The following is a 130,773-nucleotide window of genomic DNA, read 5'->3' on the forward strand; positions in this document are numbered from 1 at the left end:
AGTACATACCTAACTTGGTCCTCTGCTTGGACAGGTTTTGCACACAGCCTCTTTGACAGTATTTCCTCTACCATACAACATGCCACATTTTGTTTAGTTGGCAAGAGAGACCCTTTAGTTAATACAACCAACAAGTATCCAAAAATGTCTGTAAAAATAAAAGCTGCTGACTCACATGGCTGGTGCCTCCAGTCCCTTTTATTACCTTTTCAAGGCATGAATGGGTTCTGACTTGCAGAATTACTGTAGAAACCAAGCATCATAAATACCATCAGTCAAAAAAAGCTGTGCCCACATAACACTCCTGGGTCTCTTTTTAAAAAAATCTCTTAAAAATCATGGTACATGTACTCAGCAATTTTAAGTGGGAGAGAATGGAAATCCTAGTTGCAATTCTTTGATTGTCCCAACCAAAGAAGAACTTGGATGGCAGCTTTGGTCACAGCTTGTACAACAAAAGGCTTCTAATGCTCAGAGCCATTAACTCTAAAACAAGCCCTGAACTAATGCAAACTCTTGTAAGAAAGCGCATGCTTGAAAAGTCACTTCCTCTTTGTGGAAATTTCATGACTGGGAACAAAAAGTTGCATTCATTGTATAGATTAGTAACAGTAGATAATTCAAGGTGCTCTACTCCTGACAGTTCATGTTAGAGGGATTGAATTCTGACCCTGCAGGAAGCTATCCCAGAATCTCAACCAGCAGCCTGGGTCTGGAGGCAAAAAGGAGGTGAGAGCCCTCTCCTCCCCTGGCACAAAGAAGTAGGTTAGGGTGGGTAGAAAGACCACCCTTCTGGAAGGTTTGGTGGGAACAGCTCTGGGCTACCCCCATACAGTAGGGTTCTCTGCTGTTAACACCCACCTTCCAGCTCTTTGGTATTCTATCAAACCAGGCTGTTCATTGAACATTAAATATTTCTTTGTTTACTTAGCTGGCACAGAAAAAAGCTTGGCACAGGAAGTTTTGCCACAGGAAGGTTTATCCCTTGTTAACTCATGGTGTCTCTATTGGAACAAGTTGGTTTGATCTCTTCAGCTGAGTTGCTGGTAGTGAGCTTTGTGCAGAAAGATAAACTGCTTTTCATTATTGACATTGTTAACTGGCAATATCACCACTAGATCTTGGTCTGAATAGAAATCAAATCTTTTTTTTCCAAATTTTCTGCATTTTTTCATGTAGAATTTAAGAAGTTTAGGAGGCGAAGTCCCTCAGAATAGAGGGTGTCATGTGAAATCAAACAGCAGTTGTTAAATATGGTAATACTCAAATCAGCTGTCATTTTCCCAGTATTTTCCTGCTCTGTGAAAGTGGCATGAATGACATTTCCTATAGACTGAGGGATGCTATGAGAAAACCTGAACTGCAGCGACTGAGGCTCTTCAGGCTAGCCTGGACCTGTAGCTGGGCCATGCCCCTCATGCATGGCAGGACCCTGACAAGCTGGCAGCACCCTTGTCCTATCACCTGAACATCCCCTGATCACTGAGGAGAGGTGTAGCCCCCAAGGGCTGCATCTGCCCCGGCAGCGATTCGCACTGTGATTTCTGTAAAGGGTTTTGTTGGCATTTGTGTGCTGCAAAGACTCAGCTCCTGTCAGGATGGGAATAACCTGGCTTCCCTCTTCTCCCTGCTTTTCTGCTTTTGGGTATGCAGGAAACCAGTCCTTGTGATCTGGGACACAGCATACAAAGTGACCACGGTGTGAGTCAAAACGAGGTGTTCCTGAGGATCTGTATTTAATCTGGCCTCTCCAGGAACACTGCCTCTTGTATACCATGTGTCTGCCTCCTCCTAAGGATCAAGGGGTGGTGTTAGAGAAAAACATGTTAAAATGGTACCTTTTTCTGCCCTCTCCTTAGCAGCCATCTGGCAGCCATCAGTCATGGAGATGCGACACATCTGGAACACGCTCTTGAGTAATCATCTGGGGTCACATTGCAAAGCTTTCCACAGGTTTGGCAGCATCCATCACCAGATAAAAGTCTGGCATCTCTTTCTAAGAGAAAAGCAAAGTAAAACCTGAATAAGAGCACCTGTGTTGGACATGACTGTGGTTAGCAACCAAACTACTTCTGAATTCTTTGTGACACATGAAGAAGGTACTTAACACAAAAGTGAGACAGACTATGAGAAAAAAAGACATGACTCTGGTCTTATGCTATTTATGTACCCAAAGTGTGGCAGAGCATGGTTAGGACTTGCAGGATCCTAAAGATGGAAGCTGGCAGCGAATTTGCTGTGGGAGTCGTTGCAGAGACTGCCTTCACAAATGAGAAAAGGTAAGGAAACATTTGTCTGGAATGTGTTCAGGAAGAGACACAATGACAAAACAAGGTTTCTTCCCCCATCATTACCTCCGCCTCAGCTGAGTAGGCAGGGTGCTGTCTGTGCCGCCTGCCACTGGTGAGCAGAATCTAATTCATCAGCCTCACTGCAGATGGTGCCATCCCCTGGGACCTCAGCCGGCTCATGATCCATGCCAGCATCCTCACAGGGAGAGGGGAGGGAAGCAGAGAAGCTGGGAGAAAGGAGCCTCTGGGAGTCTGGGGACGCCACGCCCTGCTGCCACTGTACCTCTTTGCTTTTTCTTTGCACATCTGAAAAGGGCAAAGGCAATGATGCCATTCCCAAAGACTGTGAGGACAGCTGGGCTTTAAAATTAAAGTGAACTTTTAGACAGCTGTTGCCCTGCCTTCCTCAGAGCTCTAGTGCTCTAGTGAGGGAGCAGCAAGTGTAGGTGTTGTATCCACTTCTCATTTGCTAAAATCTTTGTCCTCTCTGGCAGCCCAGGCAGTGACTGCAACAGCACCTGGGTATGGGAGAGCAAAGAATTCCACTCCAGTGAGCACTGGCCTGTAGGATCTTGGACAGCAGCGGCCATACTGACAGCTGATGGTCTGGGCGCTGCAAGTTAAGGCAGGCATTTCCATTTCATGCTTACTCTGTATCAAGGAAAGGCTTATCTTTTATTTGCCCTTACAATCAGGACTGTGAGTCAATAGATGTATTAGAAATAAATACAGATCTATACAAGAAAAGAAGACAGTGGAGACTGTTAGGTAGATTTCCACAGGCCGAATGCCACTGGCAGATTTCTGGCATTGTGTTGGGACCCAGGACATTACTCTGGCTGTCCTGGATGACTTGAGACCCTGGCAAGGGGCTCAGAGACCTTGGCACGGAGTCAAAAACACCTGTGCCTTTGATTTTAGCTCATGGGAAAAATTACCAACTTTGTGTGAAGATTTACAAGCCACAAGAGTTTGAGTAGAATGATAGTTAATTTGTCACAGAGTGAAAAAGTAGAATTTTGGGGTTTTAGAATGGGGCTCAAGAGGCAAGATGGAGGAATCTGAGCGTATCCTGTCCTCCTTTTCATTCTTCTTGTCCTCCATCTTCTGTGTGATGGTGGCACTTTTGAATTGGTTTAGAGTAGAGGCAGACTGTCTAACATAGGTGATAGCTGTTGGAAAATTATTATAAATAAAATACACATAGTTCTTAGTATAAAAAACTAACACCACCCCAAGGGCGGACACTGTGCCTCAACTCGACCTGCTGGATGGGTCTCAGCAGGTCAGACTGAATGTTAGAAGAATGTTATAGATAAGAAAAAATAAACAACCTTGAGAAGCAGAACCGACGAGTTTCCCTTCTTCTTTGGTCATGGGGCTGGGAGAAAAAAGACTTTCTAACATCTTGGGAGTCATCACAGGCACAGAAACCGAGAGAGTTGCAGAAGGCTGGGAGCATTGTGGGGGATGAGTTCTTACCAAGGCTCTCCCATCCTGTCTAGAGAACACTTTTCTTCAGAATACACACTGTTCATATTGTACACAAAATTGAAATATGTATGAGCAAAGAAGTAGTCCCAAGTTTGCTTCTGTTATAATTTCCCATGGGGAAAAAACACTGGAAAAAAGGAAAAGAAAAGAAAAGAAAAGAAAAGAAAAGAAAAGAAAAGAAAAGAAAAGAAAAGAAAAGAAAAGAAAAGAAAAGAAAAGAAAAGAAAAGAAAAGAAAAGAAAAGAAAAGAAAAGAAAAGAAAAGAAAAGAAAGGAAAAGAAAGGAAAAGAAAGGAAAAGAAAGGAAAAGAAAAGAAAAGAAAAGAAAAGAAAAGAAAAGAAAAGAAAAGAAAAGAAAAGAAAAGAAAAGAAAAGAAAAGAAAAGAAAAGAAAAGAAAAGAAAAGAAAAAGTTTCAAATAAGTTATTATGTTTTGGGGAAAAAGGGGCATGCCTCATCCTTTCAAAGAAATACTTCCTCCACCCCTTCCTTGCCTTTGAAAGGAATCAAATAGCTATTAAAAAGTACCTTCCTTTTAAAAAGGACAATGAACATTTTGATTAAAAGGAGCTTTTAAGTATTTATATGATTACCTCTTTTGTCCTCCTGGCAGCATCTGTCCTGTTGACTGCTTGGCATCTGGCATGTGCTGCCTCATGTCAAGAAGGCCCTGATTTCTCATTCAGACAGGGGGTGGGTGAGAGAACAGACACATGTATACAGGGAGAGACTTTTGCCAAAAGAATAAGGCTGTTTCCCTGACTGCTACTGCTGCTGGTTGTTTGGCCGCAGTACCGCTGGAACACAGCACCCCTTTCTTCCCACTGCAGCATGCTGTGTGTACCAGATGGCTGGCTCGTCAGGGTCAGCTCTCCATCAGAGCTCCTGCGGGCAGTGTGGCCAGGCAGGGCATTTTAGGTCAGTATTCCCAAAATTTCATCTGCTTATGGAGGAGATGCACTTTTCCTCTTCCAGGCTTCCTTGTTTTTCCATAGGTCATAGCGGGACATCCGAAGCGCTCAGCTTTGGCTTGGCAGTCAGTGTTTTCCCTCTCGGGGCAGCAGGCTGGAGCAGGCTGTCATGGGGCGCTTGGGAAAATCCCAGCACTTTGTTTGATGTACTCACATCCACCCTACACATGGCAGGAGATCTTTGAAATTTGCAGGATCAGCCTTATTTTGTGCATATTCATTACTCTAAAACTATCTTCAGTAGCACGATCAATGACTCACACAAACATTAGTCATACTTTGCGCTGCTTATAGTTCCTTGCCTTGCAGAATTTCAAAGAGTGTTTCAAAGATGTTTTAAAGTATCCCCAATCCATGGAAGATGAAGTGGAATAGGTCCATTTCAAATGTAGCTACTTAATGAAGGTTGAGAGAGCAGTGATTTGCCCAGGTAAGACGGAAGTTGACTGCCAAGGCTTGAGTCCTGAATCTCCAACTTCTGGGCGATTTAAACACTCCTTTTGCATTGAGTTCCTTCCTAATCTCATTTTAAGATACATGTACCAGCAACCCTACCAAGAAGTTAGAAAAATAGTAACAGAAAGCTCTTTGACTCCTATTCCACCATCCCTATGCTTATGCTTCCAAATTGAGAACTGCACTTCTATGTGTTTTTCCTCTGCCAAACCCAAGTGAAGAAGCTGCTCATTGTGGGGCTAGTAGTGCTTTCTTGAATCACCCTTCAATATCTTGAAGGGTGCATTCTTTCATTAATACTCATTATCAAAACCTTGCTTCCGTTGTCTTCCTCAAGATTTGGAAAGAACCCTGTTACATTCTGAAATAGAATAGATTTTCTTGTTCTGGGTGGGACAAAGGCTTTGACCTGTAGCTGACTAGAGGAGCCCTGTGGCCTGAAGGAATGGACAGCGAATGAGATAACAAGTGAAGTAGAACCATTTTGTCTGGCCCACTACTGTGTGAGTCTTCCATGTGACTGGGGATCCATGAAACCTCAGTTGCATCTGTTGCAGCCCAACCTTTTTGAACTCTTTTCTACTTTTACACAACAGTCCAATTAACAAGCAACAGCCACAGATGGTCTCTGAGCTTTGCATGTGGCCCCTGTGCGTGAAAGAAAATAGAAGGAAACTCTTGGAGGGTCCAGCTGGTGAAGGAACAGGTGACAAAGTTAACATCTTTGGTGTTTTTCACTGACTGTGCTGTAGTGGATACTCCAGCTGGAGATTGTTGGGTTTTTTAATTCTAAGTTTGCAAGAAAGTTTAGGGTTCATTCTATTTTATTATAGAGCAAAATTACTGAAAGCAGAAAGAAGACAATCTTGGGTAGGACTTGGAAAACAGGTTAAAATGAGAGAGACATTATTTTTAGTTTATCCTTGGCACTTTGTATTTGTTTTTAACTTTTTTCTTTGTATGGCATACTCAGATCATGCTTTTTGCATTCTTGTATTCTGCATGACTAGAAGCATAAAATTCTGGTTTATATTAAAAAATAGAAGGTGGTATTCGCATTTGCTTTCACTGCCTAAGGCTTCAAGAAACAGAACAAGCTGTGAGATGTCAGCAGACGATACAAGCACTTGGCAATATTGTATCAATGATTTAGATGTCTCCTCTCATTTTACCTGCTATATTAGAGAGCAGTGATCCACCCATCAGAGCAAGTAGCGCAGCTTGAAAACAACAAAGTGATTTTGTTTTACTGAGGTGAGGAACAGCCTCTCTCTTCAAATAATGCTCAGTCATTAGCCTTCCCCATTAGAGTTCAACACAGGGAGGGATTACTTTAACCTCCCTTTTGTAATTTAGAAATTAAGCATCTGACCTAAGTTGGTTGCCTAATTCTTTCTGCAGTCAATGGAGGTTGTGCCAGACAATGATTCATCCCACCTACCCATGTACCTGGAATAAAAGGGATGAATCAACTAGAGCTGCCTCCCTCCATTGCCTCTGGCTACAGAGGCTGTACAGACACCAGTTCAGCCGAGAGACTTCACTTCTGGCCAGGTAAATTTTGGTGAGGTGAAGACCTCTGTGTGCTGGCTGAGGGGCCAGACTCCCCCTGGTTCATGGGAACACCTTCCTGGGATCCTTGAGCCTGGGTGTCTCCTCTGACTGAAGCAGAAGCAGAGGGAGCTGAGCCAACCCGTTTGCTCACCTAATATGTAGGCTGATGTGTCTCCCTGTGACACACTGGGCCAATTCCCTGCATGTCTGGGAAACAGAACTGGATCCTGAAAGCAAAAGAAAAATAGGCTTAAGTGTATTTCCTAGGGGAAGCATAAGCCACCTGAGAGCAGCCACATGAGGCTGGAGACAGAGAAGTACAGCACTGATTATTAATACAGGCAAGCAATCCCCACACCATCCAAGCCTGGAGGTCCTCAGTCATAAAGGATACCATCATCTTTACCCTCTGGCACTCAAGCACAATGGGGGCAAGTCTTGTGCTCTGTGATTGAACTGTAGCTACTCATAACGAAACTTCTCCACAGAAACATAAACCTGTGTATTCCTGCTTCAAAAAACCCAAAAATCCAAATTTTGGTAACTTTGAGTGGTTTTATTTTCCATATACACATCTAGAATATTTTTCTGTAAAAATCAAGGTATAAGGTGACTAGATGTCTGTCAGGTTATTGTGCATATTGCATAATTAGTGCTTTGTTCAGCAGCTTCACATGTCCTTTGCATCCCATATCCTGGAAAGCTAAAGAGAAACACCTTGTTTGTGTTCTGGTTATGCTTAATTATTAGCTAAATTATATTCCTACCAGATTTGTACTCTGATGATGAGATTTGCCAGTACCTCTCTTTGAGTAACTGCAATGAGATATCTGTGAAAACAGGTATTTCTGGAACAAGGACGTGTAACAGTATTGGTACTACCTCTCTTTGCTCCTCTGTGTAGCAACTTATACCTCAATTTTACATTCTGGTTGTCAATGAACCTCATTGTCTTCTTCCTTCCTGGGATTTCAGAGTGTCTCAAGTTAAGAGAAGTTTGCTCCATTTTACTAATACAGCTGCTAGCTGCACCTCTGGAGACTTCTTAGCCAAATACAAGGTAGATTCTTTTAAATTTCCATCACTCTTTAGACTGCAAGCTAGTTTTTATTGACGAGAACGACAGCAGGTAGGAAAGACAATGTAAAACAGATCTTCAAAAAGATGCTGAGGATATAATGGAGAAGTCAAACAAAGTGGTTACAGAGGTCAAGAGCTGTGAATCCAAGGACTAGGATTTGAGTTCTGGAAGAGAGAAATGCTGCAGAAGCACTCAATAGAGTAGATGCATTACATCTCAGCAATCTGTGGAACATCCAGGAAAAAAGTCAAACATATGAACATACATCAAAATTATAATGGTCACATGGACATATATGCATATATATATATATAAATATATATAAGAAGCTCAGCTTATAAAGAAAAAAGGTGTAAGTGCAAATGAAGACCAATACCACCATGCACCCTGCTTGATGAGAAGGCTCTAGGAAGAAGAAAGCAGGAGAAAACTCTTCTGTTGGTGATAAAATTCAGTCTAGGCAGTACTGTTTGTAATTACATCTCAGAAAGAGTTTATTATCAGAAATTAATTGTAAAAATATCCAGAACAGGCTAAACCAAAGCAAATTTTGGAAGAGGGTTATTAGTTTAAAAGGAAACAGTTATTGTGATTACCCAGTTTGACCCTTACTGAGGGGAATACAAATGAGTGACTGACTTGCTTTTGGGACAGTGTTTCCTCCAGAAAGACCATAGATAACTGGCTGGATCCTTTGGGATGTAGCATTGGGTTCCCTTTGGTGACTGTTACCCTGTTGCTGACATTCAGCTAATGAAGAGGAGGTTTTTATTGCATTTTCATGGGCTATTTTAATTCACACTCATCATAATTTCCAGTGTGATTCATGTACTGGCACAGAGCAGCAAGTTTTGCCTGTCTCAAGCTGGGGGCAGAAAGGACTGGAGCTCAGACAGCAGGGAACAGCTGGCCTTTCACTTGCATAATGCCAGAGCAGGGATGAGGCAGAGGAGTGGATGGTACTGTTTGGAATGTATTTCCATTTAAAAGAATAAATCCACATAATGGACGATGACTTTTTGAAGGGTAAGAGACATAAAGGGTCTCAGGTTTCCATGTACTGAAGGGAAAGAACAGCAGAGAAAAGAGCAAAGCACCCACCCACAACTGCTGGCCACAGCCCAGCTGAAGTGACCACATCCTTGGAGTGAGCACAAGGCAGCCTAAGTAGTAATAAAGGAAATGCTAGCAGTGGGTTCTAACAAGCTAATTCACTCTGAAACTTGATTATCCACAACTTAGAAACAAGTGCAGCTAAGAAATCGTGAGCGAGTAGTTCCCTGAGAGGTTTTCCTATTTTTCTTTCAATTCTGTTTTACTGTAATCTTCTGGCTTCCAATCCTGTGATAATTGAAATGTAAATACTTGCAAAGGCTACAAGTTTCAAAGCTCCTAATTGTGCTCTCACTAGAGGCTGGTAACATGACAGGAGTTTTGCCAACTCATTAGCTCCCTCAACCAAGGGTGTTGCTTTCCCATCTCTCCTCACTATGCTGCCAAAAGCTAATGCAGACACAAGTCCTCCAGCAAAAACACTTTTGACATGTTAGGACTAAATTCTGGGAACTGATTTAAGCTATACCTGAGAGGGACTGTTTGTACCTGAGTGTGTGGGTGCATGCAGGAGAGGGGCCTGAATTAGGTTTTCTGCTGAGTTTGTCAGTTCATCAAGACATGCTGTTCCACAACAGAGAGCCAGTCCAGGCCTGTGTCCAGATGTTCTTCAGCTTCACAGAGTTGCAGACTAAATACAGAGCTACCTTTTGGGACTGTCTGCAATCTGTATTCACACCTGCTCTTCCTAAAGCAGAACTCAATTCTGCAGTCCCTCCTTGGGAAGCAGAAGTATATCCATGATGGTAAGTGCATGGATATTTTATGGTAGCATGAGTAAAGGGGGGCAGAAATTGCTTGTAGTGATAGCTCAGCCACCTAAGTCCTTTACCCCCAAAAATACAGCATGTAACACTGAAGTCTTAATGCTGAGTCTGGAGTGAAAATAGGGAATGAAAAGGCACACAGCTGTGAGCTGACACTTTAGACTATGAAAAATATCTTCCACGCTTTTAAAGTCTTGCTTTGCCTCTTCAGGAAAGACTGAATATGGCAGTGGGTAAGCGTTATTAAAAAAGTAAAATGACAAACATTCTTCATTGCCCTGGTAACCATACAAACTTTGTAGAAACCATCATGAGAATAAGTGATCTCTTGTCACTCTTTAGCCAGAAGTTAAATTCAGAAAATAACTGGGCATCCCACAAGGATGGGATAGGAGGCAGAGAGGCTTTCTGTATTCTGCCCTGGTTTTGCCCTTTCTTCACTTTTTCTCCTTTGTGTTTACGTGAAGAGGATATTGATTCCAGAAGTGACAGAGGCAAGGTAAGTCAAAGCTCCTCTTTGTTTTTCTGTAGGGAGGAGGTCAGCCTTGTTCCAAATCTGCTGCTCCTAGCATGCTCTCCTCCTCCTTATGCTGCCTGGGAAGTCTCAGAGAGCTTCTGGTTGCATTTACACTAATGACTGTTTTTCTCCCTCTGCCTCCCCCTCCAAGCTTACTAAGCTTTTTCTTTCAGCATGACCAATAAAGCATGAATGCAAATAGGCCTGAAGTTTTTTTCTCCTCCTTTCCTTTTTATTTTGCCACTTTTAGAAGTAACTGAAGAAAACAGTGTCATTCTGTTCCAGAAGAGCTTTTATACCAAGCTGACACTGTACATTTAAATATGTATTGCTTCCTCTATCATTTGCATTTTAATGTTCCAAACCAATAATCACGAAGTCTTGTGTGAAAATGTGAAATAATAAGGACAGAGAGAAGCTTGATTCTAAACCTTGCTGAATTACACCTAGAGCTGGCAATTCTGTGAGAGACCCCTCTAAGAAATGTATTTAGATAAATGTAGATGTTCTGGAAGAGACTGTGCTGAATTGCCCTGAGTGTTTGTGTGAAGACTCTAGCTTTTCGATACTGAGTCTGCACAGCCCAGCAGGCTTTTTCTGGGGCAGCTGGTGCTCTGGTAATGTGTCTTCACTCTGCTTTGGAGAAGCTGCCCTCCAGGTATGCTGAAGAGCAGACTCCTTCATTGTTTTGCACCTGTGGTTCACGTTGCAAAAAACAAGTCCCTACCAAAGGTCATAATATTTTTGTGTTCTGCTTCATTATTGCCATCATTGAGCTCGAAAAGTACAATACAAAAGGGCAGAATATCCTATTCAGAATTTACGCTGTGGATGTAAGAATTTTGTCTTATGTGCAAAGTAATCCACTTGCAAGAAATTATTACATTGTGTAGGGTAAGATAAGGTTTTTTCTGTGCTTCTTTTAGTGTCTGTAAGTGAGGGGTTAGCTTGGAAGAAATAACTACTGGTGACCCAGTTCTAGAAAAACATTTTTGTCTGCAATTTATTCTGCTTTTTTTTTTTTCTTTCAAGAGAAAAATTAATCCAGCTATAAAAGCAAAATACATTTCTTGTATCACAGCTGTCATGAATTTCAATTCTTTCTTGGATCCTTACCACACAGTGTATCTCCAGTGCAATATTTTGCTTCTTCTATGAATATGAAGCACTGAAGAACAAGATATTGAATATTTGAGGTATAAATCTTACAGAAGAGGTTCCATCCTCAGTCTTAGGATGGAACCAGAAACAACCCCTTGAATAGCATAAGAACCAGTACAGATGTTTATTTAGAGCTGTAATGATGCTAAAGGTATTTCTCTTATACCTTTAATTAAACTGCTTTACTGGTTCTTTGCCTGCTTTGCCTGTTTTCCTTCCAGGCTTCCCTCCAGGCCACAGATTAACACTTTCATTATGAACAACTTTACTATGAAGCTTAACGCAGGTTATGAGGAATCTATCTCTTCCTCACCATTTCCCCACTCTCTCCCTTTCATCTTCATAATAGTGCCATCACTTTCAAGAGAAGATGAAGGTGAGAAGAACAAGTAAGGGGAAGCAAAAACAGAGTTAGAATAAGAAAAGTGTGAATACCTAGCACTTCCCGTGCTTTATACCTACAGATTTACTTTTTCTATGTTTTATATTGAATTTAATTTCCAGTAAGGTTTCCCAGACATTTTGAAAAGCTGCTACATTATAATTTAATTAAGTCTTTGTATTTGCTGCTAACAAGATGTTATCTTCATCATTCTTGGAAGCTTGTCTTGGGTTGTGGGTTGATGTGGATTTGCCACCGGCACAGAAACATTTCCTGCTCAAGCACAAACTGTTAAAGCTCCCCCATTTCCTGGCTCAGTGTGACACACTGCTCAACTCCCTGTGTTTAGGTAATAGGATTAAATGCAGGGATCACTCATATGGGCTGTGTGTTGGCTGATACTGATCTCAGCAGAAAGAAGGGTTTAGTTTGAGCAGGTGGTTGGGCTCTGTGCTATAACCTCAGGTGCCCTCTGGAATTCAGTGCTGGGATGTAGAGACCTGGCAAGAGTTGGGCACTGAGCTTCATCCACCCCTGCAGCTCTCTCTGGGGTTACCTCTCACCCTGTCTGCCACACAGTGCTGTGGCTCAGCTCTTGCCCTGTGCCCAAGGAATGGCCTCTTGCACTGGAAAAGAAGATCCATGAGAGGTCTGAACTCATGGAAAGAGCCGTGAATGAGATTTGGGAATGCCAGCACGCTGATCAGATGTACATCAGCATTATATGGTAGGAAACAAAATGCTGAGGAAAGGGGGTGGACCTGGCATGAAGCTTATTTGTGAACTCAGCCCATGAGCTGGATTAGCCCTTTTATGCAGAAAGCTGTGGCTTTTTTCTCCCTGTGAAACACTATTTCCAGGAACAAATATCTGCTCCCAAAGCCCCCAGCATCACGTGTCTCACCTTTCCCAGGCAAATCTTGTCTGACCTCACCACCCACAAGGGACAAATCTTCTCAGGATCTCTCCCTCCTTTAATTTTTACTGGTCTGCTCTGAGATTCATGCACCCATGGCACCAGGTGTAGACTCTCCTGTGTCCTGTGGATTCCATGATCAGGTGGATGGAGGAAAATGGCAGAACTACCATTGGATCTTCAGCACCATGTAACTCAGGGAGCTGTGCAAAGCTGTGGGCATGCATTGCTCAGGAAGGGAAGATGCATTTGTTTAAAACCCTGATCCTGTGTGACTAAAGAAAACAACCATTTACAAGGTATTTTTCATCATTCCAGAAGAACTTTGACCTCCCAAGGGTGTGTTTAGCATCTCCGTGCCAAAAAATTGGGAGGGGATATTAGCTTGGAAAAAAACAGGACTGAGACATCGGGCAGGTTTTGAGACTCTGGCTTTGGGATACACATGATGGAAACATCAGTGTGACACCTGAATCATCATCATTTGCAGCCTAGGCTCAAACTTGCAGAAGCATACCTGAATGTTGCACCCTCACATAACCCTCTTGTTGGACACAGAGTTCCTTATTTGCTTTCTGATGGCTCTCAGGGGCACTCAGACTTCCCAAAGTTTCTGTGAAGGGCTCTATAAGATGTTTGTTATTTATGGAGCATTTCTGTTGCAGGAGGTTTACATTGAAATCAAACCTCTCTGAAAAAAATGGAGGCCACAACATATTCCTAAACAGGAAAGTTAAAATTTTTCTGCTGGGGTTCTTTGGGTTTCAATCTGGTCTTTCAAGAGAGCTGGTGGGAAATTGCACACCCAAATTCCTGACTGCACTAGCAAATCCAGCAGTAGATACACGTGCACACTTCCTTATCTGTCATGAGCGGGCAGTTATTCTGTGAACCCAGGAATATGAATTTCTTTATTCACATGCCTGTGAATGCTTCTGTCTGCATGTTTTTGACCACAGTCAGCATGAGACTGAAATTGTGTAATGTGCTTGGTGAATTAAGGGATCTGCTAAAAAGAAGTCCTGAGATAAACTACAAATATCTGTGACTCAGCTGTGAACCAAGAAGAGTCTGAGCAGTCATACTGAAATGGGAAGTTTTGTCAATAGAGATGGGAGGAAAAGAGGTGAACAATAAGGGCAGTGAATATGGGAAGTATGTTTAGGCTTTAAGGATATTGCCTTATTTTGGAGGGTTGAAGTGTGCGAGCACTGACGCTGCACCGGACAAACGGCATCTCAGCGGTTTCTGACTGCCTGTGCTGTTAGTTGCCATAAGGACTGAAGCAATACTATTCTGCATGATTCCTGTGTCTGTTGTGCCTGTTCCTAGTTTTCTTGTGTATGGAAGGGATAAGAAAGGGAAAAACAGATGCTATTTGTATGATCCACAGGCTGCTGACTCTAAACTAGTTTTTCTGTTTCCTTTCATGCCATTTTCACTGAATTTGAAGATGGTTCAAGCAGCATTACTGTGTTTCAACACTGTGTCTACACGTAAGCATGGCCACTGTGATGGTTTCTGATCCCCCAGCTCATGGCCCTTGCATTGACTGTCTTGGAGAGGGAGAAAATATGTGAACGAGAGTAGTGCTGTTGCTGTCTGATGGATAGAGTTTCAGGGATAAAAGATGAGCAAATTGTTAAGACAGTAAGTTATGGACTTGTTTCTGACACCCTTTCCTACATAAAGGAGCACAAAAGGTCTTAGGGATAATTTCTGTGGAAAAAGGTGCTTCTCAGAGACAAGGAGCAAAGGACTGTAGATCTTTCTGCAAATTATATTTATCTTCTCTAAAAGTACATGTATAGGATCAAACTCTGGTCCCAGGGGAAATCCATGTGGTGAAAGAACACACATCACTCTGTAGTAATGCAATTGTAAAGTTATAATAGAGGTCTGAACAGATCCAAATAGAGTAATTTAGAAAACTTCTATTTCAATTACAGCCATTTTATCTTAAGCTTTTCCCTAAATTATGTTTACATTTTCCAGCTAGGTCTCAGTTTGAATGGGAAACAAAACAGAATATCTTACTCAAGAAGGAAAGAATCCTATACCTCATATTCTAATATTTTGAAGTCTTCCCACCTCCCGATATTTTATCATGTGGCAATAGATAGAGCATAACAGACCATCAGTAACAAGCTGGAAATTCAGGGAATCAGCCTTTTAAGTGAGTAGTATTTAATTTTGAACTAAATTTATTTTAAATTTATTTTTTTAATTTAAAATTTATTTTTATTTAATAAAAAATACAGTGATTAGTAAGCCAGAAGAATGCAAGCACTTAAGGATGACATTGAGAAGATGAGGGTTTTTGTCCATTGCAATTCCTATGTCATGTGTCAAAAATTTATATGATACAGAATTTGGCTAGTCTTTTTCTGTGGTTAATGTATAAGTCTAGTTATTCTGTAATTATTATAATATACAATAATGAAACAATAATTTCATTCCTTCTAAGTAATGTGCTCTACCAGCTTTAATTAAACCTAACAACCTCATTAGTGAATATCATTACATTGGCTTTAGGGAGGCAATTCCGTCTCGTGAATACAGGATTATTAAATGACTGGAGATCTGCTGTACCAGATGTGCCATCGGGCTCCTGTTTGACCTTGGGCAATTGGTTTAAAGTCTCTGGGACTCTTTTACCCCATGTCAAGTGAGAACCATCGTGTTCCATGTCCTTTGTGAAACAGTCTGCTTCACATGAATTACAAATACCCAATTTGAGCAGTGTCTGTTTGCTAACAGAGAAATGGACAAGTCCTGCCCAAGGTTCACAAGAAAAGACATTGCCAGTTCCTGGAATGGTGATCACTGGGTGCTCAGTAACTTCACTAAGAATTAATTTTGAGTGAATTAAAAGAACATTCATTCTGCACTGTCTTTCCTACTTTGTGCTGGTTTGGAGCAGGCTGCAAACCGTGTGCAGACACCCAGAGCACTTCTGGTGCTCAGGTGCCCACCTGGGAGCATGGCCTAAGTTGATGCCCCCTCACCAGCCACTGCACCACCACTTCACACATTTGCAGAAGAGATTGTATTGAGCTTTGTCTCCTCTTGCAGTTGAATTTACTTTGTGACTCTTTGTGGCCCAGACTGCACTAGGGGGCTTTGCCTGGGTGCTTGTGCTGGACAACATGAAAGCCTCCAAAAACTGAAGAGGTTTGACCTAAAGATGTTAGGACTTCAGAACTGAAATTGGAGCCACCTCCCTGATGTGAACAGCTCCTAGGTGGTTGTTTCCCAACAGAAACAGATCATGTTTTTCAAGAGGGCAGGAGAGGTTCACATCAGGCTGCCAGCAGGTGCTGGGGACTGCAGGATAAAGCATCAAGGCACCAGCAGGTGAAAAGGCCTGATGGAGGGCAGCAGCAGGTGGATACAACAGCAGGGATTGATAACACTTGAGCACTGGAATTCATTTTTCCCTTTAATATTACATATTTTGAGTTGTTACCAGCAGCAGGCAACCTGGTTCAACAGAACTGATTTTGCCAGTTGCCTTTTTACTTCACCTTCTCTAGTGCATCACAACAACCTCCCTCCCTGCAGATGATCTATCTTGTGATGCTTGGGTACTGCAGGGAGCCCCAGGGCTTCTAAAGGTTAAATTGCTGACCAGGGTGCATTATGAACAAAAGACACACCCTGCCACTTCAGGCAGCCTTAAAGTGAGGAGAAGAGCCAGCTGGAGAATAAGGAATATTGGCATCCTTGGTTCTTGGAGGGAAGGTGCTACCTGGATAGAGGTTGCAGAAAACGGGTCATTCATTACTCTTAACTGGTTGAAATGACAGTAGAACAGCACAGAAGTGTAGATTTGTCAGAAATGCACAGACATAAACTTCAGGTTATGATGAAATTCCTGTCACGTGAATTAGTTCTTGGAAAAAATAGCATGAATGTTTATACATTAGTATGCTTAAGATGGTGTGTGTCTTTCTCTTATTTATAGTAGCTTGAGTCTCAAATGGACATTGAAGTTAAATTCATACCACCAGTTTGAAACTGTTGTGAGTTTAAGGTCTGTGCCTTTGGTCTCAGGGAGGTTAGCACTGGAAAAGTGTGGATGATTGCAAGTTGCAATATAAAATTGAAATCTTTTCAGATTTACCCTCTAGCATTTTAAAGTGATTCATTTGCATGTTGGCTCAGTCCCTGGTTTCTTCTAAAGGAAGAACATGCCAAAACAGAGGGTCATGTGAACATCTGTCTGCTTTTGAACACTGACTGCCACGATTTTCCAGTAAGTTGCAACCATTAACCAGTTTTGACTTTGTTACCCAAGCTATCTGTGCTCCCAATGGAATCTGTGAAATACAGATGGTGACATCATTATTCCTATTAATAAATGTTATTAATATTCATATTTTATGTAAAGTAACTGTGACCAATCGGGGTGGCCGAAGATGCTGAACTGAGACAAATTGCCACTAAGTAATTCTGGTGTCCAAACCTCCAGTTTTTGCCCTTGCTGGACTTCATATAAATTGGTGTATATCACAAAGTGTAGAACTGGCAGGCTGAATGTCAGGATGCACATCTCTATAACCATTATTTACTCTCCAAAAGTTATCCTTTTTTCAGCTACGTTAGATGAAACTTGAGAAGTAGCTATTAGATACTAAAGTGGGATAAATTCCCAACTGTTTTGTGAAAGTCAGTGGGAGAATGCAGAAGCAAGGTGAGTAAAGGCCCACTGGCATCATGCATCTGTATCTGGGGCTCCCATTCCCTCCCGAGGAGCAGCCATCACCTGGCCCAGCACACACCTGCTGGCCCTGCAGCTATGGCATCAGCAGCACCAGTGCCACCACCATGTGTTGGCCATCATCCAGCCCAGAGCACTAGCTGGAAGAAGGACAACACTGGGAACAGCGAAAGAACAGGGAACTGTAGAAAAAGAGGATGGGATTTAAGGAAAAGTAGGACAAAAATCCCAAGGAAATAGGGAAAACAGCTTCTCTTGTTCCTCTGTGCAGAAGGAAATCTGATATTTCACTTCAATTGGGATAGAAGGATTAATTGAACCAGCCTTTTAGATAGTGAGCTGTATTTGTCTCCTGGTTTCTGAAATCCAGAATGCTTTTCCTGGCAATGCTTTCATTGCCAGTACAAAGATTGTAATTGTATTTTTACGCACAAGATGTTCAGATATATTATATATAATCAACAGTGAATTAAATTATTTATCTTCCTAAAACATATGCTTTGCATGTCCCTAAGATGCAAGATTGATGCACAGATGCCTCATAGAGCCCATACAGTTCCAGAAAATGCAAACATATTCCCAGACAATCCAGACTGGGAATTGTCATGAGCAGGCCACCAGCAAATTATACAATAGGCATTTTCATTCAGTGTGTAGGTGCTGAGAGAACTCTCTGGTCTCCAGTTTGTCCCAAAGCACTGGAAACATTAATGAGATCATGCTCAGAACACATCTGCATTATTATCTCCTTTTTTTTTTTTCAGGAGAAAACTGAGGCACAAGAAAAAGAAGACTTGAGCAAGATAGCATTTAGCAAAATTGGGTATGGATATTAACTTGTGAAGATCTTACTGTTTACCTTTGATTCTGAGATCACCCTTCCATGATGCAGGAATTGTTTCCTCACAGATATGTGGGGGATGAGAGAGAAACAGTGCAATGCTAAGATTTCAGCTGTGGCTGCAGCCTGAATTGGCCACAGCTTCTCGTGCTAGAGGTCATTAATTTGACAGGTTGCTGCTGTACAAATCCCACAGCAGTACAGAAGCAAAAACCAGATGATTTCCATCAACTTCTCATAATTGTAAACAAAAGACAATGAGAAACATCAGGGAGTCACATTTCACTGGAGCATAGAGACAGTGGGGGGCATAATTAGCATTGGAATCATATCTGCATCAAATTCAAATTTAGTAAAAATAAAGAAAATTCTTCACTTCTCAGATGAAAAGCAGCAATTCTTCTGTGCATTGCATTTTTTATTAAAATTGCTTTTCTTGCTACTTGCAAGATTTAAATAAAAGACCTGCAAAACCAGACAATTTATTTTTCCAGCCATCTGAGTGGGTATGTTCCCCACATGTGCTATTCATGATTTTAACAAAGAAGGGTGGATAGATACCTAATTGTTTCTGGATTGTTGCATTTCAGCAGCAGCCAGATCAGCCTTTTTGCTCTTTTCTATTAGAATATAATCCCTTCATGAAAGATGACACAGACAAAAGTCCTCAGAGAGATATGATGGAAAGTAGGAATTTGCAGATGATCTGTTTGCCTTCTTCCTTTTGCAGCCTAGACAGATTGAGCGAGGCTTGGATGTCTGCCCTAAATTAGTTTGGGGGGAATATGTGCTCTCATGCACAGAACACCACCTTGAGTTTCAGGGAGCTGGGAACATTTCCACCTCTGCCACTGTCTCATAGGTGACCTTGGGGAAAAACTCACTTCAGGCCCAAACCTTGTTTTCCTTCAACTGTACAATGAGGCCAATCACACCAAAGTCTTATATAAGCATTATGGATTAAAAGATGTCATAAGAGCTACCTATGCATTTCCATTTCTGTGATAATGGGCTCCAACCTCCTTCCTTTAAAGTGTTATGGGACCTTGAGGGGCAGAGTGCCTGCCTAGAAACAACCCCCATAGACATGGAAATACAAAATTTATTTACTGTTATCCCTGTTGGGAGCCTCTCAGAGTAACTGGCTGTGTCCTGGCACTGATGCCTTAAGCTTTAGCTTTCATATTATCCAGAGTCTGTACTGCATTAATATATAACTCTGAGCTTTACAAAAAGTGTTAGCAAGTTCTCTTCACAGTTTAGTTAGACAAAACAGTCCTTTTCCAGCCTGAGAACCAAGGACACTGTTGCAACTTCAGGCTCAAAAAGTGTAAACAATAGCAAATTGAGGAGAGCAAATTGAAAGATGGGAATGGGATAGCTCCATAACCTGAAGCTGTAATTGGACCGTGAATCCCAATATGTAAATGGACCGAAATTTATAAAAGTGTGAAAACATGTGACCCATAATCCATCTTGGGTGTAGCTCTGGCCAGGCTCTTGTACTGCCCAAGGTGTATCCTTTGAAGACCTTTTAATAAATTCCTACTTTTTTTCTTTGACTCTGTCTAGCCTCTGTTCTAGGTAGCCTCTCGAGGCACCAGCATGGCTCTCCCTAAAGCAATTTTGCAAGGACACAAGGCTCAGGGACATCCCCAAGCACCTCTGCCATGTCCAGCCTGGACACCTGACTCATGGCAGTGTTTATTTCCTAAATACATCAGCATGGGGAGTGGAGAGCACTCCCTATGCCCAGGGACTGAGCCATGTGGAGATTTGATGTGAATTGTAATTTAAAGCCTTTATCTAAATACTCTTTGCTAGCATAGATCAAACAGTGGAAGCCGAGCTGACGGGTTAATCCCATTGTCAGGAGATTTCAGTATTTCCAAAGCAGGTTTTGTCTGGATTTGGAGTGAAACCCCCGAGGCTGCTGCTCATCCTGGGAGGGAGCAGCATCCCTGTGGGCAGAGGAGATGGTGGAAAATGGGGCAGGGTTCAGCCAAATCCAAGCTCTGCCAGAACTGTTTCTAAAACTAGCAAATTATGGAATGTTTGATCTTGTTAGCTGGAATTTCCAACAATAAAAACAGTCAATTTTTTTTTCCTCTTTCCTGAGCAACCCTAATCTGATAATACACAATACACATTTGTCCAAAAAGATATCAGCAAACCACAATGCTAGCAGGTTTACCTTCAAAAACTCAAGAGCTTTATAACCTCTTTGAATATTTGGACATTAATCTGGTTTTCTGAAAATGGCGAGAGAGGCTAGATGAGAACAGCTGTTTTTAAAACAGTTCTCAGCACAGATGAGATAATCTTAACTTTGTATTTGAGCACCCACCCTGCACACCACCCTCTGATTCTAGGTCTGATCTGTACCCACATAAGCATAAGACCAGCCTCTGGCTAAGGTTTGAGTGCCACTGAAAACCCACAAGAAATAATTGCTCTTCCTGGAAAGAACTTGTCCCAACGAGTGGAAATCATTTCATAATGTCTTGTAAGATTATAATTCTTCAGTCTCCAAGCCCCAGTGATACAATAAAATCATAAATCTCACTGAAGAGTGAAGTGTGCTGTAATTGATGGGAATATGTTGACAGAGCATGTAAATCTTGAAGTACATCTGGAGCATCTGAATAGGTGATATGTGCACACTGAAGATCACAGAACTAGGCATTTTGCACTTGGCATCGTTAAAACTTGTTTGCCAAGCTTAATTGTAAGTGTGAATTCTGATCTCAGTTTTCCATGCTTCATTTGAAGGCATGGTCTGATAATTCCAGGGGTGCTGCTGATGATCTGTGTGGCTGAAAAGTAACGTCAGGTCACAGTCCTGCTTTCTCAATTGGGTGCAAACATCTAGCTTCTCTAGATCACTCCTCTAGCTCTCCAGAAACCACTGTATATATGTCATTGCAAAAAGTTTGTGTTGTCTCTGTTACTCATTTACAGGCATGCCCAGGCTTAGGGGTCACTTCAAAAATTTCCACTTGGTCAGCTGAAAAAAATTTGCACTCCTTCATGGACAATAATACAGTGAGGGATTAAAAAAAAAAAGTTTGAAAATTCATTGAACAAAGTTAGAAATCTCCACTTGTAATCAGTGTTGAATTATAGTTAAAAAATGCAGAAGAACTTTAAGAGATTAGCAAGCAAATAAATCATTACAAAAAATAGTTAGACTTGCCATTGTAAAATATGTTCTAAATTTCCTGGGTGTTGAAAAGTAATGTGCATTTTGACATATTTTCTTGTTTGAGAGTATATCATTAATTATTTCTTACAAAAACACTACATGAAAAAAGCCATTGTATCTGTAAATGAATGGTAAATCACTGCTTAAATGAGATGGAAAAAAAACCACTGTCTGTGAGTCTTTAAATATTACTTTTTAATTTTATAAAAGGAAACCTGCATCCAATAGAAGCTAATTAGATTGATGTACATATTGTTGCATGATGAAAAGAAAACAATCTCATTTCTCTAGGTGGAAAGAACAATAGGAGGTTGAGTTCCTTAGAGACACCAATCCTGCCCCTCTTTTGCTTTCTGTCTTTGGGTGTTTTCTGTTAGAATATTCTGCTTGCCCATCAGACTCATCCTGCCCTGACCTGAAGGTTGAATTTGATACAGAAGGAAAGAGGGATGGCTGATTTGTGATAATGTCTAAGAGTCTGGGGCACATGGGCCCAAGGAAATGCCACTGATTTGTGCTTCTTTTCTTCCCTAGCTAGTTCAGAAAATTCTTGATCAATCATGCATAGTCCTGTGAACACTGGAACTCTCATGCAGTAGAGCTTTAAAACACTGCACTTCACCTTCCAGTTTTAGTAGCAAGAGCTGGAAATGTATCCACAGATGTCTCATGGTTTGAAAAAGTAGGGGTCAAGATCTTTGAGCCTTTGGCTCAATGATCTCCTGTGAAGCCTCTTCTGTGGCAGATTCTGGGGGGAACCATGATTTTTCTCTCTATGGATGCAAGCTGCTTTTTCTTCCTTGAAGCTGCATGCTGGACAAACACATCATCAGCAGTAGTGTTTGAAGCTCCAGATTCAGCCTGCAGTCCAACAGCAAGGCTTGAAAATAACAAATCATATTACCGTAAAATAATTACTTAATTCCTTTAAAATTAAAGAAAAAAATTACACATGCTGTGTTTGCAAGAGGAAAAGACTTATCATCAATCACAGCACATAATCTGTTTTCGATGCACTAAGTGCTCTTTGAAGGTAAATATTTTATTATGCCTTCAAAACACTATTAGAGTTTACAGTTTATCACAAATATGCAAATCAGGTTTCTATCCATGTATCCTTTGGTTTCATGGCTTACTTCCCTTCCCTTTAAACTTACTTGCATTCAAAGAGTCTCTATTGCAACATCAAGCTCTGGGAAATGAGTTTACAAATTGAGGTTGGTTTTCAAGGAATGCTTACATGCTTAGTGTTTGTGTTGATGTTTTCCAGAGATTTTTTTTTTAATCTATAAAGAGGCCAAGCAATTGGGATAAAGTAAGAAATTATCAGATATTCAGAGGCTGTTTCAGCTCCTACAGGTGGGAATCCTGGCAGAACACTCTACCTCTCTTTGAATGGTACAGAGGACATTGTGCAGGAAAGGAAATTACTGTACATAAACAAGCACGAGTGCTCAGTTCCTGGGCTCCAGTGGCACTGGAATGTTCAGCCCCACTGCCTGTAACACTGATGGTTGACTTCATACATACACAGTGATTTATGGAGGGAAAGTTTCTATCAACAGACAAGCAGCCTTATGTACTGATTAATGTCTCAACTTGGAAGAAGGGAAAGAAGTGGAAAGAACAAAAGTTAGGTCTCAATGTGAGAAAGCACAGCATATCTCCACCACACAAAGGCTTCAGCAGCTCTGAGGACAAAACGGGTGATCTGTTGTGTGGCACAGTCATGATCTGAGCAATGCAAGTACACAATAAACAAAAGGCATCACAGTTTGAAGTTACAACTCCTCTGAATCACACGAAAGACTTCTCACCTGGTATATGTCTGATTGGAGGCACAACACTGCATCTAGTTAGATGTGTCAGAATAGTAAAGCTTGCAAAAATCATTTCACAACTGTTCTATTTGTTGAGGAGAAAAAAATTATTCCTTCAAATGTGTTACAGTCCTTCTAAGAATGTGCATGCAAACACATGCAAAATGCTCTCCCCTGGGATTTCAAAGCTTCAGTGTTTTGATTTCTCCTTTGCATTATTTTTCTGTGGGTGCAGCTGAACAGAGGGAAGTAAAGACAAACTCTAACACTGGAAAGTCAAGAAAAAAGGAACTGTTGACCCTCTAGCCAGTTAGCAAATTGAACTTGTCCTAGGCATGGCAGGCAAGTGCCTCCTCCACTCAGACTTTGGTTCTTCAAGGACATTATTGTGATTTTTCATGCAGTAACAGTTTGCTCTTGCCAGTGCATGTCTAACAGCTTACCCTGTGGCTCTGATCTATTAGCAGTGATGAATTCCAGTCAAGGGAACCAAGTTAAGCTGCAGTATTTCTTGAACTTTAAAACATGACAGAGCATTAATGAGCACCATCACTGGCTTATCTCCATAGAGTGGTGCCTGATAGTTCTTTTGTTTCTGTGTCCCCTACCAGCAGTGATTTGAAAGAATTTCTCTAGAATTCAAACTCTGCTTTTCCCAGTGTTGCTCACTGGTTACAACAGCCCCTGTATGTTTCTGAGAACTACTTTTTTTTGGCTGCACTGTAGTAGTAACCACCAAGAGAAGAAGGATGTAGAATACAGAGAGGGCATCCTACTAGGTTATCTATTCAGCAGCACGAGCTCGTTTAACTGCTCAAGGCTGTGCTCTTCACAGTGCCACAGCAGTGGGCTGTAGTGGATCTCTTGCTTTCTGCTTGGAGTGCTTTATCTCCTGCTTCCATTCCCAGTTCTTCTGAGAAATGTTTGGATAGGTTTTGTGGATGAAAGGAGGATGAGCCACAGTATACGTATGTGTCTGTAGAGCTAGGCAAGGAACAAAGACACACTGAAAACATATTAGAATAAAAAACTCTAGGATACTCAACATTAAAGCCAGCAGCAAAGGTTTAAACCTTCCACAAAGGCTGAGAAACTGCAAGTTCAGGCACAGCACCCTCTGCTTAACCCACATCACCCTGCCTTGGGGCTGTGCTGCACAGTGCGCCAGAGAGCTGCAGCCTGCCTGTGGGAGTGAACCAGCACTCCTAACAGGATCTTCAGGTCCTATCTGGTGAGTGGCTTGAGGGTTCAGGTTTTCTCCCATGCTTCTCGTCCTCCTGGAGAAGCTCCCTGTAAACACCTGCAAAGCCACTTCATTTGTCCTCATTCCAGTCTGCCCTCACACCCCTCCTTGGGCACAAGAGTGGCAGGGTTGGAGGTGCGCCTGGCATTCCACCCAGCGGGCAACAGCAATCTGTCCTTGTGGGATTGGCATAGCTCCAGCTTCTTGCCTGGCAGTTTGTTTGCCTGTTGGGGCTGCCTTTTGTTCCATTTGTGCAGTAGCTGGCGCAATGGGGTCCTGGCACTGCATTTTTAAATACTGGCATCATGCAAATGGGAAGATGCATCCTCATTTGCCTTCCAACAGAGCAGCTGGTTTGGAGCCACCTCTCCAGTAAAATGGAAGGAATCTTCCAATTTTTCTTATTGAGGCATGTGCTACTTGCTAAACAACTGGGCACTCCTGTGCAGCTGTCACATCTTCAGGAGGGTTGCACTACCTTTGTCCAGGACAGAAGAACTCACACTGAGTTGCTAGGTTGTGCTATTCCTCTGCTTCTCTTGCTCATGCCCAGGGAAGTGGGTCTGTCATACCAGACTTATTCAAGTTGGATCAACCAGCACAACAAAAGATGGCAAGGCCATTGCTCAAAACTCTACTGTTGTCATCTGCAGCATTAGAAGCATTCAGCTTTAACTTTTTACCATTTTTTTTTTTTACCATTTATCTTTAACTTATTGACCTTTTTTTCTGTTTTTTAGTAAACAAAAAAGGTTTTTACTGGGGAAATGCTTGCTACTAGGATCAGATCAGCTCCTGTGGAGTATAGAATATGCTTGCTCTATCCATGGGCAGTAGCAGGAGAGGAGTCTTTTGTGGTGAGTCTGATACAATGACAGGCTTAGAAGGAGGATTGTGCTCTCAGCACAATATAATCTCTGGGAGGAAGAGCTAACTTCTGGTGGGCATCCCCTTGGCTCCCAAGGCAGCTACAAACCACTTGAAAAAGTCCTACACTTTATTCAGAACTCAGATCTTACTTCCATGGACAGAAATCAGCCTTGTGCTTTGCTCATGTTGTTACCACCTCTGACAGTGCAAGGGCCTCAGGCTCACAAAGCCCTCACACTGACTGCTCCTTCTCCCAGACGCTTTGTTCCACACACAGCAGAAGTCAGCAGTGCAAAAAATTAGATGTCCTCTTCTCCATGACACAGGGTCAGGATTATTCCTCTCTGAAAGACATGCATTTGGCCCTTCACAGACCAAAGATTCTAGTAAGGTTACTTCTGCAGCTCCCTGAGCAAGCATTCAAAAATTTAATAGATCTCACCATTACTATATTTTCACTGATGTCTCCCCTGCATTCTTTGCATGCCAGGAGCTTACTTGTTTTTCTATGCCTAGGTTTTAGCACAATCATTTGACAATAACTGTTTATAATGGGCATTGTGAGAGATGTGAAGCTCTGAAAACCCTTGCAGAGGAAGGAATGCAATAGCAGTTTCCTCTACCCAGGCCAAAGCCTCAATTGCCATAAAACAGCATGGTTTCACTGCCAAGCATAAAGTTTACATTCATTTACATCAGCAAGAATACCTCCCTAAGAATTTCAGTCTCCTGTATAATAAGGTTAAATTTTTCCCACTTCTTGTTTCTGAAACCATGCTGAATTTTAAGCTTTCTTAAATCCACTCCAGTAATTCTCATTTCTTTGAGTCAGAATTATTGACAACCAAATTTATCTATAATGAACAAGAAGCGAGCTTGAAGAAAGGCTTTCTAGTTTGGATTTTTTTTGTGTGTCCTTTTAGTGTCCTTCTTCAGTCTGAACTTCCTCCCTCCCTTACCTGAAATCCTTCATGCCAACGTCCCTGAAAACAACCTGGAAAACAGAGTATGTTCATTTGGTTTTGGTATTTTTCTTTCCCAAGCCTTATTAGCTAGCACTGTATACATCATCATAATTATGGTAAGATGCTGTCAGCATCCCTGCCTGGTTTCACAGATTGCTCTGACTGCTTTCCAAGCATCCCTAAGAATAGCTCAAGACAGTGATGTATGATGGTGAGTAGAGCGCTGTCATTATAATGGCTCCTCTCTTCCCATGGACCTCTATCAGGAATCACAAACATGTTATACTGGAGAATCTCCCTTGAAAGTCTGGGGTGGAAGAGGTGGGCAAGAAGCAGCTGAGGTGCATTCACTGTATTCCTTTTATGCTCTGACTGAGCAGCACTGAACACAGATATCATCTAAAGCCAGTTATCAGTGTGCTGTTTGTTCATTCTGAGCAGGCAGATTATTTGTAATTGTTAATCTGTATTGTTGTACTACCCGAAAATCAAAGCAGAGGACACTTGCTGGACTGATGACCTTGTAAAGAAAGGCAGCACCTCAAAGCTGTTGCTTAGTGTGAAAGGTTCAAAAATGGGTATTTCACACAATATTTTTGTCTTGCATTTCTTACAGAGGCAGATGCAGCAATAAGTGCTGCATGGCTAAGAACAAAACACACATATGTGCCCATTCTTAAAGGTCATCTGTCAATAAACTCAAGTTTTAGAGTCACGGACAGTTCTTGAGAAGTGTGCAAAAGCTTGCTTGTTGTTCCCTTTGTTTGACTTTTATGCCTATTAGTAGGAACACAGATAATTAACTGCAGACTAGCTGTTCTACTGCTGAAATTTTCAAACCTGCCACATTGACATAATGAAGATTATGCCTTTGGGGACAAGAAAAGTATAGATTTTTTTCGCACAAACATCTTTTGTCAAAGCAAGCAGACAAAGGCCATCACTCTGCTGATGTTTTTAAACCTTTACTGATCTGTCCAAAACTTGTCTTTAGGTCATCAGGCAGAAGAATTCCTGCCTTTAGGAAAACAGGTTGAAGAAATCATGATCGAGTTCAGAGAACTTTTTTTTTTTCTTTCTCTTTCCTTTCATTTTCCCAGTCAGAAAGGTACTCAGTCAGTGTCCCAGTGCTTTGCTGGGTGGAGCAGAATGACAAGGACAGGCTGGGACTGGCACACGTGGTGGACTGCCTTTGTGGTCCATCTGATGGAGTTGTCCCTGGTAAACACAGCGTCCATGGAGGTTTATGTCTTGAACAGATATAGGGGAAGGCTACTGAATGATACTTTGTCTTAGGTTAGGATGGTCTGGGCTCTGTTCCCAGTTCTGCCATGCTCTCCCTCTGGCACATATTTTCCTGTGCATCATTTTCCTCAGAAACAGTGAATGAGAAAGAGTTCAGCTGAACCTCAGGGCTGGCTGCAGGCATGGCGCCTCCAGTGCTCAGCCCCACTGCAGGAAAACCCCAGAACAGCAGAGAAAATGTCCAGAAGTGAATGTCCTCTCTGCAGCAGCAGGTGACTCTGGAGCAGGCTGAGCTTTCCTTAGTAACTGGTATGTGTCTTCTGGTTTTGTTTCATCCCAAAGAACCTCAGCCCATGTACTTGGAGGCTCCCCTGCCACAGAGATGATGAGCCTATGGGAGACCCAAGATTGAAGGCAGGAGCACGGAGCTGCACTGGCCTGTACAAAGCAGTCCTGGCTACCATTTCTTTTCCTGCAATCTGGCTCTGAGCAAGTTTTACTTGACCAAACATGATGCTTTGATTCCAGGAGAGTCCCCTCCTTGCAGAGGAAATGAATGTTGTTAATTGCTACATCTCTGAATCTGCCAGAGTTGGGGTGGGACTCCATCATACAGCTGCACAGGGAGGATGGGGACGGCTGCCTCTGCTAACTAAAACCATGCCTGTAATGCTGTGTGTGATCCCTGTGTCATTCCAACCCCTGCCGCTTGGGAGGCTGTGGAAGGGGCTCAGGGAGGCTGGGATGCCTCTGGAGGTTCCTGCACACTGCCTCCATCCAGGTACTGAGGCACAGCCTGTCATGACTTTTGGAAGGCTCCTAGCCCACACATCCTGCAATAAGGAGGGCCCATCTCCACCTGGTGCCTGGAGGCAGTTGCAGACTGCTGCTTCTCTGGAACAAGACTTGCAATTTTACCCAGTAAGTGCTCCCAGTTGTAGCAACAATTCTAAGCCACGTCATGTTTTCCTAGCTTTGCATGCCTTTTATACCAAGTTGCTATCAAAGGCGTGCATGTGTTTTGATTCAAAGCTATTCAAGATGTGGAGCCTCCAGATTTTATCAATGAAAGGGGTTTCATTCACCTACAAAACTTTTTTTTTTAATGCACTTCTTAAAATTTCTGTAGAAAGGTACAGAGATGCTGAGATATGCTGATACCTAGTGCTTGATTTAAATGACTGCAGCTTTAAAAATGCTGAACTCCACTGTCTTCAAAAGTAGCTTTTTCTCTCTATAAAATCTGCAAGCAACCCCAAATTCAATCAACCTTAAAACATCTGGCCCCAGCCATAGCCAATTTATGTGCCCACGATTTTTGGTTGTAGCCCCTGTGAGAGTAAACTGCTTCCTCCTCCAGGGCTCAAGGGCAGCCTGGGCTGGTTTGGTTTAGGGTCTCTAAACTGAATTAAAGGCATTTAAAAGGAAAAGCTGCCTTCCAAAATAGCTTTTTCTGATGAAATTGTGTTTGCCTGAAAAGTGCAAGAAGGGCCAGAGGGAGCCCATGGGCCTCCACTAATGCTACTGGAGTCCGAACCCACCTCCTCTACATGCAGGTGTCATTAGGGAGCCCTGGACTGTGGCTTGGAGAAGGCATTGCTGGAGGGAGCATCAGGAAATGTAGCTGACCCAGCCAGTGCCTTCTTGGGCTGCCCAGGGCAGCAGCTGCCAGGGATCAGGGCTGCCACGTGTGGCAGGATGCCCTCAGTGAGGGGCCCCCCATGGTGGGTGGCATGGCTGGGCTGTGACTTCAAGGAGGCTGCAGCAATGCAGCTCAGTCCAGCTTAGCCATTGATGTGGCTCTTGGCACCACATCTGAGGAGATTGCTGCACAGCAATTATTCCACCTCAGGCATTTTGCACTTGAAACAGCCAAAATTTCAGCTGGTGTTGAACTAAAAATATCTTGGTTGTGTGCAACCGTAGACCCTCTCTGGCATCCATTTACCCCAGAGCAAGAATGATAAAGCACCCAGAGGGAAGTGTTACTTGGAGTCTTGGAGCATGCAGTGATGAACTTTGCATCCTGAGAACATCCTTTATTTGTCTAGCTTACCTGTGCCTGTAGATCTGGAAGAATAGACCCCTAGGAAATAAAGCCAAGTGAATAGAAGTGAAGGATCAGCTTTATTCCATACTGTATAGCTGAAGACCTGTGTGCAAAAAATGTACTTTTGACAGAATCCTTTTTTCCTCTGTGTGCTATTTCTACTTTAGGAAATTTCACATGTCCCGTCCAAACTTATGGTATTTTCAATAGATAAGGACATAATTTTATGTAGTCTGCAGTAAAGAATGTGGAGGGAAAAACAGTCAATAATTTTAACTCAGTCTCACTAAAATGAATTTATTTTATTCTTGATTATAAGAATTTATTTAATATCCTATACAATGAGGCATTTTGTATACGACCATCAGAAGTTAATAGGAAACAGAAGCTTGTACCTGGGGCTGTAATTGTGTAAAAATCTTTCTCCCATCCAGCTCCTCAATCACACACTGAAATTTTGTCCCAGCCTTCACCCTGCAACTTCCACCACTTTTATTTTTCTATGGACACACACCATGCTGGGCACCAGGTGTTAGGGGTTTTTGGGTGCCAAGGAGCCCATGCAAACTCCCAAGCTGTTTGAAAAAAACCAAAAACCAAAAACCCTGGTCCTGCAGCCCCTCCTCTTGTTGTTTGGGTACAGAGAGAGCCTTCAGAGATAAGGTGGGTGGGCACAGTTCTTGATTCTTAGGCTTGACCTTTGCAAAAACACTTGTGGGCTGATTCCAAATGCCAAACCTTAGATCAGAGGAAGGCCATGTACCAATGCCCACTCCTACCTGCAACCCACTCCTACCTGCAACCCACTCCTACCTGCCCACAGCTAGCAGCAAATGCATGCACCCAGGCTGATTTGGCTGTTCTTGGTGCCCTGGAGTACACAAGACATTCCATGTGAGGTGCCGTATTGTACAGATCCATATGGAAAAAAGATGGCTTTAAACGGAGCACAATAACTTGTCAAAGAGGAAGAGGAAAGAGTAAAAGCTGGGATGTCTGAAATCATTCCACTCTAATAAGTGTGCAATTGGTGAACTGCGTAGAAGAAGAACTGCATACCATTCTTGCTTTTGCCAAGCAGCTGTTCTCCAAAGGCTTCCAAACAGCAAGTTTGTGCCCTTTCATCCCTTACACAGTCCTGAAAATAAGTGGAAATATCAGTCATTTAAATAACCAATGTCAAATGCACAGAACAGCGTATCTATAGCCTTTTTGGATTGAGTCCTCCTCCATACTCTGAGTAGCTCTGCACCCCATCTAATATGGACTCAGGCTCTCAGATGCCTTTCATATTTCAGATTTCAGGGAAAGGATGTAAGTCTCTGAAAGACTTATGTCATCCCTAAAGCTCTAGGACAAAGCAGTGATCTATGATCTGTTCCTCCAGCGCTCACTGGAACTTGCCACAGCCAAGAGAAAACCCACTCTTGTGGGATGTGGACTTCTCAGGAGTTAGCCCAAAATTGTGGTGAGAAGCTTCCCTGGAAAATTAAGACACTCTCAGCCCTCGTTCCTTGCTGTGGTTACAGGCAAGGCACTTTCTTTGCTGTTTCTTTTATTCATATCAATGCAAGGCGAAGTGCGTGCGTTTATACATATGTATATATACAAATAAAAGTACATTTACATACAGAAGTACACACACACATACATGTACATACACAAATGTGTATACATCAATGCATCCATAGAGTTAAAGAATCTCAAAAGCAAACACTGTGCTTTGCACACATCTTCCGATGTGGGGAGGATGAGAGAGCAAGCACACAACAGCTGATGGTTGTACTGCCTAATGAACCACCCTGAAACATCACGCTGCTGAGTGTGGTACAACCAGCATAGAGTAAACTGCAATCAAAGGGGCAGGACTGGGTGCTGAGGTAGAAAAGAGGAACCTGGGGAGAACGACAGCTGCCAGAGGTCTGGGTGTTGGCTGGGGAGAAAAACAGGTGTGCAAAATAGCGTGTCACAGGAGCTGGAGTGGGGCTTGGGAGTGCTTAAGGAAGGTAGGTAGGTTAGGTAGGAAGATAAGGCAGTAGGGAAGTGGGATGCAGTATTTGAGAGATAAGGTGAAGGCAGAATATTTTGAAGAGGTGATTTGAAATAGCTAATTTAGTCAAAAAGATTTTATGTGTAAAGAAGGTAAGGTGGAGGAAGGGAAGTTTGCATTTACTGTGAAATTTATGTCAGATCGTATTTAAAACTGTCTCCATTGCATCACTAACCTGTAATCTCATAGCAGCATTGCCCAAATCTCTTGGAGACTGAGATGGGGTCTCTACTGTAGGTAAGAAACATCCTCTGTGACTGCACTGAGAGGAGACCACCAGAAACTCAAAAAAAGCCTGCCATTCTTCACCACCACTTGCTCTGTACTCTTGCTCCAGGCTCAGTCATGAAACGCGAGAATGTTTCCTGCAAACTATTTTAGACAGAAGCAAAGGAATTGCTGGTTATAAATGGAACAGCATGTCTTTTTTCATCTGTGTATTCACAGTGCTGGAAACAAGCAAGAGCTGAAGATGTAGTTATTGAAGCAGATGAATAGACATCATCATTTGAGTTCTGCACATGAATATGGAGGAGGAATTAAATCATGGGCAATGTGTGATATTTTAACCCAAAACTACAAGTTGTGCAGAACATTTTCTTACAAATTTGTGCTCAAAGTGGTTCCTAAATGACCATTAATCAGACTATTTGGATTTCTGCTTCAAGAAAGCCAGAATAACAACATGAACTTAAAAAATCAGATCAGAATGACCTTCTTAGTGTTGTTTTCAGTCACACCATGGCCTGCTGCATAATGTGAATTTCATTTTAGTAGTAGTCTGTTTTGCTATCCATCACTGAGCATGATGGAGTTACTTCCTAAAAGGAATCCTGGTCATTTGACAAGCTTCACACAGAGCAATCAACTATCCCTGTAAGAATTAACTGTTGTAGGTAACAGCCTACTTTTATTTCCAATCACCATGATTTGCAGGCACTTACACCAAAGTAAGTAGGGAGCTTTTATTTCCGGCTTCATACCTGGCTGGACAAGTGACAATGTCCCACAAAGACAATATACAGAGAGGCTACAGATTAATCAGGTGAGGTCCTGAGATGGCACTGTTGGGGTGATAAGACACACTCAGTGTGACTTGCTGTGTGTGACATTAGTTACATCAAAAGGCAGAGAGAGAGAAAAATGATGCCCTGGAATTCCATACTGCTGCACTCACATGTCCTGATTTTCAGATGAAACCCAATGGCAAACTAACAAACAGTTCCATTTATCACTGCTAGTCCTGCAAACTGAAATAAGGATATGTGACCCAGAGGCCCAGGGAGTTTTATCACTGACTTCATTAGAAACAGAATTTCCCCAAAGCTTTCTGGAAATGTAGACATTTGGCAAAGCAGAGAGTTTGTATCAAATTCTCAAACACAGCCTTCTCTGACCCCCTCACCTGACACAGAAACCCACGCCCTGCACCTCAGGGCTGACAATAGGTTACACCACCCAGAAGGTGTGCACCCAGCTTGTGCTGCTGTTTGTTATAGGGGATCCCCTGAAAACACAAGCCTTTGCATCTCTGGAACTGATCACACAAGTGAGCTTGACATTCAAGGTGGACAAGCTAATCTCAGCACTGTGGTAGCAGGGGAGGCAGATTAGAGGTGAGCCCATAGCAGAGGTAGGGCTCACACCACAGAGGCTGCCTGCAGGCTGCCTCTCTCCCTGGAGAGGAGCTGAGGTCCAAGAGACAGCAGAGCTCGCTGGTGCAGAGCATCCCCAGGCATTTTCTGAATATAGCTATAATTCAAACTGATGGGATTTTTGAAAAATGTTTTACCACCTCATCTATCTAGGTCTGTTTTGATTTCATCAACAAAGTGGCTACGTTTTCTCTTTTTTTTTCCCCCCTCCAACATGAGTGCAAACTCTGTAAGTTGCAGGTGTCAGGAAATCTTAAAATAATGTTGTGATGGGATGGGAAGGAAATTATATAGTTCCTCGGCTCCTACATATTTAACAATAATAGAAAAATACCACAAGGCAGAGCAGATAATGCTGATTTACTGCAACCTTATTTGCATGTATATATGAATATATATATTTTATTTGGACTTTATGATTTATTCATTATACACATAAAGAGATAATGAACAACACATCTGCATGCTATGAAGCCAGGTTTCATTGAGGCTTGTAATTTACAAAATAGAGACAAAATCCCTGAGGATGAACCTTCTGCTCTCTTTCCAGTGTACTGTATTTGGGATGTCAGGAGTCTTTAAAGTTAATATTTTATTTAAAATAAATACACAGACATCATGAGAGCAAGCATATTATCACACAGAGAGACCGGCAGACTATATCTTCAATTTAAGAGAACACATTTTATTTTTACATGAATTATGCATTTGTTTTGTTTTTTCCTGTAACTGCGAAAATCAGACAAAACAGGAATTCGCTCATTAAAAGTGACTGAAGCTGTAGTTTTGCAAATGTCTCTGCATGACAATGACTTAGCACAGTGGAAAAAACCCAGCAGTTCAACAGCTCAAAACCTTCTCACAGAAGGTAGTGATGATGTATAACTGTTGGACATGATAATTTTCACAACAATGTTTAGTTGCATTTTTTAAAAGTAATTTTTTAGTACCAACAAAATATTATGGGTTTTTCATCAACCAAAAACTGGAAAGCCTGAAAAAACCCCCAACCAACAAAGCAAAAAATCCTTCCCCCCAAGGTGTTTGCTTTCTAAAATGTGAAATTTTAAAAACCAGTTACCTTCATTTCTTTTCAGTAAAACTTACAATATCAAACTCATGTGTAGAAGCACTACTCCCAGAGAAATATATACATGCCATTCTATTATAAGCCAGGTGTGTGAAAATTTTTCCCCATCTCATGAAAATTTAAAACTTTACAGAGATTTCAGCACAACTTTGAACTCTCATGAATGTAACACCTGATTGCCTAAGACTTTCACCTCTGGTAGGTTATTAACTGTGATGCCTATACCAGTAGATGCTAAAATTTCCATGAACCCGCTGAGTGTGATGCAGAAGGTGTAGCACTCAAAAACCTGCTTTCTCGGGTTTTAGGATACACTAAATACAAAATCAGCAAAAGCTCCCATGATTTCAATGAATCTGTTTATCCTATGCCTTTTCACTGTAGTTTTATAGGTAAAAATCATGCATTCCCTGCTAAATTTTGTAATTCAGCCACAGATTCTACATCAAAAATTCATAAATGTGCAGCATATTTTGCATATTTATATGGAAATATGGACACAGTTCCTGAAACCTTGTAGTGCTCACAGTTGAAGCAGCCTGTGCTCCATCTTTTGTGGAAGGGTGGAGCAAATGACCTCCAGAGAACACTTCCAACCTCAGCCATTCTGTTTCCAATGTATTTATGCAAAATCAGCTCTCAGTGTATAAAACTTAGTCCCATGCCAGCTGCAGTCTGTTAAAAGGGGAGCAAATAAAGCCACTGGAGTGCAGAAAAGGTATCTGTTATCCCAGCAGGTCTGCATCAGCCCCTGTGATTTTATTGTGGCCCTGGATACTCAGGAAAGAAAATGCGAAGGGCACTCAGTTTAGGGGAATCATTAGAAACTTTCAAATATACATTATTATTTATAGATGTATAAATTGTTCTTCAAATTTGCCTAGGACTGAAAAAGACCCACTTCACTGGGAAGGATTCATTCACGGTCTGTCTTGGCTGGTGGTGTGATCTCACTAGCAGGTCAGATTCAGCATGTCACACAGTGCTGCAGGTGGCTGAGAAATCTGAAAATCTTCAAGAAAGCCTTTGTCTGTCCAGACATAAATGGACGGGGACCACAGAAGAACTTGGGATACCCAGGCTACCACTGCTGCCTCTGTCTGTTTTTCTCTAAAAGTTTTCCTTCAGCTTCCCTGTGCCCAGGAGCTTTCACAGCTTTGGCTGCCTGAACTGGCTCCACTTGTTATCTATATTGTTTTTCTTGTATTTAATCATCAACAGTTTCTGCTTTCAGAAGAATATATCAACCCCCAAAAAACATGTTCAGACAAGGAGGGAGAGCACAGGCTCTTGTACAGTGTTTCTTTTCATCTCTGGCCCCTCCTGCCCCTTCAGGGACAGTTATCCCATAGATTGCAGAGGGGGAAATAAAAAAAAAATACTCTAAAACATCTTGAGCCTCTCATCTGCTTTCTCTCCTTGCAACCTTTTCCTTTTCCAATGCCATGGTAATTTTCATGCGAGGGGATCAGGGTGAAGGAACAGATGCTGCTCCTATTTCCTCCCTGTTATCATCCCACTCCCAGAGATGCTCCCTGTAATCGTTCCATTGTACAGCTGCCTTTCCTATAAAGCTGAACAATGAATAATGGATGCAAAAACTAAGTGGCGTTTCAGGTTCATTAGTATGCATATTGTTATAAATTCATTTCAGTAGGTGCTGTGAAGCCACTCTCCTCTCTTTTGTATTTTGAGGTGTCACTGCTTCAGGCTCTGCTAATGTTCATTTTGTATTCATTCATTTGTGTCTGTAGTTTTACCTGGATTGTAGGCTATTGTTCTTATTTGCAAAGCTTGGGTTTAATTTCCTGTAGGAAGCTTTTCTTTTGTCTCTAGGGCTCACTCTCCTATTACCATCCACCTTGAGAGTACTAAAGCACTGTCCTGCTGGTAAAATATAATTTGTTTTCTAGTGTTCTAATGAAAATGTTACCACTTATGTCCTAAAAAAAAAAAAAAGAAAGAAAAAGAAAATAAAAGATCAAGATTTTCTTATTTTAGCTCTTGGTATCCAGGGTTTCCCTTCTATTCATTCCTCATCCCTATTCCTGAATGCTAAATAGCTCACAAGCCCCAAGCCACAGACCTGCAAATCCTTGTTACCTTTGACCCATGTCCAGCTGCCAGCAGAGGCTTTGCTGGTAATGCTGGGGTCCTGAAAAGAATTTCTGTCAGCCATGCAGAAAGCAACTCATGTATCAGCATTTTCTTGTAAAGTCGAACAGAAGCTACTTCCTGCTCCATTTCAGACCCCCGGCCATTTGCAATTATTCCCTTTATCTATATGACATACATATTTTATTCATTCTCATTAGGCTCTTCAATAGCAACCCATTATCTTTCAACAGATTCAGAGCAGATAGAACATTCATCTTATTGCCCCTGTTTTTGTTTCTGTTTTATGATATTCTCCCTCACACATTCAGATTCATTCTTCCTAACAACAGCATATCATCAGGCCTTGCCTTCAGCTATTGTTAACAGTGAACTGATAAAATGCAGTAGGATGCTACAGAAAGTATAGCTGATCCCAAGCCTTTTTTCCTCTCTGCCCTGTCTGTGTTGGACCAACAGTGGCGCAGAGCTATCAGCTCAAGAAAGTACAAAATGAACTCCAGCTACAAAGGAAGAAAGAGACAATAGTGAGCTATAGCTGTGCTCTCCCAGGACATTTTGGACAAAGGAACAATCGCCCACAGCGGTCTCACTGAAAAGGAATTTGCAGTGGATAATATTCAGCACATGCACAGCGCATATAAAGTAATACAGTAGTTGCTGATAGCAGTTACTCTGTACCAGAAGAGCATCTCTTACTGAAACTGTGTCTCATCTTTGATGGTGTATGCAAAGCCTTCTTAACTCTACAAGCAGCACTGAGTGTTAGGGACAAACTATTCAGACCAGGCTGACAAAAACAGGTGTTGAAGCGTGAGTACTGAAATGAATTGTCCTATAATCAGTACCAGGAACCAGTAGCCACATGTTGAAAATACTGGTATAAGTGACTCTCTGAAGATGAAAAGCAGAGCCTGTGGCAAAGAAAAGCACAAGTCCTTTCTGGCTGGATCATCATCACCTTTGTTCTCCTCTTTTCTTCCCACAGCAGTAAAAAACTTCAGCTCTCCAGCTCTTCAGTCACATGAAGCCGAAGATGAGAAGGGATTTAGTATCACTAGTAAAGGCTACAAAACCAGGTGTGTCAGACTCTTAAGGTGCTTTATTGGGAAACTTATAATTCCAACCATGTCCAGGATGCCTGTTTTACTCGTGCAGGCAGCACACGTGCTCCCACTGCAGCCCCTTGCTACGAGAGCTGAGACACACATCCCTGGGCAGAGCGTCGGTGCCCACAGAAAAGCAGATGGCAGATCTGAGAGGGACAGGAGTGTGACATGTAGACATACCACATGAGGAGAAAGAGATCAGTCATAAGAAGCTCATTTCCAGTTTCATTAAGGTAAATTGCTAGCTTATGGTAAATCAAACAGATCTCTGAAATCTGAAATATGGAAAACTTAAGTATTAAATCTTACAAAATATTCTCACTATGCAGTTCCACTACAAAGGTTATCATGACCACAGGGACAGATATCTTCATAAGTATCACAGTGTCCCACATTGTGTGTGTGTTTTAATATCTGGATGTATTCAAATATGCTGAAATTCACACATATACACTGCAGTATTGTTGATATATAAATATATATTCACATCTCCCTCTCTATAAGCACATTAGTCTCCCCCACATGTATGTAAAAATAAGCCCAAAATCATATGTATGTAGATACCCTATCATTTATACATATTTAATATAGTCTTTTTTAAACAGGTTTGCTCTTATTTATGTAAATATTCTCTCTTGCATTCATACACCAGGCACTGTACTCAGTGCCTTTTTGTTGGCCAGGGCACTGTACTCAGTATACTTTTTGTTGGCCAGGGACATTGCTGAGGGCACTTGCTGTTAGCCTGTTCCCTTTAACTTCTCTAAACATATTTTTATGGAACATGACTATTTTCATGGGAACATGACTATTGCACATGACAGGTGCAATAGGAAATAATAAGTTCTCATATAAACTACATAACATCTGTTGAAGTAAGTGATGTGTGGACTGATTAAAATCAGGACTAGGTTTGTCCATTTTTGTCCAACTACACCAGCATTTGAGCACCCCAGAACCTCAGTAGAGGTAAAACTGAATAACTGAGAACAGATTTTGTCCCAAATGCTAGAATGATCACATCTCAAATCATATTTAGCATGTCTAGGAGACCACAAACCCACAAATGCCTGACCTGATGGTACTTATCGCTGTTTCATCTGTAGCTTGGTGCTGTAGAACCCACACAAGTCCCTTTCATCCCTCTTGTTTTATATCATTCCACCATACCAGCAGAGGTCTGGAGCTGAAAGCGTCTAGGAGACACGTTCTTTACCTGCACCTAAGGAGCAAAAGGTGCATGTTTTCCTGTTAGGGTTGCCTGAAGTCTGTGTTACAGCTGCAGCATGCTGAGGTGAGTGTCCTCCTGTGTGTGCACCTGATGCAAAGAGAGCCATAAGGCAAAGCAGCTCCTAAAAGTGAGGACAGGAGTAGCTGTAGATGCAGGAAGAAGGTGCAGCTCACTAAAATTGCAGCCCAATTCTCTGTCTGCCAAGAACAGCTTGTGAAGGAGAACTACTGCAGACACAACTGAAATCCTTGCAGGAGAGGAATCTTGACAGCTCATTTTCTTGTCCTGCTCCCAAAATGGCAGTGCCTGCAAATTTGCAGTGTGTTTGTGCTAAGGGGCAGGAAAGGGCCAGGGGGACTGGGCTCCTTCTCATCTCTTCCAAGTCCTTCCCACCCAACCCCCTGCACACTGTCTCCCCACTCTCCCCAGCAGTCATGACGTGCCTGGACACACTTGTGCCTCTGAGCTGTCACTTCTCTGCCCATGAAAGGCATTAAGAGAGCTTCCCTGGTCTCACAAAAGTGCTGTGGGGATGAGTAAACTTCAGATTGCACATACTCAGATATTACTGCAATACAGACCAGGAAACAGGCAACATTCTCAGCTTTCAGAAATACAGCTCCAGTTTGTAAAGCTGGAAATAGACATAGTTGTTAATGTGTTCCCTTTTCTTTCTCTCTTGGCAACTTGTTCTTTGTTCTTGTAGTCTACTTGATTCTGGGGATTTTTTATTCCACTGCAAGATTTGATTTTTTCTTTTGAATACGCAACCAGGCACTGAGCACCTGCTGCAATTAAAGCACTGGTATTTGGCTCCTGTGAGGTCTATTCTATTACGAAGTTTTATCCATTGATTGTAGGCTAATGAACCCATCAATTCATCACAGCACTTCTATTACCCTACTGCTGTTGTGGGAGGTTGTACTGCTGAACCTGGGTAAGAGCACTGACTCTCTTGCTACTGCCCCAACTGTTGTTAAGGATGTAAAAGAGGTAAAGTAATCAGAATTTTGATACGGTTCAGCTTTGTGGCCCTTCTATGGCATGTCAGTTCCACCTATAGTAGGACTGTCATTTAAAGCAAATCCGTTTCAGCAATACTTGCTATTCAGAAAGAGTGGCTCTAGAGTGGGACAGAAAAGGGGAAGAGATCTGATTTTTTGGGGGAATACTGAGGGGGGCATAAGCAATGGTCATTTTTTTTCATTCGTAGAAATTGTCTGGTATGGGACATTAGCAAAACCTAGATGAATTCAGAGTAATTAGGAACAGCAAAGAATGGTTTCAGCAGCAAATACAACAGCAGCAATATGTTTTTCTCTCTGTGTGTCAGATACTGGTAATGCTTTTTTTTTTTGAAGCCTAGTCTCAGATTATATGTGGCAGATTTATTTATCATTCCACAGATAGTTATCTGGCTTTTTTTAGACTGTCTGGCATTACATTGATTCAGCACAGATATGCAGAAATGCACGAAAGTAATTGGCAAGAAAATAAACCCAGGACCACAAGAGGAATTGACTTTAAGGTATCACTTTAAACTTTGAGAGTTAAGAACCAAATAGGGTAATTCTGGCAGTCTTGATATCTTTATTGAGAAAATGTTTTGGCATTGAGTTTGGAAGGTGAACAGTAATAAAGGAACATGCTGAAAAATAAAAGAAATGAGATTCATCTCTGTAATTGTGTCAGAGAAATCGCATCTACATAAGTATGTGAACAGAAGGCCTACAAACACAAACAAGAGGAATGGAGATGTCTGAAAACACAAGATGCCAATAAAGAAATATGGCTAACAGATAGGAATGAGTACAACCTTTTCAAATTGTAGTTCTTTCTAAAAGCAGTTAAAATTCCTATTAGCAGTACGTCAACTGAAAAAAGAAATGTTTAAATTTAGGCAACACAAGTCTGTGGAAAACAAGGTTTGTAAATTCCAAAAAGCCAATCCCCTTTCTATCCAGCACAACCCTTATCTGAATTTAGCCACCAATTAATTCGCTTGTTTTTTAAGCCAGCTGTTACAACACACATGGTCCTCTCATTATCCAAGCATCTCAGTTCTAGGAGCAGATTGTTTTTCTGGAGCATGTAATTTGATGCCACAGTACAGACAAGGGATTTGGGCAGAGTGGGCATTTTAATGCCATGTCCTGCTGCACATGTCCTGACGTAGGTTCTTCTGGATGTGGGAGATGGAACATCCAGAGCCGGCGGAAATTCCAGCACTCAGCTAGTAAACACTGGTGTTGCAAGTCTTATTAATTAATGTTTGCAAAATGTTCTGAGATTCCCCAGATAGAACACGTTACAGAAGTGAAAAATATTACAAGTAATCTTTAGTGATGTACTAATAACACCAAAGGTAGGAATGCAGCCTTGTTGTAACTAAAGGCTTGTGACAGGCTTCTCTTTCAGCAGGTTTGCTAATAGAAGGAACAGACTGCAAGGCAAGTACAAATCTCCATTCCAAGATGTGGTGCTTCAGGAAGGCAGCAAAGCTTGTCCACATCAGTAATTTTTGTTGCTGAAAACCCACATGGACATCAGATACTTCATCCACTTTCAGGTCCCAAAGTTCTGTGAGCCTTTGGCCTCATTCAGTATCTCTCCTCAGTGTCCACTTGGAGATCTCATCATTGCTCTGCTACTTCAGCCCACAAACCCACAAAACAAGCAAGTGGGTTAATAAATAACAGAAATGTTTCAGCAGATGAAACATCTGGGTCGGAGTATGACTCCTTCCTTGCAGGGTACAGGAAAGGCAGCAGTAGATCCCTTGGATTCACTGTGAGCATGGCTGACAGGATTACCATTCCCCTACTGGTCTCTTTTGGGATCATGTTCTGGGCTCTTCATTGATCCAGCATGAAAGATTTGTGCAAGGAACCACCATCCAGTTACTCTCCCTCTCACTTAATTCAGCTCTGAACTTTGGCACCAAGGGGAAGAGAATAGGAGTGCATTCTACAAGGATTCTTTCTCCATCTGAGAGTCCAAGGCATGCTAGAGTAGATTTTAAAGGCTGACACAGTCCCAGAATGGTGAAAAGATGGTGGATCAGGGATGCATTGCAGAGCACAGGAGGAAGACGGTGCCTCTGCAGAATGACTTCTTAGCTGCTGCATACCAAATGTACCAAGAAAGCAAATAAACTGGCAGTGACTAGGAAATGAGTGATCCATGCCAAAGCTGTGAAACAGTTGCCCTCACTCCTGGGTCCTTCAAAGCTGCTCAGGAATTTGAGGGGCTGAGATCCTCCTGTCTCCTCCCTTGGTTGCTTCTGCCCATTTGAATCGTGGGGATCCCTTTGCTGTGCTGATTAGGAAGCAGCTGATGCCTTCCTAGCTGAGCAGTTGGACCACATGTAGGGACTCCCCAGCCAAGCAAAGCTCCAGCAAGGCTATCCCTCCTTACACTGACGCTCATTACTCATTATTCAGAAATAACCAGCTGCTTCAGTAGAAAAAAATAAACAAGCAGTGACAAAGCTGGCTCAGAAAGGGCATGCAGAAAGGGAGGAGGAGTCCTATGTCAGATGAGGGACATGGGTAGAGATGTGGGCATCCCTTAGCTCAGAACAGGGGAAGAGAAGTATACAGGATAGGCCAACTCATTTCATGCTACTATTACAAAGCAGAGCATTGGTAATGGAAGCAGTGACAGGGTCTTCATGTAGAAAACCATTCACAGGAGCTGCAAGCACAGCAGTGTGGAAAGGCTGGATTATTTCTCCAGGCTGCTTTGCTTGGAGAGACATGTAATAAAATGCCATTTTTTCACAGCAGAGTCCTGGGTGGCTGCAGCACTCTGTGTGTGCATCTCTCAGAGCACACCTGCAAGCAGACACTGCTGCTCCTGCACGTCGTGTTTGATTGCCTCGCTATTGCGGTTGCCGGTGGTATGAATGAACAGACACACCCCGCTTCTTCCTGAGATCTTCTGTTCAGATACACTCATGCAAGTGTAATGAAGGTTTGTGGGAAAGGGCAGGCACCCATGAATAGCATTGATTCGCACTGAATGCAGGACGTGCAGTTCTTTATACTTGCTCTGCAGCCTCTTTGCCTGTGTCTACAGTAGCTGGATTTTGCAGCAAGTCCCTTGCAACTTCCAGAGAGATCAATGAGGCTGAGCAATTGCAGAAGCAGCATGGAAGGTCAATGCATAAGCTCCTTTCCCTTCCAGCATGAGGCAATAGGGTGTAAGTGATTTATAAACTGAAGTCTGAGACAATTACAGCACTCAGGACTTAATTACACAATTCCATTCCCCTGTCATATGTCGAGCGTCTAACAGGGACCTGGCAAAATAAACCATGTGCTCTCAAAATATCATACCCTTGTTCACCGCTGTGGAAGATGAGAATTAAAATCTTTAGTTAGGTCCTGCAAGCTGCAAAGTTATGGACACTGACTGTAAAACGTGAAAAGCAGAGAGGGAGTGAGAAATACTCTTCCTTGGATGATCTCTGAAGCTTGTGGGACAGCTTGTGGGAAAGCTCATGTTGTGCTCTTGCTACATCCCAGCTTTTCTCCTGAAGCCATCATCTAGCTGCAAATCTCATACCTCCTTCCAAATCCCATACCTCCCTCCCAGGGCTTTCTACTATCTCAAACCCTGACATCCTTCCTCCTCAGCTTTTACTGTTGCAGATGAGGAACTGAGGGACATTATTGTTCCATTCCATTATTCCATTCTCCCTGTTCACTTCAGAAGCATAGTCCAAAAGGCCTATCTTCTTCCCTTATGCAGCTCCCTTTCGGTCATCTCTGCCTTTAGGAAATTAAACCTCAGAGTGACATCTGTCCTTGCCCTGCCTCTTACTCCTCCTCAACTTCAGTAGGGCTACCACTTTTTTATAAAAATACAACAAACCTCTGCCTGTTCACAGTGGCAAATCTGCTGATTTGAAAAACTCCCAGACTAATTTTTGATTTATTTTCTCCCCATGATTGTGTGCATGGGCTTCCCTGCCATCTCTATGAAGCACTGCTTTTCCACTGTATTTCCAAGAGCAGCCAAATCCATCATCACCAGAAATGAGAGACATTCTGCACCTGGACTGAGCTCCACTCCCACACAGCATTTCCTTTCCCTCACCCTTACTCCTCATCTGTATTTTGCTCAGAGAGCTGCAGAGCACTGAGCTGCTTTTGGGCTTTGCAGTCAGTTTTTGGGTGGAGCAGTGGATGAGCTCATTGGGGCTGCACTGGCCCCAATGTCATATGGCCTTCCTTCATTCAGAGAGAACAGCTGAGACTCTTTACCCTTTGCTGGCATTTAGAGCCAGATGAGTGCTTACTTTGAAAACAATGTGTAATTAAACTAATTGTTCTGTTCAAAAATAGTGTTATAAGGTCTACAGAAGTAATTAGAATTGCCAAACCATTACTGTTAAGAAGCAATAATGTCTCTTACACAGACATTAATCTGATAACTGCCTTCATTTACAGAGATCATGTATCAATGTGTTTGGGGTTTGGTTTTTTTACCTCCTCAGTGCACAGAAAGTCCAGAAGTGGGGCTACAAACCATAGGAAGTTCCTTTAAGGGGGCTTTTGAAGCTCATAATTCTTTTGGAAAGGTGAAGTTTTCCTTGTACTTTCTGTACCAAAATATCTCTAGTTCTGTCTCTCTCTTTCTCTAGTAGAGATATGCATCTGCATATAAATATATATATCCATACACACACACACACACACCTATACATACATACATGTACATGTGTGATGACATGGACTCTCTGAGAAGCTCCTAAGGACAGAGAAATTCTGTTGCATTCCCTGCCCTGCATTCTTAGCTGCCTCCTTGTAATGGACAGAAAATGGTAGATTTGCAGAATCCACACTTTCTTCCTGCCAGCTAATTCCTCCAGATCAGGTATTAAAACATTCTGAGGTTACAATTTTTGAAAGATTCCTAATATGCATTGTAACTCTTGAAAAGCGACCAACTTTTCTTACGTGTAAGGATCAAAGACCAACCCAATATCCTAAAGTTTGTATAAGCTACATAAGAAAATGAGGATGGGAATAAATATGCTTGAAATGGAGGCAGGTAGAGTGTCAATAGCTAGTTACCTTTCTGCAGATGAAATCAGCAGATGTAGGTGTGACTGAAAATACTATACCCAGATTATATTGGTCTTGGAAAACTCTCAGGTCAGTGAATTCACACAAAATGAAATGAACAACTGCTGTTCAAGTAGAGTAAAAGATTAATACATTAATTCACGACTCTGTTGTGTGAGGTGTATCACAGCTGAGAATAGATGCAGAAAAGAGAGATGTTGTATGTGAATGTTGACCAAGAGATTCATTAGCACAACTGCATGGTTCACACCATAACCACATCTCTATACAAATTAAAAAAAAAAAAAAAAAAAAAAAAAAAAACAAACAAAAAACCCAGACTTTAGATATTGTGACTTTAAAGGCAGCGTTAAGCATTTTTGAAGAAAGAACTTTCTTGCTCTTTCGGAAATAGAAGTTTAAGAAAGTGTTGACAGATAACTTCCTAGAGCAGACATTTTATGTTTTAAAAAATTTACCTTTTCTTCTTTGCTTTTATGCTGTGCTATCACACACTGCTAAAACTGGCTGTAGTGTGCTTTTGTGTACTTATGAACCTTTCTGAAAACATGCACTTATTGGAAACAAAGGATCCTTACTTTTTGAAGACTGAGCTTTCTGATCTTTGTGCATAAACTTTTTCAGAAGAGGTATTTTTTTCTCAGAAAATATCTCCTGATTTATGTTGGTTTCTTCCTCCCTCTGTAGCCACTCCCTCATAGCCTTGCTGAAGTGGGGCTCCCACTGTTCCTGATACTGCAGCTTCAGGCTTTGCGGTACTAAAACTTCCACAGAAAAATTATAAAAAATTCCCCAAGATCTACAGTGTCTCTTATGCTCTCTCCATCCAAGACCGTGTATTGAGAACATACATACGTATCTGCAGACTGCGATCTTGGATTTCTAGGCTGATAGTATTAATGAATACTGGTCAAAATCTGATCATTGAAACTGAAAACTTTTCCTTTTTTTTCCCCTTAGTTTGGTTATGTGGTCCTCTAGGAGCACAGAAGTGGTGGAGAGGCTGAGGCTTGCAGAGGGATGGGCCTTGGGGAGTAGGTCATGTTGTTTTTCTGCATTGAGCTGGATGCAGCTGCAGCTTAAGAAAAACAGATCAGAAAAGCCCCAGTGGTTTGCACAAGCCTTCCACCCAAGGTGAGGGAATCCTTATGAGACCGTCTGGGTTTTCTGTTGTTTGGTACATTTTTTAACTGTGAATTCCTGACTCATCCATTTTTATGTGACCTAAAAGTCTGACTGATGCTGTTTATTAAAGACAAACAGCTTGATAATTCAAATCTCGACAAAGCTAGTAATTAAAACCAGTGCCCCTGAAGTCTTTTTTTTGATACAGCCTGTGTGAAGTGAGTTTGTAATTTTCACTCAGCCCTTAAACTCTGGTGTAACTGGATTAAGGCTAATTTGAAAAACTTTCCAGACAGAAATAAGTCTTTACTGGAAGAAAGGGCAGGGAAGTGTAATGCATACTATCCAGAGAAAAATACAAAGACTTCAAGAGCCTGCCTTGGTTAGCCCATCAAAGTGGAAGCTGAAAGGGGAAGACTGCTTTCTATGCTGGGCTGTGAAACACCAGTAAGGGAAGGCTATGTGAAAACATAGGTCAACACCTGCTGCTGGTCATAAATTTGGCAAGGAAATAAGGGAGAAGTTGATGACAACTAGAGCAATAGAACAGCTTTATAGGAATGAAAAGTCCTGAGTAGTTTTAAGACAGTATCAGGTCTATCTCTGGAGAGCCTGTGATGTGTCTGTCTCTAGCACATGCTGCATTCCCAGTGAAGCAGGTATGATTAGTTGGAAGTCACCCTCATCCTGAATTTGGAAGTAGTCACAGATGAGCACTTCTCGTCTTCTCTAAAATAGAGAGTTACCAGTTGCAGAACATGCCAGTGATCTTTCTAGAGGAAATGATCATCACAGACAATATTTTTTCCTACTCTGATCATAGGTATTTAATACTGATGGAGCATGAGGGAAATAGACTGCAGAAAGTGGCCAGCTTCACATGTACCATCAGATTAGCATCTCCCAGTGCCACCACCATGAACAGTGTGCTGGGCAAGAGGGTCTGTTACTCTGACCTTCCTCAGCATTTTTTTCATTTATTTCATGTTCTTATTCTCATCTATAAACCTGAATCCTCAAAATTAGTTTTTCTATCATGTTTGTGGAGCAGTATCAGGAAGCCAGATTCTCTGGGTTGGGTGCTCCATACACAGCAGCTTTTCCAAACTACTTTCTGCACTTCAGACAGGGGTTCATCATCAAAATGAGGGCAAGGAATCTCAAAATCCCAAAAAGATTGGCAAGCAAGCAATAAAGATAGAGAGGAACATGAACCAAATCACAGGAATGCACAGTTATGGGGAAGGTATGGGAGATTTTTGAGAATAATGAGGATCCTGTACAGGCAAACAGATGCAAACTTGCCTTTTGAAAGGGTTAGTCAAGCAAGGAACAGCCTAAGGAAGTCTGGGTGCCCTCCCAGCATTATTTTCCACAATTCAGTGATTTCTGTGACTGTGGTTTTGAAAGGGTAGCTGATGTCAGACAAGTTAGACTGCAGGGGAGCAGAGGAATATGGATACCATTCATACTATTCCCAAGAATAGAAGGCAAGAGCGCAATCACTCTCAGACTCTGGGGTCTGTGGCTGCTGAGGTTTCTGTGCAGATGGGAGCAAACAGATTGAATTTGGTGTGCCTGGAACAGAGAAGCAGCACAAGGGATAGAAAGGCAAAGAAATGTCAAGAGCAAGAGTACCCATAGAAGGCTATTTAGACATGGCTGCTGTCTTTAGACAAAGCTGTGAGGTGACCAGTTGTGGCATACTACAATATAGATATTGAAGCACGCAAGCACAGTAACTCATCCAACTCTTCCCATGACCCACAAGCACTGAGCCAATGAATGTGATAGGAGCAACAGGAAGATGCTGCAGTCACTTCTGTGTCCCTGTTCAGGCAGCAACTTGTCTGCAATGGGTGCAGTCCAGTCACGAACTGAGAAGCATGTTTGTACTCGCACTCCGTTATTCATCATCAACAGCATGTTGCAAACAATCATAAGAATGCCAGTTACTTGCCAAGACACAGAGATTTCTCCTGTCTGACACTTGAGCTGGGCACAGTGATAGCAGTACCAGGTTCCAGCTGGGTGCTACATACATCTCAGTTTGAGTTTCAGATCATGGAAATATTTGCCATGGTCATGTTCAGCTGAGCACAGCAAATACATGAGCAGCACACCAAGTCCTGGTGTGGCTCACCCTGGAGTGGTATCAGGCAGACTGGTGGCAAACAGCCTTGCTGCCCCCATCACAACGTGACACCTAAGGATGAGTGCAAGCACTAAAAAGCACCAATTGGCAGCAATGCTAAAGACCTACAAGAAGCTGTGATACAATCATGATGTATGTTGTCAACCATAAGCATTCATACAGTTAATAGGAAAGCCTACAACCAGTTCCTCCTGCTGTGCTTTTTGTTATTCATTTGTAGTGCAGCAACACTGCCACCCACAAAAAAGGCCAGGATTTCACTGTGCTAAGAGATGTACAAACAGAGACCAAAAAAAGGTGGCTTCTATCCACAAATACGTCTCATCTAACTGCTTGGTGAAATGTCACCATCCATATACAGCCGTTTGCTGAGCAATTCATCTGGCATCTCCTCAGTCTGCTAGGCAGCATGACCATCAGCTTTGCTACGCCCAAGAGCTTGCACTGTTAAAGAGAGTGTTCAGCCAACTTCTCTCATGTAAACACTGCTCTCTGCCAACTCTGTGTGGCTCTAGATTATCAAGTTTTTTATATATGAATGTTTTCATATGATACTATGTGCTAAAATTAATACTTCACTGAAGTAGTATCTGCAAATATTTTACAGAACAAACCCTACAAGTGGTTTCTCTGTTTCCAGCTTCTAAAAACTGACTCAAAACCTCATATTATCTGGTACCCCTGAGAAGGGGTGGAAGTCTCATGTGTGTTGGAAGAATGGAGCAGTGTGGTGTCTAAACTGTGTCCATGCCAGGCCTCCCAACCTGCCTGTTCTGCAGCTCTCAGTTCAGCTACTCATTTTCTTACCCAAAACTTCCACTTGGTGGGTTGTTCTTCCTCATCATCCATCTTTCTTCCATTTTCTCTTTCCCTTCCTTCTCATAGACCAGAAGAGTTTAAGGACTTCTGTAGGAAGTGCTAAAGGCAAGTCCCAAGGCAGAGTGTAGGAGCACCTGGCGATGTTTCAAGATCTCAGCAGCAGAACCAGCCCCTAAAGGAGGGTCCAGGAGCCATGGCTGTGTTCCTCCATGCAGAGGTAAAGAGGGAGCCTGACACTCCTGGCCACAGGAGACAGTCAGGTACTTAGCAGAGGAAGGAGAAAGAGGAAGATGAAGTGCAGAAAGGATCTTGGCACGGGATCAAAGGTAGAGCATAATGGTTGAAGAGCCTGGCTCACTTTGTCACAGCTCTCCCCAACATGACTAGCTATTGATTTAGAGCTTCACTGATGAGAGAGCAGAAGCTCAAAAAATGAGGAAGGAGGAACTGGGCAGGGAGGTGCCCTTTGGAGTAGAAAGGCAGGAACAGCAAGAACAACTTGAGGGCAAGTTCTCACTGGAGGCTTGGAGGGACAAGCACTCTAGAAAAGAAAGGCTGGATGCAAAACACATATGAATATGTATTGTGTGAGATCAAGCAGAAGGAAGAGGAAGGCACATCCAGCTACTGCCAGAGGAAAATCCACCAAGGATGGGATACTTCCCCACCCATCCCCACCCCCAGCCAATCACCAGCATGGCTCTGACAGTGCTGGTATGTTTTTTCCAACTCTAAACAGATTTCTTACTGTCTCAAGCACACTGCAGCAAAAACAGCTCAGGGAATTTAATTAGAATTGAGCACACTTAATAGTGCTGTGGCAGGAAAGAGATTCAGCAAAGAGGGGTGATACTCTGAGGTTTGCGTGGAGGTCTCTGACCCTCCATACATTCAATATCGGACCAGGTGGTGCTACCCTTATTCATGTGACATGGTTTACTACAAGAACAGCCTTACTGCAGCCAGCAGTCCAGAGATGCAACACTTTTATCCCAAGCACTGCAAAAAACAGCCAGCAAGGATGATATTCCTTGTCAATGCAAATGCAAAAAACACCACCTCTGAAGTGAATGGTGCTATGCTCCTGTGTGTTTCTATGATGAAGCTGGACTGCTGTTTGAAATACAAACTTGCCCTGGAGCTGTTTTAGCTGCTCATCCCTAGAATATGAATCCAGACATTTCCTGGACAGCGTAGCCCATCAGCAGTAGCAGGGGCCAGCAACTGCCCTTGATGAAGCCATGGAATAGCTGAATCAAACACATTCAAATCTGTGTAATAAAAATGTTCCATCTCATCTTTTTCCCATGTTGAAAGATCTGCAATTACCTTTTAAAATAGTTTTTCATACCTTCAATAAAAAATAACCATTAAAAATTAGCAAACCTTTGGAAAGCACCTTAATTGGTATTCAGAAGTCAATTTTCATAGTTTATTTTCAAAACTGGTATGAAGGAATTATCTTCAGTGGTCAGTCAGGGACTGGCTGGTTTTCATATTATTTTTTCCTTTTAAAAAGATAGAGCTTTGAGCTTGAATTCAGTGTAGCACTCCAGGCAATTGTTGGATCAGATTGTCATTCCATCCAATAAACCTGCAGAAATTGTAATTGGTATTTTATAATTAAAGTCCAAACTGAGAAGGAATAGTAATAATTAGTGGGGGAAGTGATAATAAAATCAGAAATTACATTATAGCTGAGGGATTTCCTTTAGGCAAAGGAAACATATTACCCTCAAGATTTCTTAAAACAAAATCAGTATTTTGATTTTTTTAGAATGGTTTTTGTGGTGTTTTTTCTTTTGAAGCACACTTCAGATTCCAGTAACCACTAAAGGGATGATGCATTTGTCTGAGGAAGAGTTAATAGTCTCATTTGTGCCGTCTTATTCCCAAATGTCCCAAATAGGAGCTAGTCATTCTCACTGATAAGTGTTGTGCAAATACAAAGCAGGAAAGAACATCTGTCCCTCTGGGCTTCCCAGAGAACCTCATATCTCTCACGGAGCAGACTGTGAGTGCTAATAAGAATTTTTCATCTTCTACCTCTGAAGGTTTTGCTCTCCTCCCTTTACCTCATAAAAAACACTGGCCAACATCCAGACAGAGGTGGTGACCCGGGAGGATCTGTAGCATGAACTGTAATGCCTGCCTGGCACAGGGGCAGTACAGCATTCTCAAGCCAGTGGATGCCTGGGCAGAAAAATTCTGGTCTTGGACACTTTGGTGTCCCCCAAAGTCATCTCACGTATCTTGAGTTCTTGTAAACCTGTTTCTGCAAAGGTCTCCATGAACCATGAGGAAACACATGATGTCAAACTGTTTTCACCCCCAGCCCTTGACATCCTTCTGCTGTGGGGAGGAGTTCCAGGGAGCAGATACTCCTCACTTCCATCTGCTGTATCTCTGAGTCTTCCATATCACATGACAGATCCAGGGAGAGATACAAAAAGACTTACACTGGCAGCTACGTATTGCCTTGAGAAATGTCATTTTCACTTTGCAGAGTTCCTCACCTCCACTTGCTGGTGCCATTTATTTGTGTTTACTCCCTGTTATCTGGCACAGCAAATGGAAAACATGGCTTAAGAGCTCTCTCAAGAACACTTCTCAGCAATGGCCTCCTTTCATTCTTCTATTCTTTTTTATTTAATTTATGGCATGCAGAGTGGTAATAAAGACATTAAAAGCTGAGAAGAATGAGTACAAGAAAACTATTTTATTAAAGCATTAAAAAATTGTTTCTTAGCTCTAACATTTTCAAAGGCTGTTTTGTCATCCTTCTCCTTTTCCTCACACCCTGCAATTCTCCTTGGGAAGCTCTTTCGGACAGGTTTCTTTCCATCACTGGAGATTTAAGGTCCAAATAAATTTTGTTCTGGTGATTGAGGAAAATCTATGCTTTCCTGGCACTGATGACTTTGGGCTCACCACCAATCCAATGCAAATCCAATCCACTTCGCCATTTACTTCCCTTAATTTATCAAAGTTTGCCATTTTGAAATAATAACAGTAACGTATTTAGAAAACTACTTGGAGGCTTTTTTTTTCTTTAGCTTATCCACTTACAGACTCTGATTAAATGTAATCAAATTATGAGCAACATTACCAGCTAATGCAACAATAATTTTCATATTATCTAGGAACAACGTAGGATTATGAGTCACACACAGTCCAAGGCCAAACTGTAAAAAATGTTGTCATCCTGCTACACTGTACTATACCATTGAAGTATTTGACAGTACTTCTTCACTACTAATACTGCAATCTCTGTACTTTTCTAAATGTAAGAAATTGTCAGACGCATTGCAACATTCTGCAAAAAACCTTTTCAGCTGTCCTTCTCTGAACTGAGTTTGACTTGAACAGATTCCTCTTCCCCCATATTTTCTCTTCATTTCTTTCAGTCATATTTCTTGCATTTTTACAGTACTCCTCCATGATATTTTTCTTCATTTCTGCTGCTTCTCATCAGTTCACACTTTTCAATATCTGTGCTACAATTCGGATGACAAGTGGGACACATCTCTATTATCTTAACACCTTCTAGTTTCATATCCTACACTTTTGAGCCTTTCTCTTAGTTCCTGGGTGGTGTGCCCACCAGTGCTGTTCTATAGCTTAATTTAGGCTACAGATTTCCTATTTCACCACTTCTAGTTTCTGCATTTCCCAGGTTCTCTCTCCTCTGCTCCCCCTTCTAATTTCTGCCTGCAGGTCACACTTCAATTATTTTTCGATTTAAGCAGACACATGAGTAGTCTGAATTTGCCCATTCGTTGTCCAATAGGCACATATAGACAACAAGGGAGGGATTTCACAACGATGTTCACAGGCACCTGCATAAGCTTTATTGTTATGGACAGTGATACTTAAGCCAAAAAAATCACCAGAGCTTCGACAATTATTCAGTTTGTTCAAAAACAGCCATCTAACTATTTATTCAGTTGATTCAGTATAAAACATATAGGTCATCATTTCAGATGCTCTGTCACACTCAACATAGCACCTAGTGCCTGTCCCAGAAGCCTGTGCCTCCCCCAAGGTTCCTGCACCTCATGTGACTCAATGTCTTGTGTGCAGCTGGGCTGGATCCCGACATTTATTGAGCTGAATTGTGTCCTTAGCAGCTGGTAGGCTGAGCCACCTGCTGGCATCACTGCCTGTGAGGACTAGAGCTCAGCTGCCCACACTTTGCAACCTGTGCCATTTTAGGGGTTTCTGTTCAACTCACATCTACAAGAAAACCTGCAGATCATCTCCCATACGTGGAGGTCTGAGAAGCTTTTCAGTGACCCAGATGTTTATGTTCAGCTCTCCAAACCTCTGCCACTGCTCCCTTCTGACTCCAGCACAGTGACTCTGCTCACCAGAGAGGTCTGTTCCGTGGTCCTCATGTCAGTAGAGGCATCTGCTGCACCCCATCCCTTCAGTCCCCTGGGTTAGTCACCCCAGGACCCTTGGCAAGCACAGTCAGTCACCCTGATCAGATCCAAAAGTGGATCAACCAAATAGAGCAGATTAACCATGGATCAACATCTCTGTGCAAAGAAGCGATTCAGACTTCACATGATTCAAATATTCTGCAGTGAAAACAGAATGATAATTTAATATTAAAGTGGTTAATAAGAATGTTCTTGTGCCAAAGCTGAAATTTATCAAGAAAGTTTCACAGATACATTATTATGGATCTCTATTTGACTTCTTTTAATTTCTTATGCAAATAATACAATCATCTAATTAGGGAGAAGAAATAATGCTAGGTGACCATGGCACACTAAAAATAGTAAGTAATTTATGGTCTAATAAAAGCATTCAAAAATGCTCTTCACTAATTTAAACACATGTAAACTATCAAGAATATTTAGAAATAATGAAATATTTTTAGATGTAAGTTCTGTACTGAAGTATTGAGGACAGAGGTCAGTTTATCTGACAATTCATTGACAGTGAGTAATCCCACTGCCTCTACTGACTGAACATCTCTGCATGGTCAACAAGGACAGACAAAAGGGAAAAGCAAAGGAGATGCATGTTCATTCAAATGTCAGCTAAGAAAAAAATGCTAAATTTTCCTTGAAAATATGAAACAAATGTTCAAAGATGCCCAGTATCAGTAAGAGAGAAAATACAAGTACATGTAGTGATTGATACTTCATAGTTGAAGACACTTAACCAAAAATGAAAGTATATTTCTGATGCCAGGCAAGGGTCAAACCCCATTCTGTTCACACTTGCATCAGCATGTTAGAAATTTTATGATGCGAAACTGGGCTTTTATCTTTGATATACCCAGGCACTGAATTCTACTGAGGTCACGGTAACACATAACTGACAGCAGGATAAATTCCTCTGTCAAATTTTAATCTGATTTAAATTGATATTTCAGGGACCAGGTACCTAAATCCCTATTTTTAAAAATGCCCTTAAAGCTTTAATGCTTCCCTCAATTACAGCATTTTAAACTGGCTTCAGAGTGGTTATTTTGGATTTACATTAGCACAAGTGAGATTAGAATCGGAGCCAGAGGCAGTTCACATTCCATGCAGTTCTCAACAGCAGAAAGACAAGGGTTGAAGCACACTTTGGAGTGAAATAACATGGATTTTCATCTTACATATCATATACTATAAGACATTTTGAATGTATGTCCCTTTGTGTTTTTTCACCTAGTCAAATAAAAACTCTAATTGCCATCCAGAGCATATTATTTATTTTTCACTCTAAGTTAAAAAATCCCAGCAACAAGAAGAAATAAAATCCACCAAAACAGCTTTAATTAATTGATAGTTTGATTTAAAGTGTTTCTTTATGTTATTTACAGATATTACTGCCTGATACTTTAAAAGGAGAAGAAACCAATTGAAAGTAGGAAAGAAAAGTGAACACAGTGGTTTGTGTAGAGGTCATAGGACAAAGAAACTGTAAGGTTATGAAGAATGTCATGGTATATTGAGAACTCTTGTGGGAATTAATCAGGTAACAGATAGTCTGTAAAATGCCACTGAATCTTTCTTCCCAGTTCATGGTGGGATCAATTATTTCTTTGTGCTCTCTGCTAGGTGTTTCTCTCATCTGTTCTTCAAAACCTCTCCCATGTCAAGTATTCTAGAGGTGCTTTCTCTTTCATAGTATATTTCTGTATGCCCATGACATTTGTCCTTTGAGATTTTCTAATCCCACCATAGCATTCACTTAAAGGTTTAGTTAGCAGTACACTTGGCACTTCATATACTAGCTGAACCATCTGTCTCCAGAGAATTATAAAATTAAAATGAACCCCATTACCTGTTTTCCATCTCAATTAATCTGAATTAAGTGGCTTAATTCATGATTGGAAAACTGCCTGGGTTACAAAGATTGTCTTTATTTGATTATCCACCACAAAAATCCAAGGGTTCTCCAAGGTGTTTCACATATTTTCCCACAGGCTCCTTCCAAATAAACTGATGCATTAGGGTGGAGACAGGGGGCCTGTGCAGTGGGTGGGCACTGACTGTCTGGCTACACCCAGAGTGGGGTGGTAAATCCTTTTTAAACTAGACACTGCCACCAACGGGGTTCTCAGGGATTGATATTGGGCCCAATGGTGTTCAGTATGTTCATGAGTGATCTGGGTGATGGGATCAATCCACCCTGATGGAGTTTGCCAGTGGTACCAAACTGAGTGGGGAAGTGGGCACTTGGGAAGGGAGAGCCACCCTGCAGGAAGACCTGGATAGGCTGTAAGAGTGGGCTAACAAGAACATTATAAAGTTCAGCAAGGAAAAAATGTCATATTCATGGGAAAATGGAACTCAGGAATGCAGCAGAGACTGAGATCTGCCTGGCTGCAGAGCTGGGGTCCAGTGGACAGCAAACTCAGCATGAGTGAACATGTGCTGCTGTGGCAAGGAAAGCCAGTGGGATGCTGGGCTGCATCAACAAGGATATGGTCAACAGGGATAAAAAACTTTATCCCACTCTAATCAGTGCTTGTCAAGCCACACCTGGAATACTGTGTTCAGTTGTGGTCCCTGCTATGCAGAAAAGTTGTGGACAGACTGGGGAAGGTCCAGAGAAGTTCTGCAATGATGATCAAAGGACTGGGAAGCTTTCCATGGAAGGAAATAATGAGAAAACTGTGTTTCTTCATCTTTGGGACTTAGGGGAGACCTTACCAGTGTTCAAATACTGTTTCTGTATTTAAAAGGTGGCTACAAAGAGATTGGATACTTCCTTTTTGCAATTATCACATGGAAACACAAAGGGTAATGGGTACAAGTTATTCCTGGAGAGATTCTGATTAGAAATTTGAGGAAATTGAGGAAATTGAGGAAATTTGCAGAAATTGAGGAAATTATTTCACAATGAAAATAATCAGCTGTTGGAATAACCTCCTCGGGGAAGTGGTGGATACAGTTACGATTTCTCTGGATGGGGTGCTGGCCTATATTGTCTAGACTGTCCATCTGCAAAGAAAGGTTGTACCAGATACTCCTTGTACCAGAATCCATGATTCCAACATGATATTCTATAACTCCATGGTTCTATGAAAATCATTGTGTTAGCCGATCCAGTTTTTTCACAACCAGGGCTCACTCTTGCAATATGAAGGATCAGAGTCTCATATATTCCAGCTATCAGAATTAGGGCTCTAAACCAGTCCATACTCAACTGAAAGTGATAGGAAACTCCTGACATGACTCGGCCTCCCTGAAACCTGAGGCAGCAGGATAACTGCTATCTGTGCACGATACGGGAGACTGTTTCCCCATCGTATTTTAGACAGAGTGTACCCATCAAACATATGTAGCCAGTGGCATGCAGAGCACCTCAGGCACCCTGCCAGGCCTCCAACACTGCCACAGAGTGTGCAGCTCTCCCAGTCTCTACAGTCTCTCTCTTATGTCATGTCTGTCTGGTCAAGAAAGGTGTCTCAGGTACCCTAGGCCATTTTGAAGGAGTCCAGAAATCTGTGATTCAGTGCTGGAATCACTCCTTAAATGTTTAGATGCCTAAACATTGTTCAATATCTGGAATATATGTTGAATTGAGTCTCCAGTTAGTCTTTGATGGCTTGGGGCTGCCAGAGCTTGGTGGGAAAAGCTGGACTGTGCTGTCTGAGAACTCCAGGTGAGTGTCAACAGACACCAGTCTACCATTGTCAGCAAAATGCAATGAGTCTTGCACTTGTATCATTTTTTCCAGATGCTAAGCTTCTGCTTTTATTTCTTTCTAATATAGTGTCTCTCCATTTCCTTTAATGCTGGCCAAAACCTTTAGATGGCCATTGTCTTAGACTGAAACAGCCTGACACCTTCCTGAGTTGACTGGCAGCATTTCTCTGCCGAGCCATTGAATGGTGTACATCAGAGGGGGCAGAGCTGAGACTCTTCAGGTAAATGTGATCACGGTCTTTCTAAAGTATCAGCCTCTGAACTCAGCAGAAGAATTGAGTCTCTCTGTGCTCTTCAACTCATTGATTTCACTGGGGTTCAGGTCAGGCACTAATACTGCACGTCCTGCTTAGTCTTCCTGCTCATTACCAGGCAGGGTGACCTGACTGCTGTGCATCTATTTTATACATGCTTGCTGTATTTATTGTATGGTTCCTTGACTTCTTTTTATCATATCGAGTATTTGTGGAAGCAACACATGTTCTGGGAAGAATCAGATCTTAAATTACTGCTTCCTTGAGGCAGAAAAACAATCTGGAAAGACATTAAATGACTAAGAAAAAAACACTAAAAAAAATATTTGTTGTGTCAGTCTCAGTCTCTTGACTCACCAACATGTTTCTCGGGTGTTTATGCTTGTAGAAATACGTTGAGTTTGACAGAGGTATTCTGTAAAATAAGAGTAATGCAGTGATGAATCAGGCCCTTGACTTACCAGTTATTCAGGGTAAATCTCACCATTCAGGATTTACCATTTCATGTATGTCTTGCTAAATGGAAAATTTGCTATCATGATGATGTTCAAGGAGTAGTCTTGCTTTCTCTGTTGATCGGATATGCAAGTGTATTGGCAGTTGTCCCAGGGACACTGATAAAATAGAGTACATAGAAAATGTACCATGAAGTCTGCCTGGTAAAAATAAATAAAATAAATAAATAAATGAAAAGGTCATGGCTCTTTTCCCTGTTGCTTGTCTGTATGTTTTGTATTTCCTTTCTCAATATTGTGCTGTTCCTTGTTTTCAGTAGTGGTATTTTTGCTAGTAGTAGTAAAGGGTAATTTAGGAAGCTACTGAAAGGATTTCACAACATCTAGTTGAAAAAGGAAAGTATCCTGGAAAGACCCATGGAACCAGACAAAATGTCATTTATTCACACATTTTGGGTAAAATAAGCTAAGTGTCAATGAAATATAGTGGAGATTTTAATTTGAAAATGCAGGACTATTTATGCTCCAGAAAAGAGAAATTGCCTCAGTTTCAGAGTGACAAAAGGAACTGTTTCAGATTGAATCTTCCTGTCTTATCAGTGACCTTCAGCTTCCTCTTTACTGAACTGCCTAAGGTAATGCAAATGCCAAAGAAACATGAGGGTAATTCCTATGCTCCTGGAACTTAGTTTGTTCATTCATTGAGATGCATTCCCTTGAGCTCATTGGGTTACTTCTGGGAAAGACATCTCAGCTAAATATTTGTCCAGAGTAGTTACTCAACTAAATCTGAGACTCCGCGTTTCATGAAGACATCATGAAGACATACCCTGTCCAGCTTACTAGATACTGGGAATCCTCTTTTGGGACACACAGCAGTCCCTACACATGGTACAGTGCTGATGCCTGCTACCAATTTCCTATCAAGTAGCTATTGCCTTTGAAACTCTGGTCTACACACAGCATAAAGGAAATTACCGTTTCTGCAGAAGAAGAAAAGTTTTTGTCGATTTCTCGTGGAAACAGAAGGTTTTGTTCCATTAACAAAGAAAAAAAGTTGCACACTATGAACATTACATAGATGCATAAAGCCCTCTTAAGTATGTACAGTGTACATATCATTTCTTTAGGCATAGCTGCCTCTTTCATCCTGCTGAGCAAATAAGGTTACAGTCTTAAAGATCTTTTCCAACCTTAACAATTCTGTGATTCCATGAGCCTGAAATGAACCTGAATATACTAGTGCCTTACCAAAGCCCACAGTCAGGATGGTTGGTATTCACTCAGAAAAAGAGCAGCCTTAGGATCCCAGCTTGTGTAATTGACACTGCCGGCCTTTTTTAACCTCTTTCACCTTCTCTTTATGAATACCTTGTGAGAATAGTTTCTATTCCTGGCTGGTACTGAGCCACCTTCCTCCTCATTCTACTGTGCCTTGGACAGAGATGTCCCAGGAGCAGATTGGAAGACATTACTTCACCATGACACAAAAATCCCAGCTTGAAATTGCTTCCTCATTTACTCCAGATGGTCATTCTGAAATGCAGGGTGTGCTGTGCTGCCTTCTCCATCTTTTCTGTGTTTTTCTGGTGGTAAGAGAAATAGGACTCTATTTCTTTCCTTCATCTTCCAAATCCTACTTTCCTACTGCAGCCCCCCAGGCTGGCAGTGTCCATCACCATCCCAGAGCTGGTGCTGTGAGACACCACTCTGGGGAGCAGACTGAAGGCATGTGTGAAGCAGGAGATGAATCTGCAAACCAAATCAATTCATAACCACCTACCTACAACTTTACAACCAGCTGGGCACCTCCCAGGTTAAAGATTGTCAGCTGAGAAGGGAGCACTTTGGGTCTTTATTAAACAGGGCTTTCAAAAGTCTGGGGAGAGTGAGCAATGTCAAGCCTTACACCTAAACCTTGCCCTGAAGTTTTTGCTGCTTCCACCACTAAAGCTTATGTTCCATGCACAATGTAAAACAAATTTTGCATCAAATTTGGACATATTTTTCTACATATTTCATTAATAAGTACCAGACAAAAGGAAAACTGAGTATTTCACACAGTGCTGCCCTGGTGTACCTTCTTTCTCTATGTATGTTATTTGAACCCATCCTCAGTTGTCTTCTGAGCTGTTGATGATTACATCTAAAACGTTATCTTTTAAACACAGCATGAAACTAATTACTGTCACCCATATCTCTAGGCACCTTGGCTGCAGCCCTGATTATTCTTAGCTCTAGATCAAGAAAACCCACTGACCCCTTATTTTATAAATTCTTCATTTATAGATTTTCTCTGCACCGTCTGTACTTCAGACACCTCTTTCAGACAAGAAAATACAGTCAAGGATAGTTCTTTGACCTAGCCTCCATTTCCAACTTTCCCAAAATTCTTTGTAACCAAACCTGCATAGAAACTTTGTCCTCAAAGCAGCTATATCAGAAACAATGCCAGTGACCTCAAAAAACTACCGGAGAACAAATCTGATGTCAGCAAAGAAAGGGTCTTCTGTCTCTTTTTTGGAGATTTATTTTTGCTGCCATTCAACCTTCCTTTTTGGGAACTTTGGATTATTATTTATTCTGTGTCCTAAGCTCTTTAAATCCTATATAGTTAAATCTGAGATATTAAGATCTTTTGAAGAATATGAGAAGTACAAGAAAGTAATTCAAAAGGTAAATACTGCAACTTGTTTGAAAGGAGTAGGGCCAAAATGATCTCAGAGATGACACAGCTGGCAGTTCAGCTACAGCAACAACCAGTCAGCTACTAGTTCTCCATGCCCTTGTAAGAAAGAAAAGAAAAAAAAAAAAGAAAAGCACAACAGCAACAATAACAAAAACAACAAAACCCCCCCAACAACAAACCCCACGCATACAAAAGCCCTCAAAAAACAGCAACCAGCCAACAAAAAAACAAAACAAAACCAAGCAAGCAAACAAAAAAGAAACAAAAACAACAACAAAAAAACCCCCACAAAAAACCCAAGCAAAAAAACCCCCAAAACAAACAAACAAAAAAGAGAGAGAAAAAAAGGGGGAAAATAGGTGTGTAACTGGTGTAGATTTGTCCAGGGGAAATTGTGTTAAACTCATTTAATTTCCTGCTGAAATAGAGTTTCAGGCTTTGCAGATAAAAGCAAGGCATTGTTGACTTACATCTCAGCTTAGAAAGGCTTTTGCCATATCTTATGCAGATTCTCATAAGGAAATTGGGGGGAAATCAAATTGGAGGAGTGAAAAATAAGATTGGGAAACCTTCCATTGAGCCAGAAATGAACAAACCAACCAAAGAAGGTAGGGAAAGTTTACCAACAAGCAAACTTTATGGGGCTCCCTCCTCCTCCTTTCATTTTCTCATTTTGTTTTATTTTTCTTTCTGTTTCTTCCATCCCATCTTGCAGGAGGTGATGGCAGCTTCAGTTCTCTCCCAGCTTAGTGACAGTATACCAGCCCAGAGGTGCTGAAGATAACTATTACTTTCAGGAGCTGAAGGACGTGAGAGAGATTTGAGTGCAAGTTATGGCTACATCTGACAGGTATTGTCACCCTGAGGGGATTAGCAAAAGACATTTAATTTTCACTTACCAACATCAGCCTTACCCTACAGGGAAACATTTGAGCCCACCTCAAAACCCACTGCTTAATTGCTTTGAGTTATCCATCCAGTGTTGCCTTTCACCTTCAGTCTCTGAGGGTGTTCCTGCCTCACACTTACATTCTGGGTCTCAAATGTTATGTACAGCAGCAAAGTACAATGCCAGGGTGACCTATCTTCTGGTCATAAGGGGCCATGGGACCCTCTGGCTTCCTTTTTCCCAGCTGCAGCCATCCCCACTGCTCTTGGCTGTGTTCAAAACACCCACGCAGAGACACCTACCCTGTGCATGGACAAGTTGGGAGGAGCACAGCACTACCACCCCTCTATACATCATGGGTCACCCAAGTCCCCCTTGCCACCTCCCCTCCAACACAGCCTGGGAGCATGGGACCTGAAGGCATGCCCTGCTCTTCTGCACATCAGCACGGAGGGGAGGTTTGGCCCATCTGAAAGTATTTTCTTTTTTACAAATGTTCTGCTTTGGAAATGGATTTTTTCTCCTTAGCACTAGAACCACAGCAGAGCAGGAACAACTGGTGGAAAATATAAACAGAGCCACCATGTGTTTCCAGCAGTGCCCTGCTGTGACCTGTTTCTACAGGACACTAGGAAGCTGCAGTACCACCTTGAGATGACCTGCCTACGTGTTACTCCATAGGATAGTGTTTGCACTTTTTCTGACAAAATGTTTAGTATTCCCATCCTCCCAAGTCTCCACACAGGAAACTTGGAATAAATTTGCTTCTTATTCTCTGGAGAAGGCATGAGCTACATAACTAAAATGTACTTTACACCACACTATAAAAAAATAACAAAAAAAAAAAACCAAAAAAACAACAACAACAACAAAAAAAAAAAAAAAAAAAAAAAACCAAAAAAAAAAACCAACACAAAACTTGCCAAAGCATATTTAAATCTGGCTTTATTTTTCATCTTTGCTATTTTCTAGGGATGAAATAATGCCTTTAATTCTCTGGTTGCAGATGGTTCTGGAGGGTGTGAGTCCAGGAGATGCTCAGGGAACAGACTTTGTTGCATGAACCTGTCAAGTCCAAGAACCCTCTAGAATAAGTGAGCCCAAGGACCCTCTAGAGTAAGTGCCCAGGTCACAGGTTTGATTCAATGATTTGTTACAGGTCAAAGAGAAGCTAATTTGGTGACACTGTGCAGGATGTATCATCATTACCATTATTCATGTTTAGTGTGCCAGTGTCTAAAGATCAGCCATGGATGAATCCTTGTACAAGATTATCTGACAGCCCCGGAATCATGGAAGTTATGGTTCAGTAGCCAGAGAAAGGATTGGGAAAAACATCTAACACACAATACATTCATGCATAGTGATCTCAGAGTGCTTTATTTTATTTCTGTCTTTCTGTGCGTAGGTTAAAGAAGCATGGGTGGGATAAATGGAAAAGTGAATGCAGAATAGATGAGAAAGAACCGATGAGACAAGAACAAAAAGGACAAAACACACATTTTAAGGAACTGACTTTCTCTTCAGCCTTGAGAACCTGCGTTTTCACCAAGCCTAGAATCCAGTCCACATGCTCCCACACACATTTTCCAGTCACAGCTCAACCCACCTGGTCAGGGCTTGAGGAAGTTGCTGCATGAGAGATACAGGTTGTCTGTCAGTTTGCAGGTTTATAAATTGTTCTGCCTGTTTAGATCTTTCATCCAGACATGGGAACACAGCTCCCAGTTTGATTTCTATTACTGGCAAGTATCCATCCTCCAGTCCCATCTGTTAAGCTTAGCCTGCCTGACACACTCAGCAGACTCAGTCCTTAGGGCAGGCTGACAAGGGGCTGGTGTACACTTGCATTTCCTACCAGTGACTGAAATGTATACACCAGCATTTTCTGGGGATGGGAAATGAGAGTACCCAAATGTCAGGAAGAGGTTTGACGTCAATGCTTCTAAAAGTCAATACACCACAGACAAGATAGCAACACCATTTGGACCATTTTTTTGTAGTTCTACTCTTAATCCTGCCTCCAAAACAGGTCTCCTCTCATCATGTTTAGGAACTGTTGGGGTATTTCCAAATTCTCTTTTCTGCCATCTGGGAATGTTCAGTGAGTTTCCTCCTTTCTAGTTTTTGGGTGCAAATGGCATGAGAGAAATACATCAACTTTGAGTTTCATCAGTTTTCATCTTCCACCTTCTTGGACAATTCATTGTCATGACTCTTCCTTTTGCACCAACTACCAGTACGATTTACATGATGATTTGTTCATGTTGAAGATTTATTTCTGATTCTTAGATTGTTTGTGAAGAGGTCTCGTGGTGTCTTTAACCATTGCACAAACAACTGCATCTTTAAGTGCTGAAAGTGATCTGGAGAAGACATCCCAGCTGGTGAAAGCACTTCTACTGAGACCTGAGAAATGAGATATTTAACTCTTGCAGCAGTACAAGGGCAGCAGTATAAGGACAGTATTAGAAAGCTTGAAAAAAACAACTGATAATAGACCAACAAGCAGAAAAATTACATCTTTCTTCAACTGAGTTCTGGACAAGATATGGAAAGTATAGTGTGGAGGAAACTGAATGGATGAGGCAATATCCAAGTATAATATCCAGTGATATGACACTAACTGAATAAAGGTACTGTTAGTGCTGGTAACATTTTTATGTACTAAATGTATGGATATTTATTCAATTGAAACAATGTAAAGTAGGTGTGTGATAAAAGATTTTGATGAAGGAGAACATATTATGCAATGTAGAGAAGATGAAACATATATATTTATACATACACATGAAGGAAAGACTTCTTTGAACATTTGTTGCTGGACAGCCAGCCCCCACATGGTACTGCTTGATCACTGGCACAAAGTACATCTGGAGCTTTTTCCCATTGTGTGCTTGTATAGAGACCAATGAACATGGTGTGCAGCTGAACTGTGCAGTTTTTGGTGGCCAAGTCCTAGGTTAAGATTAGGGTCTGAAATATCTAACTGTGACAAGGATGGAACATTTCCAGCACAGAGTGTTGACCAAGGGGAGCCCTGTGCTGCCAACATGCTTCCAAAACACACGCTCTGGAAAAGGCTGCCCTGAGTCCAAAAGTTGTCAGACCTGTGAGCCAAAGCCTTTCAAGAACTCCCAGCTTTTGTTTCCACCCTTGTTACTGTGTGCCTGGTCAGCTCCATAGATCTGCTGTATTGTTCACCCTCACAAGGAGACTCTGACCTTCTTTCATTAAAAGCAAAACACTGCACCAGCAGAGCAGAGCAGCAGACCTGCACACAGTGTTTTGTAAAGCTGCAGCTAAATGACACCGTACAGCCATGTAGCAGGTTTTGCCTCCCATACTCACTGTAATCCAGTTTCTTTTAAAATACTGAGCTACCATAAAGATACCAGTCTAGGTAAAGTAATGTATAAAAATCAAGCAGTTTTCCTAGTAGGATTAGGTATCTGACAGCACCTCTGAACAGCACAGTTCATCTCTGTGGTTGACTAGCCGGGCAGTATCCCTGGGTTCCACAAAAAGTTTGCACCACTCATTGTATTAATCAGTTTTCTGCAGGTCATGGCTTCTTCCACACCTTCTCATTTGTCACACAGGAAGACATATGGCTCTTGCTCATTACTGCTTTGTGTGTTCCAAATTCATGCATGGATCCCATTGCCACAACACTTGCAAGCTGTTGTTTATTAAAGCAGTGGGACACAGGTGTTTCTTCTGTCTTTGTGCCAGCATAGGCAAAGGAACCATGCAGAGATGGAGCCCATCTCATGCTCCACTGCATTTTTGCTCATAAGCTCTTCGGGTTCTGTGTGCCCTCCATGGACACTTGCAGACAAGCTTGTTGATTAGAGGAAAAAATCCCCCTTCTTCTGAGTGAGTTCTGCCAGAGCAGGTCAGAGGAGCATTAAAAACATCCTGTGGTTCTGCATTTCTGTAGAGAGAGGCTGGTGGACAATCACAGAGGAAGGAGTCATGGCTCCAAGTCTTCCAAAGGTATTGTGCCTCCAGAAAATCTGTTGAATGAGTAATAACTGAAGAAGAACAAGATATCCACAGAAACACCAGGCAGAAGCACCCATGTGACTCTGTTGCCTCCACCCTTTGCAGGTCATTAGATTCAGTTAAGTTTTCAAGGTTAGAGCTCTTCCTTTCTCTGCCAGGGGGAAATCTCCTCCTTGCAGAGGGAAATATGTGACAGTGGTTCAGGATGACGTCTGTGGGATTTATTGTGCTTTGTGTTTCTCATGGGCTCCCTAAAGCCCAAATCAGTGATTGTCTTGAGAAAACAATCAGAATCTGCAGTGCTGCATCAAAAATGCCAATTAAACAAGGCAGTGGGAAGGAAGAGAGAACATGATGGAGAAAAGGAATATTGAGAAGGATGCAAAATGAAGTGGATTACCTTGCTGATGGACTTCAGCAGTTCCAGCCCAAATGTTACATTTTATTCACTCACAAGAGGATATGCTACAGGGGATGAAATCCAGCTCTAATGGCTGATGGATATTTTCTATGGTTTCACAAGGTATTTTGCCTCTGTTGGTCTGGATTTTATACAACACCCTGTCTAATGAAGTAGTTCTGCAGTCCTTTCTAACAGTTTTGAAGTACAGCATGTGTTGATTATCTCAGTTGAATGGATCTGAGTTCATTTATAAGTTGCTTTGTTTTGCCATTTTTTTTCACGTCTTTGTTCCTCCCTTCTCTGTCTGAAACACACAAATTGTTTGTAGAAGGAAAAACATATAAACAGTGTGATTCAAATCAAAGTACAATAAAGAACAGCTTGTTAAAAATGTGCTTTTGGTGTATGGGGTGTATGAACACAAGCTTTTTCTTTTTCTATCACGCCGTGGTACAGAATGCATTAGCTGAGGTTGCCCTGGGAGTTCCATTTTTAAACCCTCTTTTTTTCTTGTTCCTGTCAAAGCCTGAAAAATCTTCTTTTCCGTTGAAATTATGTGTGTTTTCCTTTAAGCCAAAGACAAAAGTTTAACAAAAGTTTGAATCAAACTCACACATCTTTTAGTTTTATGGAACTATCAAACTTATCAGAAAAAAATCTTTCTGAAATGATTACCCATGGCACAGAAAATCTCTATTCTTTTTTCATGCCTTCTTTTTATCCAGCTCAAAGGAAGACAATGAGAGCTTTTCTATCTTTCCACTGAAACACAATAAAATTCCATCCCTTCAGCTGAAAAATTGCATGTGACTCACTGTTATGAGCCAGGCCAACCTGTGGTTGCTGTTAAAGTGGACTTTAACTCACAAAGAGTTGAAGCAATTGAACATCTGTTTAGTACACACCCAGCCATAAGCATTCACTGAGCATCCACCTATATATCTGGAGCTGCACACTGACATAAATACATCCAATGATTGTTAATTATGAGGCAGGGTTTCATTCTGGAGATCTATCAGTGCATAAGCTTCCTTAAAAGAGTACAACTCTCTTAGCATCGAGACTGATGTGTTTGAGCCTGCTCCTATGGCTTCACTTGCCCAGGCAAGCTGCAGAGCCAAGAATGCTTTGAATAAAAAATTCAAAGCTGACATGCTTTGAATAACAAACACATAATGGCATGCAGGTAGGGATGCAGCTCTAACTAGGAATCACCCAGCCACTGGGAATGGTTTGCACGAAGGGGAGGGGCACAGCACTGAGGCCGAGGGCAGATCTTGGAGCTAGGGAGGGGGACATGGGCCCTGGAGCCCCCACCAGCCCTTGTGACTCCTATCTCCTGTGCCCCAGGTGTTCTTGCTTCCCAGGCAGCAGGATCTGCCTTGAGTCACACAGACAGGGTTTGGAGAGTGAGGGTGGATGGACAGAGGTGGATGGGGTGGCGGATAGAGTGACCGTGGGCCAGAGGCTGCACTGCGGTGGTGGCACTACCTGTACGTGTAGGTGTGGTGCTGCCTCCTCTCCATGCCCATGCCCTCTCCCCTGCAGGGGCTGCATCTGTCACACAGGCAGGGCTGGGGACACGGGCCATGGGGATCTGTGCTTCAGTGAAGACAGACATTTCGTCTGGACCCCCAACAGTAAGAGCCAGCAAGGCTGGTGGAGAGAGCAGGGCTGCAGCAGGGATCTTGCCAGGCATTTTGGCTGAGTTGGGGAGAAGGAAGAGGGCAGCAAGGCTGCCTTTGTTGTGGAGTGGGGATCATAGGTTTTTGTTGAGGGGAAGAAGAGAGGATACATGTCAGATCTGGAGAAGGAGGCTAGTGGCTGGGATACAGAGCATCAGGGTAGGCCAGAGCAGGCAGCAGATGCCAGGAGAAGAGGAAGGGCTGAATGCGTACAGAGAAGAAAGGGGAATGGGAACTAAAAATATTACAAACCACTGGTAGAGAGAAAGTATTTTAGGGCCTTCTGTTCTTTCTTTTTATAGAGAAAAGGAAAAGCGGACAGACTCTGGAAATAACAGCCCACATATTTTCTGACAAAGGAACCCATTTCTGGCCACAGGCTAATGAAATGTGTGAAGGTACTGGTGCAGGAGCTCCCAAAAGTCAGGGATACCATAGGATTTGAACATGGACTGTATTCTGGCACAGTAGTCAAGGTGGTTAATGGAAAACTTCTGGCCTGGTAAGGAGCAGACTTTTCAGAGATTTCAAAGAAAAGCTTACTCTCATGAGATTTTCACCTAAATTTGGAGATGTAAGAGGCTGAGGTGGTTTATAGGTACATCTTCAAAGAACACCTGATGTTTGGATCCTAATGTATATGTAGCATCATCCAGCTGAGTCTTTGCTCTTCTCCAGCAGAATGACTGGGATGAGGAACAGCTTTCGCTGCTGCGTAGACTCGAGGAAAGCAAATGCGATCAGATTCAGCAAGCTGTTCCCTTAGCACGGCATGAACTTTAGCTCTAGCTTTTCTGAGAAGAGAATTGATCAGCTAAGTCTCTTGAAGATAGAAACCCTTAGGTAATTAGGAAGATGGCATTATTCAGAAGCCTTTGCTTTTAGTACCCTTTGCTGAGCAGTTGGGTCTGGGTAATTATAATCCCTGGGGGATAGGTTTCAGTGACTGACAGTCTCCAGTGATGCTTTGGCCTTCATTTTTCCAGCTGCACAGAGAAGTGAAACTGCACACAGAAGCAGTTTTTGTTTGAATTTGCAGCAGCAGGCATTTGTGTGTGTGTGCATGTGTGTATGCCTGTGGGTTTATTTAGGTTTATCAGTTTTAAATATAAGACATAGGTTGTGCGTACAACATTTTCCTTATGTCAGCACCAATGCCATTTTTGAAGTCTATGAGTAATTAATGTGCCATGATTTTTAACTCCTTTCTTACTGATAAACTGCTCTGAAATCTCACCAAGTAAAGTGAAAAATCCACTAACCTATATGTACCATAAGTACAGAATACAAACCAAAGAGCAGGCTTTTATTAACCTGTTTAATGGAAAGAAAAATATTTGCCTAAATTAATGGACTTATGAAATTATGCAAGACTCCTGTATATGAGAAAATCTTTAACTATTTAGTAATTATCTTTCTCAGAACATTCTAGTTAGAAATAAGTACTAGTGGATGCTGCTGCTCTGCAGTTTACTACAGAGAATTTTCATTTTGGGCAGAACCAGCCACACTGCTTGTTTCGACTAGTCCAAGGTATTTCTGTATTTCTTGAATTTTCACCATTCTTTTTCTGTGAGAAACCTTTGAGTTTTCACATATTTCCTGCTGAGTTATTTGGTGTTCTTTTTCTTTTTAATTCAAAGTGAATTTTGAATTTCCTGGGTTACGAATATCTTTGTGATATAAGATATTACCCATCAGGTTACTGATGTGAATATCTAATCTGAACAGCAAATTAAGTGAAAGGATTGTTTGGATTAGAAGCTGTTCATTAGACTTTCTTTTCTAATGTTAAACTAACATCAGTGCATTTTTTATTTAAGATTTTATAATATCCTGAACAGTGCAGGGTAATTTCTTACCAAGTTTTAGATGGACAGATTGCAATTAAATGTGAGCTGCCTAAGGAGCCATTTTGAGGCTCTTTATTTTGGGCTGAACTATCTGATTAAACAGTCATCAAAGTGAGAAACGAGGACTTGGATTTGTAAAGCAAAAGCCAAAAATGCATCCAAAAGTCTGTGGAGAGGTGGAAATTTGTTTCTGTAGGTGCTTTGCAGACTTTTGTTATGTGTGGACTTGGCATAGGAGTGCATCAGGCAGAGGTAGCTCTGATCAAACAAGCCCTCAGAAAAATCCAGCCACATAAGCAAATTGCATTACCTTAGCAAAGCAACTGGCTGTGAGTGCGGCTTGGCATTGTGTGAATGCACCCCAAAGATGCACCCCATGACAGCATGGAGACAGGGAAGGTGAGGTTTGACATTTTAGAGAAAGGAAAATTTGATCTGAAGATGAATAGATAAGGTAAAATACTCGTTCCTCAATGAGAGTAAAAGGCAGCAGCCACACATCCAGCCTTTCACAGGGACCAGCATTTCAGTCCATACACACAGATGTATTTACATTTCTCTCTCTGCATGATCTCTGTACTTCATAAGGCCATCTTTCCTTCACTGCCCTGTGGAACACTAACTCTTCACACCCATGACCATTTTGTGAGACTAACAGCCATCAATACTGCCCAGTCAAATACCTCATGGCTCCCTGCAGCACCTTCTGATCATGTAGCATAGGAATGATGTATTATCCCAGGGACTTGCATATGCTGAGAGCTCAGCTTCCCACAATACCATTTTCTCTGCATCCATTTATCCCTTAATTGGTGTGATGCCACATGAAAGCCCATGCTCTCCCACATTTTCTCTCCTCATTGAAGATGTTCCCAGTGTATTTATGTCCTTCTTACAAACACAGCACAGAAATGCTTTTTTGCATTTGCTCTGCTGGGATGGTATAATCACGAACAAGGGGTGCTGGTTTGAAGCCAGGGCAGCAGAGGAGCAGGAATGGATGCTGTAGACTTTAGGCTCACAAACATGTTCTCAGTAGCCTCTAGGCTCACAAACGTGGCAGTTATTTAAACCTGATGTTTTCTGACTTTCTGAGGCCATCATACTCTAGGTTCATATTATGATGCAAATTTAGCTAAAGACATTTTGTATGCACACAAAAATTCTTCATGATGTTGTGTGCGGTAATGCATATTGTGGGGCTCAGCAGACATGACTGCAGTCATTAGAAACACCAGAAAAGACAAATGACATCAAGAAAGGGGTAAACCAGGTTAACAGTGGGTAGAAACAGAGGATAGAAATACAGAATCATTGATGTTGGAAAAGACCCACAAGATCAAGTCCAGCTGTTATTCAAGCACTGTCAAGATAGCTACCAAATCATGTCCCTAAGTACCACATCTACACATCTTTTGAATGGATGGTGACTCCATCACTTCCCTGGGCATTCTGTTCCAATGCTTGACAATCCTTTAAGAGAAGGAAGTGTTCCTAATATCCAACTTAAACATTTTCTGGTGCAGCTTGAGCCATTTCCTCACTTGTTACGTAGGAGAAGACATTGACCTCCACCTTGCTTCTCTAGACTTGCTCCAGAACCTCATTGTCTGTCTTATAGTGAGGGACACAAAGCTGAACACAGGATTTCAGATGTTACCTCACCAGTGCCAGGAGAATGCTCACTCTCCTGGTCCTGCTGGCCTCACAATTGCTTATACAAGTCAGGATGCCATTGGCAGAGAATATCACATCCACCTCCATGGCAGCACTCTGTAGGTCAGGAGAAAAGAGGAATTATCTCTTCTGCTGCCAGGCCCTGCCTGAGTTTGTTAGTTGCTCTGATAGGTGTGAGGCACGAAGGCAAGTGCTCAAACCTGTTCCTCTTCCAAGGAATCTTCCACTGCTGAGAAAACCCACACCTACACAATTGCATAAGCTTTGAGGAAGCCCAGCAGATCTCCCTGATAAGTAATATTGTTGCTTTGCTTGTACAGATGCTAGCAAACACCTTAAAACCTCACTGGGGGATTCCTTGTTGCCTCACTGTCTGGTTTAAGAGGCTTCCCACTTGCACATGAATTTGATTGTTTGCTTTTGGCTGAGGGGGATCCCAGTTGCATTGCCAAACACTGGAGGCAATTCCAACAGCCACGAGCAGCACCACACAGTTAAACTCTAGTTGTCCTAACCCCTCTTTTCTAGAAACTCAGCGCTATAGGTGCTTTCCTATTGTGCTCCCTCTCGTGCCTCACCTGGATGTTGTTTGCACAGTACCCTGCAGTCTACTGGAGAATCCTGTCAGCTTATGCCCCCTCCCATGTGTGCTGCTGTCTCTCCTACAGCCAGCCTTGCTTTCACCTCCTCAAGCCCATCTCCTGCCACCACCAGCCCCCAGGTGAATCTGTTAGAACCAAGGGCTGGCTATGCCTTTGGAGGGTCCTCCTGTCCCATAATGACTATAGGAGCAGTGGCTCCCTTGTGTGCCTCATGCCTCAAAAATGTTTTTCTCTTTCTCTTCAAAAAAAAGAATTTTTTTTATCTTTCTTCATTCTTTTTGCTACTATGTATTAACTTACTCTGTGTTTCGAGGGGAACACAGCAGAGGAATACAACTGCATTTGAAAAGCTGTGTGGTGTTATGAACTAATGAAAGGCCCTCTTCACTTCCCATAATTTCATGAAACCTCCATCAGTTCTTATTTAGGTATTTTATTAAGTTATTAAGGACTTCTCAGTCTTTTAGCCTGGTGCAAAGATCTTTAGTACCGCTTAACCAGAAAAAGAGTGAATCAGTCTCCATGGGAAACATCTTTCTCTGCCTAGTTTCTCCTGTCTCTTGGAGTTTGTATACAAGAAAATAATGACCCTTGCTATGCTCAAGATTCCACATACCAAACCACCTCCATCCTGTTCCAGACAGAGGGAAAGACTCTGAATTGTAAGTTTTAAATGTAAATACTCTATGAAGCACGAGTAAAGTTGTCATTGTTTTTTGCTGTACGGAATTGTAATTAAATGTGCTTGTGCATATATATTTTCAATATTGTTGTTATGCAAAGCTTCAGCTTAAAAGTTTTGCTCTTGTTTTTGTCAATTTTCAAGTCTAATCTATCATCTAAATGGATGAAAACCCTAATTTGATTCAAATAAGATGGACTGAACTTACTAATCAAATTACTAACTAATCAAAATTAGTAACACCATATACAGTTTCATCTCTTCAGGGACCAAGTTTTCATCTACATTTGCTTCAGTCTAGTCTAAGGAAGAAAGACTTTTAAAAAGTTCATCTTGCTGCTTCTCCCTGTTTTGGGTCTTGCTATCACTCATGTGGTCCTAACTTCAGGGAAGCACAAACTTCCTTCACCTTTTCCAGTGCTATCAGTCACTCATCATTACTACTTTTCTACACAGGGTGCTACAGATTCTCAACTTTGCTGTAAAGGACCCTTATTAGGTGTTGTGCACATAAGGCGCTGCACACACCAGCAGTGAGTCCATCAGCAGACACATCTGACCATTAACTTGATAAAATCCTCCAAGAGAACGGTGCATAGCATCAAAATGAAACTCTGTTGCAATAGAGTAGTTTCAGCAAGAGAGGGCTGTCATTTGGCCTTGTATCTGTCTGAGCCTGTATACTCCACCAGCTCTGGCTGCTGAAGTGAGTAGTGATAAAAGATTTATTTTGAGACAGTACATTACCTTGAATAGCATCACAGCCCTGGGTACCAGTGACAAATGAATAATGGAAGTGTTTTTTCTGCCAACAGCCTGTATATTTGTCTATTGCATCTCCTGCCAACAAATTTCTGAACTAGTGTTTGTGAACCTAGGGTGTGAATTTACATAGAGTATGAATAGATATTATTTACTATGGCTTGTTTTGCAGATGCAATACATTTTTATACTTTTATTTCTTAAACCGTATTTCTCAGAAACCAAAAAGCAAGCAAGCAGTCTTTCATTTGATTTTTAAACTGAGCAATGAAAAGTGACAAAGCTGATCAGTCTTAAACTCCACAGTAAATCTGCTTTTGACTTTAGAACTTAATATCCTTACATAAGAGGTTTGTGCCTTTTGTATGCAAACTGGCAGCTAACTTGCACACAGGAATTACTGCTTCACAAAGGTGACATTTTCTGGTTTGTGCCAGAAAACTTTTGTTTTGATCCTTTATCACTCATTCTATACACTGAAGGAAGATCAAAAGGTAAGTGACAGTTTAATTGAAAACCAGACATAGTTACTCTGGAGTGCTGTAGGAGTTGAACCCTCACCACCGCTATTGACCAGTGTTTGTGCAGTATCTGCACCATCTGCCACACAGCCAGCATATAGCTGCATGATGGAAACTGGGGCTCCATCCCTTCTTGAGACCTGGATCATGAGGTGGAGGCAGAAGGGAAAAGATTAAGACCAACTGAACCTTGGCCTGTTTCCCATCTCTTTCTGAAGAGACTTATGCCTTGGAGAAAAGAAGGGAAAAGTGATTCTTATTTGAGGGGCCAGGCCTTGGCAAGGCAAAGAACTCCCATTTGGGAAGCCACTGTGTGCCCATGCCCCATCCTGTGCAGTCTGCACAAGAGCTGCCTGAGCTTCAGGCCTTGATGATTGAGACAGACGGAGACAGGATTTTTAGAAATGAGTCTGACATATCACATTCCCTTGGCGATGGCCAGTGCCAAGTCACATTGACTTCTGATGTGTCCCTCCCTGTCTGGACCTTATCCCAAGGTTGTCTCAAGGGGAAGGGACCATGCTCCTCACTGCTCCTACCCCAAAGAGCTGGTCTCTGTTTATGCTTGTTTGTGAAATTACTTCCTCCCTAATTATTGCTGTCCTCTTGGAAGGATGATATATTTATCTCAGTTGAAAATTACTGTTGTTGAAATCTCCATATTGTTTGAGTTCCTGCACATATTGCTGCCTATCAGCTTGTGTTACACATCCCTTGATGACTTCAACTCTGACTTCCAAACCTGCAATACTGTCTTTCTGTTCCTTTCCCTATTTTCTGGTTCACTCACCCTCTGTGCCTTTCCTAAACTCCACTCTGAGGGCCCATCATTTTCATTCCTCCAACCTAATGCCCCACCAGGCCAGAGACAGATGAGCAGGAGAGAGGGTGGAGTGAGGAAGTGGCTGTCACTGAGTAAAAAGTCTTACCCTGCATGGTCAGGTAGTGCTGTTTTCTGATGAGGAGAAGGTGCATGAAATTTATTTTTTTTTTAAATCTTGTCCTAACCAAGGCTGCCTGCAGGACACAAGTCTTATCCCCCTCAAAAGCTTTCATCACACATGGAGAGCTGCTGGGTCAGGGATCATGAGACGACTGATTTATTTGACTAAATCTGCATAGTTTTCAAGGGTTCTGTGCAGCTGTATTGTGTCACTCATGTCCCTTGTTTTGTTTTTTTCTGTATGAATTTTGATTACACATAAATCAGCACAGTATTTGAAGGAAAAATTGTGTTTAAAAAAACCCAACAAAACAGAGCATCAGTGAATCTGACTGCACTGCCATTGATTTCAAAATCAAATTTTAAAGGACAGCAGATTTGTGCAAGTCTCTTACTCCAATTAGACTTCCAGTTTCAGTGAGCACTGTCAGCTGAAAAGAAATGTGTTAACAGTTCAGCAAATACTGAACCACAGTGGATACCTAGCCTGTGTCATTCCAAAGTACAGAAATTGGCTGCTATTATTTTCCTATAGTGATGGATGACACAGTACCCTCACATCAAGACACAACTGTAACAACAACTTCTCAGTCTAGCTGAGAAGAACACAGATTTTAGTAAATGTTAGGTTTAAGGAGGGATTTATAAAACTGCTGCAGTAAACTAGTGCACAGTCTTCATTCAATCATTGTGCACAGAGAAGATCATGTCACTGAGTACAGCAATGTCTTAGACTCCACAGCCGTGCCTGGTGGCAGAGAGTAACCCAATCTGCAGGCCAGTGCTATGGATTTGTCTCCAGGTGCCTTTATATTTGGCCTATGTATCTATGCTCCATATTGAAGAGCAAATGAGAGGAACAGTTCATGTTCAGACCATCTTCCTTAGGTCTCTGATCTAAACTAACCCCTCTCACTGGCAACAGAAGAAAGTTAATGTTTGATGTCTCTATTTGCCCTGTGTAAAAGATGAGACAATGTACTTTTCCTTCTGTGAAGACACTGCTTCTGTCAGAGGAGCCCTGTTATGCTGTGGCAGCACAACCTGGCCTATCCCTGCTCCTGCAGGAGAATAAGATGCCTGCACCATGTGCCCTAGAGAGGCTGGCTCTCTTGGGCACAGGGGGGCCAAGGACTGCTGCAGCCCAGCTCACACCATGTAAGCCCAGTCACATCCTAAACTACACTTTAAACCAGCTCATCCTCTGGTCTTCCTGCTTATGAGAGCCCACCACAGAATTTAACTGCTCTGATTCCATAAAAACCTTCTTGTCTCCCACCTAAATACACTTCTTACTGGGAAGTATTTGACATGAACTGTAGATGATGGCCAAGCTCATGTGGTTCCCCTGCCCATTGCTTCCCCTTACCCTGCCAGACGCAGAGTTCTGGGCTAGGGCACCTTGTGCAAAATGCCATGGATTGCTGGCAGAGAGCTGATAACAAAGTTATGATGCCCTACAACAGGACTTCCCCCCTCTGGAGAAGGGATTTTTTAATTTTTTTTGCTAGGACTAAGCTGGTGAGGGGGGGCTCTCTGACTTTTCCTGCCCAGCCATGAGGTACTACAGGGCAGCAGGGAGGTAGCAGGAACACCCTGTGTGTTGGGACAGTCTGTGACACATTCTGGAGAGGACCAGGGAAATCTCTTTGCACCCTTATTATCTTTGCACATTTGTTCAGGGATCTGGCTATAAAGACACAGATCTGTGTTATCTGTTAACACATCTGGAGAGAAGAAAAAGATACATTAAATTCCCATTAAACTGACAAAACAGCAGACGGTCTGGCTCTGCTGAGAGTCTGAAACAAAACCTGAAGTTACTCTAACCTCTATGCAAACTGTAAAACCATGGGCAGGATCCTGATCCCCCCTCCCTGTTTTATCCAGGACTGCCACTGGTTTACTTAAAGGCACTGGAGGTCTGCATGAGATCCAGAGTATTTTTAAAGGCTTAAAATAGGCCATAGCTTGGCCAGAAATCTAAATAAAAAATCTGTTTCTAAGGTTTTGGCCAGCAGCTCCAGCCATCACAATGGCAGGCTGGAAAGCTGGGCACACAGCTGTGCACAGCTTCCCACGCCCAGGACTGGAACATTTTAACTGGGCAAGTGTGCGGGAAGCTACAGGGCCAAGAACCCATTAGGAAGGAGGAAGGCTTGAGAATTCTGAGAGAGTCTGGGGCTTTGCTTCAACAAAAGCAAAGCAGTGGGCTGCAGAGCCATTCTGGCCCTGTTGTTAATCAAGGGAAGCATCCCAAGAAAACAACCCCACAGAAACAGACACTGCAGAACTATTTTGTTTGCCACAGGGATGTCCCCTTTAAAACATATAAATAGAGTGACTGATGTGCAATGCCTGCCTAAGTTATATACTTTGGTTTTTGCGTCTCCTTCCCAGTGTTCTACCCATAACTGAACTCACTGTTGGCGGCAATTAAGTTTTGCCTGCTTCCCAGAGCAGTGAATTTGGTCTCTTTATTGCTCTTGTCCTCCCCCAGATGCCTCCCTTAAGCCGTCTACTTCAGACAAATGTTTCAGGCTTCAGTATCATGCTGTCTGACTTCAGCTAGAGGGAATGACTGAAAGCATCATCATGATAAGGGAGCTCTGTGTGTGGAGGGACCAAATTCTAAGTAATTGGTTTTGGTTTGCTGTTAGCTCTGGCTAGTTGCTACGTTTCAGACCTAGCAAAGGTGCTACATGCTAAAAACCCTACATAATCTTTCCCAGCCATGCCATTTAGTCTAAGAAAAGACAGCCTGTGGGGCCAAGTCTCAGAATTACAGATAGTTGCAAGCTACCCAGCTCCACCACTTCTAGATGTGCCTTTGCTCTGCAAGAAGGCATGAGTGCACAAAACAGAGGTGCTTATTTGTGAAGGCAGCTCTAAACAAATGCCCTGTCTTACCCTTGTACTTGGTAGTCCTTGTACTACCATGGTTATAGCAAGACTCTTGTCAATATATTTCAGTCATGTCATCCATTTGCCATTATTTGGGCGTAAAAGGAGAGGACTCACGTTCCCACTGCATGGCTGCACCATGTGCAATTAGAAATAGGTGCATGGGTAACTGTGGAAATTTCCAAGGCAATACACAAAATGTTTCCTCTTCTCTTTCATACCAAATATATCTCTGGCAGCTCCCAGCCACAAAGATCAGTGTGAGAATCAAACCAGTCAACTTAAAACTATTATATGCTTTTCTTTTAATATTTTCAATAAAAGCAAAAAAGAATCATAAAGAGTCTTCAGTAGGATGTAGGCAATCCTTATAGCATAAGAGAAGACACATTTAAAAGGGAAGAACTGTTACAATTTATCTGCTTGGACAGGAAGAATCCTTGAAAAGCAATAAAAGTCTGTAAAGTGAACTCTAGTGTTGAAAAGCAGATCTGTTCAAAACCTATGATTTATTTCCTGGAGAATTTCATCCGTGTTGGTTCAAATATTCAGAGGCATGCACATGCATACACACAGAAATATCTAAATGCTTTTGTTAATTTAATATTTTTATGACTGAATGTTTTTCAACAGAAAGATTCTGGACTGCTCTGCCAAAAAGCTCTTTTCTAACCAAAGGAAATTATGGAGATCCCCAACAGTATGAAAAGTGTTTGCAACAATCCTTTATTATTAACTCCTGATGGTGCATCTGTTTCATCCTATTCAATAAAGTCTTTTATAGATTTTGATTCTTCTCTCTTGCAGCAGGCTAACGCTTCTTGCTGTAGGCTTTGGATGTGCACCCTTTTGTTTCCATGTCCTTCTATATGCTGCTGCTGCTGCTTCTATCCAGTGATTGCTCTTGTTCCTAGCATTTTGGTGAAGATCAAACATCAGATCAAACAGCCTACCAATTTTTTCTTAACTCTGCTCTTGACTTTGTTTGTGCACTTAGAAATATCTCTAGTAGTTCACTTTACACAACAGCCCATTTTCATAAAACCTGTGAAGACCAGTGTGGTTTACAGCAGTCACACCTCACGCCTCAGACGTATACCTGATTGCCTTCCATCTTTTCTTTAACATGGCACTTCTTCTCAGCCTTCTACCACTTCACACCACCTATTTCCTACTCTGTTCTCACATTATTACCTTTTCATTTGCTTTCAGAACTTTTCAGGAACCATTAAAATAATTCTTATCAGCTGTGTAACACCTTTAAGGGCCTCTATGTTATCATGTTTGAAAAGAACTTCAGCCTCATCGCTGAAAAATCTGGAACATCTAAGGACTCTTCACTTATCAGTGGGTCTGCCTCTGTGAGGGCAAACTTCCTGCAGAAAATCCTATGCTTTCTGCTTCACTCCTGAAGTTATGAACCTGTTACTTTGGGAGAAAAATGTGGCCACACTAAATGTGTAAGGGCAGATCTTGCTGATATGGAACAGTTCCCACTCAATCTAACCCTTCTTAATATTGTGAGACAGTCTTTTGAACAGGGCAGAGGTGTCTAAGCCTCACACATATCTAAACAGGAGTATTTGTCCTGAACTATCTTATTGTGCCATCTGGTTCACCACTCGTTCTGGAGACCTGACTGGGTGTCTTAGCCAGACCAACCGTAGTTTTCCTTTCCTCACCTGGGCTGTGTCCAGGCATCCTACGCAGGCTTTTGGCACGGACACAGGCATGCTGAGCTATCAACTTTCAACATAATCATGAATCATAACTGTAATTGAAGGGGCCATTCCTACCATGAAATGAAGAAAAGGCTATGGCCTCCAGAAAGATTAGCTCATATTTACCCAGTCCACAGACAGCTACATCACTTCAATGATGCTCCGTATCTCCACTGAAGAAGGTTATGTGCAAATCAAAGAAGCCATTTACAAAGCATTCATAAAACTGTTCCAAGAGATTGTTATAAATGTCATTTCTCTTGCTTAGACAGAGCTGTGCTGGAGATGATTCAGGCCAATTTGACAGAAATGTCTATCAAGATCACAGCCAAAGAGGCTGTTAAAAACTACTTTTGGCAAACTCCATTCCCTGCTACTGAACTCCAGTCTCCCAGAGGCAGTGCTGCTACCCTTTGCCAGGAAAACTGCTTCTTCCTAGGTCACCTCTGAATCTCTGGCCTGGAAGTCTCTGGGTCAACTTCATCAAGGGAGTGGGAGATAGTTTTGTCAGGTTGCTGTGCTGTAGCCCCTCCCCTGCTCCCATCCTAGTCCTGCTGGGTGCCCTTGGCCCCAGAAAGGGCTGTTTATCTTCTGGAAGTGCCTTTTGCATCCAGGTGAGAATTGAAATCACTCCTGCCAGCACCATGGAAAAAGTAGCCATGCTACTTTTATTTTTGTTATTTAATTATTTTTTTAAAGTTTATTTTACACATTATAAAACCCAAAAAATGTATTTTCCAGTGTTAACAACACTGACATCAAGTTTTGTGCCATCTTATAAGTTCTTCTCTTTAGTCTTCTTTTTTTTTTTTTGCCTTTGTTTGATGATGCATCATATTCCATGAACCCCAAAATGCCTCAAGAAACTTTTTCTCAGTAATTCTTTTGAGAGTCCTCATTGTCATTCACAAGTGACCTTCCAGATGTCAAGCCTCAGATACAGTCATCGACTGTTTCACCATGAGTCCAGTAACTCATGGTCTTAATTCTTCCTCAATTCCCTTTATTCTTTCCTCAGTGCTCCAGAGCAATGTTAAAATCCAATTGTGTTGCATGTGCAGTACACAAACATGTTGCCAAACACTTGCAGCTTGGACCTTGGGGAATATGGAGACCACAGGCTCACAGGGTGCACCATCACCAGGGGGCTCCCTTGGAAGCCCTTATGACAATGGAAGAAATGGCTGAGACTGTCAAACGATGTAGTTCCTGTGCTGGGGAAGTGTGTAGACATGGCTGAAAAATGAACTGCACAATTTGTCTTCTGTATATCTCTAAGAGCACTCCTGTCTTTGTGCAGCATTAGAAGACATCCTTCCAAGTTCAGACGGAGGGAACCGAGGGCAAGGATGTTTCTGGGGGTGTAATCACAGACCTTCATGTAACCTGCATTTTATACTTGTTGTGACTGCTCTAAAATACATTTGTTTTTGAAGTACATTCCATTCAAGCAGCTTTCTGAAAATTAAAGAGGTTTCAGCTTACCTTAGCAAACTCCCCTTGCAGAGAGGTTGCAGCTCTGTGTCTATGCATGTCCATCTGTGCCTCTCCTGTGTGTAAAGGTGTCCCTCCAGCCCTGACCCCCAGCAGCAGCACCAAGCAGTCTTTTCTGGGCAGTTTCACAAAGAAGCAGTGCTTAAATATATCTGTGAGCAGTTGGTGAATCTGGGGGTATTGCATGGTAAAGATGTTTGTGTTTTATGACAGCACAAAGAAGCCTTAAGGAATATGCTTGCAGGAATTTTTGCTGAAGTAGTTTGTTTTATTGCTTCCTAATTGGAAGGAGACCTTGTTATCAGCATTTATGTCCAGTTGCACAGATTGCTCGCCTACTGTGAGGGAGCTACAGCTCTTTAAGTTGGACCTGCTAATACTATTATTTTTTGAGGACAGCCAACAAAAATACCAAAGCTGCCTGAGGTTAATATGATATCACCTTCCCTCAGCTTTGGCCTCCAGCTATAAGAAGCTTTGTGGTTACTCAGGGAAAACCTCCCAGTTCTTGGGAATTTAAACTCTAGTCTAAGTGGATGTGAAAGAGAACGGATTTATGCCACTAAGGGTTATTTCAAGAACAATGATGGTTTCAAGAGCAAAGTGCTGTTTTCATTTCCCAAACCCTTCTGAGAATCTCTGCTTAAACCCCAGGTGACTATCTGAGATGCAGTTGTGAAAGACTTTGGAGACACTAGCTAGTACACATCAATATTGGTAACTGAGACTGACAAAAACATTATTCTATTTCCTGCATTTTCAGCAGGATACAATGAGACCAGGATCCCTTCAACCTGAGGTTGGGTGGAACACAGTCAAAAGAATTAGTCCCTGCCCTGGAGGACAGGTGGATCTCTGTCACAAGGCAACAAGGAATGAGAATCAGTGATTCACCACATTTCTTTGGAACTACTTAGCTTTGTTAGGAACGGCCCATTATAAGGAATGAGAGAAGATATTTTTTGATACGGAAAGGCTAAGAACAAGGAAGCTGATACTCCCAGCAATTGAAACTAAGAGAAACTAGAAACTATTGTTTAAATGGTATCTCAGAAACCTTTGTTTAATTTAACATTAATGCATTAATCAGCTTCTTTTTTTAATGGACTGTCCTCAGTAAATTTATCATCTTTTCCCTGAATCATCCAGTAATATGATGTATTTATATATTCAATGCTTACACATAAAATGGGAAATATGTGTTTACTAACCCATTACATTCCACTTGCAGAGGGAAGGTAATTTTTTCCTCAGTTATCAGGTTGATTGCAGATTTTTTAGCTTAATTGAGTGCATGTGTGCTGCCTACATGTGGGATGGCAGAACACCCAAATAGAATGGGAAATAGGCAAGTGGCTGGAATTCACCAAAGATCACCTCCTATTTGCATGCTTCTGTCTGAAACAGGTGTATCTGGAGGGAGTTATTTTGAGCTGCAGTTAATGCTGACCTCAGCTGAAATAATTTGCCCTCTTGCTCTTCCTCTGATACAGAGTCAAGAGGGAGTTGTCTGACTGCTGAGTGTGATTGTACACATCTGTCGACAGAATTGGAGATACGAATGCAAAATGTAGCACTCGGGAGCGCCGTGTGGGTTTCCAACACTCCCTGAAGGACACAGGGACCATAAACCAGTGAATAGATTACAATAAGGCATAAATAGAGCATTTTTATCTGTGACAGATGTAATCCTGCTCCAGCAATGCTTATGCTATTTAAAGGAACATGGTCTTTATTTCAGACCGGCTCTCTAAATTCTGAGGGAGGAAAGAAGTCGTAAGTTTTCTTTTCATGTGAATAATTGTGAGGCTCCTTTGAAAGTGGTTTGGCAGCTTTGTTTTGAAGGGGGCTGGCCATTACCTCTTGCAGTGCATGCCCTCCCCAGGAGCATAGTGTCACAGAAGGGACCACAGGCTTTCATGTATATTGCCACTCCTAGCAGGGGAAGTCCTGCTTTGGTGCCCGGCTTCTCCACTTGAAACCTGCAGCACCACAAGCCAGCCAGGCAGTAAGAGAGTTAGGAGAAATAATATCCCAAAGCCAACTAGCAGGTGTGAGACACACTTCTCACTTGCACAGAAATATGCTACAAAATGCTGCAATCTTCCCTGCATAATATCTTAATGTATAGTCATCAGGCAGGATAGAGTGGAGAGTGCACATATGGAAAACGTCTCTTATTTGGAGACAGGAGCAAGTACTTTCCCTTTAATGCTGGCACATACAAGGAAATACTGATATGCCAACTCCAAACTGCCAATCACAACCTAATAAAGAGACAATCTTGAAGAAGGCAAAAATTTTAGCAGGTTTTAGGTTAGAAACAATTTTTAATTAATTTTGCCCAAAAAGTGGCACAGCTGGATTCTGCATGACTGTGTCTGTATTTCAATGCACTGGTAAGTCTTACAGGGGAAATAAACTAAAAGAGGAAGACTAGATGTTAAGGCTGTAAACAGGTAACAAAAGCATTTGGCATTGGAGTAGCTCACTCCTTTGGACAGCCTCCAATGTACTCACAGCTTTTGAGTCAGGAGGAAAATGTGCATGTCAAATAGCTGGGCAAGAGTATGTAGCTGAGTGAAATATTCATACTAATAAATGGCCATATTCTAACATTTTTGTAGTGTTGGATTATTTTAATTTTCACTAAAAATAGATCCTGATTAACTCCAATGAAACATAAGCTCTTCAAGACTCTTTAGTCGGTCAAGAGGCAGTCAGGCACTGACTTGCCATGGCAAACAAAATCACAGAGCAGCTAATGCCTGGGGTTTAAGGGACCTTGCATTGTACTACCAGGAAAAACTGGTAGAATCTAGGCAGGACAAAATAATTCTACCACTGAAAATACTAATTGAAAGAACCATATTGATAAAGGTCTGGTTATCTGTAGATTTTTTGAGAGATTCAGGCATTAAGTGAGATTCAGAATGATGGATCTATTAGTATTGAAGTGAAATTAGTAAATTTAAAATTTTGACTGATTAAAAAAAACCAACAAATGCCATGAGCATTTTCAATGTGATCTGTGAAGTAACTTTTCATGGGAAGTTTCATTTCTTGGGACATTGAAAAACTAGCCAAAAACTGTAGCATAAAATGGACATATATCTTCATAGAGATAAATTAGATAAACTGCATGGCACAACAAGGATTTTTCCACCTCTGTCTCCATTTATCTTTAGCTACAGAGACATATCATACTGGTGTAACAATCCAGTGATTTTGTAGACTTGATCTTTTGACACAGACACATAAATATACCTCTACAGATTCCTCTCTTTCTCTTGGCCATTCTAGCTTAGATTTTTATACAGGTCACAGCATGTGCTGCTGTTCTCTTCCCAGCTGGGGAGATGATTGGTGACTTCCAGGTCAAATAAATTCAGCAGGGTCCAGCAGCAAAAATAATGTACTGACGCAAATCCCTGTACATTTATTCAGCTGCCATTGAGCCCATGCTCAGGCTGTCTCGTTGCTTGTTCCTTTCCAGATATGTGCCTGCCAGGACAAGACATGGGCACTGGAGCAGCACAGCCTCCAGATGTCACATTCCTCCCCCTTTTCTTAGCCTTTTACTTCCACTGCTCAGAGACCAGCTGTGAAGTCTTGGGCTTCCCCTCAGTGAGAAGAAAAGATATTACCAAGGAACCACATAGCTCTTTCAGTCTTCAAGGGAGCCAATGGAGCCAGAGCTGTATGGTTCCTTCCTTTTGCATGTTGCAAAGTAAGTATAACTTGCAAAAGAGGAGGTTTTCCTCATATCTGTCTAATAAAGATTAGGCTTTTGCAGCATGAGCTATAATTTATGCATTTTCATGGTGGCATTACTTTTACTGACTGTGAAACTTTGACACAACAAAATAGGTTAACCTTGCCATACTCATCATCTTCATGAGCTGCTTCCTATCTTTAGCAAGTGACACCTTATTGGCTCGTAGGACAAGGAATTTGTGGATGGTGCTTCAAGGGCAGTTTCCAGGTAGGCAGTAAAGGAAGGCATGGTACATACTGGTTGCAAAGAAGAGTCTCCCTCTCCCCTGCTGCCCATCCAGAGCAAAGCACACTCATGTATCTGCTCATACAAGCCAGCCTATATGTTGTTTTCTCTGCTGTGTCAATGCACTGAAGTCATCCCATTACTCGCTGTCGTTTATAGCAACTTTCCAGGTCCTGCCAGGGAAGGAAGGCTCACTGGACTTGCCACAGTTTGTTAATGGTACAAAGCGTTTGATTTGTTCCAAGCACGAGGGCATATTCAGTACAGCCAAGACAAGCTGCAAAATTCTTCTGGTTTTTTCCATGACCTGTCATCACCTGCCTTCTAGCCAAGACGTGGTTTGGAAGAATCAGTGGGTAAACAGCATGTGGAAAAAATTATATTGGGAAAGAGTAGAAATTTGAAGCAGTGCTGCACACCATGCTGGCTCTTGTGCAGGGGTCTTCTTGCTGGTCTCTGTGGCACTTGGGGAACAAGCAATGTTTCTTTTATTGACATTGCCCTGTGCTCTTCCGTTTTATCGCTAAACTGTACCTGCTAGTGAGAAGTGATGATTTTTAACAGACATGGCATGAAATCAGGTTTTTCAGGGGGAATAAAAATTCACCCCCCAGAAGGAAATCTCCAAGCCCATATCCAGCCTCCTTTAGTTTGTTTTCTGTTTGTTGCTATGTGGTTACATGCAACCTGTGTATGTAACACAATTGCATGTAACACAGTAGGGGTCAAACTGTCACAGACAAGCTTTTAAAATCAAATCTTTTCTCTTCTGAATGATTAAATTTCTGGATTTTATTTGATGAGTGTTGAGAGTGCTTTTTTTAGCTTGGACAGTTAAGACAGAGTTGTTTTCTTGCCTTCTTTTCTAGTTTCTCTATGCCAGAGAAAAGAGCTGAGTTTGATTTCTAACAATGTAAAACGTGGTTCAGAATTAGAGCAACATAATTTAAACTAACAGTTTTGTTAAATACTATACATTAAGATCATAACATAGTATGTAAAACCCACTTCAAAACTCACTTAAGCTAGTTAAACTGTGTGTCAGTTAAACTCATCAGTGTCAGTATGACAGGAAAGAGAAAAAGAATAAAATCACTTGTGCCTGATTTTCCTTGCCCCTGTGTAGGGAATCAAAACCATGAAGTTTCCCATCACCACCTCACTATCAGGTAACACTTCCTTCTCCCTGCCAGACACATCACAGCAGGGAAAGGGTCCCAGCATTCCCCACGCCACAGCAGGGAGGGAACATGGCTGAGGTAGTATGTCAGGGATCATGTTGTTGCCAGAGTGGGTGGGAGGGATGGGATGGAGAACCAGTGTAGGCCAGGATGGGGGTCTTGGAGAGCTCCATGCAGCATATCACTCAGGAGAACAGGGCTGGTGGGCAGGTGTGGTCCTCACCACACATCCAAAGGGCTGGGAAGGGGAAGAACACCTGGTGCAAAAGGAAGGAAAGGGAATGGAAAAGAGAGCTCCTCCCCACTGTTGCTCAGGTGCTGTGCTTCCTGATTCTTATTTTCTGCAGGACTGTTGGGGCCAAATCCTGAATGATTTTCTGCAGACAACAGATGGGAGCTCTCTGTGCTCGGCTGTCATTTTCCCCTACCATGAGCTGTCATGGTCCTCAACATGTGCTCATTTACACAGGAAGTCAATAAAGTTGCTCAGGAAGGGTGAGTTTGCTCAGCTAAGATGGAGTGCTGGTCTTTCTCGAGATTCAGCTTCTTCCTCGCCTGGTTAGAATCGTGGTGGGAGAGTGACTTTCTCAGCCACACTCAGTGATATGTCTGCAATTGTTTCTTAACCTCTCTACCTCCAGGACCACGGGACCAACTAATATTGGATCCCTGGGGAGTGCTTGCTCTGTGCAGCTGTCCTTTTAACCTTTTAATGCTCTTCTAGTTAAAGCAGTTTGTGGCAAGACCCAGACTTAAATTGCAGAACGCAGATGTCACAAATTGCTTTTCAATATGCTCTGGTGATGCCTGGAGCTGCTGACAAGACCTGAAAGGGTGAGTTTTAAAGGAAGGTTTTAGTTTGGACAAGCTTTAAACTGCTTTCCCCTAGTTCAGCATCTGGTCTCACATGAGTGATGAACTGATAAGTAGAAAGAAAAAAGGAAAGTGCTTTCCTAAAGAATAGGTTCATGGCCTGTGAAACTCTTTGCCAAAAGATAAAAGTAAATGTTATGAAGATACAGACAAATCTGAAGACAGGAAGCCTCCTTCTATGAGAATTTTCAAAGAAAAGTTAAGAGAATATGGGAAGCAGGGTAGCTGGCAGATGCAGATTAGTGCTGTATCCCTCCGTAGCAGTCCATGGAGGCAACTGCCAGATTTGGGTATCTGCGTAAGACAAATGCTCCCTCCAGTTGGTTGTGACAGTTCCTGTCTCCTGAGGGACCTTTGATGGCTCAGCCAGGGGAGAAGGGGCCTTCTGAATGCCATATGGAAAAGGCACTGTTCCTGCAGCACTACCATCACCAAAACCAAAAAATCAAGAACACATTCAGGAAAAAATACGCCTCTTTGGTTCTCAACAGCAGAGTGGCAGAGAAAGCAATGGAAAAATCCTCCCTCCTGTACTGTGACACAAGCCTTGCAAGAGTTGCCACAAAAATTCTCCATCAAATCCTCTGGGCTTTAATGCAAGGAAGAAATGTGCCAAAGTTGCTTGGAGGCAATTACATCTGTTTTGCTTATTATTTTCTTTATAAGTGTGTTCATCTTGGTGTTAATGTCTGTGATTTGTTATTCAGGTTGTATTCCTCTTTTAATTATGGGAATGTCTGTATTTTATTTTACAAAGAATGCTTTTCTTTCTTACCCCCTCAATTCTCCTCTTTCCACCCAAATTTCTGGAGAGTCATTGGGTTACTGATCTGCATTTAGTGACTGGAAGGTTCTACTGTTCTTAATGAATTTGAAATTTCATTTTTATATCAATATTGATATTTTATATAAATTTGGTAGACATGATTCTAGGGCAGACATCTAGTTATTTGCCTTTTTTTTCCTGAAATGCACAAATCTTGTTGATTTCCGCACCATCAGTTGCAGACCAGTCCAGACCAGGTGCACCTTGCTGACAGGTCTGTATATGAAGACATAAGTTTATCCCTGCCAGCTGCTGCTAGTTCACTGAAGCTGTGTTTGTGCCACCAGACCCCAGCTTGTCCTAAATACAATGCAGAAGGCAGGATGGAGGACACGGCTACCAGCCTGCCACCTCCTGGTGTTGGTAAGGCCTCTGTCATGTTGGGAGAAACAGCATCACAATATGTGTGACTCAAGAATTTGGGGCCTGATGAAGGGATTATAGTTAACAATTTTGGATCATGCAGATCTAGGACTCAGAGAAGGACACAAAGTTATACATCTGTCCATGACCAACAGAAGCGAGCAAACCCTCTCCACAGACACACATTCCTCCAGTCTCCAGAGGGAAGACTTGGCTGCCTATCTTCTCATTTTTTGTAAGGGGACCCAGCTCACACTGTACTTTCTCACATGGGCCCCTAAGGCAGGAGGAGGACACCCCAACACCTGCACCCTGCACAGCAACTGGCAACTGCACCCAGGCACCACCACCTCAGGGGCCATAAAGCACTGCATACTTGAAAGCACACAGCTCAGACGTGAGGTTCAGAGCAGAGCAAAAGTTGGGGATTAAAGGAGATGAACTGAGAATACCTGCATATTTGGGTAGGCTACTAAGCAGGGAAAGAGAGCTGCAGGCTAGAAAATGGATATGGGTAACAAAGTGCATAAACGCATTGGCACAAGCAAGGCAGGTGTCCTTACTCCCGACGAAACCAGAACTCTATCTTGGTGGGACACAGCTCTATATCTTCTTCCTGGCTGATGCTCAGAGGGTGTGTGTTTATTTATCTTTTCCGTTCAAAATCTCTAGGATAAACACCAGGTAGCACACAACACTGTGTTTTATCATCCCTTCTCCTGTGAGCAGATTTCTTAATTGTCTCGAGTGATGACTGTATATTGCACTAACGCTCCTGGTCCCCACGAGACCTCACGCTTGCCTGCCTTTCCTGCAGGGGTTTGCTCAGAGCAGATGGTTTTGGTCCCAAAGGCTGCATTTTCTTTCTAGCAGGAGGAACAGTTATGGCCCAGCAGCTGAGCAGTCCCCAAGGCAGGTGTGGGACTGTTTCTGAGCCTTCTGGCAGGAGTGGGAATGGCTGCTGCCTAGCAAGACAGCAGAGGCCCACAAGACAGGAACAAAGCACAGCAGGCTGAGCACAATCCATTCCCACAATAGCACATCTGAACCTTCAGCTTATTTTAAGTAATATTTTGCGATAACAAAAAAACCTTGATGAGTTCTCACTCCATCCAAGCACTTCACCTTCCTATCCTTCAGAGCAGCACTAGCTAATCAGGCAATTTTTATGTATAACAATGAACAACCCTTTCCCGGAATGATTTTCTGTGCTTCTGGTGCACTTTGCTTTGTTATATTGGACAGCACTCAGAGAGACAATTATACCCACTCTGCAAATGAGGAAGATGAGATACTAAAAAGTTATGAGACCAGGTCAAGACACAATCACTTTCACAGAAATGGATAAGAAAATCTTGACAGCTGTATAAGGTCGCTTGTTCTTTTTTCATTACACCAACAGCAGCTCATTCCTTAGCACACTGAATGAGGTAGGGACATTTATTACTGGTATAGCTTGTTTTCTGTACTTATTTCTTATAAAATGGGCACTAAAAGAGATCCACCGGTCTTGAGAAGGCACTGGGTAAATAATTATTTAGCCTGTTATCAATGGTTATGGTCTTGTGGGCACATTCATATTTGTACATCTGACATGAACTCTGCATGTGGAAACCACTTTCTGAACACACAAAGCAGCTGCTTTTGAAGTGTCATATTTTAAGTCATTTTTTTTAAAAAGCAAATGTCAAAGGAATGCCTCCTCAAGACCCTAAAAATTCAAGGGTACATATTTTGACTAATCTCTTGCCAAAGTTTGTTTTTAATTGGCTTTTTTTACATTTAATTACCATATATAAGTGCAGAAATACAAGTCAAACCACAAAAATCCCCCTATTTTACTTCACACTCAAAATAAGTTAAAGTAAAACTGTCAAATGCATATATTTTTTAACATTTTGGGAGCCTTCTGTCTTGAGCAGGGGTAGTTACATTTTTGCATTGAGACCAGTCTGCAATAAAGCTATTTCCCCTAAAACCTCCTATTCTTAGACTAAGGGAAAAACTGTGGTACTCTCTTTCTTAAAAATAGTAACAATATGTAGTCAGTAAAGCAGCAGGGGTGACCACAATGGTTTCCAACAAAAATATCTGACTTGTATGTGGCAAAGTATTTCCACCAACATTTTGGAGACAAAGTTTTGGGTATGAGCTTGACCTCTGAATTACACAAACTCCAAACTTGAAATGTCTTTGGGTATTTACCATTATGATGTTCCTGAGACTCATTTCAGGAATGCCAAACACACCTCACCCTTGTTGGCACCCTGGGAATTAGGGATGATTTCTGAAGGCTGGGTTGGCAACATCTCAAAAATCAGTTTCTTGCTAATAGGTTGCCACATCTGATCAATTGATCCTGAATTTTTTAAGTCCTTTTAATTATGAAGCTGTTGCCCACCAGGTCCTGTGGGCCTACAACACGCCCTATGACTAACTTTACTGGCCTTTGGAGTGACCCAAGGGAAGGGGTTCTGGACCTTAATACAAGCCTGCTCTGAAAGGTGGAAAGGATGGAGAGGCATAGCCTGTCTGTGAGCACATTAGAGGCTTAACACTTTGGTGGCCTGAAGGCAAAGCTTGCTGTGGAAGACTCCAACCCATGGCTCTGTTGTAAAGGATATATGGAGTGGAGGGCAGTGGAATGCCTGTGAGGATTAAGCACACATCCTGAGAAACAAGAAAGTACAACATTTTGAGAAAGGGGTATTAAAGAGAAGTGATACATGCTAACCTAAATCTACCCAAGTCAAAAGCCACCAAAGACGCTGTGTAGTGGCTCATCTCTGACTTCTCTACAGCCCTGCATTCTTTCTGTTCAGTGGTCACAGTGAAAGCCTTACACAAACGTGGGCTTTAAGCTGGTTGTGATGAGCAGTGCTCAGCAGCCACGCACAGCTGTCCTGGCAGCAAGAGGGAAACCGCTCAGTTCGAGGTAGCAGTTGGCACCATGGCTGTAAGTGGCCGTAAGGAGTGTGTCACATGCAGATGAGAAGGGAGTGGCCTTGGTGGCATTCTTGCCTTGGAGTGGTGGCTTAGTCTCCTGCCTGACACATGGATATAAAAATAGGCAGCCTTTCCTCAGGGCCTCGTTAGCAGTGGACGAAAACCTGCTCCAAGCACCAGTGCATTTTTTTTTTTCTTCAAGGCTTTAAAGGTTTGTTAGTTGTCATGTTATGCTGTGTAAGAAGTGCAGTCCTCTAGCAACAGGACAAAAACCTCCTGGGTGACAGATAAGCAAGCTTGCCTGCTCCATGCTCCCCATCCTTTCTGGACAGATGAGTTTGTTTCTAACTAGTTTGTGTCTAACTCTTACCATGCATGCATTAGTCTGTGAGAAGAGAAATTTTATCTTTTTGCTCTCTAGCATCCTCACTGAAGTTAGTGGAAATGAGTTTGAGCCATGGGGTCTGATTAAGGTTGCAGCAGCTCCTTTCCATTACTTCCAAGGTACAGATTCCCAGAGTGTAACACAGCCCTGTGCATGGTGAGCAGAACCTCCTTGGGGTGGGAGTCCTCAGAGGAATTACTCACAGCCATGCTGTCCAGATGTTCTCTGCCAGCTGTGAATTAATGTGAAATTTCACCATTTCCAGCTCTTATCTTTCATCCGCGGTCTTGTGATCACTGATAATTTAATGAGAGTATAGCTGTGGAAACAAAAGGTGACCAGTTGAAGGCCACTTTCTTGTTGGTTTTTTTTTTTTCAGTTTTCTTTAATATATTTCTGATTTTCACAAGAAAACAAATGAACAAACAAACCCCAATCAAAAATGACACTTGAAAAGAATGTTTGTATCTGGTTTTGTCGATTTTGAAGCCTGTCTGATTATTTGAGAGAGAGAATGGCAGTTGCAGGATCAAGAGAAATGCAGCTAGGCAGAAAAAACACTCAGACATCCTGGGAGAACTTCAGGGAATTTGAGAAGTCCATTTCACATTAATTGCCCTCACACAGTGGTTTTATTTAATGCTACAACTATGTTTGTTAATCCAGGGCTGTCTTGTCTGGCTAACTGTTTAATCTCAACCTAGCAAATGTGGGTTTGTGGACTCATAGCAGCAGATGGATACCATTGTTTCAGTAAATCTTTCTTACAGTGTTTGTTTATAGTGTGAAGGAAGGGATGCTGAAGGAATCCAGAAAACCAGACATTTCAAGGACTTTGCAGATTACTCATGCAAATAGATGCAGCACAAATCTGACTGAAGCTGGTGGGTTGCCCACCGTGGCCGCTGCAGTGGGCTACTGCAGAAGTGCCTCACAGGCAGATGTTTGTGCTGCTGGACATCTGTGCTGCATCAGGAGGGATGAAGAAGAAGCGGCACAGAGCCGACAGGTTGCCCAGACTATCTGCTCTGTTTAATTGAGACTTTTGACATTAGATCAAAACCAGTTTACTTAGATGTGATTTTTTAATGAGAGTCTGGCTGGAGGTATTTATTCATTCCCTTGTATCCACCATATATTTCATCAAGAACTATGCAAAAAAGCCATCAGTGAATAGATAAAGATATATAGATAGACAATTGAGAACTGATTATAATTGCTTCAGTATATTCTCCCACTTTTCTGACTTTAAAAAAAAAAGGATTTGGAAAAAAACAAGAGAAATAAATCAAGCTGTGAAGGGGAATTGAAATCTCATAGTGGAAGCTAACATCATCAGCCTTAGCTCAAGCAAAAGGCACCATAACAACAGCCAGAGAGTCAGAGAATACAAGAGCTGGAATGCTTCCCTCTTTGCACCAAGTTCATTCCAGACCCAAGACTACACTTGGTAACTGGTGTAGTGCACCCCTAGGACCATCAGTACAGGAGATGGCATCATTTTGTACAACAAAAATCTTGTGGCTTGGAAACCTCATTTGCAGAGAAAGACAATTCTGGGTGGGGTGTGTATAATCCTAATTCCAGTTTAGAGATGTATGGGGTGTCAACTTTTCTATTTCAATAGAAAAGCTGAAGTGGCTTTTCTATTGAAAAATGGCTAAGGCTAAAGCACTGATATCCTCACTACGAGGCAGTCATGGTCTGTAGACTCACTGGGATATCTCCAGCTAAACCCATGTAGATTGGCACATCCATGAAGCAGACAGCTACAAGGCTGGATCTCAAAAGCAGAATAAGCTGTTGGAGCTCCCCTGGTTCAACAGAGTCATGAGCACCTTCATGGCACATGGGCGTCCACTCTGAGTGTGCCACAGTTCAGCATGTCCCAGCCACTCACTGGGAAGAGCAAAAGTTCCTTGTGGCTGCACAGGCTGCACCTGCCATGTGTGATGGACTGGTGGAAGGCAATTTCAAAACAACAGAAGTTGTTCAGAGGCCAAACTCTGTTTCTAAGTCAGTTTTCTGCTTATAAGCAGGTCACACAGATTCCACCTCAGCATGCCCTCCCTCTTAACAACCTGGGAGGCTCATTTCAGAGAGATTGATGATGGCTCTTACAACTGGCTGAACTTGTCTTACTATGTCCTCAAGCTGGCCACGACCCTTTATTTTGTAGGAACTGAGGCAGGTTCCTTGCTCCATCTCTCCTTGCTGAGAGCAACCTCGAGGTGTCCAACAGTACCACAGTCAGGCTGTGTTCGTCATTCCCTAATACAGCTGACACTGTAATACATTTTCTGTCAGGTGAAATTTAGAGGAACATTAACCTGCTTGACGGGAGCAGTGAGTCACAAACAACTCCTGAGGAGAAATGTCCTCACTGTGGAAATTGTTTCAGGATTTTTTAGGCTGCAGTTTGATACACCTACTGATATATGCACAGTCTCACAGATATTACCCCCCCTCCCCTGCCCCTGCAAAAAACCATAAAAATACATAACCTTCCTAGAAACACAAGTGATTTTGTTGCCTGAATTTTCTAGACATTTCTGTCTCCTTTAAACAACCAAAAGCAAAACTAGCCTTGAGACACTCTCTTCATGCCCACTATTCTGCTAGTAATTTCAGAATTGTTTGGTCTACATCATGAGGACCAGTAGTGGATGGTGCATCTGCTTCAGAATACAATCAAGACTTAAGAAGAAATTACCTTTATCTGGCTGTTCTTGCATATGCCTGTGTGTGCTGCTGGCACTGGACTTGGATATGCTGCCACCCGTAGCTGTGGAGGGGCCTGGCTTGGCAGCTTTGGTCTTTGAGGCTTGGCAGAGCAAGAGGGCAGAGGACATGGTACCATGGGGTCCAGGCTGTGGCACAGTGCAGGGACTCCTGCCAAGGACTGGCTCTTTCCCAGCTGGTGCACTAGTGAGACATCATCACTCCTCTGATTTCTGACAGGCTTCCCTGGAGACAGACCACATCCATCAAGCCCTGAGAGGAGCCTGGCAGTGATTTTAGCATACCAGGCAGCTTGGGAAGAGCAATTGGTACTGGTTATCTCTAGTCATTTGCTTTAGAGGAGTCATTCCTAGCGCAATGTCAGAGATGTTTGAAATCACAGTCCATAGAGCCACTGGTATCTTTAATTTGAAAGTAACTGTAGTTGGAAAACCATCTTTCTCCAAAATCTCACATTTCCTGGTTCTGTTTCATCTTTAGCTAGTAGTGTAGCCAAGCTGCATAAATCACTTCTTTCCTTCTCTTGCTCTCTCTCATTCTATGTACTTGTATGGCTTTTGTCACACTCATATCTAAATGCCTTTCCCTCAAAGGAACTTAAGAGTAAAAATAACTATCTCCTTTCCCAGGCTGGGGAATGCCTCCAGTTTATAGTTCCCTAAAAGACTGCTGCACATACTTTATCCCAAAAGAGCTCTATTCTTTGACATGTGTATGTGATGGGAAACTTACATCAAACAATAATTGAAGGTAAAGAGAATAGGGAGAAATAACAGGACCTGGGTCTGGTCCTAGACACAGAACAGGAATGTGATCTCTGTTATGTTTGTGTAATCTTTAATTACACCACAAATTATGCTAAGGAAATAAATATTTACCTGCCGTCATGCACCTATTTAATTCAAGTGCAGGATGTTTTGGAATGCATTAGTTAATGCTGTAGGCCACTATGAAGATGCAAAATGTCTGTGCTAAGTAGTAGTAGTAGTGTAGTATTAAAGTTGAGTTGAATAATATAGTAAAGATGCTGCAGAACAATTAAAAATAAACAATATCTTCTAGCTGTTTGTGAGAACAAACACAGAATGATAATGCCTTCTATAAAGAATTAGCAAACCGTTAACTGCTGTAGGGAGATAAGTATTCATTTCTTGGCAAAAAATCATTTTATAGATAGACTCGTCCATTAAATATTTCCAATTAAATTGAACAACATGTGTTTTTTTTTACAGATTCTTTACTGCCTGTTACTGATGCTAACAATTTCTAGGAAAAGAACTGTGAATATTAAGTACTTGAAGGTAGGGCCACTATGAAGGAAGGTATTTGTCTATAAAGCCTAGTAAGGTCTTGAATAGAAAGATCAGGAGATATTTACAACTACACATCCGATGTAAGGAAGTGCTCTTTGATCAAGTTATACCACCACTTTTTTATCTTAACAGTCAGTTCTGCCTTGTCACCCTGGTTTCTTGGGAAGTAATACAGGACTTGATGATGATCCCATGTATACCAAATGAAAAGCTTCCATAGGCACAGGATGTATATAAAGCTGGGGATGGGGTGGGAGAGGTGAACACAAGACACAATGAAAGTTTAGTCTATGTAGCCAGCATTTCATACTAGCAATGACACATTCTTCAGAGGAAGGTGCAAAGGACTGTACAGTGGGTGTTTAAAACAGAGAGGCTGAAAAGACAGCCCTCTAGCTTGGAATTTTTTTTTTAGATGCTCCTTGGTGCATAACTGCACTGAGTGCAACAAGTGATGAGAAATTAACAGCACAATTAACAAATGCTTTTGATCACGCATATATAAAAAGAGCCAAAAAACCTTAGAGTACTTACTTAGAGTAAAACATTAGTGGACTGTTACACACTATTTTATCTATAATGGAAATCCTGTTTAGAAACACATGCTTTTGTGTATATGACCATTTGCTAGGAGGAAGCATACAGCATATAGAATAAGAATTTTCCTTAGGTTTCTCTGCTATGTAGCTGCCTACTTAGTGGCAACATACACTGTTTCTAAGGTGGCCAAATCCCCAGGTGATTCAAATTTGAAGGATGCAACTGAGCTGACTGATGTGTGTAAGAGTGCATCTAAGATCAAAGAGGTCATCCTGAAGAGTTTTGCCAAGTATTCCTTTCAGGAAAGGCAGTGAGAAACGCACATTATTCTCTGGGAGTGCACAGCAAGCTCTCCAAAATTGAATTAAACCTCTGAAAGCCATCTTTAGCCTGTTATGGCTAAGTGGCTGAACCTTGTGTGAGGTCACATACAGAAAGAAGTTATTTTGCATTAGCAAAGCCGATCAGTTTTTCATATTTTACTCTTTGTTGTGACCTCGGCTGTGCATAAAATCACTGCAGGTGAGAACTCATTGGGGCTTGTTCCTTAGGGAGAAATGAAAGGATGTGTGTGACAAAACTCTTGATTCTGCCATTATGTTGGAGAAGACCCTCACAACCTGCACTCCTCCATTCCTGCACATTGTGGCTGTGGGCCAAAGCTCTTTTAACCCCTTCCTTTGCTTAGATCACTTTTAAAATTGAAATGGCTCAAGTTATTTTCAGAGCAGACTTGAGCCTTAGTTAATGTTGGTTCAGGGTTCTTGATAAAATGAGGTCTTGTTATTTGCTACTGAACTGGCTTGATGAAATAAATAAAAGGACGTTATCCTACAAGAGGGCATAGTCTGTAAACTCTCCTTGGGACTTGTCTACATTAGAGTGCTATCATTTCAGTCCCAGGAGGTGGATCTGCAGTCCTTCACGGAGCTATTGACCTGAAGAAGTCAGGATAAAGCAGAGCAGCCCCAAAGAACAAGGACAAATAGAGTGGCATGGAATTATTAGTACACCTATTCCTCAGTGTGGGAATCCTTAAAATCAGAGGGTTTTGGGAAAGCAGAGACAGCAGAACTGTGGTTAGAGCTAAGCAGTAGCCATAAGATTTGTCAGCAGAAAAATTATATATGTAGAAAAATAAGGACAAATATAACAATAGTCTGTGTATTAACGGTTGTCTGGAATAACTGCCTAAGGTACAGAAAAGTATATCTAGCAAGATAGTAGGAAGTTCTAAGCTTAATAATGGAGTTTTGTGTATTGTGTTTTAAGGTTTATAAGTAAGTATTGTATTTAAAATAAGTAAGTATTGTATTTAAAATAAGTAAGTATTGTTTTAATAAAAAGTATGTATGTTTATAGTGGTTGGATAAATTTATTGTTAATATGCTTTTGTTTTGTGTGATTGGTTAAAAAATTTTTAAAGTGAGTTGTAACATTGAGTTCTTTGTTTGCTGCCAGGGATGTGAGCTGCTGGCATCTTCCATGTAATGAGAGTGATGCTGGAAAATAAACTGCTTGGGCACATGCCACAGCAGTCCCATCCTATTCGTGATTTGTACATAAACCCCCAACCAGCAATACCTCAGCAACAGCATTCACTAAGGCTCTTATTACCAAACTTCTCTCAGAGAATTTTGCCCCTCTGCCAGATCCAGCCATTCCCTGCATAACTCAGGCCTGCTAAGAGAACCCTGGCAGCCAGGTCTTGTGGTGGGACTTGACTCCACACTAAACCACTGCCAATTGCTTATTTTGGTATATCTTCCCATCACAAGTATCCCATGCATCTGATCTTTTACCAGCAATTAAGCCAAACTTGTCACTGAGAGCAGAAATAATTTTGCTTCAGCGTGAATACGTTTAGCATTTCTATGTAAAAGTATTCCTTGCATGCATTCCTACTTGGCTCCATACAATTAAGCTTAGTTAATAAAAACTGACTGCCCCAAACCTTATACATCCTTAATGTTCTGTTGTCTTTAAGCGATGGGGGGCTTGGCTGACATTCAGTATCTCGAATTTTGGGTGGACTTTTAGAAAACACACTATATAAACTGAAGTTGACTGAGATGCAAAAGAAAAAAAAAAAAGGAAAAAAAGGCGCCACAAACAAATCACTTTCTTTTCCCCAAAGAAATACATTCACACTAGGAATTATTCCAGCAAAACTAAATCAGCTTGAATTCATACCTTTGTTTATGCCACTGTAAGTTTTCCATGTAGACAACCCCATATAGGGAAGTTACATTTTACATTATAATGAGGTTGAAATGTGCTAATCCCCTTGGACTGAAGCAATTATCACCTGACTGCTAGGTGTTAAATGCTGCATTACAAGGGGATTATTTCTCTTTTGTTCTGACTGAGGCCTGGTCTACCCACAAATTCACACTGGTGAAACTGATTCAGGAGGGAGTCTGCATTTTGCTGCATCTGCATCAGTTATGTATTACATTAATCAAACTGGACTCAATGACAATTCCCTTGATATGCTGTAATTCAATGTGGTAAAATGATTATTTCTCTGCTACCTGACCATTTACCATTATCCTCTGGGGTCTGTTATTCGATTTTATTCACAGCACCTTTCATTTCGTAGTTGGACATTTACTCTTCCATAGCCTAATTTTGAACCATGCATTGTAACACAACTAAATAGTATAAATAAGGCGAGTTTGGGAATTTTCAGTCCCTGAAATGACACACATTAAGCGTTGGTGCCACAAAAAGTAGGTCAACAATTGGCTTTTTTTTTTCTCTTTATCACTCAGTGCAATCAAGTAGTGCCAGGGGACAGCTGGCTGTCAAAGGTGCAGTCTTTTGAGCAAGCTACAAATATCCAAGTCCCATGTCAATCCTCACAGCAGAAATGAAAGGTTGTTGCCTTGAGTGTCCTGGGTGAGTTCCAGTTACATTATTACAGTTTACACATCTCAGGTTCCTTATAACTTACTTGTATGAAGCACTGATCACAAGCTTTCTGTGCAGACGTGCATCCAGTTTAGAGGCATCCCTCTACCACTTCAGAGCAGATTGTGGTTTAGTGCTGGTGAGTGAGCTGTACCTGTGCACACACAGCACACCAGCCCACATCACTCCTCCCCTGCAGTCTCACTGAGCACAGGAGAGGAGAGGAACACCCACTCCAGTGCGTGCTTCAGATCTTGTATCCTGAGCTGGCCCTTTGCTGTTCACTTCAAAGCTGAAAGATGTGTCTTGGCATGAGCCTTTGCTCCCCATTGTGCTGGGTGTGTTCATAATGCTGCTGGGCACAGCCCAGACCCACTGCTCTTCAATGCATCTCCTCCTACCTTTCTCTCCACACATCCTCAAGGCTGCATGGGAGACATTCTTTCTGTAGCCAGGCAATTCATGACTGTATATAGTTGCATTGGACTTGCCTAACGTTTTGAGAACATGATCTTATTTGGATGAAAGACACTATATACCACCAATGTTCCCATCATCTGTTAGTTGTAATGTATCCAAAGACTACTTGAAGGCCAATTATATTGTGCCTATTGTTCCAAGGACTTGGAAAAATTTATGTGAAGTATCCCAAATGAAAATAGAATTTTTGTGGCCGTGCAAATGTTCTTCATGAGTCTAAGTCCTGCAGACACTGTAAAGAAGAAAGTTAATGCCAGAAATTGTGGTAAACCATCTTGAAACCCGCTTCTTTTTCTTACTGGTAAGCTTAGAGCCATGCTTTGTGCAATCCAGTGTAAGACCAATGCTTTTAAAAACAATGTCTGACTCCAAATGAGTCAGTAATAGTAAGTAATAAGTCAGTGTTTACCTGACAGGTTCCTACTGGTTTCCTGGTGTTTATAACCCAGGGATGTTACAAGTGCTGTTTTTTCCTCTTGGACAACCAAAACAGCAAGATTCACCAGGACGTCATGATAGTGCTGTTTTATGTGGTGACACAAATCAAAGCCCAGCCCAATTTAGGCAGCAGATTAAGATGCATTTGCAGTGGTTTTGTACCATAGGAGTACAGCAAGCTTCTGGCACTGGCTCGTCTATCGGAAGGAAGGAAGGAAGGAAGGAAGGAAGGAAGGAAGGAAGGAAGGAAGGAAGGAAGGAAGGAAGGAAGGAAGGAAGGAAGGAAGGAAGGAAGGAAGGAAGGAAGGAAGGAAGGAAGGAAGGAAGGAAGGAAGGAAGGAAGGAAGGAAGGAAGGAAGGAAGGAAGGAAGGAAGTTGACAGCACTGAAAAGAGAACAGTTGTTCAGTTATCTTTGTAAGCTTCCCCATCCTATTCCTGTGATGGAAGTCCTTGAGTCGCTCCCTCTTTGCAGGACACTAGTATTCCATATTCTGCCCCTAGGGAGAAACCTGAGCCACCCCTGGCACAGGGAGAAGAGTAAAGGGAAACAGCCTATCTAAAGTAGCTGGAGCCAGTGAAGGCTCGTGGCAACATAAAACCAAAATCCAGCAATCCATTTGAATATTCCCTTCACCTGCACATTTCACTAACACCATTGTTTAATTAGAAGCTGACCCTCTGCAGGTTTCTCACTTACAAAATAAGAAGGAGCTACTACTATTTTTTCCACAAATGTCTCATTACTTGAGTCTCATCTGGTCTAAATCTAGTCAGAAACCAAAACTAGAAGTGTCAGCACTGCTGAAAGATTTTTTCATCTGCTGATTAATGAGGGCAAAGAAACCCTGATGAGGTCCCTGTCTTTCATTTCACAATAAATCCCAGAGTCCTATGCATCATGTGTGGATTCCCTGAATTGCTGCCCACTTATGCCCCTTTAATGAGGAATGCATTAGTGATGGACATCTTTGGCAACCAAGCACTTAACCAAAAATCTTAACTACAACAGAAAGCAAAGAAGGAAAAGGATGGAGTAGGAAAGTCATTGAACCAGCTGTGCTGGAGGCAGGAGGGAACAGCATCTCTAAGTGATTCATACCCCACTAGTTCAGGTCTCTCCTGGTTTCCCTTCTGGCTGTTCTGCCTGTGCCACCACCCTGCGAAGCCAGGCTGCTGCTGGTGCTCCTGCCAGGTAGAGAAAATAAGAGTTTATGAGGCAGTGACTATTGTTTGGGCAGGACTTCTAACAACGGCAGTCATTGTCCTCATCCTGCCTATTTCTCCAGCGGCAGAAGGTTTTGCCTTCTGGTTTTGTAGACTGGTTTTGTAGATCCCTACTTGTCTGGAAAACCTCCCTTCGTAGGGAGGGACTTTGCTCCCTCCCTATGTTCCCTACTTCCCTCATAACTTAAAGCTGCTCCTCCGCTGACTGGTGAACATTTCCAGAGCCATTTCTGCTGACTGTGGGCTAGAACTGAGTGCTTTTTCCTCTGGTTAAGAACAAGGCAGATCATTATCATACTCCTTAGCTAGCAGTCCTTTCAGCTGGCTGGAATTCCTGGTCAAACATTGATAAATTCATGGCAGTTTGTACATGTCAACCTTTTCAAAATGGTTTTTTATGTCTGGAATATGGCACTCATGCTCTGATTTGCAGGGACAGTCTTTTAACTTCAAGTCCTTGTAAACTTCATGCAGACTTGTAGGCCTCTGACACTACTCAGAGACAGGTCATCATGCCTGAAATTGGGACTGAACAGCTGTCAGCACCCCAAAGGAAGGAATAGGCATTCATGGAAATGTGACCGTAAGTGTGCAATGAGCATTACTCCAGGCATGGGAGAGCATTGCTGCAGAATCCTTGAATTCACGGGTTCTGTCTCTGCAATGGAGCCTCAGAAACTGAGGAGTAGGAGTAGGAGCTGATCATCAGTTCATACTGAAAGGTTTTCGAACCTCCTGAGTTTATTTATTGTTCAGGGAAACCTTGTCCTTGCCCTTTTTCCTTCAAAACTTGTAACTATTAAGTGTTCTGTGGCTGTGAACTTTCATGTTTCCAGGGTCATACACTCCCTGTGCTGTTGCAACATTGTTGAAAGAAGCAGTTTTCCTTGCTCACATCACCTCTTTCGCACTTTAGGTCTGGGTGAGGTGGCTCATAGTCGGACAGCAAAGTAAATGCTTCAGCACTGAAACAAGGAGATCACATTTAGCCACTGAGGTAGAAAATGATCTGTTTTCAGACTGACAACGCTTTTTTCCCCTCAATATTGACTGTTACAGAACAAGACATGCTGTGGGAGATACCATAATTGCAATTCATATAAATATCTCATCATAGTGATGAAATTTCCTTCGGTCAGACAGCAAAGAAGGAAGAAATCCTTGGCTGCAGGTGCCCCAAATGTAAGTTGAATAAACAGCTGGTTTGCATTAAATTTCAAAGGCCTATCACATTGCAGTAGGCCTGAATTCAGATCTTTTTTCTCATTAATATTCCTCCTGAAGTATCACCCAGATGCCTACATCTAGAGCCCTTTTGCATAAGACAGCTGCCGGTCAGAAGGATGTAGGTATTCTCTAAGGATCCCCTTTCTCTGGGATATCAACTCTTATACAGCTCTCCCAGGAGCCACTGACTTCCCAATTTCTGCCAGAGGAACTGGGAGCTCTGTTGTGGCAACCAGTCCTTATCTTAGGCTCTGGTTCAATAGTGCCGGTTCTGCACCACTGGACAGCTGGTGGATCTGTTCTAGATTAAAAGCAGAGAAGCACAGAGAACAAATGGGGAAATGACATTGTTATAACCTCCTCTGGAACTCACAGGGTTGAGCTGTGCTCTCCTTCAGACATGCTTGTAGATTTTCTTTTGTGCCTGTTTCCCAAGAGGTCTTTCTTTCCTGGTAAGCCCTGAGAAAGCAACATCTGGAGGGAGCCAGTACAGCTTCTGTGATCCTGATCTGCCTTGTCTTCCAGAAAACACTGTGTTGGGAAGCAGGATACTCATACCAGGACCCTTGCTCTTTAGGTCATGAAACTTTGGTTGAGGAACATGTCTCACATGTCACTTGATTCTGAGTAAATTCAACTATCAGATGAAATTTAGGGGAAAAATATTTGCAACAATGCAATAGAACAAAAACAGATAAAATAATAAAAATCCTGTGTTTAAATAACATTTACAGCTAAAAATCCTTAGTGGATCTCAGCCATTTTTCATTTTAATTTTTTCTTATGTTAGGTGCAGCATCTCCTTTTACTGACATAAGGTGGAGTTCCTTTGTCAGAGAGAGCTGTCACCACCCCTGTCTCCCCTGTCACTCCCTATTTATCCAAGGCAGGGAAAGGTAAAGGGCAAAAGCTAAAATTGTTTTGCTATATGCCCCAGGCTCAGATACACCAGTTTTCACACAGCTTACCTATGCAAACTGTCTTCTAAACATCTGTGATTAGTTTCTGGACTCTACATGGCATCATATAAAATGAGTTACCTGACCCCTGTCTTCCCTCTTTCTAAAAATACTGTCATTAATATTTTTGATGTACACCTTAATTAACAAAATCCTAGCTCTGTAATACTTGTCTTTGTCACTGTCTTCTGCAGACAAAGAAACCACTGTGCCTGTGTAATTCTTCTCACTAGACTTAGAATCATTGGGTTTTTGGTGACTACCCTATAAAAAATGCAGATCAGGTTGATCAACACCTTTGCATTTTTCAGAGACACTTTTGATAGGTGCTATCATAGATACTACACGAAAAGCCATCTCAACTTACGCCACAGGCTGGAAAAAAAGCAGCCAAGTCATTGTCTGCAAATGGATTTTTAAACAAGATGTTACATCTGACATTGCATTAATGCAAGAACTGATTAGTATGTGAATAAGAGTTACCAACAAAATGGCAGAAATTAAAATCTTTTCATACTTTTAAAAGAGTGAGATGTGTAGGCACTGCACTCCTCCATTCTGTGCTCTGACACCTTCTCTCTTTCTCTTGAATAATCTAATAATAGCTGAAATTTCCACTCTAAAAAGCCCTCTGCATTAATCATTTGGTCTGTCAAGATCTCAGCTCAATTATTGTCAGTCTGCATCTCTGCAACCAGGAAATTACATTAAAAGTTACTTCAAAGTGATGTCAGAGTGCAAGAGCTGGATGAATAAGGGGAAGCTGGGCTTCACTCTGCATCAGCAAAACATCCTCTCCAGGACAGTGCTGAGCTGGGATGCAGTACTGTTTCCAAGGGGAAAAAAAATTAATGCAATCAATTTGCTTCACGTTTTGCCTTGTCTCAAAAATTATTGAGTCATTAATCTTAGCAATGTCATGGTGTTGTCATTCACTGAATTCAATTAACCAGGAGCACACCGTCAGAAATCTGTGTATTCTTCACATGAAGTAATGGCCTTCTTGACCATAATGGGTCAAGAGCTCCATGTGTTGAATTAGGGGGAATTGAAAGGAAAGGAGCTAATGAAGATGAATAGGGTAAACTGCTTCAGAATGCTGCATCTTGTATACACCTAACCCTGACAGTACTGGGGCAAATTCTTGTATAAGCAGAGCCATTAAATGGAAATTCAAATTCCTAAGCTTTCTTTCAGGGCCCCTAGCTCTTGTGCTCTTCCATTCTCTAATTCCTTTTCTGGACCAAGAGTTATGGGGCTTTCATGCTCCAGGGTATCCTGCTGCCTTCCTCAGAAAGCTGTGCTGTGGCATGACTTTGTGCCCTTGTGTCACAACAACCACTGCTGAAACAGCACAGTGTTGCAATGCAGAGAAGTGTTCACCAAAGGAGCTGAGCATTGATGCTCTGAAAGAAAACTAGCAAGTCTGAGGAGAAATTGGAAAAAACAACATATGTCAAGAGGTTAATTGAGCTGAAGCTAATTTACACTGCATGAGCAAGCAGAAGTTTCTATGATGCCAAACAAGAGTCACATTAACATGGGAATATCAATAAAACTGCAGTACATTAGATCAATAGATTATCAGGGGGAAAAAAATCTGATCATGTCTAAGGGAACTGCCAGAACAAAGAGAAGGAATAGGAAACTTGGTTTTGTCCAGCAGGCTGAAATTATGTCACTGGGAATACTACAAAAGGTGACATGAAGAGTGTGATGAAGGGAAAGCGCTGCTGCTGACCATTAGGGAATGCTCGGGGGCGATCTTGGTGTTCCCTCTATTTCACACAAGAGCAGGTGCCAGCAATCCCAGGCTACCATTGACGGATCCTGGGCCACTTTGTGACATGGGCTGCAGGTTATTAGTGATGACAAATGTTAGTTTGACTCCCTAAGGATGTACAGGTGGACGATAACAGGGTTGTATGTGAGGTAATTAGTCTTGCCTGTCAGCAGAACTAATCAGCTACAGCAATAGTGATAACATAATGACAATAGGGCTTCTGGCTTTGGAGCTGGCAGGTATGGGTGTCTGTGATCTCCCTGCCATTCTGCAGCACTCGTGCAGCTATCTCATGTACCAAACTCAGCCTTAAATTTCCCCCTTAGGCTTGAATGTGCTCTATGTGTCCTGGCTACCACATGAGGCACTTTCTCACTGTCACTGTCTCAGCTGTTTCCTAAAGTTACCAATATGGGCCAGGATCACCTCAGCCTTTGGTGGCACTTCTGTAGCGTCATGAGGCTGAGTAGAGTCACTGGTAGGCAGTGTAGTGCACAAGCTGAAAGAGGATTCTGACACTGAAGAATTTCCTTCAAAAGGAACAGAAGCGGAGGAAAAGACAGAGTGCACAGGCACACACACAGACCATACCACCAGCATGTACACATGGGACAAAGTCAAGTACTGCAAAGCCATTGACTTAAGCTGTGAGGTTATTGCACCCAAACTGCAGTGTGTAGAGTGTGTTAAATCCTCAGGTGAGTAGACTCTTCCAGATGTGTGTTATGTTTTCATTGCAGCATCCTATTTAGAGAATGACTATAATCCCAGAGCAGGGCATCTGCATAGGAGCTGAATGCACTTGGACTTCTGCTTATTAATTTTGTACCATTAACTGACTTGTTTTCACTCTCCTGAACACACCTATGAAGGACCAAAGGTTATATCACGCCACCTCTAATCTTCACAAATAAGACGCACCTGTCTTTGATGTTATGGTGATGCCTTGAGTTTTTAGCTTTTATATTTTTCAGATCCTGTACTGCATTAGTGTATAACTCTGAACTCCATATAGAGTGTTAGTATGCTCTCTTTACGTTTTGGTCAGACAAAACTATCCTTCCAGGCCTGAGAACCAAGGTAACCCTCACAGCCTCAGGCCCCAAGAGTATAAACAAAAGTGAATTGGAGAGGATCAAACTGGGGGAATATGACTTCAATACCTGAAACTGTAACTGGACAATTAACCCTTGATATGCAAACAGACCAAACTTATACCTGTCTGAGAACCTCATGACCATCGTCCATCTTGGGCCTAGCCTCTGCGAGGCTTTTGCACTGCCCAAGGTGTATCTATTAAAGGCCTTTAATAAATACTCACTTGATTCTCTAAGTCTGTCCAGCCTCTGTCCTAAGTAGACATTCCAAGACATCAATGGTCCAAAAGAGATGAGGGCAAGTTGTTCCTCACACTTGTGAGCAAGAGGTATGACTTCAGAGTTGCACAGACAGCGGTGACGTTGTCACTGAAACTGCCCCGGTCCTGTGTTGGAAGAGGAATAGAAAGACTTGTGCAGCTTTGCTGTATCTCTGGTCAGGTGTAGTCACTGGAGGGGTACTCGGGAATCAAAGTATGTGTCTTCATCTCAGGTCATTTCCTGGCCTCCCAGGCCAGACACAGCTTCTTTCAGAGAGCCACTCCAGGATTAAGCTCTGGTCTAGCCCGGTGTAACTCAGTTCATGCTTTAGGTATTCACAGTGTTTCAACAGGTTTTTAATGACTTGGGGCACTGGTTATTGTTCATACAGTAAAGAGCTGAAGTGGGTTAACACCTTACATTTCCCCATCATTTGATTAATGGCCCTTTTTTAGAGATAATTCCTTCATCAGAAGAGAATAACTCACAATAGAAGATAAAAATTCACAATACAAAATATAGGGACATTAAAACAATAGGTGATAACAATTGATGACAATCTGGTGAGGATGAAAATGGTCTTTATTGACATAGTTGTGTCATAATTTTGAGTAGATTTTTCAAGTATTTGGGCATACTAAGCCTGTGTAAGGATGGTTTTATCACTTACACAGTTTTTCTGCATTATTTTGTTCTGTCATTGATAAATGGACTCTGACTAAAAGAACTAGAAGAAAAAAAGCAACAAATGGACATATCTTAAAAATGAACATTTTTATTTTACATATTTGCACCTTCCCTTGCACTTCTGATATGTTCTCAGTTTGCAGCACATTTTTGCTATTTTGTAAAATTTCTGACAGTGTTTGCTGTTGTTGAAGTAGCCTTTGAGTTCTCACAATGTACAGTAGGAAACAGCTTTTATCTCTCTGTGTGTGTAACCATTTTCGTTTGTTATCTAGTGTAATTTGACTATTAAGGTGTCAACAGCAGTGAGGAGCTGCCTCCTCACTGTCCACCCTGGGCCCCCTGTGGTCTTTCAGGTGAAGAAACCATTGGTCTGCTCTAATCAGAAGGTGTCTTCCCAGCCCAGTGTGCCACAACCAGGCTCATCCCACACTGCCTTTGTCACAGGAGGTGGCTGGTGTGATGCCTGCTGCCACCGTCTCACTGCAGGATCCCATCTGAGGTGAGGAGAAGGGAGATGGAGTGGGCAAGCTGGGGTGGGGAGGAGGTGGAAGGGAAAGCAAGCAGCAAGCAGAGAGGGGGTAGGCAAGGAGAACTGGAGCACAACAGGAAAGGGGAGGCATGGTCTTGAAGATGAGGTGGGGGCACTGGGAAGGATAAAGATTTGTCAGGAGTTGGGGAGAGGGGAAACTGGGACTGTAAAAAGGGAGCAGCCTGGGCAAAGGCACCAGCATAGGAGAAGCCAGGGAGAAGGAACTGGTATGAATGGGATAGAATGGGATGGGGGATGGGATGGGATGGGATGGGATGGGATGGGATGGGATGGGATGGGATGGGATGGGATGGGAGGGAAAGTGGATTTGGTAGAGGTGGCAAGACTGGGGAAGAGAAAGAAGCCCCATCTGCAGCAGAAATCAGAAGTTGCAGGGTGAAATAGGTGTTGAACCAGAAATGAAAAGCTTGTCAAAAAGTTAAAGCAACTGCTCATTGTTCTAAAAGATCAAATTCTGTCCTTACAGTCATCGAGGAGATCCTGTGCCATGTTTGACATGCTACTTAAATCAAACCTAGTATTAGTGAATCACTGATCCTGTATTTCTTTTCCTACTTTTTGCTGTGTTACTTGAGATGCTGTAGCCTTCCCAGCTGCAGAGGCTGACAACGGACAATGCTAGTGGGTGTGTTTCATGCTCTAAGTTGTCAAATATGCCCAAATCATCACACCCTCATTGCCTCTAAGAGGTGCTGAAATCAGTGCTACCTTTTGACCTTATCCTTTCTATGCCTCAGCTGGGAAACAGGATCAGGCAGCTTCCACCCCTGGTAGCACGGCTGTGGTGCAGAGTCACGCATAAATCCAGGTGTGAATGAGCCTGCAGGGAGGCCAGTGGCCCGTGGGACATACCACAGGGCTGGCTGGAAGCAGTGTCAGAGGATGCTGCATTGTCTTGGCCATGGAGTAAAGGAAGAGAGACGTTACAGGGCTCACCAGGAAGGCTTTAATGGGAAAAGCAGCTTGGGATTCTTGGACTAACATTCAAGAAGGGTTCAAAGACTGAAGTGCTTATCTGGCAGACAGTCAGACCAAAAACACACAGCTCTCTGAGAAGGTTTTGTATCTTGAGCAGAAAAGAAGATTTCATTTGCAGAAGGCTGCATTGGAAATAGAAGCTATTGAATATCTGCCCATCAAGGGAGCACAATCCACTGTGTACAGCCACTGCAATGGGCTCCAAGATAAGAAAAGAGATGTAGGCAAGGTGATCTCAGACATGATGCATTCCCAATTACCTAATTTTGAGCATATAATTTGATAACCTTAACATCACTTTTCAGTGCTGTTTTTCCTGTAATAACTGGCATCTGAGAAATTTTTAGCACCTGACTTACACAAAAGCAGAATATATTCAGCCTGACTCTGCAGGACTCTTGAAAATACAAAGACTTCAAACAAACAATGCCTGTATTGAACTCAATTAGTCATTTATCACCTTTGGGATGGAATGAGATTAAAAGTACCACTATTGCTGAATTCCATGTTAAATGATCTAATCTCCTAAAGAAATTCTTCTTATTAATGACACTGCAACAGGCTTTGAGGTGGAAAGAGTGCTGATGGAAAATGAAGTCTAAAGCTGACATCTTGGGGACAAAGCAAAAACCAATCTGAAGCACAATCTTACAGAAAAGCAGACATTTCTCTCCAGATCCTTTTCTCCTGTGACCTTTGGTATCTGGTATTAGAGATGAAACTTTGTCAGAAAGTTGCAACTGTCTCAACAGTAGAAAGAAAGGGACAGGTAGGTGGGAAACTGCTGCTATGTAACTAAGGTAACACTGTAAATCAGGATAATTTCAGAGAAAAAAAAGAAAGTGATTAGGTCAAAAGAATTTGGGATCTTTGTTTCTGTATCACAGGATGGCCAGCTAACTTGTCTTTGCGGCATCTGTATGTATGGTTCCTACTAAGTGCAGAGAAAGGAAAAGAGAAGATTAGTCAATGTGGCAGCACTATGACTGTCTTTCAACTTTTTTATTATAGGCAACAAAGACTGAAAACCCACCATAAAAAAAAGAGTCAAGCTGAAGAAAAACTGCCCTGTGTGCTCAGGCCACATACTAAAGTGATGTTATTACAATCAGAAAGTAAACAAAAAAAAGTCTGGAAGTGAAGAAGCCAGTCATCTCACCCTGGTATGTGGACAGGAAGAGAAAAACAGTCTGCCATTTTTACATCCTGCATCAATACCACCCCTCTAAAAAGTAGCTTCCCAGGAGCCAGGGGGGAACATGGCAAGGGATGTATAAAACACCCCCAGATTTGAGGATGAGTGAAGTTATTTCTGATGGCCTCTCTGGAACATATAGCAGCTGCAGTTGGGCATTTGCTACCATGTTCCTTTCCTCCCATTCCATGAGCTTCAGTTTCAGCCAGTCATAAAAGGAGAAAAATCCAGCACCACTTTTTTTTTTTTTTTGGCACCATTGTCCTAGGTTCAGCTGAGACAATTTTCTTCCTAGTGGCTGGTACAGTGCTGTATTTTGTCATCAGTATGAGAATAAGTTTGGTAACACATGGATGATTTAGCTGTAGCTCAGCAGTGCTCACCCCAAGTCAAGGACTTTTCAGTTTCCCATGCTCTGCTGGCCAGCAGGTACACAAGGAGCTGGGAGGAAGTACAGCCAGGACAGCTGACCCAAACTGGCCAGAGGGATACTCCATACCACAGAACATCATGCCCAGTAAATGAACTGCGTGGGAGTTGGGCAGGAAGAGCCCATCACTGCTTTGGGGTCAGGCTGGGCATCAGTCTGTGGGTAGTGAGCAATTGTATTGTACATCACGTGCCTCTTTTGGGTTTTATTCCTCTCTTTTTTTGTCTACCTCTAAATTACTATTATTATTTTTAATCTAATTTAATTTCATTTGATTTCCTTTTATTAGAATTATTAAACTGTTCTCATCTCATTGATCCTTTTCTTTCTGATTCTTCCCTGATCCCACCAGGGTGGGGGTAGGGGAATGAGCAGATAGCTGCAGGGTACTTAGTTGCCAGCTGGGGTCAAATCACATACCTGTTTATACCTATAGTTTGTGAATAACAGGGAACACCAGGGATGCCATTATGTAAAACAAAGCAGTCAAAACACTCTGCTCATCCTTCCAACTTTGGAAAAAAGCAAAATATCATGGCATTTAGTGAAAAGGAACACAGTCACAATAATGAAGTACCTCTTTTTTTAAGCAAATAATTGAAAATCATCAGTTCACAAGTGAAATAGGTGGGACCAAACACATTAGGCACACAAACCTAGTAACACTAATTATGTTCCTAGGAGGAAGAATGTTACTAACAGATGACAAGAAATTTTTTTCAAGAAATAGCAAATTGGTAAAAGACCTTTAAGTGGAGTAATGCAACACATGAGTGATCCCGTCTCTTACTTATTTCCTGGCAAACTGAATTAAGTTTAATAGATACAAAAGGCTGCATGCAGATACATGATCTTCCTCTACAGTTATGCAAGCCGATCTTGACTTTACAGTAACCTGTGCACTTTGGCAGGGAGTAAGCAAAACTCAGCTCTGATTCCAGTTACAAAAAAAAAAGGGGGGAAATGCAAATTTGATGTGGAATTATTGAATTATTTGGGTTGGAAAAGACTTAAAGGTGTCTAGTTCCAAACTCTCTGCAATGGGCAGGGACACCTTCTACTACACCAGGTTGCTCAGAGACCTATCCAGCCTTGTCTTGGACACTTCCAGAGATGGGGCATCCACAGTTTCTCTGAGCAGCCTGTTCCTGTGCCTCATCAGCCTCACAGTAAAGGATTTCTTCCTAATATCCAATTTAAACCTACTCTCTTTCAGTTTAAAGCCATTCCTCTTGTCCTGTCACTACATGCCCTTGTAAAAACTTCCTCTCTATCCTTCTTGTAAGCCCAGTTGAGGTACTGTGAGGCTACAGTAAGGTGACCCCAGACACTTCTTTTCTTCAGGTTGAACAACTCCAAACCCACAATTTGAGTGGTCTGATCCTCTGATCCTCTGACTCTGTGATCCTCTTCCTGGACCTTCTCTGGAGTGACTCCAACGGGTCAATGTCCTGTTGGGGGAATCAGAGCTGGACACAGTACTCTAAGTGGGGTCCAACAAGAGCAGAACAGAGAGGGAAAATCACCTCCTTTGATCTGCTGGTCATGCTGCTTTTGATGCAGCTCAGCCTTCTGGGCCACAAGTGTGATTTTGTTGCATTATGTTGAGCTTCCCATCTATCAACATCCCCAAGTTGTTCTCACGAGGGCTGCTCTCTATCCATTCTCCATCCAGCCTGTATTTGTGCTTGGGATTGCCGTGGCCCAGGCACAGAACCTTGTATTTGGCCTTGTTAAACTTTTATGAGGTTTTCACAGGCCCACATCTCAAGCCTGTCATGGTCCCTCAGGATAGATCCCTTCCCTCCACCATGTTGACCCCACCACACAGCCTGGTGGCTGTGAAGGAGCTGAAGGAGCACTCTATGCCATCTGCTCCATGATCTTGCCAGGCACAGAGGTGAGACTGACCTGTCTGTAGTTCCCTGGGTCTTCGTTTTTTCCCTTTTTAAATGGGCTATATTTCTCCTTTTCCAAGGTAAATGTTTTCCTTATTAGCCCCCTTTGAAACACAGGAGCCTGGGACTAGATTCTACCAAAGGAGATGGCTCCAGCTCCCTGGCTCCAGCTGACCTCTCAGTTTTCTAAAGGCTGCAGATCTGGCTGGGAGTTTTGCAGCCCATGTATTCCTTCCAAATTGTCCTTGAAGCTCCAAATAAAAACAAAAGCAGCAGCTTTACAGCTCTTACCCTGCTTTTGTGTGTATTAGTATGTGCAAAGTACAAAGAGTGGAAATAAAAGAAATTAATTTTGTTTTTCAAAAGTGGAAATCTGCTGCTGGCCCATGTGAGGTCTCATGTCCGGAAGTTTCACCATCTCCAAAGCTGGGGCGCAGGGGATTATTTTCTTTTTGAGGGGAATATTTTAGTGAGGCTGAGTGAGAATGTGACCTACTCTATAAAAAAAATGAGAAGGAAAAATGGAATGATGCTCCTGTATTAGTTGCTAACACATTTGCTTTCCCTGTTAAAGACGTATGACTGCTCAGACTGGCACTTGCATATGAACAGTGCCTGCAAGGTTCATCCAGGAGCAGAAGTTGGCCTTCTGGAGATCAGGCCATCATCAGTGTCCCAGTCTCCCACCACCTTTCAATAAACTGCCAGAAAAGCTCTGTGCGTCCTGAGGGTAAATTTTCCCTCTGCAGATTCTTCAGGAAAACTTCTCCTGTTCATGCTGTCATTCAAAGGCATCAAGCTAGAAAGACCGAGGCTTCCTCCATAAATTATCAGCACAATTTAAATTTTTTTCTTGGGGAAACAAAACCAAGAGTCTGTTTCAATCTTAAGTGCTTATGACTCTCATATCTGTATTCAGTGCACTGGCTCTGAACTTGTAAACAGCTATTCCACAGAGTTATATCAGAGAGAGATTTGAATGTTTCCATTTTTTTTTCCTCAGCTAACTTCTAATAAAATGTCCTAAAGTCACGGGCCATAGAACTTCTGATTAATGTGTAGAGAACAGGTTGCCATAGTGCCATAAAGGAACCAAAATCAATTACTGAGCAACTAAATTAACACTTTAGCTCTTAGATAAATATGTAAATGCAATTCTTGATTAAAATGGCAACTTCAGCGCCTTTCCTCAGTGGCCATAGAGTCCCCAACACCTGCAATGCCGCTGTGCCTCGCTTCTGTAGTGGCCATCTGTGACCTGGCTGGGGCAAGATTCACAGCAGTAAAGAAGTCACAACTGACAAATAAACAAAGGCTTTCTCCCTCCTTAACAGCCTTGGAGAGGAGAAGGGAAGCTGGTGACAGGCTTGCTGCTGTCATGAGTGAGCATAATGTAAATACCTTGACAGGCAGAATCTGAGATTTTGACAGATGTAATACAGCTGCAAAGCCAGTAATAACTGAGTGTTAAACCCCTGTGGAGAGGGCACAGCCCATCTCTGTTGGCATTCTCCTTATCCTCTCTCCCCCACCCTGCCTTTGTAAGATCTTCTTTGTGGTTTTTAGCTTTTTCTTCCACCTCCTTTCCCCTTTCTTCCTTTTGTGCTTTTCCCCCATCCCCCTCTCCCTCTTGGGAGCCAGCAGTTTGGGCCCTGCGATTCTTCATGGTTCATTGGGTCTGCTTTGCAAGGCTTCATTCCTCCACATCAAACAAAGATTGCAGGAGGAGAGCAGAGGCTATGGAAAGGAGGTTACAACAGGCATGTTGTAGACAGCACCGAAATGCGTTTGTAACATTGCCAGATGGATGGACAGCCCCTGCACAGCAGGGACTCTCAAAAGCAGATTCAAGTCATACATACCAGAGGGTGGGGAGGGGGACAGAGGGGCGGGATGTCAAATTTCCATATATTTCCATGAGCTTGCTGTCATTTCTGCCTAGCATGTCACTAGCAGCATGTTACAAGGCTTTCCTGCAATAGTCCTGCCTATTAAGAGAGTATCCTGACCTAGTTGTTTATTTCCCCCTCCCCCCAAAAATCAAACACACACTGTAGAAAGATTGTAGATGCTGCCTGGAGCTGGTGAGAAGCGCTCCCTGTCATGGTTTGCTTGTTTTTACATGTTGCAGTTGCTGTTCTAAGCCATGCAAAACAATTAAACAACTACAAACAGGGATATCCCCATCACTCTTGGAGCTTATCGAGGGCTTGATTTGACACCATCCAGATACAAAGGAATATGTTGCAAACAGGCAGCTGCTCATCACACTGGCAAGTTGTACAGGTGCCCCAGTCCAGATTGCTCCAGTGCCTGCAATGTGGCCACAGCCCTGGCTAGATACCCACAGGGCCAAACACTGTCGAGAGGTCCATGAGGAAGGGCGTGGACCAAGAAGCTCCCATTGTAAGCACATCTGAACAAGTGGCATCATTACAAATAGCAAATAAGAGCATTCAGCATTGGTTATAGAAGGGGCTTTCAGCGATGGCCATTCCACAGTACGTCTCTTCTGTCAGAGCTCCAGGGAAGAAGCAGTCTCACAGATACCTCCTCCCAAATTTGATCTGCCTTGGACATGGTGGGTAACACAAGCCCAGCCCTCCATCCCACCACCCCCACACCACCCCCATCAGCTTTGCTCTGCTGGAAACCAAAGGGATACCTCTGTCCAGGGAGCCTTGGGGATGGGGATTTCAAAGTAGGGTTTATTTTAGGCATGCATTTTTCAGTGTTTGAAAGTGTATTAGTGTGTAGTAGTGACTGAGTCCCAAGTGGGCAGATGGACTGCTTTGCAGTCTGCACTGAAGGCTGAGCAATGCCCTGCCTGCCCCAGCAGCTGAGGTTTGTAAGGGGGAATCAAAAATCTCCTCTCCCTTCTGCAGATTCCATGATGTCAACCCCCATGGAGGAGACTGCTCTCCTCTGCCCTGACAAGCATGTGAGCAGCACTTCCTCACACCGTGGCAACTCACAGCTCTGTCACTGGCCTTTCAGGATGATGGTTAGGGAGCAAGTGTTTCCAATTCACATTCCCCAGAACAAGGTAAGATGTGTCCCAAATCACATCTGCCAACCTTGGACTCTACAAGTTCTTGTGTCAACTGAGCCTTCCTGAGTTGTGATGCCAACAGTGAGATGGTTAACTGGTTAACTGAAGTGCTCCCAGCTCCCAGAGAAGCTCAGACAGATTCTCAGCATCTAAATGCTGCCCTTAACTGGAGAAATACATTGGGAGAATTCATTTTCTCAATGTTTGTGCCCAAGAAGGGCAAGAAATTTTTTGAGGAATTCCTGTCTTAGAAGGTTTGACCATTTTTTAGTACCCAAATATAGTATAATATTATGTCTATCTAGTATTCACTTTAAAATCAAGTATAGCTCAATGTACTCCATTTATCTACTGACAAAAGTGTACTGGTTCCTGCTGGGATAGAGTTAATTTTCTTCCCAGGGGCAAGTCAGGGCTGTTTTGGATTTGTGCTGAACAAAGGCAGGCTTGATATTACAGTGATATTTTTGTTGTTGCTGAGCAGGGCTTAGAGAGAGCCAAGGCCTTTTCTGCTTTTGTACGGCCACATTGGTGAGGAGGTTTGGGGTGCATGGGAGTCTGGGAGGGGAAACAGCCAGGACAGGTGACCCAAAAGGACCAAAGGGATGGTCCAGACCATATGACATCATGCTCAGTTTGTAAAGTGGGGAAGAATGAGAAAGGGGTGGACATTTGGAGTGATGGTGTTTGTCTCCCCAATAGCCATTACAAATGATGAGGCCCAGCTCTCCTGGAGATGGCTGTAAATCTGCCTGCTTATGGGAAGCAGTAAAATAATTCCTTGTTTTGCTTTTCTTATGTGCATGGCTTTTGCTTTTCTTATTTAGCTGTCTTTATCTCAACCCATGAGTATTTTAGCTTTTACCCTTTCTGCTCTCTCCCTTATCTCACTGGTGGAGGAGTGAGTAAGAAGCTGTGTGGGGCTTGATGGCTGGCTGGGGTTAATTCACAACAAACAGCTAACCTACTTTTGGGACAACTTTTCCTGTATTTTTTCTTATGCCAGTGAACACTATGAGTGAATGTGTGTGTTTGAGTTTAGCCAAAGTCAGCCAATTCTTTAGTGGGAAAAAAAACAATCTTGTTCCTTCTTATCCCACTGTCTACCTTCCTACTCCTACTGCCACTTCCCACTCCAGCACCTGAAGGCCATACACTTTTCACAGAATTCACAGAATCCCCAAAAGTTTACAAGATGGGCCTGAAGACAACAGGTCTTGTGGCTTGAGAGGGGTCAGCTGGGCCTCTGCCCATTTTTCTGCACCACAGACTCCCACGTGCTCTGGCATGTAGCAAACTGCTTAGCTGCTGCTGCACCACTTCAAGGAGCTTAAAATAGGACCTTCCCTCAGAAGCAAAGGCAGGGCTGAGAATGAGCAACAGCATCAGAATGAGCCTGGTTTTGCTTTTACACACAGTGGCTTTCCGTTGCTTTTCTAAAGGCATTTCTTGTCTCTGTGGCACTCTTTAAAACAAGGAGTATCGGGCCCCTCAAATGACTTCAGATGCTGCTGAAACATTTGTCACCAAATGTTAAAGCTGTTGTCTAATCACTTTACTCACAGCCAGATTCCTCTTTTTGCTTACAGAAATTTCTGCAGTCTGGTATGTGTTTTCAGGCAAGATCAAGCTGTTTTCCAGCAAAAAGGTCTTTTCAAATCTGCAGTCATGTCTTATTTGAACTCCAGCTGGGCTCCTTTCTGAGCGCAACTTGTCATGGTCTGCAACACGCCTCTTCCTGTAGCTGTTGTTTTACTGTTCCCATTTGAAGCTGACTCTGAGCTCCTCCCATTCTGTGCCCACATCACCTCCTGGTAGGAAGTGCTGGGAAATGGGGGCCACCACCACCAGCCATGCTTGGTTTGTTGTAATGCAGAGACTACATCAGGGCACCATGTTACACTACACTGTGTTATGTTATGCTCTGCTGTGCTGTGTTGTGCTATGTCGTGTTACAAGCAGAACGCTGCAGCCATCTGTGCCGAGCTACAGCCAGAAATTGTATGATACATGCACGATAGACAGCTGCTTTGCCCAAATATCTGGTGAATACTTGACAGTCTGCTATGACTAGTTACTGTCTAACCACTGTTTCCTACCTTCATTCCCTGCTTAAATGCCAGTAATAAATCAACATTTCTGGGAATTACAATTTTTGAGACTTTTTATTTCCCAGCTCCACATCGTCTGATTTTGCAAGCTAAATGACTAGTCCAGGATCTCTCTTAACCTACTGTCATGCATGTGACATGCCTAATATTTTTTTTTTCTGGGTTGAATGTAGGTTTGATTTTTGTTGGGGTTTTTTTCCCCTTGTCACTTAAAACAAGAAAATTCAATGAAAAAATCTGCCTAGTAAAGGTTAAGAATCTCCCATTGATTGTTTAAATAATCTTTTTTCTTCTTCCTATCTTCTAAATAATTTTAAAAAAAAACCCTTCCTCTTATCCCAGTGGGTATCAAGTGTAGAAGCAAATTTTCATTGATGCTTACAATAAATGCTTTCTAGGAAATGTCAGTTCTTTCTGACTAGGAAATGACAGTTCTTCCCAGGATGCCTTTGGAGTGCTCAGAGTAAGAAAAAGTAGACAGGAAAGCCCAGGTACATTCCAAATTTTAAAGCAGCATTGCCAACAGACAATCTAGTGTTTGGGGCCTGTGCACAGACCATTTTCACTGCATGCAGGCATAGTTTGCAGAAAACTATTTGGTCATTTATCGACTCTTGCCCCTTGCCCTATTCCCACAAAAGGGAATAAAACAGAAAAAAAAATCTCCATGCAAACAAGTTAGACACTGATGCAGTAACAGGATGGGTAAGATGAGTGCTAACAGGAGGTAATTTCAGAGCTCACAGATAGAATAATCTGTTCATTTACATATTGCTGCTACCCAGCAGCAGTGGTAAGTGTGGATGGATAGAAAATGTATAAAACAAAAAACAAAACAAAACAAAACAAAACAAAACAAAACAAACAAAAAAAAAAAAAAACCAAAAAAAAAACCAAAAAAAACCCCAAAAACAAAACAAAACAAAAAAAAAAAACCCAACAAAACAAAACAAAACCAAACCACAAAAAACCTGCAAAGTTTACATTAAGTTTGACCATGTCAGCCAACCAAAGGGACCCAGCAGAGCAAGTCACAGTCAGGTCAGGCTGCATAAGGGGCTGCCCAGCACCCAGCCACTGCTGTCTGCCACTGCCTGCACTGGTCTCCTCAGCCGGGGTGACCATGCAGGGAAAAACATTTCTTTCCATCCACTAGCAGATCCACACCTCACAGGTCTCACAGGAAGAGACCTTTTTCCCCTCCAAAATTCAGTTAATCCTGCTTGAAAAAAAACCACAGAGGCTACCAATTTATTCTGATTACTTATGAGTACAGACAAACCAGTCATGGGAGAGGAAATGATAGATGGATCATAGATGGGTTCCAAAGCCCTAGATTTGGAAGATCTCAGCTCCTATTGAAATCACTGGGATTTAGGCATCTATTTCTTCTTGGAGGTGATGAACCAAAGCATGTCCTGCTTTCCCCCACAGGGAAAAAGAAAAAGATCTCCCGCAGTTACAAGAATTCCAAAATGGGAGCAGGGCTGTAAAGCTTAATTTCTAAATGCAGCAGTGTACCCTGTCAAAAAACTGGTGTTGTATTTCATTTGGTGGCTGCTCCAGAAATACTCTCAGCAGCTGTTGCGGCATCTTGGTTGGGATTCCTCTCACCTAACTTTAGTCTTCCCAAGTGAGGCCTCCAATCTGAATTTGATCTCTTGGCCTCCCCCACAGCCAGGCAGCTCCTCCAGATGGTGACTCAGATCTCAAAAAATTTGGTGAGGGGAATTTCTGTGGCTTCGTAGTTGAATCTGTTTCAAACAACTGGTTTATAAAATCCTGCTCTGAGAAAACACCCTTTACCCCATTAAATATCACTGCATTTTCTTACATGGAACATGACACACACTGCAACCTTGATATAAAATAAAACAATTGTGTTACTCTTTGAGATGTCAATTGCTAAGGGGCAGTGAACCAGCAGGGAGCTGGCTGGGGATGGCCCCTAAGAGCAGGATGCTGAGCTCCCAGGGATTCCCAGGGACCTAAGAATAGAAAATAGCTAATGTTGTGGCCTCATTTCTGTCTCCAAGAATTAGGAAGAACAGGGCAGGATGCTTTTATTTCAACAGCATAATTATTTTTGAATTGAGGGTAACAAAACCTGTAGTATCACACTAACTAGAGGTGGAGTCTTTGGCACTATCATGAAAAGGCCTTTCCTGGCCACAGGGGAGAAAAGGAGTGGGGAGGCAATTGCTCTCTGGTGCCCATGGCATCCTCCCAGCACTGCAGAAGCCCATCTGGGGCAGCCCATCAGGGCTAAGACAGCTCCCAGGGAGACTAAAGAAATGCAGCCACTTCCTGCAGGAGCACTGGTGAAGTCCTCCATGCCACAGCTTTGTCACATTAGCAAGCTCTGCTTAAAAGCAGCTTATCCCTCTAGGTAAAACATATACCTCCCAAAACATTGAGCTCCTTCACCTCTGGGTAAAAAAATGTGTCTAGAACATGCAAAATTGAATTCTTTATTGTGCAGAGACATTGAGAAAAAATATTAAGACAAGCACCAACACTTTTAGAAGTGTGGTTGGCTGAGCTATTAACCTGGGCTGCTACTGTTGTAAATGTGTATGAGGATGGGATATTTCTGCTCATTCAGGCCACCTGAAGGAGGTAATTCAGTTTACCAGTGTGGTAGTCAAAGCTGTAATTAATCCTCTGCCTTGCAACTGTGGTGAATGCTCGTCAGCTGTCTCTAATGATAAGGTGCCTCTGCATGGGGCTAAGGGATAAGGTCAGTCCTGCTGGGAAGTGAGGTGGGTCTTGATTGGCTTTTGGTGCCTGTTGTAGATGCTGAGAGGTGCAAGTGCAGCTTTCTCAATTCAGCTTCATAGAGCCCTGCAAAAAATTACTGGTGAGTGCTTCTTTCTACCTGCTAAACCCTTGTGCAGCAGTTTGGCTACAATTGCAGAACAAAGCATGGTAAAAGCTGGCTGCTGAAACTGTTTGTGTCCTTTCTAATTGTATCTGAGCATTTCTTTAGCTGCCTGGTTGGTAAAGTCCTTTGGAAAATGTTATTTTCAGAAGAGGCAGTTGTATTTTTGCACATTGAAACTCTGGTGCTCTGATACTTAAGTTTGCAGTAGAGTTAAATTTGAGAGTAGTCTTTTCTAGTCAGATTTTTCTTGAGGTCTGGGCACCTCTCCCTTTTGCTTGGAGGGACTGGCCCTAGCTATGCTGAAATAAGTCTGCTGGAAGAGCTGTTCTTGCTCTGGCCTGAGGTGACTTCTCATTTCCCCTCTGAAAAGGGAATTGCTCCTTTTGAACTGTTTTTTAATTTCAGCTTTTAGATCTCTTTCATGTGAAAAGGCTCTGTCCTCCTGGGACATGGTATTTCCCGTTCTTCAAACCCCAGCTCCTACAACCTCTCCAGATGGTGCTGCCTCCAGAAACCAGCTTTTTCTCTGTGGGTGAAGAGGGGTCTCAATTTGTTTCTCAGTGAAAATGCCCCCTCATTCTTGGGGGTCTGCCTGTGTAAATGGTGTGAGCCCCTGTGTATTGCCCCAGGGCCATGCAACAGAGGAGCATTTCCAAAAGACTTTAAACTGGGGAAGGAGAGGCAGAGAGCTGCTGGGGTGTGACCATTATCACAGCTGTGCTGTGCATATCTCAACTTTGTGCTGTGGCTTCTACTCTGTTGGCAATTGAATTGAAATCAAAACATAACTGTATTGCTCTGGTGCTCTGGCTGCTAAATAGCAGCATTGTGAATAAATCAGTGTTATTTCACAGAATCGCTTTAATGTGGCAGAATTGCAGCAATCAGGGTTTAAAGTTAGATTTAAGAGTATCTGGTAAAGAACCTGATTGGCATTCAAAGGAAAACTGCTTTTGTTCACCCTTTCTGCAAGAGGGGGTAAGCACCATCCAGAGGAATTAGCAATGCTTGATGGCGAGGGTAACCCCTCATTCCTGCTCTGCCCCTGATTTTCACCCTGTAGCCTTTATCTAGACAATTTTGCTTCATGACTTTTTTTTTTTTTTTCTAGTTTTAAGAGCACTTTTTTCTTTGGTTCTCTAGTTCTGTGTGAGTCTGCTCATTTCACTGTAGGAAGAGCTACATGGGCAGTAAAGCACCTTGCTCTGCTCAATGCCAAACTAGCCGTGTGGAAGGAAAGGAAGTGGAATTGTTCCATAGCCAAAACTGCAGGGTGTCTGTTGGAAGGACACAGTGGGATTTAAACAGTCCTTCAAGATAACCATGTCTTATCTTTTACAGTGATAAATGATGCCCCATTCAGTATTGCTGCTATTGATGTCTGCTCTGTGTTGATCTTGGGTGCACCCCATCCTGTCTGTGTTTGTTGCTGTTCCCATAAGGCATCTTCACCACCTGCTGCAGCCTTTAACCTGCCCATGCTCTACAAGCCTTGAACAAAAGAATTAGCCTACCCAGAGTCTACTCCCCTTTACCAGAGAGGGGGTAAGGAGACAATGAGATTGGTCTATCTTAAAACTCCTCAAGAGGCTGTTGTGGTTGGCTTGTGAGGGAAATCTGTACTCCAGATGTGTCAGGTTGGGGTGGGCAGGGAGGGCTGCTGACTCTCCTGGTTTATAGAAGTGATAATGGGCAACAGGTCAGCATTTGGTGATGAAGCCTGGTCCTCAAGCAGCTGCATAGTTTGAAGCTAGAATTTTTGCTATCCCAGCGATGCAAATGGTGACCAGGAAAGTTGATCAGGGGGCTACCTGAATTTGGTTTTAAATACCAGGTTATCTTCCAGGTATTCTGTTTAAAACATTAGTTTTTCAGGCAGGTTTAGTGTCTATGATATTAAGGTAATTGAATTCGTCAGGTTTTGGAACCTCTGGAAACTTTCACCATAAGGTCATGGATCCAGGACTTTTTTTCTCCTTCCCTTTGTTAAACCTTTTTTTTTTTTTTTCTCTCCACAGTCTAAAATGGGTACAGGGACTTTCCGTGTAGGAGCAACTGGCAGAGTGAAAGAAGTCAAGAATCAGTCATGGTATTGTGGGCATTCATATTTTAATGAACTCTAGTAATGGCCCTGTGAACAAATAACAAAAATCCAATTTGTTTTTTCAACCTCTTTAAAGATGGTAGGAAAAAAACCAACCTCAACTTGCCCATTTGAAAATGTTTTTTTCTCTGCTGGGCATATGCTGATTAGGATTTTGCAGATTCTATCAAGAGTTATTCTAGTTTTATGCAGAACTGCTTTTAACTTCTCTAAAGTCACATTAGTATTGCCAGTCAAAAATAAGGTCTGTGGCTAGATATGCCCCCTCAAAAATCATACAATGTAACATTTTTATTGTTTTAAGGTAGGGATAATAGATATTTGTGACAACTTGATTTATACATTCATTAACAGACATGAATGAACTAACACTTGGTTTAATTTTTGGGGTTTCTTAATTGCATCTATGGAAGTTGTAGAAAAGAACCTTTCTGTGTCAGCATGTGCAAATTTATTTTGGTTTTTGTAATGGAAAGGATAGTCTGTAGTTTGAGGTATTGGTGTGGTATTTTGGGACTAATCTGCTTCAATCTAGATCAGGCAAAATGAATTTCTTGTTTCTGATCCTTAGGACAAATCTGTTGCCACTTATAACTGCCTTATGACAACTTCGGTGTAAAGGGCCTTTATGCTTCACAGCCTGGTTAAAGACACTGAGAATAGATTTTTTCGGTCTTTTTTTCCATTCTTGAACTAAGGAATTACATCTGTTCTTGGGAATCTGGCTATCCATAACACTGAGGTATTTCTTTCTCTGCCCAGTTAAGCTGTTTGTGCTGGAGCATTGCATGCTTTGAAATATGCACTGTTATCTGCAGTGCTATTCCAAAGAAAAAAAGAAAGTGTAAGGCAAAAGTGGCAATTACTGGAGTGCTGTACTGGATCATGCACAGAATTTCTTGCACCAGATATTCCTGACATTCCCCTCGTGTGAGTAAAGAAGGGGGGTGGAGAGAGCACACAGGGAAGTAAAGTTCTGCCTTATCAGACTTCCTGTACAACTTCAAAGCAGTATGACAAATAGTTTCCAGAGATCTTCTGGGTCAGCAGTTTTGGAAGTCTTTCTGAAATACCTTGCCTCTAATAGCTGTACAACTTGAGTGTCTGCCTTTGCTGGTTCAAAAGCTCTTGCCTATCAGTACAAGCATTTCCCTATGCAAAGCTGCCAAACTGGTTTTATCCTGCCTGTGGAGTTCACCGATCCCAGCTTACAAGGCCAGGCATGAGCTGGAAGAACCCCTGAATTTGTATGGTGTGAAACTCCCTCTCAAGTTTCATTAACAAGATGAGTACATTTGACTGAAATACAGTGGGAATAACAAGCTGGGGCACTTTTCTTACCTGACTCTGGTGAGTTTTTTCCTCAGAAGTTGCAACGTATTTTGCATATGTTTGGTGATCTCTGGCACTTTGCTTGTAAACAGTGTCCTGGATAACAATCTGGAGTTCTCTGTCAACACCATCGCAAGCTCTTTGGGTTTTGTTTTGGCAGTTTCCATGGCTCTGAGTTACTTGCAAGAAGTACTCTGTGAACTTCCCTATCCCAACTCTGTAGCAGAGGTCAGGCTCCAGGCAGGTTGCCATCCTGCAAAGAATTTCATGTCATCCGAAACTCCTAAAAATATCATTAGTGAGGTATCAGCAGCCTGGAGACCCATGCAATTATTAGGGATGTAATACAAGATTAAAGCCTCTCTGACCTGGAGAGATCAAGAGTTTGAACTTGATCTCCAAGCAAGGTGTGACACTTGGGATGGTCCTGTGCAGGACAAGGAGTTGAACTCAGTGATCTTTGTGGGTCTCTTCCAACTCTGCATATTCTGTGTAGTTGCTTGCCCACTAGCTATGGTGAAAAAACACAGGTGGTTTCTTAATTGATGGGGTTTTTTGTTACTTTGTTGTGCTTTCCTTTCCTTGTGTAAGAAGATTAACAAAGCATTATTTCCTCAGTAGGAGTACAGAAGGAAGGTTTCTTTTAATAGGATAGGAAGTATATTTCCTGCACAGCTCTAATGACAATATTCTGTAAGTTTTGACAGTAGTTCAGGTAAGGAGTGTCTCTGAGAAAATGGGAAACTTCCAGGAAAAAAATATTCCCCTAGAAACATCTGTTTCCAGTATTTTCTGGCTCCTGTTCAAGCACAGAATTAGTCAAAGATGGCCCCACATTTACATCCACCCTCTGCTTTTGCGTGATCCAAGGGGAGGCAGAAGGTGCACAGGAAGGGAAGGCTTTGTCGTTCATATTTGTGGTTAGTCAGGCTTGAAAGGCAGCTCAGCCTTGATCCAAGCTGAACTTTGTTTTGGCCGATGGCTCTTATTCTGTCAACACCAATTCCCCCATCCAAGCTCATCAAAGCCATTTGTAGGAGCTTGCACCTAGGTGCTCTTGTCAGTGAGGAAGGGAAATGCCATCAGCTTCCTCAAACCTAAGAATTTTGCTCTCTCTGCTGGGTGAGAGCAGTGACTACCAGCAGGACAGAAAGCTTTATGGAAGGGCAATGAGTAACAGGGAGCAGCAGGGCTGACTCGGCACTTGGAGCATGTCCCTGCCGGTGTCCCAGCCTCTCCTGTACCTTCTCAATGTGCTGCCGTGCTGCTTGCTGCTCCTGCACTTCCTGGGGGAGCCGGGAGCAGCACAGGCTGGGGCAGGGTGTCATCTGGCTCCTGCTGAATTGCTGCAGTCAGGAAGGGAACAGTCCTGGAGAAGGCTGTGTATACAAGTTGGTTCCAGCAGGCACTGGCATTCAATAAACCTGCAACCAGATCCTGTGCCTCAGTGCTTAGCTACTTCATAGAAAGGCCTGCTGTTTTCAGCATTACTCCAAGGAAATGATGGGTTTGGCTTTTCCCCTCACTTGGAGCTTAGCTTTGCTAGCTACCCCCCACATTGCAATTCCTAGTGCATAGCAAGATGGGTACAGAACACAACATTTGTCAATTTGTTTGTTGTAGCCTTTGCTGAACAAGCTGAAGCCTTAGGTAACAGGTAAAGGTCATTAAAGCTAGGCCAATTCATATCTGTATTACCAGTGAAATTCGGAATGCTGTCTGCTGCCTCTTTGTACAAATTGCCAGGTGCACACACCTTGTAAATGGCAGTACTACTGGTGATGTAACTTTTAGTCTTGATTTTTGGTTGTTGTGTATTTATTCTTGCTCACTATGAGCTGCTCTGCAGTCATAAGAGCACAAACATCTGCACAGGATAACTTCTTGGCCTGCTAGTTCTGTCAAAGGAGCATGAAGCCTCTCTCCTCCTTCCCTCAGAGTTTTCTACCTTTTCCAACTGTGAAGTACTGGGTGAGAATGAAACAGCAAGTTGTGGTAGGTTGTGCTGGAGAAACAACCAGGAAAAGCAAGTGTGTGGAGGAAGCATTTAGAGAGCAGAGAGGTTTTTAACTGTGGGAATTGAGATGCTTCACATGCTAGAGGGGCAGTACCATTCTCTATGTATAATAGGGGGATTCTATGTATATAATAGAGGAAAACCCATGAGAGCTATCCCAGACCCTTTGCTTAATGTTTGGGATTTCCTGTCCAGGATTGTTCATTTATTTCAGGCTTAAGTAAATGAAAAAAAAACATATGCTCTACTGGGGTCCTGTAACCACAGCCTTGAGCAAATTGTGGTGCTCCACAGCAGCAATTCTTATTGGTGAAAACTGAGCCTTGGACAAAAGCAGAGGGAAGAGCATGCCCTGCTTCAGCAGGCAGGGGTGGCATGCTCAGAATGGGACCACAACAAAGTGATCCGAGCAGGTGGGTTATCAAGGTGAGCTAGTTAATTCCCCAGAGTATCAGCTGGTTTGGTGTGAGGTGAGGTTTTGGAAGCAACTTTTCCTGCCCATGGGTTTGGCCTCATAGCCCTGGTCTCCAGAGGGCTGATGCTTGCCACCACAGCCTTTTGGCAAGTGGGCACTCCAGTTTTGGAGTTCCTTTTCCCCCACCCTTCACTAGTTACTTTCCTGACTTCAAGGCTCCTCAGCCACCTCCCAGTGATGATGGCACATTGATCCACAGGACAGTGTCCCCCATCCTGGAAAAAGAAATCTCCTCTCTCTGGCACACAGTGCTGGATGAGTTAATTTCCAACTGGAGTATGTTTCCAGGGTATGCTTGGGTGTTCCTCTGAGCTGGTGGCAAAGGAAACTGAACAGGAGGTGCTAACAAAGGAGGAAGGGCCTGTCTGCAGCAGGAAGCTTTGAGAAGTAGGAATTTAAGGGATGAAAAGTTGTTGACTTGCTGTAGCTCACGTCAATCTGGCAGTTCTGTGTTTATAGACCTTGCATCCTCTTCCTGTTTACATCACATTTTTCTGAGCTTTGCACCTTGCATGAGAAAGGGTGTCAGCTTCTGAAGATCCTTTCTGAAATAGATGCTTTAAGCTATGAATTCTTTTAAGAAAAAAAAATTCCTTACACAATACTACTCTTGATGGGTTTCTGGTGAGCAATTTCAAAACAATTGTTCCTTCATAACTTATAGCTGCTGCTCTGTGGCAGAAAAAAATGTGTAGTACAATGAAATTGTTTAAATGCTACCTTGGGTTTGGTATGGTAGGGAAAAGTACAAATGTTCAAAATAACAGCATTCCAAAGTAGAGACTTACCCATCCAATCTCCTTCAGAAGATGTAAAGTTATGGCTTTTGAAAGGACGTGGGTCCTTTGAAGTTCTGTACCTAGCTTTCCTTGTAGGAATAGCCAAGTTCAATTTCTCATCTGGACAGTGTATGAAATTTAACATAGAGGTCTTGTGTCAGCTTTAGGATTGAAGATCCATCTTGTACACAGTTGTGAAAGACTTTGAAAGCCTGCAGTCATAGGTGCTGTGACAACTGGCTGAAAGTACACCATGAACTTGTGAGGAAAGGCAGCAGATGCTTAGCACACGGTCTGTGTGCAGCAAGGGGGCTGCAACACACCAAGGGAAATTAATTTGTTGCAGATGTTCTGTGACTGAGCCAAAATGAAGGAGGGCCAAGAGGGCCGTATTGCCTCTGACCTGAGCTACAAATGCTCATTTTTCCCCCCTCACCAGCTGTATTTATGGTGTATGTTGGGGACAGATGAGAGCTCTCACTTGAAACCTACTACTGTTCTGTACGGTAAAGAATTGGGTATCCCCTGCATTCTTTCTGTTCTCCCTTCTCTATCTGCTCCTGATGTCTGTAAGTGTAAGACAGAGTGTGCAGTGTTAGAGAGCTGAATAAGGGAGAAGCTTGCTGGAGTCCTTAAAGCTGTACAACAAGCATGTGCTTTGCTAATCTTAGATGGGCTTTTATGTCAGCATTTCAAAAATAACTCTGAAAGATCCCTTTTCACCATAACTACAATAAAAGAGAAAATACAGGAGATGACTCTTGAGCTGACTTTTGAGAGGCAACAAAAGTCTGTAATTGAAGTTCTTCTCCAGGCACTTCAAGGAAGTGCAACAATGCCTGGGAAATCAAACTGAAAGGACTCAAAGTCAGATTAAAAGGTTGAAGGCACTTGCAGGATTTTGCCATCACTAATTCATTGAGTATCTTCTATGAAATAGTTCTTTAAAATGAAGCTGTTTCCAGTGTAACACTGGATGGTCAAAAGCACAACCTCGCACTACTCTTGCCTCTGCTTGTTCCCAGGCCTTCTGGGGCATGGCTCTTCCTGGGACTGCCAAGCCTTTTTCTGTTTTGCAGTCATTTTGTTCAACCCTTCACAGCTGACCTCCTGAGCCTCAATCCAAGCTGTTGCTAAATGGAACAAACTTGACTCAAACTATGCATGTAAGCACCTGACCTGAAGGATCCTCATCCTCACAGGTCGCAGCACTTGCAGCTTCCTTAGAAACCAGTGAGAAGCTCGAGCACTCCTCTTCTTGGAAAATCAGTAGAGCCTCTTTGGCTGCTGTACGACAAACAGAAGGAGATAATATAGGAGAAACACGGCTATTGTATTCCTATTGGGATAGAATCTCAAATGCTAGTGAGATGCTGCTCTTCAGAGAAGTCTAATCACAGGGTTTTACTGCTGTTTTGGAGGGGAGCAGTGTTTTTTCTATTCTGTTTTATCTGTGGAGTCCCACAAATAAAAGATAAACAAAGTCTTTACTCCAGTGTTATGCCATTACATTTGGCAGCCAGGGGTGCAGACAGTAAAGAGCTGCCATGGAGGACAAAGACAGTCCTGTTTATTCACTTGAAATGCTATTATCTGAGTAAGTTCTTATCTGTGGGTTTCTGTGGTCCATGCACAATTTAGGAGGTGATAGCAGTCCAGAGTGGCAGTGTACACTCTGGTCTTCTGGGTCTGTAAACACTACCTGCATCACTGGGCTGTCAGGCAGAAATGTTCAGCTCATTACCATGGGAAACTACTTTCTTTTGGCTTGAACTGAGCTATATGGTAGTCCTAACCTATCTACCTGGAGAAAGCCAACTCTTTTCAGGTGTTGAAATACAGCAAATGAAGGCAAGCCTTGAATTTGGAAAGGAGCAACTCTTCAGAGACCATGAGCATTTTCTGTTCATTTTGCTGTAAATGGCCAGAGGGGAGATAACTAATGAGCCAGTACTCAGATGTGGTCCTTGCTGATAATGCAGCATCAGCTGTTTGGGACCTGGCTGTTCAGTGAAGTCAGACAGGCTGTTTGGTTTCTGCCCCAAATGCTCGTGTTCTCATCAGGAAGAAAAATCAGAACTGATACTAATTGGCATGGCAGAGGCCACCTGCATGTGAGGGGAGGGTGAGCAGGCCCTGAGCACATGGGCTGGGAGAGGACTGGCCCTGAGCAGGGAATGCTGTCTCTGTTGCTGACTGGGCCGAAAGCAGAAGACAAGTCAGACTGGCACTGATTTTGCTTTAATGGCCATTGAGGCTTGCTGGCAGATATGATTCATCATGTGAGAGGTGAAGCTCTGACATCAGACTGGGGATGCTAGTAGAGACTGTGAAGGGATAAGCTCAAACCAGCTGGGAGCATATCATAGAATCATGAAATGCCCTGAATTGGAAGGGACCCACAAATACAATTCTTAGCCCTGCACAGGACAGCCACGACATGATTGTTGAAGTTAAGACCTTTCTACCTGCAGAAAATGTTATCTGTTCGAAAAAAGTTTTGTTCTTCTCTAGTATGCCTAGAGCCCTGTTCTGAGCTGAGGTTTTGGGGCTACTGGCAGCTGTGCAACAGGGCTGTTGCTCTGGTTCAGATGCCAGCACAGCTCTCTGACCTCTGAGCAGTGAGTCTGTGCTAAAGGAAAACCCTACATCTGATATCCTGGTGGATAATAAGGCCAGCTGTTACTGGCTCCCTACTTGTTTTTCAAGTGAAATGCCCTGGAAGTGAGGCCTCCATTGCCTGGAGAGAAAGGTGGGAATGATGCCTGCATTTACATCTGTTGGAGTATTGGAAGAGCTTTAAAGGCAAGCAGTTTACCCATAACCAGTGAGTGGCATGGCATTTCTTCCCCGTGGCCAACTGTGCCTCTTCTCTTAAAATATACCTGGAAAAATAAGTGAATCATTTCTCATCGGGCTACAAGAATTTTGAAACTCCTCTCCAGGGCTCCTTCTGCACTCTTCTGTGTGCATCTTAATTTCCTGTAACAGTCCTAATCTGCTCCCCATAGGTACCCATGGGAGCCTTGTTATCGATCTCAACGGGAAAAAGAATTGTTTCTCTCCCTCATTACAGCTGCTATTAACTGGCATAGTTCTTGTCTGTCTCCATTACAGGCGCTATTAACATAATAGGTCAGAGAAAGTGAGATCTGCCTCTGACCCTCAAAGGTGTCCCAGCAGTGTGGGGATGGAGCATGTTGTCTGTGCGAAAGGGAGCTGCTCTAGCTGCCCATCCACTGTGGAATGCTCAGACCTGGGGCTGTCAGAAAGGGCATCCTTTGCTGGCATTCACACCCCCACATGATGTCTGGGAGAGTGATACGGGTGACAGGCTGCCCTGATGGCTGCTTTTTAATTGCCTGTTCCTGGAGCAGCCCCTGGGCTGAACTGGCACTCGATAGCTTGTTACCTCTGTGGCCTCCATGGGCTTCCTGCAGAGCTGCTGGGTAAGAGAGATGCTGGATTGGCCTTGGAGCTTGCCTTCCTCCTCTGCATTCCCAGAGTAACTAGGCACCAGAGCTGGGGTAAGCTGCCAATTTAATCAGTGCTCTTCCTCCCACAGTAGCATCACAGAGCACTGTGATCTTCCTCTTCATAGCTGGGAATATCCAAATACAGGGCCAGGCCTCAAGTGGAGGATCTGGAAGCAGATTTGGTGGAGAAAATACAAGGATAGTGGAGCGCCATGAGTGTTCTAGGGGCAAGTCACAGGTCCAACAAGAAAGATTCTGGATTAGCTGTGGCACCCAAAAACCCCACCTAAAACCCTGCCTAAATTTTAACTGCCTGAACTAGTTGCATGGGAGGTCACAGGCATGTCTACAACAGGCTTGTCCTGGTCTTGGGCTGGCCACTGGAACGTGTCTCAGACCATGGTGCCTTCCAGGGAAACCCCTTCCTTCTTGAAAAACA

General features: G+C 42.4%; 1 long non-coding RNA gene across 1 annotated transcript; it reads left to right on the forward strand.

Annotated features, from left to right (window-relative positions):
• The first annotated feature begins 10,111 nt into the window (after nt 1-10,111).
• Nucleotides 10,112-86,459, forward strand: LOC119699745. Its single transcript, XR_005256516.1, has 4 exons — nt 10,112-10,224; nt 61,380-61,514; nt 62,560-62,669; nt 86,340-86,459. It is a non-coding gene; the product is annotated as an uncharacterized LOC119699745 (long non-coding RNA).
• The last annotated feature ends 44,314 nt before the right edge of the window (nt 86,460-130,773 follow it).

This window comes from Motacilla alba, chromosome 3, assembly GCF_015832195.1.
Source record: "Motacilla alba alba isolate MOTALB_02 chromosome 3, Motacilla_alba_V1.0_pri, whole genome shotgun sequence".
Taxonomy (NCBI): Eukaryota; Metazoa; Chordata; class Aves; order Passeriformes; family Motacillidae; genus Motacilla; species Motacilla alba.